The sequence below is a fragment of the Fundulus heteroclitus genome, chromosome 17, assembly GCF_011125445.2.
Source record: "Fundulus heteroclitus isolate FHET01 chromosome 17, MU-UCD_Fhet_4.1, whole genome shotgun sequence".
Taxonomy (NCBI): Eukaryota; Metazoa; Chordata; class Actinopteri; order Cyprinodontiformes; family Fundulidae; genus Fundulus; species Fundulus heteroclitus.
In genome coordinates, this window is record NC_046377.1 from 4,513,706 (window position 1) to 4,635,601 (window position 121,896).

The 121,896-nt window shown below is 44.1% G+C and overlaps 1 protein-coding gene across 8 annotated transcripts; it reads left to right on the forward strand.

Annotated features, from left to right (window-relative positions):
- The first annotated feature begins 20,784 nt into the window (after positions 1–20,784).
- Positions 20,785–121,366, forward strand: sox5 (SRY-box transcription factor 5). Of its 8 annotated transcripts, none has more exons than XM_012877103.3 (15): positions 20,785–21,046; positions 32,912–33,107; positions 44,322–44,544; positions 68,890–68,976; positions 75,729–75,901; positions 77,278–77,346; positions 87,373–87,499; positions 93,636–93,721; positions 102,568–102,732; positions 109,454–109,652; positions 113,756–113,931; positions 117,048–117,150; positions 117,967–118,140; positions 119,121–119,337; positions 120,976–121,366. In XM_012877103.3, exons 1-15 carry the CDS (start codon positions 20,970–20,972, stop codon positions 121,274–121,276), a joined length of 2,373 nt encoding a protein of 790 aa, XP_012732557.2. In that variant the 5' UTR covers positions 20,785–20,969; the 3' UTR covers positions 121,277–121,366. The 8 variants fall into 8 exon arrangements, with proteins under 8 accessions (XP_012732557.2, XP_012732559.2, XP_012732560.2 ...); XM_012877105.3 differs by having other exon boundaries at positions 113,759–113,931; XM_012877106.3 differs by having other exon boundaries at positions 113,786–113,931.
- Positions 121,367–121,896: the final 530 nt, after the last annotated feature.

A 121,896-nucleotide genomic window follows, 5' to 3' on the forward strand; every position in this document is an offset into this window, starting at 1 on the left:
GGGATACCAAACTTTTATTAACTGTCCGAACTCAGCAAAAAAGGACATGCATCAAAATATAGTAAGCCCAAACTAAAAATTATAACAGTAGTAAATTATTATCACAATATATAAAAAAGACAAAAAATAGAAAAACAATTTATGGAGTAAGCACACTTTCCTTTGAGGGAAAACCCAGAATAAAAAAAATCGAAGTATTTCGAGACGTGGATCTTTAAGCCACTCAGCTCTTGAGATATAGAAAACCAGAACATTTTTAATAAATTTATAACTACAACAGTTATGGTAAAAGGTGTCCATTTCGGGTTGACATTCTGCACATAGAGGTGAAACATGGGGAGCCATTTTAGAGGCTACACTATTTGACATTTTATTTATCTATGTCAGTAGCTCACTCTGGTTGCATACAATGTTTTATGAAAGATTATCACGTCCTGCTGGCTTATTAATTATTATTTTGGTATTTTATGCTTTATTTTTGCTCAATTTGTTAGTAAATAAAGCCTTTGGTGTTTATTTCTAATAATAACAGAAGTACAACACTGTGGCTATGCAGCAGGTGGCAAAACAAGGAAGTGGATAACGGCTATTAGCATCTCCCAGCGAAAAATGAAGAATGGTCCAAAAAAAAAAAAAAACCCACAAACAATATGATTCCAAGAGGGAAAAGACTGGCATGTACAGAATGGACGTTGGTGTTCACTGAAGCGGACGCTAAATTAAAAATTAAAAAATGATTGCTCAGATGTGACCGCAGAGTTGATCGACGTTATTAACAGGCTTGGTGTATATCACTTTATTTTATCATGATCAAACAGTTTTGGACTTTCTTTTATAAGAATATAATGTGGCTATATACTTTTAAGCAATATGTTTGGAGTCAAATATAAGCAGTGCTTAATTTTAAACTCAGTTGTGGCTTTTTCCAGTCATTATCAACATACAGATCGCTAAAATGCCCTTCCCATTTCTGTATTATCTTTTAGTACCGCTTATAGGTCTGTTGCATAGAAGGCAGAAACAAACGTATCTCCGCCTTCTTGGCCCAAAAGAAAACAAAAGAAAGGCGTTAAAATATTCAGTAGGAATACTGAAATGTGACTGTAGTAGGTGAAATGTCAGTAGTACATTATTGTTTTATATGTCATCAATAACGCAAAATGCCTTATCAGGCCTGCCGTCAGAAATACTAGGAGATAATCGATGTCCCATAAGGTTCAAAGGAAGATTGTGCCATGTGTCTTTCTTTCTTTGAGTTATAACCTCAGAAAAGTTACGTCCTCATATATCTTGGAAATTGTACGTAATTCTCAAATCAAGGTGATTAAAACACAAGGAACCCATTTTAGGGAACAAGTAATCATTGGTAGGACGGTAGGAAGTCTGTTAAGTGGCATGACATCTGACTCTCCCAGGTTAATATTATAGCCTGAAAATGAACTAAACTTATGGATAATAGCCATAATGGATGGTATGGATATTTCGAGTTTTGACATAAATAGCAAAATGCCGTTGGCATTAACATTACAAGATTTCATGAGTTGTTCCTCTAATTTGTACACCATGCACCACGTCATGCTGGTGAATGTTCTCAGCAAGAGGCTCAAATGCTAAAGCAAAGAGGTAAGGAGATGGGGGACAACCCTGCCTAGTACCTCTGCAGTAAGAAAGGTGATGAACATTTGTGAAAAAAGGGTTGTGGAGACCCATAGAGGGTTTTAACCCATCTCAGAAATTCCTCTCCCAACCCAAACTTTTCCAATACATTAAACATCTATGACCATTCTATCTTATCAAACACTTTTTCACCATCGAAAGATACAATAACTCCTTTGAGGTTTGTCTGGCTTAAAAACTGTATATTTACTGCCACATCTCAAAGAATTAAAGTATTGCATGACATTGCAATGCATTGTATAGATTCGTTACACAGAGTAAAATCTTTCAAGCTTTTATTTCTTGTACCGTTGATGATTATGGCTTGCAGGTAAAGAAAACCCCAAATTCAGTGTCAGAAACTTCAAGCATCACATTAGACCAATCAAAAAAGGATGTTTCAAGCTCAAATGTCAGACTTCTGAAGGGTGTGTCCATTCCTATGCTCTCAACACGTGCTTGGGCCTCCTCTTGCATGAATTACTGCATCAATGCATCGTGGCATAGAGGCGATCAGCCTCCTTTAGCACTGCATAGGTGTTATGGAAGCCCAGATTGCTTTGATAGCTGCCTTCATGTCATTTGCCTTGTTGGGTCTGGTGTCTCTCATCTTCCTCTTGACAACGGCCCAGAGGTTTTCTGTGGGGTTCATGTAAGGGGAGTTTAATGGCCAATCAAGCACAGTACCACCCTGGTCACTGAATCTGCTTATGGTACCTTTGGCGGTGTGAGGCAGGTACCAAGCTCTGCTGGAAAATAAAATCAGCATCTCCATATAGTTTGTCAGCAGATGGATGCATGAAGTGCTTTGGGATATCCAAACCATGATATCCAAATGAAATAAAGAATTTACTTTAATCTGAAACAGAACTTTGGACCACTCAGTAGCAGTCCAGTTCCTTTTCTCCCTAGCCCACCTTTGAGGGAAGCCATTGCTTGTCACCCTTCCTCCTCTGTCACAGGGGCATTTAGCACCTTATTCTTGTTTTCTGATAAAGATGCAATGGGCACCTTATCTGAACAAAATCTATATCAACGCAATCAGATTAATACAAATTCAGATAAAGTGCTTCAAAAATCTGATTGATGTCACACCTTGTGGAACGTTATTTGTCAAAAGAAATGGAAACCATTGATTCTTTTCCGGCCAGGAATGATCAAGTTTTTATGTGACAGGGAACTTTCCTTTATGTGTGTCAAACAAAGCTATTTACTTTACAAACACCAGTTCCTTTCTCCCTTTTTTAAAATGTCGGTGCATTGAAATGTTCGTTTCTCCCTCATTACAGCTCGAGATTGATGTTGGAATAACTTATGCATACAACGCAAACATTGCAACGAGAAATTAGGCTTCACCTTATTGCCTTAAAGAACAGAAAGACGTATTCTACGCCACGGAAAGCAGTTTTAATGATAGATTCAAATATTTTATGTAAATATTGTTCCATTTACATCACAAGTGAGGAGAGTCCGTCCCTTGGTAGACGGTTCCTAACGTAAGGTGAAGACAGATGAAATTCTGAACCTCTGGATGGGTTAAATGATTAGACTCCTGCTCAAAAACAATTGCGTGTGTGTGTGTGTGTGTGTGTGTGTGTCCGTGTCCGTGGTCTAATGACTGTGCTGTCTGCAGAGAGTGGAACACAGGAGGGAATTAGTCGTCATTGCATATCAAAGGCTCAGCCATTAGAGATACAGGGGAAGGGTATTTCTAATGAGAGGGGTACCGGTTGTGTGTCCTGATGCGTGCGCCGAATTTGCTTGGGTCTCACGCCATGTACGAGCGCACCTTAAAAGCAGCGTGCTATATTCCTACATTGTACTTGTAATGCACGTATAAGTAGAAGGTACCTGGCACCAATCAGCCGGTAAATGACACCGGCTAATTGGTGTTGGGACACGCTTTGCGAAAATTCATAGAAACACATTATTTTTGTGTATACCTCAAAGACATGTTCAGATGTAGATGAAGTCAAAGGCACACGGAGCCTTGCCAACCCCTCTGGCAGGCCTCGCTGTGCCTCTCAGTGTGGCACGGCGTGGGCAGAGGTGCCAGCGAGATGCCAAGGCTTTGTGTGCCACACGAGATCAACACCAGCCATCGCACATGCATAGCACGCATCGCGTCGGGGCACGCAGGACCCACACACCCACCTACACCTTCCTCTATCCTTATATATCCATATCCCACTAACCCTTTGTGTTTATCCTTTCCCCTTTATTCCTCCATGTAGATGTGCGCATGAGTGCATGTTGGCTTATTGGCGATGCCCTCTGTGCCATCTGCAGCAACCCCCCCCCCCCACCACCACCACACGCACCCTTCCCACTCATCACAAGGGTGGGCTTAACCATCTGTGTGCCAGTGTGTTCCCACAGTGACAAAAGGATCACTGTGGGGAGGTTGGGTGGGGGGGGGGTGATAGTGGTGAGGTTCCCTCAACAAAAGCAAGTGTAAAGATTTAAAAAACAGCACAGTGCCCTGTATGTTGAGATTAGATGAAGCACTGACATATGAGCTCACAGCAACACAAGTTGGTCATGTTGGTAATTTAGTCTGGGAGAAAAGCTGTTGTTGAAACTTTGCTGCAGACTTAGTAAGTGGGCCAAGACTGCCTGACTGCAACAGTCTGCTTCCAAGCAGGATTTTGGGTCTGGGTTTTTTTATGGTAAAACAAAACCAAGCAATCAGACTGTATTTTACAGACACGTATGAGCATTTAGCAGCACAAGTTAAAAAAAAATGAATATTTTTGATGAACCTTCTCACTGTGGAGCCTTTTAAAGGAGGTGTCACACTGTGGTACAACCTGTTGTGGTTTTGCTGGATAAACCTCTCAGACAGATATGTGCAAAAGAAAGATCTGTTAAAATTTTGTAAATTCTCTTTTTTTTTTTTTTTTACATTGCATTGATCCTGGTTAGCATCTCTAATCAATCTAATTGCACTCTGGAGCATGCCATTAACGTCTTCTTCGATTTAAGCCCTGTGTCTGAGATAATCAAACACTCCTAATATCAAAGTTAACCGAGGGAACACAGAATTAAGTCTTCAAATGACAATTTAATTTAATTTACTGAAGAGAAAAAAAAGCTATGCATCACAACCTGTGCTTATGTAAAAAATGAATTGCCCCCTAAAAGCTAATGACTTAGCAGAAAAAAAAACGGCCATTATGTATCGGTGAAAACTGGCAACAAGTTATTCTCATCACTGTGGAGGAATTTTGCCCCACTCTGCTTCGCAGGTTTGTTTTAAATCAGAGACATTGGAGGGTGCTCAAGGTTTAAAAAAATAAAAAATAAGCCCAGACTTTGAAGGTGGAGGTTTAGCCAATCAGAGAGGCACTTAATTAAGTGCTTTGGCCTGCTGCTACCAAAGGGCTCAGCCACCATGTTTTACCACCAATTTAACCCTTTTCTGAAATGCTGTATAGCTGTACACCTGAAGCACACCTTCCAAAAACTTTCACTCTTGTCTCCTCGATATACAGAATATGTTCGCAAAATCTGAAGGATCATCTAAATGTTTTTTTTTTTTTTTTGGCAAAGGTGAAATTTACCTTTTGGTTCATTTTAGTCAGCAGTTGTTCTTGCCTCTAAACTTCCAGATGGATGCCATTTTTTCCACATCGTGTTTGTATAGTAGAATCATGAGTTCTGGTCTTAACTGTGGCAATTGGGCCCTGCTGAGCTGCAGCTGTTGTTCTGGGTGACCCCCTGGATGTGTAGTGCGTACATGGGCTAATTTTGGATTAATTACTTTTTATGTTTTCACACAGTGTTTTGCAGCAGTGTCCAAGCTTTGGAAATGGCTTTGTAACCCATTCTCTGATGATGAGATATCAATAACGGGTTTTTCATGTCTTGAATTAGTTTAGATCATGGCGTGAGTGTTGGGTTTTGAGATCTTTTAGCCAATTTCATGTTTTCAGACAGGTTTTTAACTCTATGGGCCTGAGAGTTAAAAGGCCTGGATCTAGCTGACATTAAACTGCTTTCCAAAAACCATTGTTCCACATAGGGGAAGTTGTTTTGAATAGCATTTTCTCTTAATAAAATAAATAATTTAAAACCTGCCTATTGTTCACTCGGGTCATCTTTGTCTAAAATTAAAATCTGCTCTGTGATCTGAAACGTGACGATTTGTAAATTTCTAAAAATTAAGTCATGTGACCTTTTGTCGCTGTCCTGTTGCTGTTTCATTGTGTTTTTGCTTGTAACATCCATCCATCCATCCATCCATCCATCCATCCATCCATCCATCCATCCATCCATCCATCCATCCATTTTCTGACCCGCTTAATCCCTCATGAGGTCGCGGGGGTTGCTGGTGCCTATCTACAGCGTTCACCGGGCGAGCATTAGGGTGTGTAATGCTCTTTTAAAGTGCTATAAAAATAAATAAATGTGAAGGCATTGTAAGTCATTTATGTACACAGTGTACATAGAAAAATTGGTCAGAAGTGAGAAAATGTACATGTGTAAAATGTCACTCGTTTATAAAAAGAAGACCTTATGACAACAAGGCATTCTTCAGTATGTTTTACACATGCCAGTGAAACCCATGAGCTGTAGGAAGTGATTCTAAAAAAAGCATTTATATTTTGAGTTGGTCTGTCACACGTGTCTTCAGTCTCCTGTCCAGAGAGCTCTGCTCCTCCAATTCTTACATGGCAGGCTACAATACCCCCTCAGCAAGTCAAATGGTTCTGCAAAGGCCTGGTAATGAGCTAAAGGTGTGTTGGAACAGGGAAGTTGCAGGACAGTAGCTCTCTGGGACCATAGTCAGAGACCCTTGGTCTGTCTTGTAAAATCAAGTATGTCCTGGTTTGTGGTTGGAACATTACAAAATTTGGAAAGGTTCCTGAATATTTTTTTACAAGCCACTGGGGACAGGCACTAGCCTCCCACGACACTGCACGGAAAAGCAGGTATAGACAATGAATGGACTGATGGACTATGAAAAACATATAGCTCCAGTTCAGGTAATGTACATTTCTGATGACATGCTATCTAGCCATGTGCTTACCCTTGTCTGGCACACCCCACAGCTGTTAAGCTTCTGTACCTGTAGTTACGCTGCCTTTGCTCTAGCTCCTAATACACCCAACACTGATGGGGGGGGGGTAAATATCGTGAAATCTTATCCAAGACTATAAAAGGATGATGAGATGTGGGTTGGTGATGACAGTTTGTGGACGTGTGGATGCTAGTGTAAGAGGAGACTCACAACTGCAGCGTTCATGGGCCAGCTGGCTTACAGTATAGCTGTTTTTGCTTTGTTTTCTCAATTTTTTCATCTAGTTTTCTTCATTTTCTACTTTCTTTTTTTTTTTTTTTTTTACTTAGTTTGACGTCTTTGTGTAGCTTGTGTGTCTTATCTAAATCCACTCTACTCCCACCTTCAGATAGACACTCCTATCAAGGCACCCATGGTCACACATTCAACAGCAATAGCACAAAAAAAAAAACACAAAAACAGCCATGCTGTGAAAGCAGCATATTTTCCCCTTCCCCTAACTCCCCTTATGTACACTGTGCACAAAATGTTTGTCTGCTTTTTTTGTATTGTTTTTCTTTGCATATTGCCTTACTGCTGCAAAAAAAAAAAAAGAGAAACTTATAGAAAGCGTCAGGGCTCACGCCCAGTCTGCTATGTGATAAGATTAGATTTAGTCCTTCAGATGTGACATATAAATGAAAGTGGATTATTTAGTAAGAAAATGACAGAATTAAGTTAAAACTTGTAGGCGTTATTGTTGAGGAAAGAACATTGCCGGGCTTAAATATATAGGCTCAGCATCACCCTTAGGCAGTGAATACCACAATATCCTCTTCTTTTGTCCTCGCCAATGGACTCAGAAAACACACTCACACATACATAGAAAGAGCCTTCCAGGACCACAAAGCCTGTGTAGAAAATCAGAAAATCATCTCCTCTCCACTTTAGATTTCTCTCTGCTCTCTCTCCCAGTTCCTCTGTTTTCTCCATCGTCCCCCCCCCCCCTTCTTCCTTTAAGCAAGTACACAACGGGCTGCCAGGCCGCATCAATCCAGGGTTGAGCTTGTGCCTTGACGTGGAGAAATACAAAGTGCACAGATTTAGTGCATAAACATGTGCTTAAGTAAAAAAATAAAAATAAAAAATGGCTGAAGCAAGTAAGGGGAACAGTGCCAAATCCCCTCATTCAGCCTCAGACCCAAGGAGGCAACATCCTGACAGCTTTGAGGTGGGGGGGGAGAAAATAGAGACGGGGGCTGGAGGGTGGTAGATGGGAGATGAAGAGGTAGGGAGTGAACAGCGGCTTCTGGGGATAAAAGCGTTGCTCGGGGAGTTTAAAAAGTGATAATCTTCCGTATTTTAATATTTAAAAATGTGTTGCCTTTCCACATCCCCGTGACATAATGAGACCAGGTTTAATCTCTTAGTTTGACCAGTTACATCTTGACTAAATTGTTATGAACATCTGTCGTCCCCTTGGGCAGAAAAGATCAAAAGCCTTGTGTTTTTTTTTCAAACATCACATTCTACTCTATTCCATACTATGAATACCTAATACAATAGTTCAGCTGAAGGTTTTCTGAAATGAGTTGCCGCATAGATGACCTTCATCAGCAGATGAAGTTGGAATAAAGCGGCGCTGCGGCAGATTTTAATTTTGGTTGAGCACTCAAAGCTTGTTTCATAAAAGATTTGAGGATCAAAGTTCATTATTGAGCTCCGAAAACAGACTACAGTCCATGCAGCTCATACATTTGACTTGTTTCAAAGTAATTCAAGTGTAGTTATACAACGGGATCTTCATTTTTTATTCTCATTTCTTCCAGTGAGGGGAGAGAGTGATGGGAATCATACAGTAGATCCACTGTTTTGGATGTGAAATGAAAACAAATGCCGGTGCCTTGCCAAAGTACAGTATTTATATGCACAGTTGTGCACAATTGATTAAGTGGAAGGTAAATAACACTTCACATCAACCTGAACGGTGAAACATGGTAGTGGCAGCATGATGGTCAGAATTCATGGTAAATGGTAAATGGCTTGTACTTGTACAGCGCTTTAACTAGTCTTGACGACCTCCAAAGCTCTTCACACTACAGTTTAGTCATTCACACATTCACACCCTGACGGTGGTGAGCTATGTTAGTAGCTACAGCTGACCTGGGGCAGACTGACAGAGGCAAGGCTGCCATGCACCGGTGCCACCAGGCCCTCTGACCACCGCCAGCAGGCAATGCGGGTGAAGTGTCTTTTGATGGGAGGATAAGTGTGTAGCTAAATACTGGACAATCCTGGGGCAAAAAGAGGCAGGGGAAGATTTTCACCTTCTATCAGGGGAGCAGCCATAAACCTACAATCTCAGCTAAAATGTGTGGTAGAATGGTCCATACCTCTAAATCCAAATGAAAATTGTTGGCAAGACAAGAACATTGCTGTTCAAATGTGCTTTTGCATTTAATCTGACTTTGCTAAAGCTCTATTGCAAAGAACAATGGGCAAACGTGGAAAATTGGACCTTTTGCAAAGACTTGCAGCTTAGGTGGTTCCAGAAAGTGGAGACTTACCAACAATGTTTTCTATAACATTTTGAAAACCGTTCTTTTCCTACTACCTCACAATTATGCACTATGTTGCGTTGCATGTTACATAAAAATCCCTATAAACTGCTTGTATGCTTTTGTGACGCCACAAAATGTGAAAACCTTCAATTGGTATGAATGAAATAAGTTGGTATTTATCCGGTCACAGAGACACCAAGAGTGATTATTGTTTACTGCTGATGTATATAATGATGAATAGTACCTTACTACCGCCCTTCCTCCACCTGTTGCTGTTCACTGTCAGTCATCTACATGAATAAAGGGAATTTTGGATGCAATGATCTCATACTGCTCCATGGCAATTTTTGTTTCTAACACTGTTTTAACAAGTTTGGTAACATCTAGCCAACCCCCCACCCGTTTAAGATCATGTAGTTTCAGTAAAAAGTCTGGGCTGTCCAATTTGCTGTCAGGCGACAGGACGACTTAGGTGTAAAGTCTACAAGTCTATCCAACCATGTTTTTACTCTTTTTGTGTTCTTGTCCACCTTCTTTGTGTGTGCATACCTTCTGTGTGTGTGTGTGTGTGTGTGTGTGTGTGTGTTACCAGTGTGTCCGGTGTTTTTCTCTCTTTTTTTTTTTTGTAAATCATTCACTTTTTATTTACCTTCCCAGGTTAGTTTTTCATTAACCCTGATGTGACACGGACTCCCTTTCATTCACCGCACGCATTGTCTGCTCCAGCCCTTCGCTCTCACACAGCACCGAGGATTACTAATAAATAAGTGACACCAGAAGCAGCCTGTTTCCCTCACTCATAATTAACCGTCTTGATGTTTTCAAGGAGAGGAGCTAATTAGGAATGAGTTAAGATTCGCACAAAGAGTACAGATGATTAATTAATTTTCCACACAGACATTGTTGGTGAGAAAAACAGCTTGTTTACAATACAGCTCTTGCTGTAGTGGTTACAGCTCACTTATGGGGCATGGCAGGGAAAGGTCTGTCAATATTCCGTGTGCATTCCACGGCCATGTCAGAAAAGGTGTAAAAGGGAGAAAAAAAAACTGCAATGAAGACTATTGGAGTCGCACAAAAGACTGAACCATGCTTCCATTTATTTTTGTGCCCCTTTGTCTTGTTTGGAGTCGTATGAATGGAAGATATCCTCTAGGTCGTTGCGGTTACTGGTCCATCGCAGGATCAATACAGATGCACGGAAAAACACATTCATGAATATACATTTTACTCTTAACATCAATTTCAAATCACCAACTAACCAAAAACACATGTTTTGCCAAGGCAAGCCAAGAAATCAATTTCAAACTAAACTACTACAAAAATAAACTCAGTGTGATGCCACTAAAACCAAGTATAAGCATTATTATTAATCAAATTTATCGCTTATTACTAGGTTTTTGTTGCCTTCATTTACAGCAGATGAAGACATACAGGATCTTCACCCCACCCCCCCACCCCCTTTCATTCAGCAGTATATAAAGTCCCTGGCTTTCAATGGTGCAATGAATGGGCTAGCTGCAGGTGGTGGATGTTTGACTAATCATTGGATCGCCTGTTCTTGCTCTTTGCAATACCTCCTCGGTTCTAACAACATAGTTACCAGGAAATCCAGTTCCACCAGAAATGCACTAATCTAACAACACCAAATAAACATCTAAAGGTGCTTAATTAAACACCACCTAGGAGTGTCCAGCCAAGTGTTTTTATTATTTTGTGAAGACATCGGGGATGTTCTACTTGTACTCAGATTTGGAAATTTGAAGGGAAATGCTCCCTAGATTTGGAATTACAGCTTGGAAAGTAGAAAGTAAACTCCAAGTTCTTATTCAGCATGGCTGCTTCGCATAATAACAATAATAATAACAATGTTTCAGACGTATAACTGCTTATTTGGCATGGTCTTTTGTTGCTCTATTCATAGAATAGAGCACAGTTCTTTATGAGCCTACATTGCTAACAGTAACCAGCCTGGTAAATCACCAAATCCTACAAGTTTTATGGCTTTCAATGACGGCACACTCAGTTCAAGTCTTTTCTGCTACAACAGGCTTGCCTTGGCTATGAATAACGATTATTGAGTGTCAAGGGCAGTTATCAATAAAGTAGTTTATTTTGATCATAATGACCAAGTCAAGGCACCGGTACCGATACCAAAATGTTGGTATCGTAGCAACACTATTGGGGACTGTTCAAAGTCTCTTCTTGAGGAATGTTTGTCTATCAGATTAATTTCGGCAGAATCTCGGGACAACCTTTTTCAGGCAGCTAGTCTTATATTTATCCTGGCACAGTTGCTGGAGACATGCACAGTAGAACCGTATTTTCCTTTGGATCCAAGGTTTCTTTGAAGGTGCAGTCTTTTACCTGGCCAGCAAGATTTAAACGTTCATGCACATGTCCTCCCCAATGCAACCTGTAGAGAGCTGCGGGCAAAGAGGAAGAGAGGTAAGAGTTTTATAGCACTATGGCGTCATGGGGACGTCTGCGCGTTCTGATACATGGGTTTTACCAGTCTCTTTTCTTCTCTGGTGCATATCAGTCCCTGTTACTCCTCTCAGGGCTGAGGCCAACCTATCTTTTGTGGTCCTTACGTCCCAGCTCCTCTTCAGACACGTAACACAGAACCTCTGGCCAAGTTATCACGCATTTCTAGCCTCACTATACCTTGCTAAAAGCGGCGTAGAGCAATTTATTCGTCACTCTTTTCGCGTCCACCTGTTCTACCTGCTCAGTTTTCCAGCCAATGCAGAGATTGATGGGTTAAGGTGGGATTGCAAAATAGGCAGAGATAAAGAGACAGACTTGGTTGTAAGTGTAAATGAACACACACATGTCCACATTCATGTCACTTCATGTCACTTGAAGCACCAAAGAAGAGAAGGTGTGTGTCTATGTGTGTGTGTGTGTGTGTGTGTGTGTGTGTGGATGGCATTGGCCTGAGCCCCTGCTTGTATTAAGAGGGCCCTGGCAGCAAGAGATAGCGCCTCTATCTTAATGGTTTCCACCGCCTGCCACTCAGCCTTCAGACGGACTTCTCTGCCTGCACACTTCTTCCCACGATAAAACCACTTCACAGGGGCTTGTGCCTCTCCACGCTGGCCTCTCCTCTCTCCTCTTCTCCTTGGAGAGACGAGAGAGAGAAAAAGAGAGAAGAAAAGCTTTCCGAGGTATTGATACGTGTCCGCAGTCTTGTGGACTGAAGCGGGCCGCGACAGAGACACAAGGTAGAGAGGGACAATTCGCACTCACCATGTTATGGAAAACTGTTCTGTGATGTTGCCTAAAGTATAAAACGAGATGGAGCAATGCAATAGTGAAAATCTGTGGAGGAGAAGCCGGTTCATGCTTTTCTTGATCCAAATTTAGTCTCCTGTCCATGACTTTGTCCGCATGTACTGGAAGGCGGGACGAAAATAACATAGCGCCTTACAAAAGTATTCATCCTTGTTGAACCTATTCCCTTTTTGTCTCATTTCAAACACAAACTTTGATGGATTTTATGTTAAAGAGTGGCACAAAGTTTTCAAGTGCAGTGGAACTTCTTTGTGGTTTCCACTTAAGTCAACTCATTATTAAACAGAGTCCATCTGTATGCAATATAATCACAGTATGAATCTTGGTGTTGTGAAGATCTCAAAAGTTTGTCAGACAACGTCCGGAAAACCAGCAGAGAGGTCAGGGAGAAAGTTGTGGAGTGGTTCCATGCAGGTTGTCACAATGTGCAAGAGAATATGCCGACAGGACAACTATTATGCTTCCCCTTGAGCTCATCATCCCCGCGGTGAAACACGGTGGTGGCAGCTTTATGCTGTGGGAGTGATTCTCTTTGAAAGAGCATGGAAGCTGGTTAAAGTTGAGTTTATGGCATAATGGATGGAGCTAGATTTAAGACAGGAGAAAAATCTGTTACTCTGGAAGAATTGACACCAGGGCAACAAATCAGAACAGATTATATTCATGTATTGTATTCTAACTATGTTGCATGGTGTATTGTAGCCTACAGAACATTTAATCAGAGCCTCTAAGAGGTAGGTGTTGGCAACGATTTGTTTCAGTGTCTTGACTGAATTATCTCTTTTTAAAGTCTCTTTGTGTCCACTTTAATAACATAGGAGCTGTAGTTTATTGAAGTTATGAAGATAATGAAAATGCATCCAGCATATGCATCAGCCTTGATATATTAGGGATACTGTATATTAAAGACACCTCTTGCACAGTGTTGCAGAGACGTGTTATTGGACAGAAACCTTTGGACAGACAGAATGATGCAATGACCAGTGTTTTAGAACAATGATCTGTACAAATCAATTATTCAACAGTAAAATGTGAAACTCCTCTGTTTTGAAATCAATTGCTATAATTGAAAGCGAAAAATCTGGATTTTGAGCTGCTCTGTTCTGGTGCTTTGGTTCTCAGCCTGCCAGGAAAGCAATATTCGACAAATGGTAGCATGCTCATTCCTCGCCTATTTAAATGCAAACTATGCTATTTTTTGCAAAGTGATCTCGGGCTCGCACAGAAAACTGTCATCGTCTCTAAATACTGATTTGCCACATTGTGTCCAACGTCTTTATCTCTGAATTTGCATGATATGGAACGTGAATGTAGGTGAAAATGCCAAGGAGATGCGTGTTGTTAAATGTTTGTGTATTTTCCAGCTTTGGGACTGTTTACTGCTGTTCTGTGTTTGCCTTTGCTCATGGTCAACTCCTAATGCAATACAGCTGTGAGGGTCCTGACATGGGATCAATAGTGCTTTTGTTCAAGAATTTTTATCTGAACATGCTGTTCTTTCTGTGTCTATCTGTTTTTTTTTTGTTTGTTTTTGTTTTTTTACATTTTACCAATTCTTTAGTTAGTCATTTTCTGTGACTGTCAACACCTTATACAAGCAACCTTTGTGAAACCTTATATATTTAGTTAAATAACTTTTGTTGATGCTTATTCTTTATATTTTCTTCATCATGTTTCCACAGTTTAAAAAAAAAATAGCATTTTTGCACCCTGACCTGTGGTCATTTATTTTTTTATTTTTTTTTAGAATAAAAACAACAGACAAACCTTTTGTATGCAGCACGCCGAGCTACATTGATTTTTTTTTTGTGTGCATTTGCATTATAGTCTGCATTGTCTTTTGTCTGCCATAGCATCCATTATCAAGTCAAAATTAATCTTCGCCAACTTCGTGGCAAGTAAAATCTTTGAGACGCTATTAGCCTCTTCCATTGTGTGAATGGTAATTTCATAAAGAGCTATTCAAAATATGAACACGAGCCTCATGCCCATTCTTCCAGCTGTCTTTAGACGAGAGGGGGGGGGAGCGGGCGAGGGGTGTGCCCAGGTCAGCCCTGCTCCGTTTTGTTGACCGATCGCGGCCGTCTCAGCCGCATAATGGAGAAATTAAGTTTCTGTAATGCACAAATGAGGTTATCATTGGTTTTGCAGCTGTTTACAGGGTCAAGGAGAGATGCTGTGTTCAATCGGGGCTCAATTTAGTCGGGAATGCGATTAGATTTAGCCCTTCCAGTGTATTCTCTCCATTTGGCCATGAATTAGATTAGGTAAATAGAAAACTAATGCCACTGATTGTGGTTGACGCTGTAACGTTCATATTACAGAAAGCAGCAGCGTGGAGTTGGCATGGACTTGTGCCTTTCCCATGGGTATGTAAAAATGATATGGAATCGGCTCTTGACTGCAGTATAACTTCTACCTTTTACTCTGGTAGTGTGACAATAGAGTGGATACAGACCCAGACAGGTTTTTCAGCCATTGCCGTTATGCTTGGGGTCACATCATTGCCAGTTGTCCTGCCGTGCAACTTGGAACCAGAATTTCTTCACATTTTTCCAGCAACCAAGACACATGTGTACAGTACCATTGTTTGTTCAACAGGTCATCTGAGGTGTTATTGATCAAATGTGCTGTAAGTTCATTAAATTGTCATAAAGTATTTTAATACAGGAAGAACCGGCACTGGAAGCAGCTGGAATAGGCATTTCCGTTTTCATTTTGCTTTTTTTTTTTTTGCTCTCCGGCTGTTCCAGCCTTGTAAACAAAGAATGGCTTGATTGGATTTCATTAAATCTGGCATAAACATTGACTTGGACTCATGTTTGACATGATTAGATTTTCATGATAAGATGTTATTGTGCCAATACATTTTTGACCACAACTCAAGAACTTGGGCATTAATTGGAAAACGCTGATTGAGAAATTGTAAAAATGAAGAAATTGTAAAATTTTTTTATGGGTCCTGTCTACTAATGTTTAGCATTAAGTATCCAAACTTGATGCATCTCTACTTCCAGAACGAAAACTATGTTTTATGAGCTGCAGTCACAAAGTTAAGCTGCCTTTTGTGTCAGTAGTATGTTTTTTATACAGTTTAGTTGTTAAATATTATATAGAGGTCCCATAAACTACTCTGAGCACCAAGACTATCACCACAATGTTTGACTTTTAGAATGAGTATTTTCTTTCTGAAATACTTTATCAGTTTCACTCCTGATATAAAATAACACACATCCTTTTTAAAGTTTTGTCTCACCAGGGGATTTTTTTATTTTTTTTTTTCAAAAAGCCTTGTGAATCATCCAGACATTTTAGGTAAATGTGTGCTCCCTGGTGCTTCTTTTTTTGCCTTGGAATTCTCCCATAAATGGCGTTTTAGTCCTTTTTGTTTTTCTATCGTGAAATGATAAACGCTAACATTTTAGGTTCTATCATGCTTTTTTAAGCCTTCCAAAGTTGACTAAAGGCATGCATATTCTGAAATATTGCCTTTGGCACTACGGAGTATTAATTTCTTCTGAAATATTGGTTGTTTTCTGGTGCTATTTTTCCAACCTGGAAAAAAAGTCACTTGCCTTCACTGCGACAGTTTTTCCCCATGTGGGCTCACCCCAGAGCTGCTGCAGCATGGTATCAAAACAGAGCTGTTGCTGTCGCTGTGCAGATTAGGTGCTAAAAGAGCCACTTTGTCTCACTTTTAAGCAGAAATGATTGTGCTCACCACTCGCTAGGCGTGTTGTTTACTGGGCTGTGCGGTCAAGTTAGGTACTTCCTGGATGGGGCGGGTAATGACCGCTCGCGTAGACCTGTAATGAATCACTCGTTTTCCAGGAGAGGAAGAGGGCTGCTACTCAGAGAGCAGAATTCACCAGGATTACTCAGACATGCATGAGTCAAACAAAACTATGTCTTTGGACATGATTTCGATAAAGGAATAGCATCATAGCATAGTTGACAGCTCAAAAAGGTTGATTTTGCGTGATATATGGCCTTTAAGATAAGAAAAAGACACAGGTGTTTTAGATGTTCTGAGTATTTATTAAATCTCCTTTATTAATCATTGTTGCATTCTTGGAGTAATTTTGCCACCCCTCTGAAGGTTTCTCCAGCTGTGGATCGTGGCTCTCACTGAGGGTCGCTGGACTCCCAATGCCATAAAGCGTTTGTAATCTTTTTGAGATCTTTCAGTCTACTTCATGTTGTCAGACGAGCACCCCCCACCTCCACATACACACATACAAACATACAGAGAAAAAATGTGCTGAAATAAAGGGTTTGATAATTCTGAATTCTTCCTCTCTATTTTATTTTATTCTACACTACTTTACCAGGGGTGCAGACAAATGTGCTGGTAAAAAATGGGTTTGAGGTATCACCTGCATATTTGAAACGCACTCGGTCTCTATCTTAAGATCTTAAGACAGACCTTCTATGCTTCATTTGTGTGTCTGGCACTGTGTGTGTGTGTGTGTGTGTTAAAGTACGACAGTAGTGGCAGCCCGTCAGCTCTGCTTTTCTCTGAGCTCCCCAGAACAATGGCTGGATTGGCCGTATGTGTGACACCGGGACCACACACCCTTAATAGTGACTGACAGCACTAAGGGCTGAAAGCAGCATGCACCGCGAACGCAGACGTGTGCACGTACCACACACACCTGGGGACATGAGGGGTGTGGCGGATTGGTCAGGGTTTCAGTCGGGTTGCATATGCGTGCTGTCTGAGTGTGTTTGTATTTTACCTTCAGCTTGAGCCCTGCTGGGAGAGTTCAGCTGGGTTCTTGTAGGATCAAGTCTGCATGTCACCGCCTCAAATTCAAAGGGCAAACGATAAAGAAATGATGCTCCGCGGATGGTTTCGGTGGAATTCTGTTTGCGCTAACGCTAACAAACGGTACGGCCATGTTTAAACAGAGCAGAGAAAGAGTGACTGTATAAATTGATGGAGATGAATTACTCAAATATGTTGACATTAATGCTCGCGCAGTAATAAAATGACATTTATCTGAAGACTGCCTCAAGAGAACATGAATTCAGGTTCATTACATTTGGTATTTGGCAAGTGGCCACGGTGTAAGAGGGGTTCCCCCCCCCTTCCCGTTCACATCACTGTTAAATCGCAATGACAGGAATGTAATAACATGCAGAGGTCCATTATTAATTCTGTTAAATGCATTAGAAATGCCATTTAGGAGGTTTTAAAGCATCAAAGCATGCGCAGAACCAAACAGCTAAAACGTATATGGTTGGAGGCAGAGATGTAAGGAACTAACCCCCCCGCCCCCCACACACACACACACACACACACACACACACACATTTTGTTTTACACCTATCATGTCCCCTTTCACCAACAAACATTCAAAGCCTGAATAAAAAAAATAAAAAAAATGAACTAAGAAATAATTTCAAACGCGACGTGGCTGACCTTTTTAGACGGCATTGTTAGGAAATTCAGCAGCCATTGAAGGTATTCAGATGCTTCAACCTCAGGATACCTTGTATTAATCTTGTTTCAAGGTTTGTTTCACGTCCACTGTTCTGCTGCTTTATTCTGTTAGCATAGCCAAACATGTAAAATGCATGATGTGTATCAAAGTTGAGCACAAAACAGCTTTGCTTCGCTAACACGCCGGAACCAAAGGGGCAGTGAAAGAGGAAGGAACAACACAAGACAACCAATTAAGCACGGGTTAGTCCGAGGCATTACTAGAGATAACATAAACCTTTGAAATTATCCATCCTGTGAATTTATGTGTTCATAATGAGATTGCTCGCATAACTTTTCAATAACATTTATTTAGTATAAGCATCAAAATTAATATCAACCTAAAGCCAGCTGAATAGACAGTGGTAGACGGCCAAATAAAAGGGAAATAAAAAGTGATTAAGGCTATTTAAACAGCTCCCTACATTTGTCTGAAAAGTTCAGCCTCATTTGTTATGCTCACTTGATCAACCGGTCCGATCTCTGACGAATCCCCCAAATGTGACACATGCTGTTGCTCTTTCATCTCTGTTATGGCTGTGTCTGATTTAAGGCACGAGGAACCAAAATGTAAAGGAGCTCACTGTCTGACACAGAATGCTGTCAGTTTACTAGATTGATCAGGCCGGATAAAAAAGGTTTCAGAGAAAAGCCACTAGTTGACACCGGCTGTGTAAGTTACGGGTTCGCAAACTTAAGCGGCATTCTGCCATAGCATCCGATTTTCATAAAATAACGATAATAAATATGGAATCTCTTTGAAATTACTGATTTTCTTTTTGTCGTTTCCTCTTTTTTGTGCTTTTTGACAACTTTATAGGCTGCATAAAATCCGTGCTAACTATATATTTAAAAAGAAAATTGTTCCCTGCAAATACAAGTTCAGTGCAGTTAATTCCTTGGCAAGAATATCTAGGCTCTGCATTAATAGTGCTGAAAAGTTACACAATTATTCCTGGTTCAGAACATACCTTGATCTTAAAGTCATAGTAAGTTACAATTGTAAAATCAGTACGCTGTGAGAATAAAAAAACTATTTTACTCAGTAATACGAATGAATATGAGTTTATTATGTTTCCGAATTTGGAATTTGGTTAGATTTTTTTACGATTAATAAAAGGATAATCCAATATAGCCGTGGCCTGGATAAATTATGCAACAATGAAACCACCTGAAAACGGTCAAGGTCGTTATTTAGGAATGTTTGAAAACAGCCGCTCTGATATTTGAGAGTAAAAAAAAAAAAAAGTTTCCAGTACTTTGGAGCTGTCACGAGTTGTCCCTGAATGCACCTTAAAAGTTCAGCTGTTGGGATCTCGCCTCCGCTCCGAGGGAATCCTGCCAACGTGCCAGCTGCTGTGCAGCAGTTCAGCCTGGAGAAATGCTACCACAGGCAGCAGGATTTGGACCTTAGCTGATGTTTCGCCACTGCCATTGGTGTTTGCATTGAGCTGAAAGTTGTTTCAGGTGATTAAGCGTTGAATAAGGGAGACAAACTTAAGTTTTGATTCTTCTTTCTCCATCGTCACTCTGGCTCAATAAGAACCTTTAACGTTCCGTAAATAGCAGAAGTTAGTGATAGCTGGGCGTTCACACTGCTTTGTTTTAATGGACAGTAGCGCCGTGCACTTAATTCTGCACATAAACACGCTGCGTGTGTTAGACTTTAAAACCACGCTGTATTCGTCAGGTGCGTGTGGATGTTGAACCGTAAAGCCAGCACAGAACATTCCCAGTACTAATTCTGCTACTATTCATTAGAGGCCCGCTGATATCCCTTTATAAATGTCCGATCGTTCAATGCATTACAAAGCCATTCTTTTAGGTTTTTTATTTTTATTTTGCTGGGATCATTAGCTTTTCTTAATAAATAAGGATCTCTTTACATCAGGTGTCATATTTCAATGTTAACATTTGTTATTGTTTATTTGCTCAGCTCTCATCTCACAATTGGAGCTCCTGGTTCAGTTTTGAGGAATTCCCCACAGTAAAGATGTCCACTCTCTTTGTAATTGTTGACTTCTGACCGCTGCGCTAACACGTCTCACAAGTGATGTCCTTCCTGGCTCACGGGTCATCACAGTCGGGTTGTGGCCCCAAACAAACCAGAGCCAAAGGCTTGCAGCGGGACCGTATCCCCCGCCAGTGATGCATCTCCTCAGAATCCACGTTAGAATCCGTTTAACGTTTCCTAAAGCCAACAAATCACCCTGAAACTGGAGTCTTTGCGTCAGCGTCCCTTTTTTAACAATCACTCTTACCCATTAGCCGTCTAGCCTTATGACCCTCCATGGCATTGGGTGAAGGTTGCTTGGCAGAAACACTATTATTGTTTTGTTTTTGATTTTTTTTTTTAGCCAACTTCATATTTTGGCAAAACCCTGCATAGTACATTCATCATTTTTGCATCCTAGTGTTTTCATAAAAAAACGTAGAGTAGTAAAAAAAAAAAAAAAAAAAGCAAACACACCTCAGGCCATCTACTTTGAAGCGTGTGAAAACCACGTTGGGGATGAAAGGAGGATGGAGGATGGACCTGAGGAAGGGGGCACTGCTGTGCATTTAACACTGATGGACTCCACTGACGGGCCCTCTGGTCAAGTAGACCCTCCCTTCGGCTCACACACACACACACACACACACACACACACACACACACACACTCTCTCTCTCTCTCTCTCTCTCGTTGGAGCGAGGGAGACTCTGCTGCTGTCCCTTTAAGAGCTGAGCCCAGATCTCACAGCTTACAGCAAGGGAGGGAGAAGAGGAGGGACAGAGGCTGAGAGAAAGACCGAGAGGGAGGGTGCAAGGCTGGAAGTGTGTGAGCAGAGAGAGAGAGAGAGAGAGAGTGAAAGAGAGAGAGAGAGAGAGAAACAGCAGTGTGTGTGAGAGGTTGAAGGATCACTTCAATCCCGTCTTGTTTGGGGGAGACTAACCTTGTTCATCTGAAGCATTGTCGGACTGTTTTATGTTGTTGTTGTCGAGAGAGACGGACCCTTACTCCAGCATGCTCACTGAGCCTGAGCTACCTCAGGAGTGTAACAGGTACGTGACGCGTCCTGCCGCTCACACACACACACACACTCACACACACACACTCACTAACTCACACACACACGCGTTCACATGTAGATGACAGAGAAGCAAGAGTGGACACGGGTCCAGAGAGGAAGGATTCAGAGATGGATTCGGAGAAAACGCGCAAAGTGCGTGAAAAGCCAGACTTAGTCAGCGCGCGTGTGTGCGTGTGTGTGTGTGTGTGTGTGTGTGTGTGTGTTTGGGCGTCAAGTAAGTGTCTGAGCAGAGTTTTGACTCTGAGCGTGACTGAGATGAGATGTTAGGAGAGAGTTGATGATTCACTCCGATCCTTTTTAGTTCAGATAACATATGCAAAGCTGGAGCAAACAGCAATTTATGTCCGAGGATGTGTTTGTTTAAGCTCCAGTGACAGCGATCATTCATCCCCCCTCCACCTCCGCCGTCCCCCCCTCACTCTTTTCTATCTGTCCTGACTAAAACTTATGCTCATTCAGATCAATTCGTCCACAAACTGTAAAAACAAACAAACAAACAAACAAACAGCGCAGGACGCGCGAGTCTGCAAGGAGAGGCGAAGTGCGTTGGTCAGAACTTGCGATCATCTCCTCTGCGCGCTTCTCACCGCAACTTTTTATTTACTTCTGCTTCCCTGTCAGCGCTCAGACGTCTCCTTCTGTACGTATAGGCGCAACCAGACGCTCCCATGTGCATGCAAATGCTCCGCTCAACCCCCCCAAAAAAAAAAAAAAAAAAAAAAAAATCCTTCCCTTTTTCTTAATCGGGACGCGCAATGCCTCCGCTCATAATTTTATTTAGCTTGGTTTTGTTTTAATCCAAATTCAACGCATGAAAAGGAAAACAACCCACCCTGTTAATCCTGTTCTCAATCTGTTCGCTCTTCTTGTTGTTATGCCTTATGCTAATATTAATCTCACTGTGCTCCTCTTGTTGTTTGTGCAGGCCTGCCTTCATTTAGAGGTGCGAACCCTCTAAACCCTGCACTGTCAACACGAGTGGCTTTCGCCCCCTGCAATAATGCCCGTTTGATCCTAATGCCACAAGAGGCAGATTATGTCCTAACGCTCCACGTTTTAATTCTAACTCACACATATCATGACCTGCTCTCTCTCGCTTGACTGTTATTGCATTAAAGTCTCTGTTTTTTTTTTGTTTTATTTATTTTGCACCCATGAAACTAATCTTTTGTTCTGAGATAAACTAGAGTCTGCGGGGTGGATTTTTAGGGGGGTGCTTGAATTTAAAGCACATTTAGAAGTGTCAAAAATGTGTTTTTAATAAACCGCTCAATCCCTCCAAAGTGGTCGAGGAGAGAGACTGAGAGAGAGAGAGAGGGAGAGAGGGAGATAACAACAGCTAGAAGGAATTAAACATTTAAAGGATTACACAAAAAAAAGCAGAATGTATGGAGATAAATGCAGGGATTACAATGACTTAGGAGGAGAGCGCTTAAAACTCTTGCTTTCCAGTAATGCACTCCATCACCGCGGCTCCGGCCGTGTTTCAGAGTGTCTGCATGTTCATATTTGGATGTGTGCACGCAAGACAGAGAGACACAGAGAGAGAGAGAGAGAGTGGGGGGTATCTTCCACTGTACTTGTGTGTGTATGTGTGTGTGTGTGTGTGTGTGTGTGTGTGTGTGTTCCAGCCCCAAAGGTTTGCATTGATGCTCTCAGTTCATGTGCCACATCAAGTGTCCGCTTGCCTCCTGCACCCGCGCTGCTTCTTCATCACACTTCCTCCTCAGACTTTTCTTCCTCTTATTCTATTTTCCTGTAAAATTCACTCATTTGTATGTCATTAAGAAAACGTGTTAAAGTACAGTTTGAGTACAGCGTCTAGGAGATGTGTCCTTTATGCCTAAGAGGCCGTTTGTTGGCTCGAGGGGCGAAAAAAAATGAACATTTCTATCACTCGCGTGAATTGTATTTAACTTTAAGTGCTAAAAATAATAAAAAAAAAACGTGATGTATCGTTTTATCATTTAAAAAGAAAATTGATTTTATAGTTTTCCTGAAGGTTCTGCTTTGTTGCAGAACTTTAACGCACGGTTGAAACGAGTCAGATCTGCAAGTGCGGGCCTCGTGTCTTTGCACCAGCGCACGCTAACAGGAAGAAAAGGGGAACGCCAAAGCGACCTAAACAGAGATGGGAGAGAAGACCTGCTTTTTTTTTTTTTTTTCTTTTTTTTTTTTCTTTCTTTATAAAACAAGTGAGATTTGAAACTGTAGCCGTAGGTGGATGAGCGAGATGAAGGGGAAGGGATGATGTGGTCAAACTGACACATTCCTCACCAGCAGACAGAAGAAGCAGGTTTTTGCAGAAAAGTGAGAGTGCCAGAGATGAAGTGAAAAGAGGGGTGGGTGGGTGGGGGTTTATAAGGAGAGGAAGAGGTCTCTGTCAGGGTGGTGTTAAGGCGGTGGTGGATTTTCACACCCCTCCATTTGTCCCCTCGGTTTATAGGTGCGTGTGTGTGTGTGTGTCAGCAGTGGACATGTCAACACTTTGAACAGTTTAGGCAGGACACACTCGGATGCAATCTGACATCCGAGCGGCGTCAAGAGCCCGGGAGGAATTGTCTGCGTTTTCAGCGACACAAAAAGTCTCATTATTAGTAATTAAAACGTAGCCTCGGAGATGGGAGTTCATTTCGTCGCCTTCCGTAAAGTGCTGTTGCAGCTGCAGCACTCGGATCCTCACGCAAACGGACAATTAGCATTTCATCAGCCGGTGTATACACGTGATTAAACGGCGTCGGTACGACTTGATAAAATGAAACGCTGTAAAAAAGAAAATAAGGTGAAATTCTGTCAGTCGTCGCGTCGACATTGTTCCTTGTCCGAATGGATCTGTGCAAAACTTCTCTAGTTGGTGTCCGTCGACCGTTCGGATGAAATTTTTTTGGAAGTTATGAAAAACATCTGTTTTTAGGCGTTTTTTGCAGCTGTTGTTAGAAACTTGTTTCTAATTTGAGTGAGCGGTTCTGCTTCCGGCTTAAGTGTCGCTGTACTTCATGTAAAAGTGTGCGGGGTTTTGGGGGGGGGGGGTGAGATTAAAGCGGTTTGTGGGGGAGACGGAGAATTTGTGAGAGTGGAGTAATTGAGCAGAATGTCCGTGCCCTGCAAGCTAATGCGCCGTTCTCCTCTTCTCTTCCCCTGTGGCCCTGTCTCGGCCTCCCTCGCCTTCTCCTTCTCCCCCCCCCCATCCACCCACCACCGCCACCTCGGATTGGAGTCCATTGTCTGGGCCATATTGTCTGTCCCCAGAGAGCCTTGATAACCGTGTCTCCATCCGCGGAGCAATTGGGGAAGGGGGGGGCGTCAGAGAGAAAGGGGAAAAAAAGAACGACAGACAGAAAAGTACCAAAGGAGAATGCTAAAGTGGCCCAGCCCGGTTTGATCAGCTGACCCTCTGGGGGGGGGGGGGTTTCTGCACAGGCTGCATTTGTTCTTCCCGTTGTGGTTAGTTCTGGATGAGAGACGACGGGATGAGAGAAAGCGAGAGTGATGAGAAGAGCTTCAGAGTGTCAGAAGTGACCGGCTAGGAGAAGGAAAGTGTGTGTGTGTGCGCAGACAAAGCTGCCCCCCCCACCCCCTGCCCCCCCCCAAGCTAACTAGAGTCAGGTCATATGACACAGGGTCACTGGGTGGAGGTCAAAATGTCAGCCGGGTGCATTCCACTGTCAGCCGAGCAGGAAAACACCAACAGTGCCCGCTTGGTATGGACCGGATTTACCGAGGCCTTGACAACTTTCAAAGGCACCTAAACTATTTATCACACCGCCGCATCTTTTAAAGTCCTGCCCGGCAGATGCCAGGGAAAGTAACCGCAGCATCTCTGGCTGTGCTCTCCCCTCCTGCACCTGTTGCTGACCCCGACTGAGAGAATCCTACACTGTTTCGCTCGCCTGAAGCAAAGACACATTTTTTTTCTCTTTGGAAGCGCTTCAGGTCACCAAATAAATAAATAAATAAATAAATAAAAAAAACACTCGTGGTGCGTGAACTGACGAAGCGCCGAGCATCGCTTAAATCACAGTAACGCTGCTCTGGTTGGAAAGCTAAAGGGAGCACGTCTGAAAAGCAGCAGCAGGCTTTTTGTTGCGGTTCTGCTGAAAAACTATCAGAATCAAATCGGCAAGCAAACATTAAGGATAACATTATTTTAACAGATCTATTATTTAGAAGTAGGGATAACTGTTAGTTTCCTGCTTTAATAAAAGAAGTAAAATCGTGCTTACATGATGCTTCTAACGTTTAGTGTAAATACCATCAAACAAGGTTATTACACAGTGACTACCCATCCTGGCCCATTCCAGATGTGCACGCAGGGATGTGCAGGTTACGTATATTCCTCGCACTTTCAATTCCAGGCTCTCATCCCCTCCTCCTCCTTCCATTTCGCCGTCCGCCGCGCTTGCGGTACACTGGTCCCCCCCCCCCCAATCCCCAGTCGGAGACGGTGCCAGGATCTCGGAGCGCTGCTACGAAACCTCTCGCCTCCCCAGGTGGCGATGGAGGAAAAACGCTAGGGCGGTTTGGGTCGAGGTGGGAGACTTTGAACGGGCGGGACAATAGAAAGAAGCCAGCTGGGACTCTGGGGAAGGTGTGCGAGAGGAACGGTGTGTGTGTGTGTGTGTGTGTGTGTGTGTGTGTGATGGCGTTTTGTGTGTCTGCTTTGCGAGGGCAGGCCAAGTCGCTGACAGTGAGACAAACGCTGCGACTCCTTTATGGATTGCTTAACAAATGCGGCACAAACAGAAGGCCGGCTCGACAATGGTGAAACCGCCGTCCCCTCGCTCAATAAACATTATCCCTCCCGCAAAAACACCAGAGGGATCCGGGTCACCATCCGCCGGATGCACTTCTCCTCCTCTCTCCCCCTTTCCTCCCCCGCCGTTGTCTTTCTGCCCCTCACTCCTCTTTATTCTTCTTTTTTTTTTCGAAAGCAACACTCAAGTTTTTTTCCCACGCGCTGTTTAGGCTTGGAGAGCCAGACAGAGTGCAGCAGACCTTCTTCTCTTTCCCCCCCTCCATCCTTCCCACTGCCAGGATCCCGGCGACAGTCGTGATGTCCGCTGACTCAGTGCTAAAGCATAAATATAACGTCGAAAGTACGAGGGAAAGTATGAGGAGCGATGACTAAAAGCTTTGGGTGGCTGTGCAGAGCGGAGAAGGAGAGGATGGTTCTGCCGGAGGCCGCGTGAGTTAGCCTCCGTCGTCTTCTGCACAACGCATGCCCTTTTTTTTTTTTTTTTCTCCCCCCGCACGCATCCATGTGTGTGCGAGATCAACGGCGGCGACATTGGGGTTGTGTGTTATTGCCTTTTGTGGCTAGGCTGGACAGGAAACGCGGTTTGGGCTGCCGGCCGGCGATTTAGGGCACCACACAGAGGCCGCTTTGTGTTTGCGAGGCTGACTGTGTGTCTGCGCCTCTGTGGGTGTGTCTGTGTGCGACCAGGAGCGTTTGGCAGGCGCTCTGCGGCTTATACTCCATATCGCCGATCGGCAGAGGACGTACGCTCGGTGACGTCGCGCAGTTTTCTTAGCCTGGGCCTGAAACTTTTTGCGCTTGGCAGCGAATTCCTTCCCTGAAAAGTTTCGAAGTCGCAGACGGAAACGAATCCGTGTCTGAGCTTTTTTTCCTTTCCGCCACTCTTCCCACTGTTCAAAAGGACACTCTATAAATAGATATTAGGCAATATCCTTAAGAGTCTGCCTTGTTGGGGGGGGGGAGAAAGCATGGATGAAGAGACGTTCTTCCAGCTGATTGTGTGACGGGAGGCCAGTGTGTACGACGGAGATGAGAGGAAAAGAAACGTTAGAATAAGTTCAACAGTGTGTATCAGAGAAGCAGGATAGAAAGAGATAAGAGATTTTTTTTTTTCGTTTTAAAGCTAAAAGAGAAAAAGAGAAGCGGATGGGGAGGGGGGGGGGGATGATATGTCGGTAAAGCCAGTGGGGGGAAACATTTGTTTAAATTCCTGCCCGAGGTGTCATATGGATGTAAATGCTGCGGTTGGCTCCTCGAAGGCAAAAAGGGCCCTGGACGCCTTATCTAAAAAGGCACATTCCGCTCAACTATTTCTGATATCCCTTTCCAATTTCCCTCAGAGAGCAATTTCAAAAGATAGCTCACATTTCCACGCAGATAGACCCACACCTGAGTGACAGTTTTAAATACACAATAGTTTTTTCCCTCTCTCTTTAAAGCATCCCAGCCTTTTTTTTTTTGAAGCACAGACCATAGATGGGACTGTCTTTTTCGCTGTCTAAAACAATGGATGTTAATTTAAAAAGAGGCTGCGCACACACACACACACACACACACACACACACACACACACACACACACACACACACTCCTCACTGTGGAATTCTCCAGAGGAGGCTCCCACGCTCCCTGAAAGCTTGTTCTGAGTAGAGGAGTTAACAAGAGCAGTTAGCACTATGATTATGTTAGCAGCCAGACACACTGAGCAAAAGACAACATGTGTGTGTGTGTGTGTGTGTGTGTGAGAGAGAGAGAGAGAGAGACGTTTCTACATTGATCGTGCTGTCTTCTTCTTCCCCCTCGGTGACGCTTAAACAAATCTTTGTCCCCGTTCTGCCTAACTCTTTTGAAAAGTGTGTTTTCCTTGACATCTTTTTGTGCCGCTGCTCTCGTTTGCGTGTGTGTGTGTGTTTGTGTGTGTGTGTGTTGCCAAGCTGAAGTGCCTGCGTTGATTACAGCGAGCAGCGGCCAGGAAACGGTTAACCACCACTGGTGGCGATTACTCGGGCCGTTAATGGCCGTCCGTCGCTGTCCGATTAGTGACTTAGCGGCGGGCGACATATGTGATATGAGAGGGACTTAGTTGAGGAGCCACTAATCATCAAAAAGCCAAGGGGAAGTGGCGCTCTAATCTCAGCTTAGCGCTCTTCGCTGTGTGCACCGTTTCGTGCGTCCGTGTGTGTACAGAATAAGCATTTTTTTTTTTTTTTTGGGGGGGGTTGTAGAAAAAGCACAAACTATGCAAATATTCGGCAATTACAACCCGAACCACTACGCTGCTTTATCGGCTTAATAAAGCAGCATCTTTTATATCTTAGTAAATCCTCGCATCGCGCTCTCTCTCTACAGGCCTCCCATCAGCGTGACAGGCCTGCCAAACTTTTAAATGAAGTGGCCGGCGTAACCTGCATACCCGCTGTGCCCAATTGTGTAGCACTTCCACTTCAAAGGCAAATAAGGAAGGGGGTGGGGGGGGTTACAGCCAGAGAGGAGCTGTGAAAGGCCTCTGCAGCTTCTAGTCATCCACCTCTGAAGAAGTTGTGGGAGTGCTGAGGTGGGGGGGGGGGGGGCAAATGGGATGAGAATGAGGAGGAAGAGGAGGGGAAAGAAAATCTGATGGCGTGAAATGTTTTCCCTCTGTCCCACTGAGTCTGTGGTGCTGATGCTGTTCTCCAACGTGCTTCTGTTTGGAAAAGAGGAGCAATAACCATTCCTTCTCCTGCTGAAATATCCTGACATATAGGTTTGTAGTTGTGCAGTCATCTAATGTTTGATTTTGATACATGGACTAAACAAATGAATGGAAAACACTCAGTAAAAGGAGAGAGGGGAGAGGTCCGAGTCTCCTTTCATCCCATCCGGCTCGCTAGCAACGTGCAGCAACCGAGCCGTTTTTTTCACCTTTCTGCTCTTTACGCGGGGCACCTTAGAGCCTCAAGTTGGCTGCCTAACACGCGGCGGCTTTCCAGCACTATGTGAACTGGAGCTTTAGTTTCCACACAAGACCAGAAGCATCCGCACAAAGCCAAGTTTAAGCTTGTGAGATGTGTAGTAGCCTTTCTTTCAGCCCACTAACCAGTGGTGCACAGCAGCATATAGGGGAGGGGACGGCTCGGGGTTGAAGCCCGATCACTCTTTTCTCTCTCAGCGGTTTTCGAACCGTAACCTTTCAAACCTTATCATACCGATAATGACCAAAACTCCCTGTTTCCACATCTGTTTTTGTTTAAATAATGAAATATTTTTTAAACGGCTGATGTCATCTTTCTTGTAAGCAAAGTGTTTTAGCCTTTCTTCAGGATGCTAACCAGCTGTGTACAGCAACAGGTGCTGGAGGGGCCGTACTGCTTTACTCCTGTCTTTTAAAACGCCGGGGATGAATCTAGTCACTTATGTGCTCCCCATGAAAAGGACTTTCAACCCCAGGAACAATACGACGGCACATTTTTTGCAATTTTAAAGCCCATATCGTCCTTAAACCTCGCTGCCGGTAGCCGATTGTTGCCTAGTCTGTATATGCTCGCGTTTCTTTGCGTTAATGTTTAACTCCGGATTTCCCGGTCCACTCGGACCGGCCGGGGGGAGCTACTGTGGTTAAATGATGGATTGTAAAATTATAAAATTCAAATTAAAAGCCTCCCACGTCCGCAGAGAAGTCTTTGCGGCAAAGGCCGTTAACTGCGGGGAAGGCTGGGAGGACTCGGAGCTGACCTCAGGTCTGCGTGTCAGCTCGCGGCCAGACAGAGGTGCGTTCAAGGGGGTACAAGGGGCCGTGTGTTTGTGTCCCGCACAAAAGGCCTTAGTGTGAGAGAGTGAAAGGAGGTAAAGTAAACAGGTAGCGACGAAGACAGACCGGCAGTGTTCGGGCCCTCTGTTCTGTGTGAGCTCACGTATATGTGTGTGTCTCTCTCAGTGTGCGCTGGTGCCGCGTGGCTCAAAAGGCAGTTTGTACAGCTGGGCCTGCCGCTTGCATTGGACGCCGTGTGAAACGCCACATCGCCCCGGCGCCAGCTCCGGGCGCCCTTTTACAACCCGAGTATCATAACTGTTTTTTTTTTTGCAAGTCAGTTTCGGTTTTCGTGTCAATCTGATTTTAGAGATAGCTCTTTGATTGTTATGAAGACAAAAAAAAAAAAAATCTCCAGCGGCCATTTATGGCTGCGTTTTTTTTTTTTTGCTGAGCTAGGTGGAGCGTCCAGCAGAGATAAAGAAATCAGCTGTTCCCGTTGATGCCTTTTCTTGCTGTTCTTGTGCTTTTTTTTCTGGACATGCCGTCCTTTTTATGAGCACAATCGCTTGGAGTTCAGCGTTTATTTCTTTTGGAAGAATGCGCAGTCCAGTGAATCATATGGCTTGAGCAAATAATAATAAAAAAAAAGGGTTTAATGAAAGAAGCGTTCGGATTTAAGGGTAAGAAGGTTGTCTTGTTTCAACAGTTCTTTGCTTAAAGCTGCTATCCAGACTCTCTCACTAAAAAATCAATTAAGTCACCTCTAATATGGTCACCTATATGACTATAGTCTGTTTTGTTTGTGTTTTATTAATTTGTTGTAAGTTGATTTATGATCAAGAGAAAAAAAACCTACTCACCCGGAACCAAGCCTCCACACATGCACGCAACAGGTGACATCACAAAAGCCATAAAGTAGTTTATCAGTGTTATTCTGGATATGCCCGTTTGTGGTCATCTTGTGTTCGTTTCACCTTTGTCAAATGTTTTTTTTTTTTTTTTTTTTTTTTTTGGATTCCTCTTTCGAAAGAGTTTATTAAAGCAAGTTGGTAAAATTGATTCCTGTGATTCTTGTCATCAACAGAAATACGCACAGCGCAAAATTAGCATTCGTTTTTTTTTTTTTCAGAATATACCGTTCAAAAACGTCTGTGAACTTGTGCAGTGGAAATCCAGATTTTATTGCTATAAGAATTCACGTGCATTCGGCCACAACGCATGTAGGCAGCAAACGTGGACAGCGGTCAGATGGAATAAGATTATATTAAATAAGGCATTTGTAGCTGAAAACCATCACTGGACATCATCCTGGACAAACCATGGCCACTGTGACACTGCATAACACTTAAGACTGGTGTGTGTATGTGTGTTGGGGTGGGGGGGGGGGGGGGGGGGGGCTTACCTTCCAGCAGGACAATGACCCTCAACATGCAGGCAGTGCTAGAGTGGAAGGGTTTAGATCGCAGCACTTTCATGTGTTGGAACGGCTTTGGCAAAGTCCACAAGTCACACAATTTTAAGTTGCGCACTACTCACGTAAAATACACATACAATACATTCATATTTGTAATGTGGCTGAAATTTGAAAAAGTTTAAGTGATGGCATGACCCTGTACCTTTTTGTTCCAAAACTTGACCGTTTGGATATAAGATTTCTTGCAATATCCAAATCAAAGTATTGCTAAGTCGTCATTAATTATTAGATTTTCTTGTCCAATATGAATATTGCTGTAAAAAAAACCTCCCATAATTCAATTGCAAGTCATTAAATTACAGCCTTTTTTTTTTGTTTTTGTTTTGCGGCAGTGGATTTTATCTGATTTTTTTTAACTCTAACCTTCCTGAGATGTGATAAAGCTCTGCTTTACGCCGCCTCCAGTGAGCGGCACTCAATATTGTTTGGGTTTCCTCCGTCATAAGGTAAATAAGCAATGAATTAGGGGCAGGGCTGCGGCAGGAAGAATGCCAGATGTACAGTCCAGAGGAAATCCAATAGAGTCAAGAGTGTAATCAGTTTAGAGGAGACAAGCGGGGAGCACGGGGAAGAATTTGAGAGAGAAAGTCCAAGGAGGATGACAGAGCCAATTAGAGAGGCGGCGCAGCATGAATGCAGGATAGAGATGTGTTCAGATGAGTACTGTAAATGCTAAATGGACCGGATTTATATAGCGCTTTTTCTGGTCGTACAGACCGCTCAAAGCGCTTTACATTAGAGCCACCGATATCCAGAGCGCTAGGCAACTTGGAGTCAAGTGTTTTCCAGATGCCCATCCACATGTGACAGGGGGAAGCTGGAATCAAACCAAAAACCTTCGTGTCGCAGGGCAGCTACCCTTTCCAAAAGAGCCGCAGTCGGCGCTTGTTATTTCAAAGGGAAATAAAGAATTAGAGGAGTCTGAGGGGTAACCGCCTGTTGCTTATTACTTGTTTTTTTACCGCTTCCCAACACAATCAGTTTCCCAGAGTCCCTCCATCCCCTGTCATGTGTTGGCTCTGCACGGCTGAGCGTTAGCAGCCTATTACCCAGGGTCATAGTCGCAGTGGCTTCAAGGCTGACAAGTGCATCTGAAAGCACTCAGGCGACGCTGAGAACCACATTAAATTCTATTATTGCTGCATAGTCACTTCATCCCTATTCAGCTGAAGTACGGGGAGGCAAATTTACCTTGTGAGAGACAGAGTTCATCTAATAGATGTGGCTTTATATCCTTTCCCTCTTTTCAGGGGAACAAAGCCACGGTAACAAATGCAAACAGCAGGGCTGTCATGTTGCCAGCTATTTTTCCTCCAGTTCCTCTATTGTCCGCAGGTTTTCATAAATACATATTATTGTCACTGTACATTCTGCCCTCGCTCCGGTTTCTCTCCCTCTCTTCCACAACCTGCGTTCTCTCTGTGAAAAGACCTATTGTCAAGACGTGGTCATTTCCTGCACAATGCCGGTGCAACATGGCTCCATTTTGCAGTAATGGCCCTGTCCTTTTGGAGGAGTGAACGTTGAACGGCCCCCGTTGGTAAACATACTGTAAGACCTGAGTGCAGGTTTGAAGGTCTGCCAGGCGCCGGGGCGATCACAGGCTGACTGGAGGGGATGTGTCGAAGAGGTGCAGAAAGGGAAGCGCTGAGCAGAAGAACTTGGTGCTGGTTCAGAATGCTGTTGGAGCTAGAAAAACGGAGAAGACGGTCTTTTGCGACCCCGTTTTGGGAGTCGAGGGAATACTAGCTTTATCTTCAGGAACTTCCTCCGTCTCACAGTTGTCTGTCTCTCGTATCCTCTTTTTGAATGTCGCTCACTCCTCTTCCTGTTTTTCCTCCTCTCCCTTGTCTTTCCATCTCCTACTCTTTTCCAGGATGTCTTCCAAGCGACCAGCCTCTCCATATGGGGGGACAGATGGAGAGGTAACCATGGCGACGAGCAGACAGCGAGTGGAGGACGAGGAGAGCGAGGGACTGGGCGGTGTCATCCACCTCCCCCTGGCCTCCTACTGCGGAAAGGTGTCCCCTCGCTCGCCCCCCAGCCGCCACTTGGACAGCCCCCCCAGCACGGTAAGGACACCAAGGGGGGTTTTAGGTCCAGTCTCGCTTGCCGTCTCGTGGGAACTTAGGCGCGCCACCATGAGAGATGCTGGCATCTAAAGGTGACTCAGGTGATGCCATTTTCCCTAGACTGTAGTCATTCTGATTGGCCCATCTCCATTGGTGTTTCAGAGACTTTGGGTGGAACCTAAACCCGGGGGGACACACCTGAGATCATACCATGTACATGCGGGGTCGGAGGAAAATGTAGCCTTCTGTATTCAATAAGCGCTTCCACAGTGAACTGGATAGAGGAAAACATAAATAACGGCAAATTAACTTTGCTGGGAAAAATGTTTTCCTTTGTGGATCTATCCATCTAGAAATTAATTTCTCCGACCTTGCATGCGTGCCGTTTAGAACCGCTCTTTATTAAAAAGGGGTTCGTTTTTGGGTAATTTCCCATTTGTCTATTTGCATATAATGGGCAGACGTTTGTGGATTTCCAAAAACCAGTTTGAATTTTGGGATGTTGTTTGCGTGGCCCTACACATATTTACTGCTCAAACACCAGCATGAGAGAAACAAAAACAACCCATGCCTCTTTGATGATTCACATAGGGATCTGAACAGGAAGAAAATGACTTTCTGTTGGGAAACAGCAATTTATAGCTGTAAGCTGATTACAGTCAGACTATAGTTTTAGTTTGCTGGGATGCACTTATTTCCTTTGTTCACCTCTTCTATAAGGCCATTTAACGTACAGTTGGGTGACTGCAAAGCGTAAAAGTAGGCATTGGCTGGTATCAGGGCATGCCAAGGTTTTAAACAAGCTTGTAACAGCAATACAGATGTCCAACCAGCTGTTGCTATAGGTCAAAGTCTTTTTTTATAGGGTGCCAAAGAAGGGTTAACTGTACAGCAATGCCCCTCCCCCATCGGTTACTGCACACTGCTGGTCAGCTGTCTGAAAGAAGACCACTACACTTCCTGCCACTACTCAGCTGTTTAGAAATACGTTTAGAAAAACATGGAGAGTTACACTGTGGGATCTATAGGATCACCATCCAGGACCCTTATTAAGGTACCGGTGTTTTAAAAGTAGCTTTGTCAAGTTATGAATGAAGAGTAGCAGCCAGGCTACTGTAGCACATAGCCCAACTTATTAACCAACTTAAATGGGCCAAAGCGAATAGACTAGTCTATATTTTCCTTGAGTCAATGTCTCAAAATAAAATTAACTAATTAAGAATTATCTACAAAAAGTTTGTAGATAATATAACTGTTATATTGTTAGCAGCATGAATCTTTTAATTATGTAATAGGGTCATATTAAACATTTGCTTTAACAGTTTTTTTATGTGGTCATCCCATAACACAGTAATAACTCAAGCTTATCATATGCCCATGCCTAAGCACAAGTGAATCATATTGATATTAGCAGGTTAATTAGTCAGGCTATCTGCTGGCAGAAGCTAGCCTGCAGTCCACTGCTTTACACATTTTGCTGCTAACGGTTGTTTTATAACTAAATGACCTTAATAAGAGTGATGGCCTGTGCTTCTTTAGACTGCTCGACTGCCCATGTTCGTCACGTGCAAATATTCCCAGAGAGCTTTGTCTCTCTTAAAAGTGGCGGGGAGAAAAAGAAAATCAGCCAGCTGTCCGGCAGTGCGCAGCAACCAGTGGGAGAAGGACAGTCAAGGACTATTCTATGCTCTTTACTAGGGTTGTCAGAAGTATCGATACTCTGTATCCAGATACAATACTAATGTGGTATGGTATCGATGCTAAATATTTTGCAAACAAAGAAGGGAAACCCAAAGATCTTGACAAGCAAACAGTGCCTTAAAGTGGTGGCAACAAAGTCAAGCAGCACAACAAACTCAGCCAAACATCTCAATTTATTATTTATTTGGGTTATTCATCTAGCATTTATCGCTCACTTATTTAACTAGCATTTGGGATTGTGATGAGAAAGCATGTTCCGTGTTGAGATTGAAAAAGGTGAGTTTTTCATGTTATAATACTTTTTTGTGCCTTTTATTATTTCATTTTTTAATACCCATGGTATCGAAAATGCTATCCAGTATCGAATATTCTCCAGGGTATCGATATCGAGTTTAAAATTGTAGTATGACAACCCTAATCCATTCAGGGGGAGAGAGGATGCTTTCACTCCTGCACTTCCTCTATTTTACCATTGAAATGGGTTCAAACCACAGCACCAGCCTCGTGGAAAACGTTGGTAGTTTTTACGCAGCAACTTTTTAAAAACTTGGTATACCTTGATTAGGGCTGGACGATATAGAAAAAAAGCATATCGATAAAATAGAAACCAAATATTTTAAGTGCCGCCCTGGCCCTTTTATGCTGTTGCCTAGCAACCTATTTTTAGATGTAGAACACACAAAAACTGAATTCAAACTCAACCCTTTATTCAACTAACTTTTTACCAAAACTGCAAGTATTTAAAAAATGTAAAAGAACGTTTGCTCTCTGAACTCTTTGAAGGGGCGGAGCTTGTGGAGCGTTCCTGGGTCTGCGTTATTGATTGGTTGGGAGGATGCAAGGAGTGTAATATTAACTTACATGATAGGCTAAAATGCAAAAGGAAGGAAAACTGTTGTATTGAACTTTTTATTTACCCTTGTTTTTCTATCATCGATATACGTCTATCAATCGATATATATTGTTATTGAATTATTGCCCACCCCTGGAAACCAGCCCATTCTTTATATGTGAAGGCAAGACATGAACCCTGGCAGCGAGTCATTTTCTTCAGAGGAAGTGTCCAATTGAATGGTGTATATATGTATTCTTATATCCTTTCTCTCTTGTGACTCATGTTAGGTTTTGGTATAAAAGTACAAGACATTTTACTTGACGTATATGTGACTAAGCAGCCCCACTGTACGTGTGCGTTCATATGATTCAGTTGTTTTTCATGATGTCACTTATTTTTGGTCATTTTGGTTATTTAAAGTTACCTGTACGTTAAAGGGAGACAAGACCTTTAAGTATATATATATATATATATATATATATATATATATATATATATATATATATAATCTATACGTGAGATTTATCATGCACTTCCTTTTACTTCCCTTTGCCAAATGCACTCCTTGTCACACACACACACACTCAGATAGCGACCATCAACCTTTCCCCCCAATCCGGACCATAAACACTTGCATGCTGTAAAACAATAAACAGGGTTTAGGAGTTGTAATGGAAAGCTAATTCTGTAATTAGCACTCCGATTAGGCTCCCAGGCCCCTCCCAGGCTCCACGGACTCTGCATGTGTGGCAGATGCTGACTGTAAACCAAAGTCCTGGCCCGGGGAGGAACACGGCACACATTGGGTTATCTGTCGCCGTTGAGGACAGCGATTAGATTAATCCAGGTTCATTTAGCTTGAGTGTATTCGCAATTGGTCTTGGATTGAAAAGATGAGCGATCCTGAATACGTAGAGGGACACACAATCGCTTCAGCACTGGATAGCAGAGGAGAGGCAGTTGACATGGGGGGGGAGGGGGAGGAGGGTCTGACTGCCTGCTTATGTTGTTAAATGTCTGTTAGTAATTTCAGAAGAGAGGAAAGGAGGTTAAATTTGCCAATCCCTTCTCCGCTGTCAGTGGATAGGAGAGAGGAGGAATTGAGATTTACAAACGGGGTGTGTGCTGGGGGGGGGTGATGGGACCCTAAGGGATCGGGATGGGGGTCTCTTGCTCTCTAAAGCAGTCGTTGTAAGTGATAGGGGTAGGGCGGGGGGGAGTAAGCGGCTCATCCGCCGCTGGTTGACTTGGAGGTGAGGCAGCAGTGGGACAGCAAGAGAGGAGCGAGGAGGGGTGGGGGGGTGAGATTACAGCTTTATCTTGTCATAGTGAATTAGCACGGTGGTGGCCATGCGCTCAGCTACACACTGACCTCTTCATTCCGCCTGCCTGTTCGCCTTTGGCTCCGCTGCTTTACCTGCCCACTGCTCACGCTGATAAACGCACGCACCCATTCAGACACTGAGGCATGTTTTAATAGACGTTTTCTACGCACGCCCTGGACTTCAGGAGAAAACTGTGCTGCCCAGTGTGGTTTGCTAGTGATTATAGGAGGGAAGAGTGGGTTTCCAGTAAAAAGCTACACCAAAGTTATAAAACCCTTAAAATGTGACTTCAAACCTTTTTATATGGTTTAGATTAATTTAATGAGATGCCAGAGAAAGTGACTGATTATCTCTGGTTTGAAGTAATGCATAGCGCAGGGCGGCCCCCTCCCCCACTTGTTACTGAGTGCTGCCGGTCAGCTGGCTCAGAAAAAGCTACTACACTCCTCCCTCGCTTCCAGAAATGACAAAACAGGGCTTTGTAAACCTTTCTGGTTGCCTGAAAAGAAAACGGACTGATATGCCTGGAGTTTTCTCTGACACTGGAGGATAGAGTAGCATAAGGTCGCCCCTCTCCAGCATGTTGTTGTGCAATAATCGTATTTTCCCTCAACTACAAGAAAGACAGCTGGAAATTAAATTACAAATTCCACCGAGTTACTGCTGTTTAATAGCGTCCTGTACATTTGACTCTACTCATTATCTGCCTGCAGAAATATATAACTTAAATCCTTGCATACATCAGCTGGCTGAAAGACGGCCACACTTTTCTCTCGCTTAAGAGCAAGACAAATGTGGCTTTTTAAAAAAATATTTTCTCTCACTTTTTACAAAGAGTCATGATGTGGAGACAAAGCCATCAGGTATTAAATAAAAACATGTGCTATCTATGCACTTTTTTGTGTTAAATATTTGTGTAAATACCATAGAATCAGGCTATTTTTGCTGAAAGTTATCTTGCCTTCAAAATTTCTTAAAGACCTTTGCTTAGAATGTCGTTTTTGGTGCGAAAAAAAGGTGGACTTTGATGATTACTTTAGTAGCCTGGTAAGGTCACCCGATCAGCACTGTGCCCAGATATAATGCAACTGTACCGCTGAAGACAAAAGAGAGACCTTTTTAAAAGAAACCTGTTTAAAGCCAATAATTACAGTTCCACAATAGGTCCCGGGGGCAGCCACAGATATGAGGTTTTGACATCTTGTTCCTTTTGCTTTCTTCCTTTTTCATTTCATCGTGTTTATGTTTGCAAATCCTCACCAAAAAAAAAAAAAAAAAAAAAAAAATTGTTTTCACATCAGGCCGAGGCGAGCATCTTCTTTCATAAACGTGCTAATGGACGGACACAAATTATTTCATTAACAGCCGAGACACCCGCTTACACCACGGAGAACTATAACGATCTTTCATCGGGCATTATTTCTTATTCAAACGCTCCCTTTCCTCTTCCTCTCCCCCCCCCTTATCGTTTCAATGTGTGATTACATGTGTGTGTGTTCATGTGAGTATGACAGATTTTACACAGCCATTGAGCAGTCTTGAGACACAGTGGTCACACTTAATTTCTCATGCCAGTGATGCACTAATGAATCAACACACGCTTGCCTGTCAACAGCGAGGGGTCGTGGTAAAATATACTGGCGTAGATTTTAGCCAAACTGCTATTTAAAACGCAGGGAAAAAAAAAAGAAAAAACAGCTGCCCTGCGTCGGACGGAGACAATCGGCACAGGGGAGAATCTTTAAGTTCACAAGTGAAAGTAACCCGTTTTTCTCGGGATTTGATTCCTGTAAACGTAACTCGAGGTCGGTAGGATCGTTCTGCTCTAACGCTCTGACACGAGGAGCAAAGTGGTGCGTGTTTACTAGTTTGTCCCAGCCCGAGGGTCCCCAAAGTCAAAACTGACAGTGTCTGTGTTTAGCCATGGCATGTAAAGGGATTTGCTGCAGAGTGTGTGTGTGTGTGTGTGTGTGTGTGTGTGTGTGTGTGTGTGTGTGTGTGTGTGTGTGTGTGTGTGAGCAGCGTTTCGGAGGTTGGTTAAGTAGTCTATCGTGGAGATTGGCAGCCCTGGCGCAGACCTGAGTCTCACCCCCTGCAGGGAGCGATCAGTGACATCCTCGGCGTGTGTGTGTGTGTGTGTGTGTGTGTGTGTGTGTGTGTGTGTGTGTGTGTGTGTGTGTGTGTGTGTTTCAGACGAGCAGCTGTTTCCAGCTCTTCCTACTTGCCACATTGTCCATGCCTTGATCCGCAGCGACGCGCCAAGCATTAAACGTTTTTTCACGCGTACACCTTTCACAGCCCGAGACATGTCAGGCTGTGGTTCCAAAAGGAAAAACGCAAAAAAAAAAAAAGAAAAGGAGAGTCAGGCGACAGAAAAATAGGAAGGGTAGCAAACCGAGGGAGTTAAAAAAATAAATAACAGCAGCATATGTGCCGGCTGCTGGAAAAAAAATAGCATTTAGATTTATTTATTTATTTTTTTTTGGCAAGAGTAAAGTGTTTTTAAACCAACCTCCCCTCACAGATGAGCTTAAGAAGACAAAAGTTGTTTAATTCGGTTCCATTGCAGAGGCAGTAAAAGGATAAAGAGAGTGAGGCGCAATTTTTACTTTGTTCCAGTCATTTGGAAGAGAATTGACATCTGCAAACTAAAGGCAGAACCGCCCACACTGCCAGCCTGCCTCATCCAGTGCGTATAAATACATATATGCACACACACACACACACACACACAGACACACACACACACCTACAGGCTATGTGCGCTGCCAGTGTCACACATATAGCAAGAGAAATGGCAAAAAAAAAGGCTGCTCGCACACATGCACCGAGCAGAGGGCATGAACATTTACAGTGCTCCAAATTTCTGTTTGTGCTCATGAATAAATGCATGCTGATGAGAAAAGTTTTGCAACCTGCGTTACAACAGGAGGAGAGGAGCTCGCCCCGGCTGAGTGACACCCATTTACATCAGAAAATCTGTCGTCTCCTTTTTTTTTTTTTTCTCGCGAATGTTTTTAAATTTGATCCCTCTGTTTGGTCTTTTGCGAGGCGCGTGGATTATATGCTCGGAGGTTGATTGGATGGCATAAGCATGTTAAGATGCCTACAGGATCAGGCTGTCTGTCAGAGTTCGGGCCCTGACGTACCGGGTCTTTGAAGGAGCCACGGCTCCCCCCCCCCCCCCGCTAATTCCCTTTGATTGGGAAATGACCTTTATTGTTGGACGGTGCCAGATGACATCGCCCTGGCAGCAGCTTTTTCGGCGGAGCAAAGCGATCCGACAACCCTTCAACCCCCCCAGCTCCCTTCCTTCCCATCTTCCCCATCCGTATTCTTGTTCTGTTTGTTTTGTTTGCGCAACATCTTTCTCGAAAGAAGGAGTGCGGCTCTTTTAAGTAGGCACTGGATTAGATAAATGGGATGTGACAGGTGTGACCGTTGCCTTCAAGACGCCTGCTCTCCGTCTCCCTGTATCTCTCCGTCTCTCTCTCTCTCTCTCTCTCTCTCTCTTTCAACTTGCACCTCTCTCATTTCCTCTAATAACGCCGCCTCTCACTCTCTTTCTTTCTTGTTTTTAAGATTTTGCTCTTTCTCTGACTTTTACACGCTTCTCCCTTCCTTTTTTTTTTGACGTCTGGATGTCTTGCCGGTGCTGATGCAACTCGTAATCCCAAAGAAATCCGCATCTTAAAGTCTAATTTTTACGTTTTTTTTTTTTTTTTTTTCCTAATCTGGAGCATGTAGGAGAAACGGACGCGACAAAGATGGTCACGAGCAGCCACCAGATCAGGGGGTCGGAGGGGAAGAGTAAAATCTTTTAAGGCTTTAAGATCACGAGACTCTGCTGCAGTGGTGATGGCCTCTGCAGGAGACATTTAAGCCTCATCTTTTTGTCATATTTAGAAGCAGGCAAACTTGTTTAAACCTCCAGTAAAAAATGTGTTAAATGTTTCAGATCATTAAACAAAAGTGGTAAAATGATGGTTTCATCTATTAAGGGTTAAAAGCTGCTTTTCATGAAGGTAGTCTTTCATGAAACTGGACATTTATTGCCTAATTTGCTACTAAAACATTGGAGAAATCTATGCTTTCATTTTAGTAGTTGTCAAGTGAAGACGATAATTGCGTGTGCAGAAATAGTTGAGTGTTTTTGTGCAAATATTTTTACACTTCCTGTCAATGTCGTGTACAATCGGCTCCTCCTAATGGGACAACATTTAAACACTTCACACGGTTAGATCCAACAGAAAGAGGGATCTTTGACTGTTCCTCAAGAGCCTAGATCGCCACGGTCACGGAAAAAAGGCTCGATTTTTGTGTGTGGCGAGACCTTTCAGTGTTTTTTTTGGATCAAGAGTTCATAGTACTCTGCACTCTAACGCGATCTTCATGGCTGCTGGAAGAAAACAGGCCTCCAGCATCGCAGATCCTCCAACCTACACGACCAAGGGCACGAGATGCTCGTTCGCATATTCCTTTTGTTTTATGCTAAACCCACTCGCAGTGTTTTTTCCTCCGTCTCAAGCTCAATCTTAGCCTTATCTCGCAGTGGCACACAGTTCAAGTTATGAAGTATGAAGTTGGCCAGACTCTACATGCCTGTAATGGTAGGATGGATAGAGCGCTTTTCTGGCATCCTTTTCCAAACAACCAGATGGCATCTAATAGTTGTTGTGGTGACCCGGTGACCCTTAGATGCCCCTCTAGTCTGCAGTTCTGCAACAATAAATTTATATGTACATTTGAGGAAATCTTTTTTGACCAATCTGTATAATCTGACTTTGGAAAGTGCCTTGGGATGACATGTTTCATTGGCGCTATATAAATAAAATTGAATTGAATCAAATTAATAAAAATGCTTCAGTGACATTTATGTTAAAATAAATGTATTCAATGTATTACCCATTAGATGTGTAAAAAAAAAAAAAAAAAAAAGGGTGCAGCAATGCAAGCTTAATTTACATTCAGGCTTTTTTTTCACATTCTTAGCAGGGACGCCAGCAGGTTTTTGTGTAGATCGGATGCGACTCCCGCGTCCTTATAGTCGCAGTCACAATCTGTCCGTCTGTGCGAGAACGTCCAAGAGAATGGGCGAATTATTGAGTGCGCTGACTTATTCAGAGTGTGGAAACGCAACGAGCTGAAGTGAGAGAGTCAGCGAGGTGTGGAAAATGCCAAGTGATAATGCTCTTCTGGACCTCTCATATGGAGCCGGGCCACGGACAATGAAAGCATTGTCCATTATCGAAAGCAAATTAGAATTACTGTTTTTTTTTTAAATAGGATCACATATACATTATTTTCTTTCTTTAAGAAATAGAAGAGAATATAATCTGAGGTGTCCAGTCTGGATGACCTCATATTTGACCGCGGCCCACCTGCACTCTGTGTTAATGATTAGCCGTTACACCAAAAGATGTTTCATATCCCTGGAATGCCACAAACAAACAGAGGTCCTAAAACGGCGCATGTGTGCCGCTGTCTCAGGTGGCACGGCCTCTACTGTAGCAAGATTAGCCAAAGATTAACCCCGTGGACCATTGACCCTCGTGATCACAAAGAGCTGAGCTGACAGACTGGCTGGCTGATTGACTTACTGACTCATTTGTTGTTGGAGTTCCACAGCACACCTTCACGTGTCAGAGTTCAAGAGCGAGTGGGCGACGTGCGCGTGCGCGTCTGCCGCGTTCTGCCCCCTTTACGGACGCGGCGCTCCGAGAAAACGCCGTCGCTCTGCGGTTTGCGTGCGCTTGACGGCGTCCTCCCTCTCGGTGTCACCGCTAATTGGCCTGAGCCGGCCTTAAGTCCACAAAGCCGGCTGTAGAAACAAACACAGGTTTTATCGGGCCAAAGATTAACCTGCTAAAAGTTACTTACCGTAGCCGTCACCTGGCGCCGGTCGCCTTCGGGGTCGGCATCCACCGGGGCCTGGCAGAACTCTTCGTAGCTCCACACACCTCCATGCGATGTTTGCAAGAATCTAACATTAGAAAACAAAGTAGTGCCTTATTATGAAGTGCAGGGAAAATAATAGTTGGATGATAAAAAAGTAGGTTTAGGATCACGGTTCTACAAAAATATAAACCTCCACCCAGTTTTTTGCCACCTCTGACATGTTCGCTTCAAGTATTCTGCAAGCCCTGTATTTAGCATGATGGAGCGCACAACTCATTTCCCACCTGAGCTGTGGATCCCTGCAGCTCCTCCAGTTACCGTAAGCCTCTTGGCTTTGATGGTTGATGGATAGAATAGTGAACCATGAGATGTTCAGAGAGTTTGTTTTCTAATCTAACCTTGCTTTGAACCACTTTGCTCCTTGCTCTTCACGATGCTGTTTGTTCTCTAATGTTGTCCAACAAACCTCTCAGGCCTTTGCAGAACAGCTGCATTTATACATTACAATACACTCAGGCTGATTGTTTATTAGCTACTGAAGGCAGTGGGTTTATTGAAGTATTTATTTGTAGCAGAATTTTATCTATTTCCTCCCACTTCACAATTTAGCTCTATTGTGTCGTTCTCCTGTATAAAACTCCAATAAAATGCCCAGTGTTCGTCTAACTTTAAAAGTAAACAAAGTTATAGTTTTATGTAAAGGGAGTATATAATAAGATATATTTTGCTACTAACTGCACAGATGCTCATTCTAAAAAACCCTTTCAAGAGGTCATTGTACTTCAAATGTGAACGAAACAACGCCGAAGGATAATTAGTCCCGGGGAAAACTTGGGGAAAAAGGCACAGAGCTTTACTTTAGGCTTGCACTGTGTGCATAGAAGTTGTTTTTTTTTTCCTCCCATGGAAATGATTTGACACCTCTCCAGCGTTTTGTTCTTTCAAACGGAGCGCGTCGTTTTGACGCTTTCTCTGTTTGCACCCTCGCCGTTCGCTGTGATGAATCTTAGGGACAAAAAAAACTACAGCAGCTCTAAAAGTTGGGCCTGCGACGCGGAGCGGCGGCGCTGGACGCCCCTCAAACGGAAGCGACGGAGAGGCTTTGTGATTAAGACTTGCCACTCAGTGTCTCGCTGTCGTTTCATGTGCTCGCTCTGTCAACTACCTCCAAGTCAGTCAAATGCAGATTCCAGAGGATGCGAGAGAGACAGAAGACGTGTGCCCTAACTAGAGAGAACTGGCCGGGGATAAAAGTTGCACTGGGATATAAGAACAGGAGAGGGGGAGAATAAAGTGTTGGAAAGAGGGATGGGGATAATGAGTTAGACCGTGCCAGCGCCTCCCTAAATCTCATCCCTATTTTCTTCATAAGAGTTGCTTTACATGTTAGTTTGGGGGATTTTAAAACTGATAAAACACCTTCTTCTTTCCTGACCCCTCTCCTCCCCCCTGCAGGAGCACGATGGCATCAAGGGGAGCTCACTGAGTCCTTACCCCCAGCACAATGCTACCTCACCGGGCAAAGAGGAGGGCGGAGGCGGGGGGCGAGCCTGCGGCGACGGGGGCTCGGCCACCGGCACCCTCGGGACCCCCGAGAGACGCAAGGGCAGCCTGGCCGACGTCGTGGACACACTGAAGCAACGCAAGATGGAGGAACTGATCAAAAACGAGCCAGAAGGTGAGTGACGAAAAGCCCAGGTGTTTGCGTGTCTCTGACCGGGCGCCGGCGGTTTTTTGTTACGCTCTGCTGTCCGTTCCTCCTTCTCCCGTCTTCTCCTCTCTCTGTGCGTCTTCCTCTCCTGCTCCGCACTGAACCCACTCATGTTCAGACAAGAGGAGAGCCTTTGTTTACCCAGAATGCGAACTGACAGCTTCAGCTGCTCGGGTCTATTGTCCGCTGTGCTTTGCATATTTATCACAACCTGACGAGTAAGATGTGCACTCGCGTACATGTGTCCATGTGTGAATGCTGGATGTGTTAACAACTCTCCAAATGTTTCCTGCTTTAATATCAAGAGACATTCACGGTTGCGTTTCCCGACCTGACTCATCTCAGGGGAATAAAAGTACCCCCCCCCCACCCCCACCCGTTTCCCAACCTTTGTGATGATTCATTTAAATCTCTCTGATAACGATTTCTTACACTGTTAAGAAAGCGGAACCAGAGTTCTGGCAGGGGCCTACGGAGCTTTGCTCCACTAGCCTCCGCAATTTATTCTCAAGCAGAGCCTCAGGCTACTAGTTGGAGTCATGCAAAGAGATAAATTTAGCCCGTGGCTAACACTCATTTATATTGAGTGGATAAATGCTGTTAAATTCCCTGGAATGCATGTTACAATCGTAATGTGATAGAAATCTCAGCAATGGGAGTCTGTCTGTTTTTAGGAAGACCGTTTTAATACCGTGCCACATCGTTAAAAGGGCCATATTCTCAGTCCGCATCAGTTTTTAACCAATCCTCTTAACAGTGGTTTTTATCCACTTTGTTCCTTCAGGTTGCTTTAAGAAAGCAGAGCAACACCCATAGTGGTCCTAACCCCTGGATGTCCATAGACATTGTTTTTATGGCTTTTAACGCCTTTGCCCAGGAATAAAATGGGCAAAATTGTGTCAAAAAGTAGCCTAAACATAGACCTAGACAGTCAGGCTTAGTCAGCAAAACCTCTTTGACTAATATTAACTGGTCATTCCCATTTAGACAGCAATACGCGTCTTGGTTTTGACATTCGCACGTTGCAAAGATCCAGCCCGTCTTTTGCTCAGGAATGGAACCTGCTGGGCCATGTAGAAAAAAAAACACCATTATCCACTCCTCTTAAAAATTGTCAGATTTTTTTCACAACCATATACTTCAACATAGTAGTGCATAACTGTAATGTAGAATGATGGAAAATGATAAAGGGGTTTTCAAGTTCAATGTGCTGGCCCTCGACCCGTTAACCCTCTGCTCGTTTTTTTTTTCTTATCCGATTGGCTCCGCCTGAGGTCATTCATATAAATCATGTTTTTTCCCCATTAAATTTAAGTCTTCAGTAAACTCCAAATCACATTTGGGTTTGTAAATAAGTCAAATAATCCTTCTTACAAACTTAATTTTAGAGATTTTCATGGCTTGAAGCAGATACCATCACGATCGTGTGCTTGACCCCTTCCAGTGCTTTGCAGAGTATTCTTACTCCTTGAAGTTTCCCATTTTTATCAAATTAAAGCTACATACTTCAGCATTGTGTGTTGTCGTCTTAAGTGACAGACCCGGACAAAAACCAAAACTGCACATAACCCTGAACACTGTGAATCATGGTTGTGGCAACATCGTGATTTCAGTACAGGTGGACAATCCCCAAAAAGACATGATGAGACCACGATAGTTTTTATATAAGCACAATAAGCTGAAAAGCAAAGCTAGAAAAACATTGATACGGTTTACATGGAAGCATTTTAATGAATGACCCAGTCAAAGTCCAGGGCTAAATCCACTTAATAATAATAATTAGCAAGACTGGTGTGCAATGTTTCCCGAAGCTCTACATCCAGGTTGAATAACTATTTTAAGAAGATAAGAGCAAATATTTCAGTGTCAGACTTGCAGAATGAGTTGAGACATGCATACGCTATAAGACTTGCCGCTGTAACAGAAATCAGAATTATGAGCCACTTTGTGTTGGTCTATCGTCAAACATTCAAAGAAAATGTAGTGTCGTTTTTAAATGCAAAGTGACAAACTGCAAAAAAGTTCAAGTGAAATTAAATCCTACCAAAACCTGACAATTAGATCCTCCCTAAAGAACTTTGGAGTCTGAGGCGGCCTAACAATAAACTAAGAAGCTTTTGCGACAGCAAAGTTAAAGCACCAGTAGTTCTGCTAACGCTGGTCCAGCTTGGTCTAAGATTCTAGTTTTCTAAAAAGGCGCTAGACTTGTAAAGACCTAATGAAATGCACGCTGTAACTATTGATTATCCTTCTTATACACGTTAAGAGTTTTCCTCCAGTTTCCTGCAGCCACTGCTGCGCTGCACTCAAGCATCCCGAAGCACGCAGCTTCCAGCTCAGATGACATAAAGCCCGAAAGGTGAAAAAAAACAGCACCGCAGTGCAACACACACACACACACACACACACACACACACGCACACATCAACAGGCTTTCATTTCAAGCTGTGATGTCGTAACATTGTTTTGCGGGGTTTTTGTAAGTCTATGAAAAGCGGCAGCGACGGCCGGTGAGCTCTCGCCGTCTGGTTGTTTTTATTCCTGCCGATAAAGAAGCCCGTTGTGGAACATTTTACCCCCCCCCCCCCCCAAAAAAAAAAAAAGAAAGAAAGAAAAAGAAGTAAAAAAAAAAAAAACTGAAGTGTTTGTTGAGCTGAACTGTAATTGAGGTGTGTTTTGGGTTGTTCGCTGCTTCGCTGGACCTCATGAACCGGCTGCACAGGGAAAAAACAACAATAATGGATCTTTATGACTCAGCCAGGGCAGAGAGGGAGGAGGAAAAAAAAAAAAAGAGCGAGAAGGAGAGGAAAGCGATGGAGAGAAAGAGCAGTGTCTTCACAGAACCCCATTAGCACAGTGCCACAGCAGCGTGGCATCAAAACCAAGCCAGAGCATTATCTGCCCGTACAATTAAATGAAACGCACTAATAAAAGATCCTCCAGACCCAACACACACACGCAGAAAAATAAAACAACAACAACGCAAAAAAAAAAAAAAAAAAAGCACCAAACCCAGGCCAAGCATGAGAGAAAAGGAAAGCAGAGAAAAGAAAAAGAGAGGCAAAGGGGAAATGGACGGGTTGGAGGGGAGAGAAACGATGAGGGGGCCGGTATTGAACGCCTGATAGAAATCCCTTTTCTGTGCCCGGCTAGCTATTGTTTGGCTGTGTGGCTCACAAAGGCCATTAGCAGCAAACAGCAGGTTGGGATGAAAATTTAATGAAGGCTTTAATCATTATGAAAGGCCTGGAATATTACTGCACACACACACACACACACACACACATGCACTGCTTCCAGCTGGATCAATGGCACACACACACATTCATAGTGTCTGAACATTAACACCAGGAGGGATGTGAAAGAGGGGACAAAGACACAAAATGGGTCAGAAAACGATAAACATCTTGAAAAAGAAAGAGGGGCTCAGCCTATTGAAGGCAGGCCTAGAGCTAGACATCACACTCGTAGAGAAAGTCACCCGCACCAAGTTTGAAAGATTTAGTCTGTGGCTAGTGTTGCTCTACTTAGGCTAGATGAATGGCGAGTGGTTGATACTAGGTCAGTGTGTGTGTGTGTGTGTGTTTGTGCCGTTAAAGCCTTTGGGAGCACGAAAGCGTCCGCGTCCGTCCGTGTGTGTGTATTTGCATATATGTATTTGTGACAGAAAGTGTGCAGATGTGTGAGCTTGTTGGCGGGAAAAACTGCATTTGCTTGCATTTATGGAAGGTAAGGTGTGTGTTTGGCCTCTAATAAATGACTCGGCATCCTGTCCCCCATGGCCCGGCCCAACCAGGCTTCACTGCTCTTCTGCTCCCACCATTCGTCTTCTTGTCTCGCTCCACTGGCCACCTGCTACCCGAGAGATACGCGCGCACACACACCGCATTACTTACCGCCTTTAATAAATTCTTCAAGAGCAACAGGGAGATGATAAGGATGCCGTGACAGTGGCTGCCTCCCCTTTTTGGGGGGTGGAGGAGGTCGCTGGGTGGCTCATGTTGGAGTGTGCGTGCGATTACATGGCATAATGAGCAAGTACGGGGCATCGAATGAGGTGTGGGGGTCGAGAGCAGGGTTGGCGGTTAAACCCAAGGGACATAGCTGCAGACGAAACACCTGGTCAGTTTCCTCGGACGCGCCGTTTAGCCTCTCGTGGCCCCCGTGGCACAGAGCAAGTCCCTGTGATAATCTGTTAGCCCCAGCAGCACCCACAAAAAAAAAAAAAAAAAAAAGAGACCAGGATAGATGGATGGATGGATAGAACAAAGCAAGTAGAAAGGGGTATTAAAGGGATGAGAACCATCACTAAAATGCTAAATGGGGCACAGATGTTCCTCTCGGCCCCTGGAGTGGTGCCTCCACTGCCCTGGACTTTCACCAGACTCTCAGCCTCATTCCTCCTCTCCTCTCTCCTCCTCTCACTATATGGCGGCATCAACTGTAAGTGGCTCGCGTGCGCTAAGTGCCAGCTGAGCTCCATCTCTGGACCCGTCTGTTGACCCTCTGCTACCCAGCTACAGCTACCCGTCACTGGGGTTCCGTGGCCTCAGGGACACCACTCAGCTCTCCTGTTTTCACTGTAGCTTCAGCTGGACCGAGGGATGAACAAAGGTTCCCAATGTGAAATGGGGGTATTTTAGTCTAGCCTTTTTTATTATTATAAAGACCTTTTTTGTTCCATTACAACCAAAATACACACATCTTATGTTAGCTGATAGATCAAAACAAAGCAATGCATAATTTTGATGTTGAAGAAAAGTAATAGTCGCTTTTCAAATATTTTACAGACAAAAATCTGAAAAATGAGGCGAGCGTTTGTACTCCCACCCACTCCTCATCCGCGTAAGGCTTTGCAGAACTGCCTTTCAGTGCAATTAATGCTGCAAAGTCTTTTGGGGTTTGACCAGTGTCCCCGATGAAGAAAACCCTCCCCACAGTATGATGCTACCACCACCGTGTTGTCCTGCTGGTAGGAGAACATCCACGCCGTCTGCTGCAGCCAAAAGGCTTTATTTCAGGATTGCTCTGTGTTTGAGACATTTTCCCATCAATTCCAGCAAGCTTCCCGGCCCCTGCTGTTGAAAACAACGGCAACTCCATGATGCTGCCAGCGCCATGTTTTGTCATGGGCATAGTGGGATTATGGTGATTTACATCCAACGGGTGTAGACTTATTTTGGTCCTTCATCTTTGCTGTGTCAGCTTGTGCTTAACAGCGAGTGGTACCTCTTCTGGCGTTCTTTACGCAATGGCCTATTTTCTTAGGAGATCTCTAGCATGCAAAGCTAACGGTTCTCATGTCTCTTTGGGAGTTCGTCTTGCAATTGGAGGGTTGCCGGTTCGATCCCCCGCACTGACTGTCTCTGTCGTTGTGTCCTTGGGCAAGACACTTCACCCGCATTGCCTGGTGGCGGTGGTCAGAGGGCCCGGTGGCGCCGGTGCATGGCAGCCTCACCTCTGTCAGTCTGCCCCAGGGCAGCTGTAGCTACTAACATAGCTCACCACCGTCAGGGTGTGAATGTGTGTGCAAATGGGTGAATGACTGAACTGTAGTGTAAAGCGCTTTGGTGGTCGTCAAGACTAGTTAAAAGCGCTATACAAATACAAGCCATTTACCATTTACCATTCTCCAACCTGAGCTATGGATCTCTGCAGCACCTCCAGAGTTACCACTGGTCTCTTCCCTGCTCTATAATTAATGTCTCTGGTTTTTGTGAACCGCCATGTCTTGGTAGATTTGAAATTCCATCAAACACATTATGTGTTTTAACACCCCCCCCCCCCCCCCCACCCCCTTAAAAATGTTGGATAGCAAATGCTAGTACTATACATGTCATTAAAAGCTTTTTGGGCGTCCAGGACATCATGTGATCAGAGTCAGTAATCATATGTCCGAGAGTATCACGTTCTGACCCCAACAGCCTCTACTGTGGCCTCTGTTCAAACGCTGTTTCATAGCTTATGGCACCGGATGCATCCCAACCCCCGGAATCCACGCTGAACTTGCGAACGCAGTCACCGGTGTCACCCGGCCACACACTTTCGGACACGCGCTCGTACATGCACACCACGCCGCTCTGTCTATTCTTAAGGGAACGGAGGGAACCCTCGGCCGGCTTTTAGAGAGCACTGAGGCATTTTATAGGACAGCACTTAGGCGAGGCCATTGTTGTCGCGCAAGCACACAGTGGCTGGAGCTCCCTCACGCCTCCATACACTCCAATGGGCGACAATGGGAAGGGCGGACACGTACTGCCAAGAAGAAGAGGGAGAAAGAAAAGAGCCGGAGAAGTGAAGGGATCGGGGCAGTCTCTCGTTCATCCATCCATCAGTCCAAGCAACACCCAACCCCCTCCGCCTCCTCTTCACTTTGCTTAATCCTTCTCCTCTGCTATCTGGGGGGTTATGTCAAACACTCACAACATGCTCACACTCTATGAACATCCACAATGGCATATACAGTCCTTTTGGAGTGATCGCATAGTATTTTTATGCACATATCCCCAAGGGAAAACTTAGCAGTTACAGCAACACACGCATACACTCACACACGCAGCAGCAAGTTCACAGTCCTAGCGTGGGAGCAGGAGAATGTCTTTATGGGATTTTCACCCTTTGTTGGTAATTAGTTAGTTGTATAAATTAAAACGAAGTGCAGCCGGACTCTCAGTGCCATTATTTGCCGCGATTAGTCTACTGGCGCTGGGAAAAAAGGAGGTGAGGGAGATTATTCGCGAGGGATCTTAGAAAGAGAGTATTGTTGACCAAAGAATAGGCGAAAGAACAGAAAAGGAGGACTTTTGACTAAATAAAATGTTGCTTCTCAGTTAAAGAGCTTCTAAATTCACTGACATTCACTAAACAGATGTTTGACTTCATCGTGGTGAGCCTCAATTCTTCCTTGACCTCTTTTCTGAGAGAATCTGAACTCCGCGATTTGATTTGTCTGCCTCGCCACGTACCGTCTGACCCAGAGCTGAAACAAACAGCAGTTGCCTAAAAGATCCCTTTTTAAGAAGAAAAATAAAAAAAGTGGTATCCTCATGAAAAAGGAGAAGGCTTTGAAAGGCTTCGAGTTGCGTATTCACATAAAACAATTCCTTTTTTTTTATTTATCGCTCTTCCTCGTTATCCGGTTGTCATTGTGTCAGTTAACTTCACAGGATTCGCTGTAGACGGAGGGGGGGGATCATCATGGACATGGCTCACAATTCAATTCGAGTTAATTCGGGGCTTTTTTTTTTCTTTTTTTTTTCTCCCCTTCTTCTCTCCCCTTTGTGGCATGAGAAACAGGCAACGTCATGGGGCGAACCTGAGGCCTATTGTGGGGCTTGCCATTGTTGGGTCGATGAAAGGCGCATTCAAGTCACTTTTTTTCGTATTGAATTGTTTTGCGTCTGCTTTTCAACGTCCCATTCTCTCCCCAGTCTTGCAGGAGACAATCGGTGGGGATGAAACTCCTTTCTGCCATTCTTCCGAGTTCAGATGAGCGATATTAAGGAGATGAATGGTATGCATGTGTGTATCTGCATTCGTGTGTGTGTGTGTGTGTGTGTGTGTGTGTTTTTTCAGAGGGGAAAAACAGTGCCCGAGCTTTTGTCCCGATCCGTGCGCATAAAGGGGCTTAGACAGAGGAGAGAAGGTCCTGTGGTTTTCCTGAAGGTGTGCATGTGTGTGTTATTGGCCCCCCCGGCATGGTATTAAGTTAAGGACAAAAGCTTGAGTTCATGAATCACTCAGGGTTTCCATAGATTCGCCGCTGCAACCTTCTCCCAGTCCAACTTTCATACAGTGTTGTGTTTATTAATAGAGAATTTGTCGGGTTTTCTTAGAAATGTGTGTTTCTTTTAGTTTCCGGGGCGCCCAAATATTTGCCCGATCGCACCGTTTTCCACTCATTCCGCATCATCTTCCTCAACCAAATCTGTGGAATCCATAACCTATCTGTGTGACTTTCTCACAAACGCACTCGGCCGCCGCGTTTTCCTCCGTTTCTGCTATTTCCCTTTCTTGGTCTTTTCTTCCATTCCCATGGAGAGTCGGAGGAATGTTTTTATGCCGTAAAATGCCTGCAAGATTAATGAGTTTTGTGCAGAGTGCGCTGACTTTCATTTGTCCCTCAATTACTGTATCAAAAAGAAGGACATAAAATGCTTGGAAAGGGGAGGGGAAAAAAAAAAAAATCTCAAAACTTTTCAAACGAGGCACTTAAGCAACAAAAACACTCCAAGGAACATTGTGGAAAGCAATCGGCGTTTGAAGTTCGAGCCGTTTTTTTTTTTTTTTTTCAAAAGGCCAAATGACTGCAGCCGAAAACGCTTTTTATTCACCAGCGAAGAATGATCAAGTCAGCCAACAGCTATCTTCCATTAGGAACACTTACCAGCAGTTACTTTGCGGGTAGGTGGAAGTTTTGTTTTGAAATGAAAATGTTTGGCTTTTCAGTTTGACACTGTGCCATAACAAACTAATAAAAAGCATCGCTGCAAGGCCTCCGCGCATCTCCGTTACGTGCTTATTTCTTTCAGCGCGTGTGATCGGGAGCGGAGTTTTTAGGCTAACTTTAAATGATACGCGGATTAGGCCGATGTTGCAACATCGAGCGTCTTGTATGTAAACAGTGTCGGTTTGTGAAAGCTGTTTGATTTATTTCCAGCTGTTCCAGAAAAAAAAAAAAACACAAATACTACTCCTTATTGAAGGAAAGATTTTTTATTTTTTATTTATCCATTTCTGTGACTGGATTTGACTTCATTAAATTACTGATTAAATATCCCAATAGCCTCAAATGATAAGAAACGAGGGAAAATCCAGAGTTGACAAAATCTTACCTGTTTAAGTGTGCTTGCATCTTTGTTGGCATATTTCTACATTTGTGAATGAATGTTTATGTGACCTATATAGACGTGCCTGTGCTGCAGGTCTACTCCCACACTGCTGCACCTCTATGGAAACATTTAAGCCTACTGTAGGCTATAACATACTTTAAATGGGCCAGGTCGCTGCCAAAATACTAAATGTCACAGAGTGATGAAAGCACGGATGGGAGAGGAAAGACGAAAATAGGCAAATATTGCAACCGGTATCGTCATTGCAATACTTACCTATATCGCCATCATAAGATCTTTTTAAAAAATATATATATTAAATATTTCTCTTTTTCAGCTGCAACTAGAACATGTCAACCTATTTTCTTCTGTAGTTCTGCATAACTGAACTACTTTCTGTTGACTGAAGTAGGACTTTATAGTCATATATTTGTACTTGGCAATCGTTCCACTCATATCCTTAATTAAAACCCAGTGTAAGTCACCTAATTGGTAAACAGTATGTAATTTAATATCAGTTAAGACTACAGCAAAGACTCTTGCAAAGACTTCGGAGTTTATTTGGGAGAACATGCAACACGGTGCGCGTGAGAGCAGACTAACATTACACACCCTGAACACACCATCCATCATGACATAAGCTGGTGGTAGCATCATGCTAAGGGTATGCTTTTCTCCAACAGCGACTGGTACCATATAATCCATTTAGTCTTGTGTACCAGCGGTCAACTTGTTATCATGACTCTGTTTACTTTTTTTTTTACATAAACCAGTGGCACCAGCCTGTTTTTTAAAATGAAAAATAATAATGCACATTTTGCATATAGTGAAGTTAGAGCTCTCTCAGAGAGCAACAAGTCACTCAGTCTCCGTCATGAACCAGCAAGAAAGCCAGAGCACCACCCCACTGGTGAGATATCCTTTCAGCCAGCCAGCGAGCTGGTCACTCATCTGCTCCATCAGCCGGTCCAGCGTGTCAGTCTTTGAAGCCACACGGTCTTTATTAATTAACCCCTGGCTGGCTGGTCAGAGGGCGGGTGCGCTAGATGAAGTGGCGCTGTCTATGTTGTCAGCCTCAAGGGTCACCAACAGAGCCCACAGCGTGACCCCGGCTTATTTGAGCCAGATGTTGGGAGACAAGCATCTCAAGAGCTTCTCCCCACCTCCCCCCCTCCTCTCCCTTGGCTGCATTCTTTTCCTTCACCACTGCTTGGCCAGCAGTGCAGACATCCCCAGCTAATTATGTCCCATACTTCTTTACTCTTTTTTTTTTTTTTTACCTCTTCTTCCCTTTCCTCCTTCCTCATTTGGCCCACTGCCTCTTTCCGCTTCACCCCAGGGAAAAAGCAAAGATTGTGTGCCGCCTGGCAGCGTGCCCACTCTCATCCTTTTTTTTTTCCCAATCCCCTCTTTTTTTCCCCCCCTCATCCCTTTCTTCCCATCCTTGATCTGCATTTCCCTCTTTTACCTTCCCTTCATCTTTCCCGCTCTGCCTCCCTTTGTCTCCACCACTCTCTCCACCTGCTCCTAATCACTCCCCCTCCATCTCCTGCACTCATTCATACCCCCCCCCCTTCCCTCTCTCCCCCTCGCTCAGCTGGGCTCAGGAGCAGTGAACAGGTGTTGTCTCCTTTTGATTTGGGTGCGTCCGGATTAATGCTGTCAGCTCAGCTGTTAAAACAACTGCCACCGCCAGATGCCAGTCAGTTTGGGACTGGAGTTGTCACCTACACAGACACTCACAAACGCACACATGCTCGAGCATCCAAATAGACGCGGATCTAAGCGCGCACATGACCCGGGGGGTTCACGGAAATGCACCAGAAGCGAGTCAGCTGTTGTGTGTCAGGCTTGTCAATAATCAAGGCGTTTCTATAGGCTGTCTGCAGCATCCCGGTCAGTAGGTATTAAATCAGTGTTGGACTACAGACATCATTAAAACTTTGTCAGAGACCCTTTTTTTTTAATTCAGATTTTCCTCATACCTTTCATTCAAAGTTACGCTTTTTTTTTAAAGGATTTTTCTAAGAAACTGTTTTTCGTGCGTCTTTACAATCTTCATGTCCAATTTTCAACCTGAACCAGGTACGATCGGTCGACAAAGTCGAGAGGAATTTCTCATTTACCCATTTCTGTGGAGCAAATCCGCCACCGACACTGAAAGGCAATCAGACTCGCCGGGGTGTTCGGCTAAGCTGCCACGACAGGACACACACAAAAAAAAGCAAAAATAATAAATTTGATGTTGATTTTTTTTTTTTTTTTTGCAGGGTTTATGAACACCTACATTTGATAAGAGAAAGTCTGTGACATAAACTCAGAGCCAAAAGGTAGGCGTTTGGCCAAAAGCAAACTTGGTAGAAAAAAAAAAAGAAGTGTTGCTTAACTTTGTGAAATGTATTTACGCTCCGACTTGATTGCCAGAATTCTTTCTCGTTAATAACATTTGTAACACTCGAAGTGAAGAGACCCAAAGGCATTTATCCGCTTTTAATTGAACATGTCTTGTTAGAACAGGACAGATTAATTTGTTGCATACTTTTCCAAATTAGGTATTTGTTAAAAAGGTTTTGGAAACTTCAGAACTATAAACCAAAGCTCCAAATCGTGCGGATTTGCACCGCCACAAATTTCTACCAGTTTAGCTGTAGCGTGTGTGTACTCTGGTAATTATGTTTTTGAGTGAAAAAATCTTATTCGAGACGTTACAAGTCAGAAGAAAAGTTCAGGCTTCATTCCTCAAAGTTTCATCCGCCGAGCAATATCAAGGGCTTACACAAACAAAAACTTAGTGTTGCCATAAACTTGGCCCTGAACATCTAAGATCTCTGTGTTTTATGTCCGCCTGCGTCATTGTTTCTCTTGGCAGCTCCCCTTTCCCCCCCCTCCTACTCTCACATGCCTTTTCCGCCAGACAGAGGTTTAAATTTAGAGAGTGGATCTTTGGTGCTTAAATGTGATGCGAGTAAAATGATGATTAACTAGGAATATGAATGATCGGTGGTGTATAAGTGGTTTTCAGCAGTGCTATTTATGTCTCCTTCAGATGTGGGTAGAGTCTGCAGGCTCCCGTCTGTGTGTGTGTGTGTGTGTGTGTGTGTGTGTGTGTGTGTGTGTGTGTGTGTGTGTGTGTGTGTGTGTGTCAGATGGTAGGTAGTGGGCTACTGAGTGGTCATGCTGGCGGCTCAACCAAATTTATACTCACACATGACAGTCAACTGCAAAATATGAGAACGTCTACAAATTAGATCTCATCCAACTTTATCTCCCTCCGTTGTGATGGGAAGCAACTTATTCTAACTCAACTTATTCAATCATAGTTGTTCACAAGCTTTATGTTAAAGTCGGTATGACATTCTCACTATTTGAAAAACCTGAGTAAAATACCATCATTTCAAGGGTTAACACCAATATTTTATGATGTGAGCTAGTTCGTCAATTTCTAGTAGGAATTGTTTTTTTTTTTAATAAACAGAACATAGTTATGTTGCCTTGACTCCCGTTGTTATTTTCACTAGGATACATAGATTTAATCAACTTAATGGAACAAAGACCCACTCTGTTTGGTCATTTTCAAGTAGTAGCCTTTGTTTCATTCTACTATATGAGCTAAGAAATTAGTCAAGCTATCTACTGAAGTAGCTAGTATGCATTAGGTTGCATGCGGCCACTTGCATTTTCCAACGGCAGTTTTAAACCCGCACTGTCTTTAATATTCCAATAAAATTCCAATAAAAGGAACTGGTGGTGCTCCTTAACTAAAATATTTCCAAACAGTTTAATTTGTCTTTTTTTAATTGTTTTTAGAGGAAAAGTCTTTTCTTAACCAGCTAACCAGAAGTGTGCTTTATTTCGCTAGAGGAAACTCCAGTCACTAAATTCTCTGGCATCTTGTTAAAATTATTTAAACAGAATAGCTCTAACTGTAACTCTAACGTGTTAAAATCTTGGATTGAGTTGATACCAGCAATCTGCCCTTTCCCCCTAGATGTCTCACTTTAGTTTCAAATCATGATTGTCCATCTTTTTTACAACTGGGAATATTTATAATCAGCTGTAATGGGAGAAAAGTATAGTAGCATACGTTCACTCAGCTGCCCAGTAGTTCACCGCAAAAAGCAGGGACGGGACAGTGCTTCGTAATTCGCTTCAGAAAAATTCTGATTCCTACATTTTCTTTGGCACCTTATTAAAAGCACTTTCGCTGGTAGGAACAGGATGAGAAACTGTATTTGAAACATTGATACGGGTCACTGGCAGATATCTAAACCAAAGATTCTACAAACGGTAGATCAGGGGAGTCACTCACTCCCACATTGTGGACGCTTGTTTTCTGGGGCTGTGTTTGTCCTTTTGACACACGGCTAAGACTCAAAATACACCCAAACCAAAACGCTTTCTCACACTTAACTCGTTTGCAAACTGTACCCTGCATCATGTCAGTTCACTGTGTGAAAACAGGCAAAAGCGGGACTACTGGTCCTCCTGTATCCAATCTACTGAAACAGATTCTACCCCATTTTATTGCAAAAACCGCCCTCCTTGTCCAATCTGTTGGTTTGTTCAATTACACGAGGTTATTTCCGAGGTTATCATACTGCACGTCAGCCTTCACTCCCCAATGAGCTAAATGTTGTTAGACCATTAGGCCACTCAGAGTCATGGGTGTCTCGTCAGAGGAATGGTGTACAGAGGAAGAAGAAGTGTCCAATGTAGTCAGCAATGCCATAGGAAGAAGATAAGTAATCAAAACTTAGGACAGAGTCCATAAGCGTACTTATTTAATTGCAAATTTCAGCTTTACTACCATGTCGTTCATGCTGGACATTTAGAAAATTAGAATTTCTTAACTTCTAAACCTCAAGAGAACATACCAACAACGGCATTTCTGCTGTATTGTGAAGTGAAACCTGTTGAAAATCTGTCTGCCTTTCCGCTAAACTGCGACCGTAGATCCTGCTGGGTTTCTTGTTCAACTCTGGACCAGCTGAACCTCTACAGCAAAATCACTCGCATTCTGTTTTTCCTATTTGTCTTTCTCTCCTCTGTTCACTGTCAGATCAAGGCAAAGATGCCAAAAAGGAAAAAAAAGAAAAAACACCAAACAACTTCTTTCACCAAGTCTGATATTGTCATTTAATTTGTCTGAGCTCTCTTCCAATTTGCTAGCTACAGATGGCTAAGTGATCTGAATGTGACCTAACCAGCAGCATCACCCGATATTGAAGAGGCAGATCTCCTCAACCAATCAAACTTTTTTTTTTCTGTCTCTGTTCGCCTAAAAAGCGGCGAGATCTTTGCCAGGAAAACTTGGGAAGTAGGAAAAAAGATTTACGAGAGACATTGACGCGAGTGAATAATTGGAGCGCGGTGACTCCTGATGCTCCGGCCGTCCACAAACACACACGTTAGTCGGAGGAGCATTCCGGCGCTCTTTGGGCCGTCGCTGCCGTCGCTCTGATGGCTCTCACATGCCCCGTCCTCCCGTCTTTGAGGCAGCGCGCAGGACAATGTCGGCTGTGCCTACGACTCTATAACGATGGCGCAGATGGAACAAACATTACCGCGGAGAAGAAAAGACAAAAAAAAAAAAAAAGGAGACAGAGAGGGATATCAAGACAGATAAACAGAGAGAAGTGTGTGCATGTGCGTCTGGTTGCGCTTGTCAACAACGCTCGCGTTAACTGAAATAGGCGGGCCCCGCCTCCGCCGTCCAGCAAAAGCAAAGCCACTATAAAGCCAAGCCAACTGTCCATCAAACGGCAAAGACAGGGCCAAAAACTATGATAGCATCAGAAATAACAGTCTTCAGCTAACAGCCGTGCACACACACACACACACACACACATGCACGCACACACACAATGCACAGGGGAGGTTAAAGTCACAGCTCAGCAGTTTGAAAAGACTTCCAACATGCAAAGCAGCATTAGTGTGTCAGGAGTGCCTCGCTGTTCTGCCTGTCTCTCTGTCATTGCTTTGACAGGCAGACGGAAAATGTCATGTCTCGCGAGCGACAACACTGCCGTGTGTGCGCGCCCGTGCGTGTGTCTGCAGCGTGGTTAATGCGTGGGTCCATTCCCCCGTCTTTACACAGTAGGCCCAACACACAATGTGTTCTTTTGTTGTCACGTTAAAATGATGCAATAAAGCTGTGCAGTGACAAGGACGGCCCGAGGGCCGCCGCGGTGACAGAAGCATTCAGGGTGGGTGCACGTGCGCGTCTGTGCGTGCCGAGCGGAGACAAGAGCGCTGAAGAGGGGTTATTGCCACGAGACAGATTGCAAGTGTCATTTTCCATTACAGCAGCCCGAGCCCACTGTGGACGACACACACACACACACGCGCACACACTCACTTACACACCGCTATACACGCTTCGGCCGACTTTAACAGGATGCTTTTGACAGGGAGAGATGTGCGTGCATTAAAAAAGCGAGTCCTGGCCCTCGACTCGTTAACTCTCTCCTCGCCCCGACTCCAGCTTGACAAATTTCGCTTTTTATAGCGGCTTATCTGATCGGCTCCTCCACAGGTCGCTGATATGGATCAAGCTGTTTCTATTAAATGTAAATATTGAGTAAACTGCAAATCACATTTTGCTTTGCAAATAAGTAAATTGTCCTCCCCACCCCCACAAACTTGATTTTTTAGTGATTTACTTAGATTGGTTAAACGATACGACCATGATCTTGTGTTTGACTTCTCAGTGCGTTACAGAGTATTCTTACCTCGTGAACGATGTTACGCTTTGTCAGATGACAACAACTACCTTCAGAGTATTTATCTGCATTTTAAGTGACAGATTACCAAAAAGTAGTCCATAGCTGCTTTACTGGAAGGAAATCCTAGATGATTTTTAAATATTTTCAATCTGAAGAGCACACATATGGATTCACCCCCTATTTACTCAGATACCTCTAAATAAAATATATATAAATATGTATAACGCTAGCTCTTCTGTGAAGGATTTAGAGGCTAGTCAGAGAACCCTGGTGAACAAACTGCATCGTGAGGACCGAAGGAAAAAAAAAAAAAAAAAAAGCAGAGTTGTCAGGGAGAAAGATCCGGAGAAGTTTAAAGCAGAGATGTTTTATAAAACTGGATCCCAAGCTTTGAACATCTAACGGAGCACCTTTCAATCCATCATCTGAAAATGGAAGCAAAACAGCAGGACTGCAAACCTTTGAAGACATGGCCGTGCACCTAACTTAGTAGGCCAGGCAAGCAGAGCAGTATTAGGGCAGCGGCGCAGGGGAAGTCAGGCAGAGCTGCAGGGATCCACACCTCAGCTGAGTTTGCCAGCAGCACAATGATTAGCCATACAGCCCAAAAAATTTAGACTTTAGAAGATTTGCAATTTGCTGTTAGACTAGCCATGTAGAAAACAGAGCAAGAAAGTGGAAGACGGGGTTCTGGTCAGATGAGACCAACATTTCACTAAGAACACAAGCATCATGCTACAGGGAACTTTTTCTTCTGTGGGAAGAAGGGAGTTGATTGGAAGATGGACAGAGTTAAATATTCTTGAAAAACAAAACTGTCTGGACGAGGCGAAAGAATTGGGGGACAAATCAGACCTAAAAAGCACAAATCTCAAAGTTCCTATTAGGGGAAAAATAAAAAAAAAAAAAAACGCTCCATGTGCTTATTTGGAGCAGCACTTTAAATAACCCTCTATGACTGTATCCTGTTTTAAACACAGCATCACCCATTGTCGCTTGGTAGACTGTATTATCTATTCAAAAGTGCCTCATGAGGCGCTGTTTGTTAACCGGGCAATTAGCGGACCATATTCGGTGGTTATCGGTATCACAGCTGACACTTCAGCCTTTAAAGTATGAGGCAGTAAAATGAAAATGGCTTCTGCTTTTGCTCCCATAACTTGTCCCTAATAAGGTGCTGTGGCAGCGGCTATCAAGGCCCGAGCAGAATTAGTCCACAGCGGATTCAAATGTCTAGATGCTATCAAACACCATTTAATGATAATGGAGGTCATGGAGGCAATTGGGAAAATGGTGTGTGTGTGTGTGTGTGTGTGTGTGTGTGTGTGAAAGGAACATTTCTGTCTCCTGTTTAAAAAAAAAAAAAAAAAAAAAAAAAAAAGCATTAAGATAGCATCGCTAATTTCACCAGCCCGGCACACAAAAACGAAAGCATGCAAAAGGAGGGAGGGAGAGAGAGAGAGAGAGAAAACAAACAACCGGAGCGAAACAACGGCAAAAGTTTTTCCTGCGACTTTCTCAAATGTCGCTCCAGATTTTGCCCTTCATCGTTCTTTCACAATGTCGCGCCCTCTCCGCTGCTATTTCTGACTGCCAGTGCGTGGATCTGGCTCGCCGAGATTTCATGCCAGTGTAAAAATTGGCTGAGGGTTTGGTTCAAATCAAATTGGACATAAGCACCCACAACACCATCTGTTAGGGAAAAGGCAGCGGAGTGAAGGGCAGAACTCTGCATTCACATAAATGGATTTTCAATTTATTAAATTGTTGACTGACACCCTTGTAAATTTTCGCTTTATGTGTTGCGGCCTATTCTTAGAGCGTCGGGTTTCATGGAAGCGTGTTGCTATACATCCGTACAATCCCTAATATTAGGCTGGAAAAAAAATATCCTGCTGCATCTGTTGTTTGTGATAGCTGAATTTATTTTTTTTTTTTTTCATGTTTTTACACCACAGTCGCCTCGTATTAGCATGATTGGGACGCAAACGGAGGGTGGGGGTCGTTTTCGTTTTCATTTTTTTTTTCTTTTTTTTCAAATTAACCGAAATAAAACCTTCCCAGACACATTTCAGGTGTTTTTGGCAAGCGATTTTATGTGTGAACGCTTTGCAGTTTTCCGCTAACAGGTGTGCCGCCCCTAAATGTGTTTGGAGACGTACTTCCAGGGAGGACCATATGTCCCCTGTCGCTCCCCCCCCCCCAAAAAAAAAAAAGGTGAACAAATCTCAGAAGTTGCTGTCATGTCATGCCGTGTGAGCTTGAGCCAACTTCTTTCAGCCCGCGCGCGTGTGTGTCGTCTGCCCCAGCGGTCCGGCTGTTTTATTAATAACTGAAGCTGGAGCCGCTTCTGAATGAAGAATTCACAGCGGACGGCGAGACCGACCGGGGGACTGAGTCACACGCACACATGTTCCGCCTCTTTCTTGCTGCAATCCTCCGCTTCAAGGAGCACCAAGAAGAGGGGGTTAGAGAGTAAGGAGAGGGATTTTAATCTTTCCACCGAAGCAACTGTTGCCAAGCGCCGTTCTCCCCAACAACAAGGCAGTAATTGGTACTTTTAGCTGCTAACCTTGCGGAGGTGGTGGTGCAAGGGTGGGCTTGGACAAAAAAAGCTTTTTGATACATCTCTCTATCTAGTTCTCCTCAAACCACCGAAATGACTCTTATAATTTTTTATTTTCTCTTACCAAGCACTGCTCCTCATCTTGGCAGGGCCTGTGCCACCTTGGAACAATTGGACGGTCTTTAGAAGGAATCGATGGGAAACGTGTCCAGACACATGGACCCCGCGCTCAACCAGACATGAATTGATGATCAAAATATCAACATCATCTTTTCGTAATGGAGCGCGTTGGCGCCGCCGCCGCCGTGAGGGAGGAAGAGGCTGACCGAGCAGCACCAAGAGGCTGTAAATAAACGAGGAGCATCTGATGATCTGAAAGAAAATCTTTTATTATACATTTGGTCTTCTCAAAGCTGCATATTTTTTTATCTGTAAGTCTTAAGCGGCTTTTGTATTGTTCAAACAGCAGGAACACCGTTGTTCCCCCCCCCCCCCCCCTTTTTTTTTATTGAGGAAGCGAAGCAACTTTTTTCTACAGTGCGGGCAATCCGTCAGGAGAATTAATTTAGCTGCCTTGGCTGAAATTCTGAGACAGGGAATCTGTACAACGTAGCAAATATTAGTCCACATGCAGGTGCGTTTCCTGGCACAGCGCTTGTTGTCCTCAAAATTTCTTTTTTTTGAGTGTATAACCCAGATTATTAAAATAAAGTGGTGTCAAAACTTAAGATTTATTTTTTTAGGTGCATTTGTTTCAAAGACGATTTTAGATCTTGTGCTCTGAGTTTTGTTTGAATTATATAGATGTTTTTTTTTTTTCTTCTTTGATGTCTATAAGTGAGCGTGTGTTTTTTTTTTATCCCAGATTTGGCCACATATCTGCTGTAGCTCGCTCCTGGCTGCTGGGGGACTTTACTGTCAGGGGGGAGCGGCGTTGGACTAACTCCACCGCTGCTTGTATAGCTGCTCATTTAAGGCTGACCCGCTCTGTGTTTGTGGAGGAGGAGAATGATGAAGGAAGGTGGAGTAGCTGGAGCCTCCCTCCACCGCTGCCAAAGCCCAAGTCAATGTGGGGACTGTTTTCAGGGATCTCAAGCCGGGGCCCTTTTTCCTGTGGACCCTCCTCCTCCTCCCCGCTTCTTTCTCCTCCTTCACCCTCCACCCTCTCCTTGGCCTGGCGCTGGCACAGAGGTCCCTTTGTTGCGCACCCGAGCTCTCTGTCTGTCTTGCTTTCCCCCACTCCACCTCCTTTTCCTCCTCTGTTCCCTCCCTTTTTCCCTTCTAAAAGTCTCCAGTCTTCACAAATATGAGATAATAGGAAAAATAGAGCTGGCATCTTGTGGTGACTCAGGGCAAAACGTCTGGGGGGGAGGAGGAGGATAGAAATTGGGTGAAAGAAAGCAGAGGGACGATATTGTTTGTGAGATGGACAGAGGTTGCGTGGCCTCTCCTCTCCAGCAGCGTCCACACCAAAAGAACCACCACGGATCCGAAAGGCCGGATGGGGGAGCTCGCCGTCGCACACACATGTGCGCAGTTTCCCTCTCTCGGCAGGTGGACGGGGTTGTTTTGGCTCGGTCGCAGGGCAGCAGCTTGACTCCGTTTGAGCCAATGAGCCAAAATAATAGCCGACGACTCCAGAGTTATTGTCAGCGTTTTTTTTTTTGTTTTTTTTCCCCCCTCTGTGCTTTTCCCAGAATGCTCCTCAGCCGAGCGGGATCCCAATCAGGACGTCACCCGTCGCTGACTTTTTGTTGAAATGCAGAAAACAGCAGGAGGCTAAGTCAGATGTACTGCAGAGTCAAAGCAAGGAAAAAAAAGCTGTTTCAAAGTTGCCTAAGCTATGACGATTTGGAAAAGTGGCAAATAGGAATTTGTGGAAAATTCTGTGGAAGACATCTGGGCTTCTAATATTTTATTCAGGGTAAACAGCATAAAACTTTAATAAGCAGCTGGAAGAAGCTGACACAGAATATACAGAGGATCTTTTAGACATACTTGCAGCAACCTAGAGAAAATAAACAGCGAGGGTGTCTTTTTACATAAGTTTAATAAGTTAGCTTGAACATGGACATTAGTTTTGTAACGGATTGGGTATCTTACCCCCACCCTCGGCTTAAAACACCCCACCCTCTAAAATATGCAGCTCACGCCCCTGTGTGGGCACCAAAGTCTGCACACTTACCTCACCGCCAACATACACCCATCTCCCACACACACCGACAGGCGGCATGCCACGCGTCAGAGGATCAGGGAGTAGTTGGGGAGTTCCATGGAAAGAGTTGTGCCGTCCTTATTTCATATATATATATATATATATATATATATATATATATATATATATATATATATATATATATATATATATATGCACACGCAAAAACATGGACAAATTAGTCGATGTCCTTTACAAAGCTGTTTATTTCATTTCATTTCACGCATCTATTTAGCGCTGCAAAATAAACCCAGGTCAGTAACTGGCGTTTTATTTTTAATCATAAATCACCAGTGACAAGTTTCCAGGCATCTCTCACAGTTATTTACTAAAAGCAAAAGTTTTTTTTCTCTTACGGCGTAGCGATCCACGATTTCCTGTTTCCCCCCGTGGCATAAATATGACAATTTAGTCAAAATAGGAAAGATAGGAAAACATCCTATTCAAATGCAGACATTATTTTGTTGAATAGCTGATCAGATGACAAGAAAATAAGTGCTTGCACTGCAAAAAGGGAACTAAAAGTAAGTAAAATTTTCCTGAAATTAATGTATTTTCCTTGATTTGAGCAGGTAAATAAGACTATTTGCCAATGGAATAACATTTTTGCACTTAAAATAGGAACAATTGATCTCCATCATCTTATTTCAAGTGCCGGGTATCTAATTATCTTATTTTAGGCATCAAAATACTCATTCCATTGGCAAATAATCTTATTTACATGCCCAAATCAAGGAAAAATACACTAATTTCAAGAAAATTTTACTAACTTTTAGTTCCCTTTTTGCAGTGTGCCTAAACTTAGTCGTCACCTACAGAACAGGAAAAAAGTTGAAAACAAGAGGAACATGATCATGATCCCTGTTTTATGCTCGCACCGCTCACAGGGCGACTTTCCCCAACTCTAATGCAGGACAAAGTAAATGAGGTGGTTTTTTTTTTTCTTTTTTCTATCTGCTGAAATGGAAGATAAAGTGGCAAATCTTTAAATGTGGCAGAGGTGAGAAGGCGGCGTTCTGGAAGAGACGTGCGGCAGACATGATGTTATTGTGTCGAGTCGGGGGAGTCTGGAATCAGCTGTGAAAGTGCACCTGGAGGTTGAAAGCATTCTAATGCGCCAAAACGGCAGTGATGAGAAGCTAATAGACGGGAGTCAGAGTGACATTTTATAAGGTGACAGGTCCAATCTCGTTCAGAAGTTGGGATGTTTGTGTCTTTGGTGTAGCTTTTGGGCGACGGCGGAGGTTCGCCGCATCATTCAGCCTCTCGCTAAAAGATTCAGCACGCCGGCTCTTTCCCCCCTGGTCTCCCTCCCCGCTCCTCCTGCCCATTTCGTCCCCTTTTTTCGCCATCCGCCACACAATGAAAGAGCCTCTTGGCTTTTATTAATAGTTAAAGTGGCCCCAGCCTGTCACTGGGGACAATGGCTGCAGCCCTGTTAATAAATAAAAATAATAACTAGGAGATGGAGACGGAGAGCGAGCGAGACGGAGAGAGAACAGGCGACGCGGCCATTTGTTGTTCCCTCTCACTTGTCAAAGCTCTTTGGCTTAAAAGCCTCTGTCATTGTTGAGGGAAAGAGGGATGGTGGCGGGGACGGAGTCAGCGGCGGAGAGAAAGAAGGAGTGCAGGGGCTAATAGCACCTGTTGGGGTGATGCTAAGACAGCTGTCATGGGGAGAGCTGCAGGAGTTCGCTCCCTCTGCTCTTTCCACACGTATATTCTCTCACCGCTCCCTGTTTTAGCCGAGCGTTCTCCATCTATCCCCGTCGTTCTCCTCCTCCTCCTCCATACCTTCATCGCCCTGCCAGCCGAACCCCTGAGGGAGAACGGCGGCTTCAGACAAAAAGCGCAGGGGGGGGGGAGGCCGCGTCAGCGACCGAATCTCTGTCAGCGACGCAAACACGAGGACAGGACAGGTCAGGACAAGGACGAAGGCGAGACGAGCGGGAAAAGTCAGAGGGGGCTCGGTCTGAACTCCAGTATTGATCCTTGACCGTGTGTGTGAGTGTTTGGGGAAAAGTGCGGCCGCAGTAATCAGCAGGGCGTGAATGCACTTGTCTCGAAGCCAAAGGGAAAGGACCACACTGAAGCCTCTGGGGAAGCTGGAGGGCACACCACAGCGGAGGTACAGTGTGTGTGTGCGTGCGTGTGTGTGTGTGTGTGTTTCTTTGCCAAGTTTGTACATCTTCAGTCCCTCGCGCGTTCATTTGTGGGTGTGATCGAAGGAATTACTCAATCCTGAAAATCTCCCATTTTCTGCCATCCTGGTCTCTTGACACTACCTCCACTGCGCCCGGAGAAAAATAAAGAGCTTAAAAGAAGCGCCGATAGGACAACCGTTTTTGATTGGTAGTATTATGAACAGTCTTGTTTAGCATGGTGCGTGTGACGAAAAGCTATCCGTCAGATGATACACGGCTTTTTGTTTTTGTTTTCCTCAGAATGTGCTCATCTCACAGTGGTGGTTCTTGGTTAAATGGCATCCTGGGCCAGCCCCTCCGTCTGTGCCCCCTCTAACCCCCCACTGCAGTTTTGTGTATGTGTGTGTGTGTGTTCACAAATACAACAAAGACAAGCCTCATTTTCAGCAATCTCCTCCATAGTATAGTATTCAGTCTGTTCCATCAGTCGTATTGATATTAAACTAGGTTGATCCAACACAATTGTTTCCTTGAAAAAAAAAATTAGCCCCATTCATCAGTTGTGGTGTTTCACTTCTATTTGTGGCATCCTGAGACGGTGCTAACCTGGCAGTGAGCCATATTGGCCACGAGAAAAACTGCCACTGCATCATTATGTATCACACCAGTTATATTTTGACTTTTTTTTGCCATAAACGAACAAGTAAAGAATGAATCAATCCTTTTAGGAGGTTGGTGTACATGCAGTTTTGGTCAAAACTGTGTGCAGTGCATAACTCTGATGAGAGTTTGCTGCTGTTTGTAGGGTATAACATGTGCGGCTGAATCCATCACTGATTCACAAAAATAACAATGTGTTTACTGTGAATTTCAGATGTGTAAACAGTTGCAGCGACTGATAGCTTGAAGTACAACAAAGCTTTCAGGTTAAGGAACTCCAATTAGATGATGAATACATATGTGTCAGTGGGTAAATAGGGTGTTTCTGCTTAAGCTGCTGGAGGTGGAGCTTTAAAAGTAAAAAAACACGGATAATTTAAACACTTAAGATAACGTTACAGGGGTTTTTATGCGTGTGTCCAAATGTTTGTAATAGTTTATTTCTCTGTACATTGCTAAGCAGTAACATACGTTGCGCTAAAATGTGATCTCCACCAGGGTGTAACTTTTTGATTCGTGTGTGCGGGGCTGTGTGTCCACACATGCAGGACCCAGTCTCTCCACGCATATGCTCTCCTGTGTGACATTTCCACTCCTCCCGCTGTGTGCGAGTGTGTACATCTGTGCACAAATGTGACCACAGTTAGAATCATAATTAGGGATTCTGAAAGTGTGTGTGCTTGTGCAGTGTGTGTGTGTGAGTAAGAGACTGTGTGAAGTGTGTGTTGAAAACAAAGCGCTAGCTGATAATGTGTCCATTGTGGTGGGTGCATTAAGGCCCTCTTTGTCTCAGGGCCCACAGGGCTAATGATTCTCTAGCAGCAGGTGAGAGGGGAAAAGCGCCTCTCTCTGTCTCTCTCTCTGTCCTCCACTCGTCTCTCTCTTCCCCTTGCGTTGCCTCTCTCGCCCGTTCCCTTTTGCTTGCTTGTTTTTGTTTTTCAGATTTGCTCTCTTTTCGATTATCAGCTTCTCTCCTTCCGCCTCTCTCTCTCTCTCTCTCTCTCCTGCTGATGCGGCCATTAGGCTGAGCCGCCGCTGCCTTTATTACAGCAAATGGACTTTAAATGAGCTTTATTGTCATGTTGGCCAGCCAACTGAATCCCTCTCTCTCTCCCTCCCTCTCCTCTGCAAACCCCCCTCCAACCCCGATCCCCCCTCCTCCCCTAAACAGAGCCCCCCAGCATTGAGAGGCTGTTGTCAAAGGACTGGAAGGATAAACTTTTGGCCATGGGCTCAGGGCACATCGGAGAAATTAAAGGTACGGCAAAGGGAAATAGCCACAGCAGTACGGAAATCCTATATAACAGTAATGACCACTGAAAAGTAAACAAGTAATTGATTAAAAAGTCTAGTTTTGGACTTGCTTTATGTTGCATGATTGGGCAAATCATTTCTATTTTCAGGATGATCTCAGCTTTGTTTAACACAAATTAGGTCCAGTTAAAAAGTCAAAACACCTTTTTTTACATAGTTTCCAAAATTGCTCCTTTATAACATTAATATTAACATTAATATTAGTAGTTGTAGTAGCAGCAGTAGTAGTGTTTTTTTTATCATCTTAGTCACATATTGACTCACCTACACACAGACTGTCTTCTAAACTACTTTTTCTATCCTAAGAGTGAGATTCTGTGTCTGTGAAATTACATGTAGAAATGAAATAGATTTCATATTTATAAAAACAAACCTATAGAATAATGTAGTAACTTTAGTTGGTAACTCTAGGGAACTGAACCTAGGCCAACTACAAGAGAGATCTGTGCAAAAAAAAGATGTTTTCCCTTTGGCAACTGTTACAAAGTGTCAAAAGACTGCTGTACAATAAGTGACCAGTTACAGAACTATTAAGATTGTTTTTTAGTGTTTCACAAGCAGTGCTGAACAAATTTTAGAAGTGGCATTTATTTCATGAGCAGATATTCTGTAGCCTGAACACAATAAGCCCAACAGTAAGTCTAATCAGCTTCAAAATGTCATTTAAGATGTATACGCGCCAAGCTCTTCTTTTCAAGATTTGGAGGAAGATGCATCTCGATTCTTCTGCTGTGTTGACACGTTTGACTTCAGCTTAATCATCCTAATTTTAGACCTTAAAAGGTCTACAGCCAGACCTTGATGAGAGGTTCTTAAATTATAATTTGTGCATTTTTTAATTCACTGCTTCTATTGTTTTATTGATATTTTGAGTCATGTGCTGGAGGATCTGTTAGTTTGACAGTCTGTTGTTCTGGCTGAGAAATGGGGTATCGTTGTGTTGTGTCAAAACTACAAATCCCACCATGCATGCAGTAATAAGTCTTGTTGGAAGGACTTTATCCCCAAACGTAAAAAAAAAAGATGTGCTGCTAAAATGGCCTTCTCGTAGGGTAAGAGATTTAAAACGAAATTCACCACCAGCTCTGACGTTCTGACACAGTGTATATGTAATGAGGCTTTGCTTGAAAAGACCGGTTACAGCAGTCATCTGAAGTCTGCCGCCTATACCTGATTTGAAGCCGGCGTGTAGATGTCAAAGTTGGAAAGCCCTGGATGTAAAAGCATCAATTTGAGTTGAGAAAGTTCCATTTCAAGTACTTTAAAAGGCACGTCAAGTAAATACTCGTACTTTTTATCTTAGATTTAAATAATCAGGTTTTTGGGAAATGCTTAAAAAAAAATCTCTGATTCAATTCACTGAAACTTGCAGAAAGCAAGTGGAGGCAAAACCTCGGATACGATGTCGATAGGCCAATAAACCCGACAAGCTGCTTATAGGATAAACAAACTGACCAGACTGCTCTAAAGGCGTCAAACATCCGTCTAAAGGGAAACTTACTTTGTGCTTAGCGGGTTGGACGCTTGAGGCGTTTCCTTCTGAAAGCAGTGACGGCAGAAATCTTGAGAAAGCCTTCATTGTAAAGTTAGGAATAATAGGCCTGGGAGATATGTTGTTTATTATATTTATTTACCATGGTGACCATTAAACTAGTGACTTTTACTTCCCTACCATCTTGTGGGTCCCTTGTTGAATTGATTACACCAGACCTGCAGTTGAGTTTTTAGAAGGAATTAACTTTCACTTATGGTTCCTTGGCTCATCAATCAAGTATCTATATACATTGCTTTGTTTGGTGTGTTAATAAAAGAGAAACAGCCTCCTGAATGTCGCCCATTCAGAGGAAAGGAGCCCTCCAGGTTAAAGTTTCAAAAATGATTAAATATAAAGAAGCCAGGCTGTCTGCTCTCTCAGCTGCACGTCATAAAGTTACCTACATCCCTGCTTCTCCATCTTTTTTGTAAATTTCACCTCTACTTAACATCCAAGACCGATGCAGGGCGGGCCTGGTATGCATGCGGCTTTGACTGTGAAAGCAGAAATTCAGAGCGAGAAAAGGAGAAAAGGCTAGAGAGAGGAGAGCAGCTCCGATTTCCCTGTAACTCGGGGGCAAAGCTGTCGCTCTCCTTCAGTAATTGAGCTTCATTAGGAAGCAAAGCAGTACGTAATCAAAGAGCCTCGCCGAGCGGCGCGGCCATCGAGAGGGGAGCTCCATTGATCAAAAACCCCTTTTCCAGCTCCCTGTCGCGCTGACATTTCTGTGCAGGGGCATCCCGCTTGGCGCGCTGCACCCCAGCAGCCGGGGAGCCATATATGCATGCCTCTGTTTAAGTTCATATCTTGTTGAGGCCATGAGTGCATCTTTGTGCTTACATAACAATGTGTGCGCGGACAAATGAAAATGTTGGTACTGTGTCCCCCCCCCGCCCCCCCTTCCCCATCAAATTCCATTGAAGAGCTTTTCGCGGGGAACAAAGTGCTTGTGAGCCGCCCGCCTCCTGCTCCTGAGGCGATGGTAAAAGGCCCCATGCCGTTCACACAGCGCAGCATATACACTCGCTGTTATGGAAGTCTAGAGATTGAATAAATGTTTTCATAGCGGGGTCTCATTAACATCAAATGCGTCTCAGTAGATGGCGAAGGGTGGAAAAAGACGTCTGCCTCGGCTTTGATTTACCTAACCGTCCCACTATTAAGACGTCTGCCGGTGCATTGGGAATATCAGCTCCACGGCTAGAAACCGAATGTGTGCTGGCGTTTAGGCTGGCCAGGTTAAAAACTCACACAGCAGAGCGGCCGCCTCATCCACAACATGTCCAGGGTTAAAGGTGGGGCTGATACCTGTGAGTAAACGCAGCACATCACTCTTATAATCAGACGATCATTTTTACTGAGCTGATTCTTTGGTTTCTGTACAGATTAAGTGAAATTCTTCCTGATATTCAACATTTTAAAAACAAAAAGCTTATGTCCTACAAAGTGAAAGGAGTAAAGCTACATTAATGTAAAATATAATAACATGTAGATCACATGACCACCGTTCTCCTTGTTATGCTATGAAATGCCCTTTACTGTAAACCATTAAATCATTCGTCCATACATGATATTATATATCTGCGTATCTTAGCTAATAAACCATAAAGATTTCATACAACTAATAATCGTTACGCTGGGTCTTGGAGAGGGAGCACCGTGCAATATGAATCCTTAAATAAATGCATAATACGGTGATGATGCCATCCATTATTTCCATCTTTAATCAGCAAATGGCACAAAAGCTGCTAAAGTATCTTGAATCACAGTCATATGCTAAACCTATACCATAACCAGCAAGCAGCGCAGTTTTATTATACCACGGGCAAAATGCAATGATGGTATTGGCTCAAAATTGTCATTACACTTTTGGCAGGCATTAAGTTATTGGTTGCAACATAAATAAAATTTTGTTAAATTAGCAACGAGCTGAACAGTATACGTAACTAGTTACAATATTGGGCATGAAGAACAGTGTTCTTCAGGTCAAACGCCTTTTCCATTCATTAAAAGCATCAAAACTAAAAAATCCCTCCAGTTTCAGTGGATGAACACGTGAGTGAAGACCAAGTATGTTGATGCACTTTTTTTGAGTTGAATAAAGCTAGGAAAAGGTTAAAAACATTAGCTTTGTTGTATGACAAGGGATAATCTTGTCATTCTGTCTTTTCCCGTTGGATTTAACACCACTACTTCTATAAAAAAAAAAAAAACGTATCCTGTCCTTAGAATAAAAACTGGAATCGGTCAAAATCCGACTCGCGAGGTCAGACGTCGAAGAATATCGGAAAGCGGCACTTTCCAGGAAAGGCCTGACCTCTACTTCTTCGTTCCATCCTGTCCTCCGTGTCTTTGCTCCCGTTTTTCCCTCCCTCCTGTCTTCTCCACGCACCGCCTGCTCCTCTTCCTTCTCGCTCCCTCCCGTCTCGCCCGCGAGGAGTTACCAACGCAGCCGGGGTCATTAATTAGCGGCAGGAGCGCGGTGACAAGTACTACATTGTTAGGAATTGGTTAATTACGCCGTACGTGAGCCAGGCTGTGAGGCCGGGCGCGTGAGTGCGAGGAAGGAGAACGGGAGAAAGTTCGCCCCCGGGTTCCGATCATGGCGGGCTGGAGCGATCTGCCTATAGGGAAGAATGCATGTTAACCCGTGGAGGAAAGCAGTTATCGATCCCGCCTGCCTGCCTGCCCTGGGAGCAGCGCAGGAAACGAGGCGATGCAGGCTGATTTACAGGGTGACCAAAGTCAGAGGACGAGGGAACGAGAAGCAAGAGATGCGGCTCCTCAAATCTGGTCTCATACCTTTCAAACAGTCGTGTTTACTGACAGATGATGCCCAGGAGTGCGAAGAACTGCGAGGTTTTCATTTCTTCTGCCAGAACAACACCAAAGCCTTCGCTTTTACTACTTTATAGAATGTGTGTGTGTGTTTCGTGTCTGTGTTAGAAGGGTGGTTAACCCCTACAAAAAAGCCTCCTTTGATCCATCGTTTCACCTTTGCGACCCCCCCCCCCCCACCACTCCCCACACCTCCCCCACCTCAGCCTTCTTTCTGCCCTTTTCCTCCGCGTCCCTTCACCCCACGTTTGAACAGCCTAACGTTTTTAACACAAGGCTCTTTCTTGTCTCGGTCAGCTTTGGCTCCACACACACACACACACACACACACACACACACACACACACACACACACACACACACACACACACACACACACACACAGAAGAAAGCGCACCCCCACACTCTCCTGAACACACACTCCTGCTCTGGCTCTACAAAGGTGGGTCTGTGAGTTAGGACAGCGGCGTGTTTATTTTTCCAGCGGCCAGTGCTCCCGACAGTTGCCTTTATTGTTCATTGTTGGCGGATGGATGGAGTGCGGTGGGTGGGTGGGGGAGTCGGGGAGGAGGAGGAGGAGGCGGCAAAGGGTTTGCCGGTGGGCAGCGGAGGTGGAGGCGGCAGCGTCGGCTACCAGCAGAGTGGACAAATGGACGACTCCCACCTTCCCGAGCCGGGGCAAAGGGCGGGCCGGCCGCCGCTGCTCCGTCCCTCGCTCCCCTCTACGTCTCCTATTTTTAATCCCCCGCTCGTATTTTTTTTTTTTTCTCTTTCTTCCACCATCTTTCTTCTCCCTCTTCTCTTCCTCATCTGGTTTGACTGGCACAGGAATGCGGCACTGTTAAAGGTAGCAGCTGGGGAACAATGAGGGATTGTGCAGCTCCGCACGTGCACACGCATAAACACAGACTGGACAAAAGGCGTGTAGGCAAACACGGGGGGACATATGACCAGACAAGAACTCACACACTCGTGCTGATTGGGCCTCAGCGTGCCTCCCTATAACTACATCCTGTTGAATGATTTAGGCCTTGTGCGGAGGCCTCTGTGTGTGTGTGTGTGTGTGTGTGTGTTTGTGTGTAATGGAGCTGGTATGTCAGGATCTAAGGGGTCAGAGGTCAGGCCATGCTAAATGTGAGAAGGAGGTTGGCTGACTGCAGAGTAAACACAGACCAGACATGCTCTCTTTTCGCTCGTTTCTTCCTTCTCTCCCTCTGAAAGCTTAATTACACAGAAATACGGCTCCATCGCTGCAGATCAGTCTCCAAATGTCCCCGTAATTCGGTGGAAAACCAAATACGTTTTCGTTTGGCTTCCAGTTTTTTTATTTTTTTTTTTTGTGTGAGAAATGTAAATTCCCAAACCTGGCCGCGGATTGGTTTTTGTTTGTGAAACGTATGAGGCTGGCTCCGATTTTACATTTGCTTTTTTTTCTCTCCTGCTCCCCACCACATTTTGCCTGTTTACAAATATTTCCTCAGCCAGATTTATTTTTCCTTCTTTCAATAAGGCGGTAAAGCTGGATGATGATGATTGTGATGATGATGATGATGGATGGGACTTGATTAATTGATGCCGGCCTTCGCCTCCCAGGAAAACCAGTTAACATCTGGTCGTGCAACAAATGCTCGTTATCAAAGCACGTCTACTGCCCCCCACTGTTAAAAACCCCCCAAACCAGTCGTAGATTAAACTCACCAACAAGCTGTGGATGTCTTTACTGGCTTTGCTGTTTGTTTTTTAAAGCTATAAACTACCGTGTTGATGATGTATCCGTACTTCGTGAACATATTTCACAAACCAGTATATTGTATTGGGCTAAACCAACACAAAGTAGTGTATAATTGACAATGGGGAGGAAAGAGATCATCTGGGTTTCAATATTCTTTGAGGCCCAATATTGATTTGTGATCAGCCGGTGGCAGCATCATGCTGGGGGGAGGGGCCTCTGGTCAGAGATGTTTGTTTGTGAACAATTTAGATCATTTTTGGTCCACTTTTTAACTTTGTGTCGGTCTATCATATCAGTCCCCCCAAAAAACACATAGATGTTTAACTTGCAATGTGTCAAGATGTAAAAAAATATATATGTTACGAGGTATTAATACATTCTAAAGGCATTATACTCTGTAGTCCATGCATTAGTCGTATGAATGACTTTCTAACTACACAAAGGCAACTCATTGGTTTAATTTATATTCTCCATTTGAGCAGGGAAAAGGTTTCATAGAGTAACCTTAGCTGGCTCTTGTACTCCTCTTCAAAGTGCTAACATTTCACCTTTGACCTGTCCCCCCCCCTCCCCCCCTTCCTTTGCCCTTTAGGTACACCAGACAGCCTGGCGGAGAAAGAGCGCCAGCTCATGGGCATGATTGGCCAGTTGAGCAGCCTGAGGGAGCAGCTTCTGGCGGCGCACGAGGAGCAGAAGAAGCTGGCCGCCTCACAAATGGAGAAGCAGAGGCAGCAGATGGAGCTGGCCAAGCAGCAGCAGGACCAGGTAGAGGAGCCCACTGCATGTGAAGGGCCTCATTTGGAAAGATCTGTGTGTAATGCTCCAAAGCAGCTAAAAACTCCATCACCAAACCAGTCGTTCCGTCCAATTGTGCGCGAACCAAAGTCACGGAGGCTTGGTATTTACCTTTAAAGGGTAAACGCGCTCCAAAATCTATCTTCTAATCCGTTTTGAATTTGTTGAAGTAAAACAATAAAAGTGAGCAAACCCACAAGATTGTTCAGCCATTTGCATTAATTTGGTTCTGCAGACACACACATAATTGGACCCTAGAAATCCTTGGTATGGGAAAGAAGAGTCCAGCAGGAAAAGCACACGTGTGCGCACCATGGTTAGAATAAAGTGTAGAAAGTCTTTTTTTTTTATTTCACAAGTCAGAATGAGAATAAAAAATTAAATTCAGAGCGAAAAATTTTGTAGGAACCATGCAACAGATTTTATGCAGCACCTGGATGTGTAAACAATAGGTTCTTCATTAGCAATTCTTCCACTAATTTATGAGTTAATGAAAAAAAAAATCTGACTTCCAATGCAAGATTTCTTCTTGCACACCGAATTTCACGTCGTATGGAGGACTCGTGCAAGCGGAGAAACACAGGAATCAGCTGAGGGCATGTACTATTGGAGCGGATGTAGCAGAGACACACACACTTACACAGTCCAGGCTCCTGGGCAAGAGTTGCCAGGTATTTGCATAGTGAAGGGTTTCCCTTTTTTGTTGTGCTTTTTTTTTTTTTTTTGCTTCTGGAGAGCTTTGGTTTACAAAGACCCGCACAGAGAAACACAGCTGTAAGGACAAATCACCTGTGACAAACACAAAGCATTACAGAGCCCTGGGCTGCGGCTCACAGCAGCACACAGAATGACTGTGACAGGACAGGAATGTATGCTGGAAGCTGCACTCTTTAGCACGTCCTTGTTACCGCATGTCCCACTGGGAGTTTTTTTTTCCCCAGACATTGAGCTTCTAACGTCTTGCCAGAGCTGTTTCATGCACCATTTGTAATAAGGGTTGAACAATTTTGCATAAATTAAAAAAGACAGGGGGGTGGGGGTGTGAAGCATTTGTTTACAAATTCAAATGTTCTTTATACATGCAGTAAAGCCAGCGTTGCTTTTGTACCTGTCCATAAATGTTTGTGTGCTGCTGAGTCCAGATGAGACGAGCTTTAATATTTCATGAAAGGGCATCGACCCTCTGTCGTGCGACGGGGGCCTGTGAGACCCGCAGATGTGCCGCGTCTCCCACAAGCCCCGCACGCACCACCAGCCGCACACACACACACACACACACACACACACATACACAAGCGAGGCATGTACAGTCTTTAAAAAAACAGCCTTGTGTGCTCCGTTCCCAGATTGCCCGGCAACAGCAGCAGCTCCTGCAGCAGCAACACAAAATCAACCTCCTGCAGCAGCAAATCCAGGTGAGGCCCGGCGGCGCCCGTGCGTCCGAGGCGAGCGCGTGTTTATGTGAATGTGTCCCTCGGCCGTGTGGCAGACTAGCCCACAAAGGCAGTTTTGTGATTGTAATTGTTGCAGCTTTGCTCCATCATCAGCACCGGGGGCGGGAATCAACATTAACTTTTTTATAGCAGCTCCTCGACACGCTCGCAGATGTACACAACTTGTGCAATCACCTAAAACCGGGCCTGTGCACTGCAATGGTGTACAGCGAATGTCTTAGCGAGCGTATAGCTGTGCATTTTTAAGTGTGTGCAACAGAAATCTAAACCAGTCCATCACAGCAAGCCCGGTGCATACATCACCACCGTGCACGAAGTGGTCTCAGTGAGCAGAGTGAGGGTTCTACGACCGGGTACCTTTTACGGATAGCCACTTGTCCTTTTAATTTCTGTGTAGGAATAACCTAATCGTGTCTAAGAATAATTTGGGCCGTGTATGCAAAAAATGACTGGGAAAGCAAGTTCCCGCTGTGCAGCTGCTCTGCGGAGGTGAGGGAAGCAAGGCGAGTGTCGGTGCTGTCCTGCCCACACCTTTAAGAGGAAAGCTTGGGTGGACTGGCCCACTTATCTCTCGATCTAACAATTAACTGAAAAGTTAAGTTGACAACAGAAATAAATAATGAGCAACCCAGCATCCTTGTTTCTGGTAAATAACAGGGGAAGCGTGTCAATCAGTACTAAATAGAGCTTTGAATATATTAAAGTGCCTCACAGGACACTTTAAACCCCTTTTACTTTTTCATATTTTGCAACCTCAAACTTCCATGTATGTCATTGAGATTTTATGAGGTAGATCAACACAAAGTAATGCATAATTGTGCAATACAAGGAAAAAGTATGAAGTTTTCAGTATTTGTGGCAAAAAAACATTGAAATTGTATATTTCTTTTTACCACACCTTATTCTGATAGCCCTAAATAAAGTTCAGTGTGACCAGTTGTCTTTGCTACATTTTTATCACACCATCCACACACTGGTGTACGTTGTGGGCAGATATCCACAAACATGGTGGTGGCAGAATCATGCTGTGGGGGGTCCTTTTCTTCAACAGGTACAGGCAAGCTAGTCATGGTCAAACTTGGTTCTACCCAATGTTGTCTCAGGGTGGCCAAATATAAATGCACACAATGCTTTTTCAGATTTTAAAAGAATTTTGAAAGTCTTGTGTCGTTTTCTTTACATTTCACAATGATTTGCTTGTTTGTGTTGGTCTATTGCGTAAAATCCCAATAAAAGACAGTTTAGTTGGTGGTCGTGATGTAAATGCTTTAGCTGGGCGTGAATTGTTTTCCAAAACATCCAGTAAATTAGTATTTTTGTTTAGTGGTGAAACATTTTCCAGGTAGCGTGAGAAACTGTCTCCAGCAGAGGACACACCTTTTTCATTATCATAGGAACACATCCAGGTGGGACTCCTTTAATCGCAAGCTCTGAATGCAAATTCAATTTCCACATTTTTCGCCGCATATTTGTATTGTCCAAATCTAATCATGACGAGTTTAAGGACGCACTCTAAATAGACTTGCTAAGTTATTGAATTTAGGACGCATTTTTCAATGGGGATCTTTGTGCCCAGCTTGAGAAAGGGGCGGGTATGCATCTAACACTTAAAAATAGAAGTATTGTACTTTGGGGCGCTACACTGGAGCCTCTATTTTGGTCCAGGTGGCTTGGAACGAAGAGCGCGGGCCTTTGTAAAGGCAGATGACACTGAATTTTAAGCTGAGAAAGCGGGGCTTTGTACCATAAAGAGACACTCTGTCCAAGAAGGAGTGCACACACACACACACACCCATTCTCCTTCCCCCAAGAGTTTAGCCCTACACAGTTAGTGTGATAAGAGACCTTGTGATTGCATGTGCGTTGGACGTTCGTCTGTCCGTCCGTGATTCAGTTTATTCGCTTTGTGCGGCTTAAAGTCAGCATTGTTCACGTTTTGTCTCCTTTTGACAAAAAAACAAGAAAGAAGAGAGAGCACATGTTTGTTTCTTAGGGTTCCTCTGTGCCTTCTCGATGCTTTCGTTTCTTCACGTGTGTGTGCGTTTGCTGCAGCTGTGCGCGCGCGCGCGCGCGCGTGTGTGTGTGTGTTAAGCTATAAACACGTCCGCTCATGATTCACTCCCTCACGACCCCGCCGAGACAAAGCTCTCTTTTCCCATGACTTTGCAACCTTTTCCCAAACAAGCGTCTCTCCATTGAACGCGCCCAACAATAGTTTCTCACAAGCAGGGGCAGCTGTAGGCAGCCTCGTTAAGGGAGGGACACAATCAACCGGGGCTCATCACAGGAGCTCCAAAAGCTCACATTTTTCACATGGATATCGCGCGCACACACACACAACACAACACACACACAGAAAAAAAAAAAACGGGGCAAAAACGCAAAATACTCGCCATCGCTCGCTGGCGCACACGTAGTCAGAGAGAGCTGATCAAACGCACATTCATCAAAGACTTGGTCGAGAAACGCGCTGCTTAATCATTCATGAAGAGATTGTCCGCACAATCCCACAATACAATGGCCTGCCAGAGCGAGAGCGCACGGTTCAGTGTGTCGGGGGCCGTGCGTGTGAGTTTCGTGCCAGTGCGATAAGCCCCTTGTGATTGCGTTTTCCCCCTAACGAGGCTGAGTTCAGCTGTCCCTCCGTTTGCGCGCCTTGGTCCGTGTGCATCTTGTCCTTGGCTTTGTCAGGCTCGACGCCCCCAAAGGGCCGCGAAAGAATGCTTTCAACCGTCCACTTGGAAGAGGTGATGAAACGAAATGAATTATAAAGCTCATGAAGAGAAGAAGAGAGTGACACACATCGTTCGCGCAAAGAGCAGAAATTGTTATTTGTCGTCCTCGTGCCGGGTTTCCTGTATTTTTCTCACCCTGAAACCCCAAATCATGCTCACGGTTCTGACCCGAAGGCTACAGTTCGAACACAAAGAACCAGAATCAGGTTGAGTCACCAAGTTTGTGCACACAAACTAGAAGTTTGACTTCGGTTCCGCTTTGATCTCAGTGAAGACGGGCAGTGAAAACGGCAGCACAAGCTAATGACGCACAGTTTAACCAGCTTATCCCCCCCTCTCTGTAGTGTTCAGAAAAGTCATCCTTCTGATGGTGCCATGCCTTTCAGATCAAAAGGCAATAACTACAAACTTTCTGGTATTTTATAAGGATTTTGGTGATGGCAGCATGATGCTGTGTTGACTTTTATTTAGCATGACGCCAGCGAGAAAAGCTGGTCAAAGTTGATGAGGATGAAGGGAGTCAACATCAAAACAATTGTTGGAGAAAAGATAGATAGATAGATAGATAGATAGATAGATAGATAGATAGATAGATAGATAGATAGATAGATAGATAGATAGATAGATAGATAGATAGATAGATAGATAGATAGATAGATAGATAGATAGATAGATAGATAGATAGATAGATGCTGCAAAAGTTTTGAGACTGGAGTTTGACTGGACCCCCTCCAGCAGGACAACAGCCATACACATACAGCCAAGAGCTATGGTGGACAAGTTTCCATCAATGCATATTTGTGGGTTAGAACAAATACTTTAAACCTGATTAGACTTCTTAAACTTACCTCAAACCTAGATTCTAGTATAAAAAACATGTACCCAAAAATCTTAGCCCTACCAGAAAGACTTCGGTCAGTTGTTAGAACACAGAGAACAAGTTAGTGTAGTTTATCCTTTTGCAAGGTACACAAAACTGACCTTTAAGTTTTCTTTTTTTTTTCTTCTTTTTTTCTTTTTTTTTGAAAGTAGGAGAGTATAGGAAGAACAAGAAGAGATAAAAGGCAAAGAATGATAAAACTTCTTCCGTCTGCTTCATCACCTGGAAAGAGAGATGCAAAAAGAACAGCACAACCAACAGGCATAGTGTAACAGATACAATAGAGTAACACCTTGATACCATTGCTAAATCATATGTATTATTATTTAAGCTGACATGAGTAAAGTGATACCAGAGAAAAGAAAGTGAAAAATAAATAAATAAATAAGTAAATCAATTACGGGCTTTCTGTATATAAGTGAACACTTAGAACCTGGAACCCAGCACCTGTGGGTGTTTGTGAGAGTGCACTTGATGATGTGAAATTTATCCAAAAGGAAATTGCTCAACAGTGGTTGCGAAGAACCAAAGATGGGAATGTAAAGTTTTCAAACTTAGAGTACAGTGTCGCCGTTCGGCTGCAAGAATTCCTGAACACAAAACGCGTGAAAACATGCGGAAACACAAAAGCACACACGTTTTCCCTCACACATTACCCCCTGCTGGGGGCCGTCTTGTTAAGCTAGAAGAGGTGAGCACATTTTCTTCAAGCTCCCTCTCCTTTCCGTCTCATTCTAATTAAACGACTTGTCCGCGAGGCGCCCCCCCCCTCCCCCCCAGAGCCGCCGGGGACAACTGCTGCGGCCGCGCAGGGAAGCGCGACGGGGATGAAAGGAGCTCACCTGCCGAGCGGCTCGGGGCTTACCTTGAGAGCAGGCGCACACGTTCAGAGAACGCCGGCGCGTGGAGACAATGTATTTTTAAAACGGAGGGAAACGATGTCGGGCCTAATGAATCAAAAGCTAGTCAACCAAAACACACTCGCGCCGTGGAGCACCCTCCGTGCGCCATCTTTCATCTCATCAAGACTCGCCGTCTCTATAGCTTCCGAATCAAAGAACGAGAGGAAAGTCAGAACAGAGTGAAACCGCTTGATGCTTTAAAAGGAGGGCCCGTACCGCAGAGTTAGCGACTCTCTAACAAGCTTGTTACCGACCGTCGTGGCGACTCTTCAGATCGTGATGTCAGGTGGCGAAAAACAACAGAAAACTCTTGGAAACGCCTCCCGTCGCCCACAGAAACGCAGCATTACCTCCGTATCCTTTGCATAGCTGCACCTAGCCCAATTGCCTGTGTAATTGTTTAATCACCACTATTACACAGCAGCCTGAGTAATTTGGGCTTTCTGTACCCGCTGTACGTCTCGGGCACACACACAGACCTGTCCCACTGAGACTAACCCACCCTATCAGAGCCTTTAACACACACAAACGCACTCTGGTCAGTGCATGCAAGCCATCAGAGCACCCCCCCCCCACCAACCGTAGCCCAGCATTCACAGGAGACTGGCCTAATAGCACCGTCCATAGAAAGTTAATGGACTAATATTAAAGAGCAGCCCTATCGCTGCTTCCCTTTCTCTCCCTGCCCAAATTAATTATTGGTTCTATTGCTCGTACGTCACCTCTTCTGCAATAGGTCACCCAGGTCCTGCATTAATTGCCACAGCATATGGTCGCCAACAGATTTTAGCTGTGGGACTCGCACTTTAGCGGGGGCTATTTTTTTCGCGCGCTCAGATGCGAGCCATATTGCGCGGCGCTGGCAGCCATTGTTCGGCGCATTAACTTCATAGAGCTAATTACTCCCCAATAATAACTTTACCTTGGAGTTTTTTTTTTTAGCGCGCCGCGTGCCAACCAACCTGTTTCGCACCCCATATGTTAATTAGCGGCCACATCTTCATTACGCCGCAGCGGCGCTTTAAGTTCAAGCTGTGCCGCCTGGCGCGTGGCGAACGCAGCCTCAACTCGCTGCCAATTATCCAACTCCTGCTCCCCTCGCCGAGTCTTCCTCGCGCTCCTTCTGCCTATCTTGTTCATTCTGTTGTTTCTGTCTGCTGCTTTTTTTTTTTTTTTTTTTTTTTTTTTTCCTCCCTGAGAATTTGTCTTGCCAGAGTGAATTCTCTCTTTCCGTCCTCTTTGCCCCTGTGAAAGTTCTCAAGATAAAGTCTCTCACTTGCTTGTCATACTCAAGAGCGTCTTTCTTTGTTTTCTTTTTGGGTTATCGGTGATTAGAGGAATTTTGCAGATGAGTCGCAGTCCCGCTTTGCTTCAGGTTTCTCTTTCAGACGCGAAGGAGGGTGCGGAGTCCACGTCAGCAGACTGCAGAGGCAGCGGCGGGACCTTTTGTCAGCGCGTGCTGTGGGTTTTCATGTTCGCTTTGGGCCCGATGAGAAGGAAAAGCTGAGGAGTGCATTATTCCCCAACGTGCCCGCTGTTTCAGATCTCCCCGTTTCTTTGTGTGAAATCTGGAGATTGTCTCATAGATCTGGCCTGCCTCTCTCTTTGTTCTCCTCAACATTATTTTTCCTCTTCTTTCCGTCAATTTATCTCCGTCTCTGATTCCCGTTCTCTCTCCTCTGGTTCAGAGGACTCTTTATTTCTCACTTTTGAAAGTTAGACTGATGATTGCAAAGCTTACACACAAAACTTTCAGCTCATTTTAAGATGTTGCATAATTTACTGATTATGAGGAGGAAAGTTTAACTTAGTAATTTTTCTGTTTGGCTATATGAAAATGAAAATAAAAAGACGTTCACTCAGCAGGGCAAATGCAATCATTTTATAAACACAGGTTCCAATGCATTTGAATTATAATTTTATATGATATACCATACCACATAGCATAAATGTAAAGTGACATTGCAAGCAGTTAACTTCAGAATCCACCTACATAGTAAGCATAGCTCACCAAGGTATTATAAATGCTGTTGTTTTATGAAGGTCCCGGTTTGTTAGAGAACAGCCGGCATCATGAGGACAGAGGAACGCGGCAGACAGGTCAGGGAGAAGGTTGTGGAGAGGTTTGAAGTAGGGTTAGGTTATGATCCAGTATGTCAGGCTTAGGAAATCTCACACAGCTCTTTCCAATCCATGTAAAAGAAAACAAAAAACAAAACATGTTTTGCAAACCTATCCAAAACGGCGTTGTCCTCCTTAATTGACAGGCTGCCAAAGGAGAGCGTTAATCAGGGAAGCAGCAGAAATTCTTGTGGTGCCTTTGGAGGAGCAGCAGAGATCCACAGTGAGAGAGAATCTGGTAACAGGAGATCTATTAGCTGTGCACTCCATAAATCTGATCTTTGTGGAATAGCAGTAAGGAGAAAAAAAGCCACGTAGGGTCACTGAACATATGTGGGAGTTGGCGTTTCGATCAGACAAGGCCAAATTTAATGAACAACACTATAAGTCTAAAACCTGTTAGAAAACTCAGTCTACACTTGATGGAGTGGCAGCGTCATGCTGTGAACAACACAGAGGCTGTTTAGAGTTGAAGGGGAAACCTTGCATCCTCTTTTCTTCCACTTTACAGTTATCTACTACTTTATGTTGGTGCATCACATTATAAATTAACAAAATATACAGATGTGGTTGTATTAGAGGTATGAAAAGTTATATAGAATATACATGTAAACCATTAAATGTTGAATGTTTTATGGGCATATACTGCGCTTTATGGTCTGTCTGTAGGCCCATTCATGGTCGACATGCATTTGTTCTGGTGAGCATCCAAGGAATATCTATAACAGTAACATTTGGAACAGAGTGTTTAACTAGAAACCTTTCCTGGTGATGATCTGTATCAGCTTTGCTGCTTTTGCATCTTTTTCTTGTCCTTTTGTTGCTTTTCTTCCCCCCTTGCAGCCTTGTTATGTTTTTATATTGAGCAGACTTGAATGTGTTATGCAACAGTTCTGTAGGCTGATTAATGTCTGTCCATTGTGTGCAGGCTTTTTGTTATGAGATCAAAAGAGAAGAAAAGATAAGAGGAGAGAAGCCTTGGATGCTTTGAAGGGGTTTCTATGATAATTTCAATTGCAGAAAGAAAGGAAGAAAGAGGCAAAGCCTTGTGCACGCGCTGACGTCACCCGGCGCCTCTATGCTCCGCGTTTTGGCCGCCTCAAACTTATCGTCCTTCTCTTCTCTCCTCCCTTTGGTACGTTACAGTGTTGCTAGCCAGCTCCGCTCCAGCATATGTCCAATTAGGCCTGAAAGGCAAAGCAGAACAGTTCTGTCTGTGATTCGTCCCTGCGGGGCTCCCGTCCGCTGCCTGATCGCGCAAAGGCAGCGCCGCGGTTTCTGGTTAACCAAAAAAAAAAAAAAAAAAAAAAACGGTGGCGTAATTATTGTTTTTGGTGTGGGAGAAAAAAAAAAAAAAAGGCGGGGAAGGGAAGTTGCTTGAAGAGAGCGCTATTCCCCCTGCGCTGTGATAGTTTGATTACAGTGCTGCTGGCGGTCGCGTGCCAACACGTAGGAGCAGCAGGAGAGGATGGGGGGGGGGTACTTACAGCGCACTGTAAAAGCGCCGTTAGCACTGAGCGACACCATCTCAAACACTAACCACTTCAAGTGCTGAGATATTACCTGATTGTGCCGTGGCACCACCGGCACCGCCTTCCTTACGGTTCCAATCATTCCCAGATCAATTTCCCACATCAGACAGCTTTTACCCGCCCATTATCCTTTTTTAGCCATTACCTCTCTGGTCTCCTGGCGAAATAAAAGCGACAGAATACGGGAGGGGAGGGAGATGAGCTGCGAAGAGGGTAGAGTGCTTTGCAGCCAGCGAACACACAGGTCAAAGGCCTCAGGACCCTAAAGGATTGACTTTAACGAGGCTCTACTTTACCAGTGCGTCACGTTAATCCCGGCGAACCTGCCTGGTTTCATCCCAGGTGCTGTTAGAAGTTTGAATAACGGGAAAGTACAGACGTAACGTGCCGGATGAGTGGTCGTGCTGGAGGACCTGCTCCTTCTACTTCTCATTTATTTCAGTACAGTGTAGGCGCGCATTGTAATGTTGCCATCCCAAAAGATTCAAAAGCAAAACCGCCGGCCAATGCAAGCCCTGCACGATGATGTTCCACGAAGGAGGATTTATTATATAGCACGGATGCACTCGGCTGTGGAGGAAGTTATTCTAACTTCACCAGGGCTGCAGCTTCTCTGTCTGCATCATAGCAGCTCTCGTGTAGATAAGATCCATTTCATTGCACCTTTTTCCCCACTTTTCTCCTCATCCTAGCTGTCACTCAGTCCATCACATGCAAGTCTTTGTGTGTTGTTTTTGGCAGAACGCTGTTTAGCGCAACCATCTGTCTCCTCCTCCTCTCTCTCTCTCTCTCTCTCTCTCTCTCTCTCTTGTCGTCTCTGCCAAAGTCACCCAACGGAGGAGACTTTTTTTCTTTCTCTCTCTCTCTCTCTCTTCCTGCATCTCCTTTTGAAATCCTGGAAACCTTATGAAGTCGTATGGCTCTCTGCCGACAGGCGAGCGGAGAGGGTTGCGTCTGTGAGTTTGCGAGCTTTTAGGTTGGGTGCGGAGAAAAGAGAGATAACATTATCTTCCGAATAAAAGTAAAGAGCCCAGCTGTTGTTACAGTTTAGTGAACTGTCCTTGTGGCCTGAAATGGCTGGGTGGCAAGTTTTTTTTTTTTTTTTTTTTTTTCTGCAGGTGCTGGTGAGGTAAAACATAAGAAATCTGCTATCCTTACTACATCCAGAAGCTAAAACCAAAATACCTTTGTTTTTTTATCTATAAAAACTAAAATTATATAGCCAAAGGATTTTGTCTAAAATTTGTCTATTTTATTATGAAAGTATTTAAATATAAAAAGCAATTATAATATCTAAAAACTAGTTATTTTTTTATTTTTTTTCCCACTTTTTCTGTCCTGACAGCCTTGAAGAAATGCATTATGGCAGGTCTGATTGCCTCACTGTGTCAGGGGAGATTTGCTCGACAACTTCCATATTTTTTTATAACCCAGCACAAGGACAATAAATAATTTCTCCTCTTTGCATGAAGGATGTGTGTGTGTGTGTGTGTCGCTCTCTTCTTTTCACGAGCTTTATAATTTATTTCATATTTGAATTTGTTCAATTAAAACGATAACCCAGGCACTTTTTAAGGCAGCAAAGTAGAAAGAGCTGCAACAGTTTTAAAGGGACAAAAATACAAGAGTCAAGACCCAGTTTGCAATTTTGTTTTTTAACTTAGGTCATGTTCTACTTGACTTTACACATGCACACTAATGTTTCTGTTTTTCTTTCCATCTGTACACCCTTTCTTCTTCTTCTTCTCTCTCCCATCTTCCTTTGCCAATGTTACCCCCCCCCAACCAACCCACTGGTCTTCTCCCTCCTTCACCAGCAGGTCCAGGGCCAACTCCCTCCGCTGATGATCCCCGTGTTTCCTCCTGACCAGCGGACCCTGGCGGCCGCCGCAGCCCAGCAGGGCTTTCTAATGCCCCCTGGCTTCAACTACAAGCCTGGCTGCAGTGAGTGCCATACACACTCACGCACGAGAAGTTGCCCCACACTCATACACGCGAATGGGACGGCACGATCAGGGGCTTTAAAATTCAAGAAAGTGTCATCCGCACAGGGTAAAAGTTACACGCATAGTCCCAGGTGTGCAACGCATCCACATTCATTTGTGCACTGGTTCAAGAGACATCACATGGTCTCGTATCCATCAAAATGGCGATGGGATGTTTCTTATCAGAACAAGTAGAGCTCATTTAATTATGTTGTTTTCCTTACATTAATCTGGCTTTTTAGTATAGTCCCTGAACTTTGAATTGGATTGACATCCAGGCTATTCAGGAATATGAAGCACAGGGGAACAAGCCTATCCTATCATGAGTCCAATCACTTGGACTAAGAGGATGCTGACCAAGAAAGAAGACCTTCAGGTTCCACTGAACATTGAAACTTCCCACATGGACAAGAAAATGGCTTCTCTAGAAACGTTTAACTGTCAGGAGACCAAATGCTGTTTGGTCAAAATGACAAAAGTGTCATTTTGGTTTTAAACCAATGAACATTGTTCTAGTAGTCAAGCAGGGTGATGGCAACCTCATGTTGTGGGTCCGTTTCACTGTCTAAAGGGAATAGAATAACGAAGTAGGAATACCTCGAAATCGTTCCCTTTCACCTCCAATCAACTAACCTGACAACAACCAGATCCATGTCTCGCTTCGCCTAGCTCCACTCACATACATCTGGGACACCGCCATAGGAATTGCCTTTATTGAAGGCTGGGGCTTATCAAAAATTCTTGCATATGATTGGATAAGCCACTTGTCTGTCATCTTTATCGACGTGCTATTTCAACCACTCACACCGAAGCTAACCTGTGACGCTGATGAGAGCGACGCAGGGGGAAAAAAAACTTTTTTTTTATGTGTTTGCGGCTCTAGTGGCACGCGTTTTATTGACAGTGAGCTGACAGGAAGAGGGGGGAGACAGGCGGCAAAGCGCCGCCGGTCGGAGTCGATCCCGGGCCGACCGCGTTGAGGACTAAAGGACTCCTAATATAGTTTGCGCTAACGGTTAGCGGCTAACCGCTCGTTAGCGGCTAACCGCTTGCCAAATCCGGTCGGGAGAAGGGCCAAAACATCGTTTCCACCAACAAAAGCCTTCAGAGCCGTTCTCTGATGTTCTTTTAATGAAACAATATCAGATAGACTGGACAACACAGAAGAAATAGCAGCATCAATGCTAACGCTTGCTTCCTCGATGCGAGCCGCCATTGTTGTTGGAATCTCACGGTCGCTTCTCCGCTACGTCACATCCAGGAAACACCCGCCCTGCGTCCTCATTGGCCAGACCATAACTTTGGTTGGGAAAATCACTTTCAATGAGCGATGTCCAAGATGTATGTGAGTGGAGCTAGGCGGAGCGAGACATGCATCTGGCTGTTGTCAGGTTACCAATCAACAACGAGGAGGTTAAAACTTGGACCATACTGGGAGAATTAACAAGATTAATCACAGACATACATCAAAACTCTCTTGGAAATCTTATGCGTAAAGCCTGGTGTCAGGGAACCAACCAATTTAAACAAACCCTATCATATCTGATGATGATAAGAAGAAGTTTTGCTGAAATAGTTTGTTGTATAGTCATGGTAACCTGGGAGAAGAAGGCCTTCAATTAATATGATATCCAGGCCAGTGATGAGTGCATGCAAGCTCTGACGGTGTAATGCAGTCAGGGGGAGAGGCCCAGCTCAGAGGACATAACTTTCATGTGCAACGTTTCACATGTGATCCACGGAGAAAGGTAGAGGCTGAGCGTTCTCCCACATGACGAGTCTGGTTGCTTTCCCAAAAGGCGAGCTCGCCCTTACAACAACATCCAGCTCTTAATAGAAAAACCAGTCCAAATACAGGCTTCCTGTTTACACTCTCAGTATCTCTCCCGCTTTCACTCAGTCCTTTTGGCTCCTTCCTTTTGTCTTGTCTATTTTTTGACGTATAAAAGCAACAAAATGAAGGCGTTCTGCAGGACTTTTTTTTTTTTCTTGGCCATTACGCTCCGGCTGTGTGGCAATGTGTTGTTTACCATGATAGCAAGAGAGAGAGAGGGAGAAAGAGACTGTCGCTTGCCAGAGGATGCTGGGAATAAATGCACAGTGGGGGGGGGTTAGCAGAAGGGGGGTAGGGGGGTGGTAATGTGACCTGCCCCAGGTTCTCCTCACATTAACACGGGACGCAGCCAAAACACGTTTCCAGCACAGCCCGCATGCACAAATGCACACATACACACACTCACACGTAATAAAAAAAAAAAAAAGAATCAAACGTTCCAAATGAAAAAAAAAAATAAAAAAAAAATTCAACAATAACGCACGAGAACAGACTCGTGCACACCGCGTCCCCACCCCAAAACCCCACCCCACTTAGAGTTTCACAGCTTCCCAAACAAGTCCACTCCATTTTAATTAGTGCCATCCTCACCCACACCCACGGCCCACGTAAATACCCTAACAAGTAGCGGGCCTGTCTTTTCGCTGCCTCGGCCAACTCCAACCGGACTGGCACACTGTTGCAGGCCAAGCCGCCCCTGAGAAAACTCTCTGGCAACTTTCGGAGTTGTTGTGAGGCGTTGCGGTTTGGTGCCGCAGCTCTAAATAGGACATGTGTAGCATTGTGCTCTGACATATTCTCATGGCACTTTGTTGAAGATAGGAATAGATTTTGTGCTGCGCAGTATGGATTTCTGAGCTTTTATTTTTGTACAGCACCAAAAAACGGACTTTCTCTGATATAAACCTAAAGGTTGAAACTGAAGACTGAACAACCGGAAATCATAATCACAACTAAAAATGGATTTCCTGAACGGATTTCATTCATTAGATTCATTCATTTCATTAGATTTTCTTGAGACCAACACCTTAGAAGTTTGCTGACAGTCGGGTGCATCGATGTTGACACCGTGTGTGCGTACCCGTATCCATAAATGTGCTCCGATACCAGTTTATTAGATTCATTTTCCCTCTAACAGCCGGTAATCATTTGCGCACAAATACCCCAGCCCACCAAGCAACGGTAAAACACCATAAATGAAGGCAAGCCACAAAAAAAGAAGTACTGTAGCTAGACAAAGCACTTAACTGCAGAGTTACCTTAAGCAGGTGGGTAACATAGGGTGGCCATGTCAGCGGTGTGGAGGTATATCCAAGTGAACAAAGCTGACAAAACTAAGGCCGACTGCAAATTATGTGCGGCAACGTTGTCTAAAAGGAGGACCAATATCTAGCATTTTCAACCCAAGCAATTTAATAAAACAAACAAGCAGTTCAAGCAGTTTTCTGATGGCAGTAAGAAACGGCAACAACCAACTTTGTAGCAAACTCTGACGGAGCGGGAAAAGGTGTCCAGAGATGAGCTGCGTGCAATAAAAATGACAGAAGCTCTTACCCGGTACGTTGCTCTCTAGACCAGCCGTTATCCGTTGTTGATAATAATTCAATTCAATTCAGTTTTATTTATATAGCGCCAAATCATGAAACATGTCATCTCAAGGCACTTTACAAAGTCAAGTTCAATCATATTATACAGATTGGGTCAGATTATACAGATATGTATAATATGGGATTCCAGCGCCGTACCCGGTGTCCCGGATCCGAGGTATGAGATTCCTAGCCCCCACATCACTGGCACAACGTTGCCTAAACCGCACCACTTTGTGAAGAGGCACGTTCGCCGCGTTCTGTCAGACGTTTCTGCTCTCAGCCTGACAATAATATGTGGACGAGCGGTGTTAGCCTGGTTTCCCTGTTTGCCTTAACCGCACAATGAATTTACTTAGATCTTACTCTGCAGAGGGTTTGCAGAGTGTCACTCTAACCACGATAAGAAAAACTTGCTGCTCACTTTTTTTTTTTTTATCAAATAGGTTTAGACTTCACTAGAAAAAAAAAGTTTATATTTTCGCAGCAGTTTTCTTTGCACACTCGCAGTATTTCATTAATTTACATTTACTTGAAAGATGTGGCAAGGCAGCTTGTTAAAAAAATGTATGTATGTATGGATGTTAAAATATAAATAATGTTACACCAGGAGTTTGGCTCTATGTCAGTAAATTACAATAAAATGGGAGTTTTATACATGTAAAAAAGCATTTTGAAAATATTAGCAATGGCATTTTTTAGTACTTGTGTCAGTACTGTGTATTGGCAAGGATTCAGATTCGTACGTGGTTTAAAAGACTTTTATGTTGGTGCATCCCTAAATAATTGGTCTGGGGGAAAGCATCTTAGGCCCACCAGTGGGTACGGTGGGGGATGTGTGATACTGTGGGCCTTTTTTTCTTTAGTGTCCGTCTTCCTGTTTCCCCAGGATAAAGACTTACCATTTATTTTAATCTTTGGCCACCGTGCTGGATGAGGACCCCTATTAGTTTTTAAGCATCTAACTTCAAAAGCTTCTCCTTAATGTCTGGTGCGAAATTTGGAAACCACTTTTACAGCTTTCCTAGATCATCTCCTGACAATCAAGCAGGGGTTGGCCACATGTGCCTTAAAGAATTTTCTAAATCTTAAACCGTGCGAAACATGACACCAGGTTGACGCCGATCATCTTCGGTTTATTTCTCTCCCCTTTCTCCTCCATTCATCTTCGTCTTTTGTCTGTTTGTCGGTGAGAAATCTCCGCCTGGTTCGCCTCGGTCCCCGAAGCCAAGAGCAACATGTTTGCTTTTCCCCTGTCCCTCTCCCTTTTGTTACAGTGACCCCCAGGAGGAGCATAAATATCCTCTGGACTCATGTTTGGTTAGGAAGCAAGTAGAAAAAAGACCAATCTTCTAGAATACACAGTCCTGAAATAATTCGTTAATCCCTCCTGCCCTCTCCCCGCTGAAAACAAGAATGTCTCGGCTTCGCTTTGTGTTGTTGTTTTTTTCTTTCTCTGAAGAGCCAAGTTAGATGGGAAAATATGTTGCAAGGAAAGTCTGGCTTATGCCAAGCTAGGGTGCACACACACATACACACACACACACACACACACACACACGCAATATGAGCTTTTAAAAGAGCCGAGAGGCTGACCTCTGCACCGAGGGTTCAGGTCAAAGATGCAAGTTCAAGCCCAGAGAACATTCTCCAGTTTTCTCCATAAAGACTGAAGTTTCCTGGATGAAACACCACCTGACCTCCTCCATGTAGCACCGGGGTTGGTGGGTATGTTCAAATGCAAATCAGGCCTGTCAGACAATATGCTTGTACAATATGGCCATAATTAAACATAATATCCTCTGTGTCTCTCCCCGTCTTCCGTATCCTCTCCCCTCTCATCTCTGACCTCTTTGTTCCCCTGCCTCTCCCTCTCCTGGTAATTACAGCCCAGCCAACCCCGCACCTACTAACTAATAACCCAAACTCAATCCATTTTCCTCAACGCTTCCCCCAGTTCACTCTTCCTGAACCTCTATCGTGTCCTTCCCCCCTGTGTCATCCTCATCCGTCCATTTCTTTATGTGTTATTCCCGGCACAAGAGGAAATACTAAGATGTAGACAACAAGGCAAAGGAGGAGGCCAACTTAAGAAAAATGAAGGATGATATAACAAAGGAAGCAAAGACGAAACAAGAAGATGAACACCTCAAGCAGCAACTGGAGAACAAACAGCCGAGGGTGGAACACGGGGAAGGGTGGGGTGAGGAGAGCGAGGGAGCAGCCATCGGTTTTCGCAGCTCTTAATTACGGCGCTGGGGCCGGCTTTATCAGAATCCCCTCACCTCGCCGTTCTTTGTCAGGGGGTATTAAGGAGGAGGACACACAATCGGGCTTTTCATTAGGGCCCCACCGGCAGGGCACACAAAGGAGGGCTTTAACAGCTGCAGAAAGGAACTCAGGTGGTTTTGTGGGGGGGGGGGGGGGGGGGGGGGGCAAGAGAAGGGAGGGATGAAGGTGGGTTGAGTTCAATAAAAAAAGATGCACAAAAAAGGTAGGGGGGGGGGGGCATTAAGACAGTAAAATGATTTGGAAGAGAAAGGGGCACAGACAAGGATTCAAGTTGAGACTAATGAGCAACCGGTGTGTAAAATGCACCTGAAGGACTGTTATGAACAATGTTTTAATGCAAGAAGGCAAAAATGTTGGAAATGAATGTTTTCTGCTTTCCTCAGGTGATCCCTACCCTCTCCAGCTCATCCCCACAACAATGGCTGCCGCCGCCGCCGCCACGCCCGGCCTGGGACCCCTGCAGCTACAAGTAAGTCTGCCTCACCTGTTAGGCGCGCTAAACGACCAGAACGACTTCTGCGTGCTCAAGAAAACACTTTTCCGTTCGGCTCTTCCTTCGCGAATCCCGTCATTCTGAACAACCCCCCCCCCCCCCCCAACGCCCGGCAGCATTCACAATACACACGGATGGGGACGCACAGCTGTCACTTTCAGCCAACGTGTGGACATCAGAGAGCAACAGCCAGAACGGGATCTCCATGATCAGAGCTCAAAAATTACGTGGAATCTGACAAATGCAACCTTAGCCTTTGGCTTTTCCTGACATAAAGAGAGAAAAAGAGATTGATGTTATCCTGTGGAGTGGCTGACAGGGGGTGTCAGCGCACGTGGGGCAGCGTTATTCAGATAAACCGGAACGATTAATCTAGACTTTTCAATCTCTGTTCACAGCAAAAAGGGCCCCGTGATGATTTCACTTCTACTTGTCTTTAAATGAGCTTCCAGTAGAACAAGACGGGAAATTGCATAACAAAGAAAAAGAGCTGTATTTAAGTTGATTAGTAAAAATAAAATTTATGCAATAGGGCTATTATATTATAATGTGCTGTATGGCATCTTTAAACCCGTAAGAAAGCACTTCCTAGCTGTTTTCTAACTCACACCAACATTGTTGTGTATATGCAAGACTCGCCAATGTAAAACCGGTCAAAGAGCATAAAAGGAGTTGGCACCATTATTCACACTAGAGCTATATGGTATTAGAGGAAGTGTACACCTATAGTTTACCAGTGAGGTGGAAGGTCAGCACTAATATGTTAAAATAAAAGAAGCTCAGTCAGAGAGTCCCTCAAGTTTCTGTCTTCGGTCCTAAAATATTTATATTGGACATTGATAAAACCTGCAAAGTTTAATTTTGTTTTGTTATCATTGGATGACCCTTTGAATACAGTGAGGTAGAAAAGAAACATAAAGGAACATCTTAAATAAATACACAGGGTTCCATAGAGTGTCCTGATACTTTCACAACTACTGGCCATTAAGGCCAGAACGGGGAGACTCATCTGCTATCCCACTTAGAAGGAGGACGACTGTGTCAGGTCCATTTTCAGGCAGAACCTCAAACATTTCCGCTAAAATTCACATGGGCTTCGTGGCCCCCCTCTCTCAGAGGTTAAGAGCCTGTACGGGTGTCCCATCAGCTGCCTTTCTAAAACGCATTAATCTCCGGTATTGGACTCGTCACCTCTGCCTCCTCGACGTGAATAATTATTACGTGTAACACACATACACACAGATGTCTGGGTGGAGCAGCTGCTTAGAAAACGCGCAGCTTGTCACGTACATTAACACGTCTTATTTGCTGACCGCTAACACACGCGACGGGAGTGACGGGGAAAACACGGGTTAAGGGGTTTGACACGGCGCGCGCGTAATACATTTGCACCTGTCAGCCAAACGTGCCGCCCCATATGCTAGACACTACGGGGGGAATGCAATAGCTGTGTAACTCTATCGTGGAGAACGGGCCCCGCTGTCGACGCTGATTTCATTATTACTCGTCTGTGTGTGTGTGTGTGTTTAGGTGGAGAATAATGTTCGGTGTCAGAGATCGCCGCCTCAATCTAGCTGTCCAACTGTTTGCTTGCGTTCACTTAAAATCTCCAGCTGAACCGCTTTGTCCACCTTAGATTTTCCCTTTTTTTCGCTTTACCAGCGCTGAGGGGTTAAGAAACTAAAACAAATCATCTCAGTAACAGATTTTGTCCTCGCACTGACAGAGTTGCCTGATGAGATTAAGGCTTTGTCAGAGGAACAGATTTGCTCAGGCGAACCCGGGTGCAGATGTCTCGGCGCGGACGGATTTCCTGTGGGGCAGTCGCGCCGCCCTCATTTGATAGGGAGGTGTTTGTCTCTTATCGAGACGAGATGCTCGGCAGAAGCATGCCTCTGCAGAAACGGGACGAGTGGATGCAACCCGAGTCAGAAAGTGATCCACGATTCCAGTGATTCCAGTGCTTTCACCGCGCTCTCCGTACCAATGCGAAGGGAACATGAAGCCGGTGTAGTCGCGCTATTGAAGGGCATCCTAGACCCCTACTGACACAATATAAGATCTGAAGCTGATGGAAGCACCCTGCTGTCCACAACAAAGGGCTGCCAACTGTTTAAATTTTGACTAATTCTTAATTAACCTTTACGTAAGGAAGGGAAAACAGATAAAAAGCAAATAAGTGCCGCTGAGCGAGCAGCGTTAACCTTTTAACACAGAGATGTTTTAAATTTCGTTAAGATCCTAATTCCATCAGGCCAGACTTGGCAACCTTAGACTTTTCCCTCTCAACCTTTTAGATATCCTTTCAAAACAAAGATGTAAATGATCTTTATTAAAATATGCTGGTATGGCAGAACCTAAAGATCAGTTGGTGCTTGTAATTCACTACAGCAACATTAAAAGTCCACGTCTCTAACTAAGACATACATGCAGGTGTTATCAGACCCCGACTTAGGTGAAGCCTATGAATAATCACTGAAATGTGCATCTTAAAGATATTCTACAGAGGGGTATTTAGTTTTTCTCCTCCAAATGAAAATAAATAACCCAGCTTGGTAATGAAGTATGGGACTCCTCTGCAGGATTAAATAAAATACAAAGTTGTTAAAACCAACGTAAACAAAACAGCCATCATCTCTTACTTCACAAGAGGCGAATAAATCAAGCAGATGAACTTAGAGCATACAAAAAAAGCAAAAAGCAGGAAGATACCAATGTACAGGCTGAATAAAACGTTTTCTATTCCTCTTGTTGCAAGTAGCTTTGATCACCTCAGGTAGACTTTATGGAAACGCTTAAATTGACTAATTCACTGTCTTCCAGTGTTTTGTTTTTTTAAGTAATCCACATTTTTGACCCAGGAATGTTCAATAAAAACAAATTTTTTATGTGCCCAGTTGCATTTATTATGAAACCAATGATGCCAAAATGATAGTATGATCTTATTAAACATGAAACAAAACTTTTTACCTCTTTTTGCCGTCCAATTGTAAGCAATAACTTTGGATTTGGAAGCCTGTCAAAGACGTTCTTTCCACTTCAAATCTTTTTTATTCGAGCAGGAAACATTAGCAAATGAATAACGGAGTTATTCCTAACGCCTGAGTTGGAACGCAGTGATCACATTCTGTGGCATTTTATTAACTGCCAGGTGTGCATAGTTGTGTTAAGGCGCAACACAGAAACGCTGCCTTCAAGGTCCTTACAGAACAATTTGTTTTTTGATCATAAGTCAATTATGACTCTTTTAAAGGTACCCTGATGGGATCACATGCTGCACTTTACCATAGTGTTGCTCTCTGCTGCAGACATTTTGAAAATATCCCCCTCCTCAACTGATGCGTGCTGTAGATAAGAGGCAAGAAATCATGCTTAGAAACTACGGCTTTTTGACCCGCTGACACGCCATAACAAGTGAATTCACGGGATAAAAGAAGACTAAGAGGAGATCTCTCAAAAGCTCCGTGATAAGTGCATTTCTTAGAAAAATGTTTTAATCTCAACGATTTAAAGCTCTTTCTGTCATCTTCTTTTCTAACGTCCTCCATAGAAATGTGCAGAGTAGCTCTTCCAGTCAATAGTGGCTTAACGCAGAATCCTCTACAGAAGGTTTTTAAGGCAATGGAGGCTTTGGAGTGTGCAAGGTTGGCATTTAGCATCTTAATCTGAGGGATGAGTGGGACATTGTGCATTAGAGCATATTAATCTGACTCCCTATTGACCCTTCATACCATTGATACGGTATTATTCACATCAAACAAATGGGGAAAAAAAGAAAGACCGGGGAAATGTTGATAATGCTGGAAAGGATGGAGAACCAGAGGAGCTGATAGAAAAGTGGGCTGGGTGGAGAAGGTGGTAGGTGGATGTGTGAGAGGAAGAGAATGCGCGCTCGTGTGTGTTAAAAAGAGGGTCAGCAGCGTGGGTCAGGCATCATATGGAGAGGCAGATGTTGGAACATATTGTCCTGGATTATCGCACTGTACTCCGGAGACATGGATGGACAAACGACGGGCAGGCAGATAGAGGGAGGAGGGGGGGAGAGAGAAAAGAGGAAGGAACAGATGAGAGGAGGTACAAGAGAAATCAATGGAGTGGCTCGTCTCTGCACGAAAACCTTATCTGGGAAGGAGAGGACTAACAGCGAAGCAGTTTTCCAGGACATGGGAATTCGCTCTGTGTCAGTATCGCCCCTACCGGAGGTGCTAATTGATTCCTAGAAAATTTGGTGATAAGCAGGAACAAATGGGAAATCAATGACGGCTGTAGAGATAGCTGGGGATGTTATAGGGCAATTCTGTCGCCAGGATTTTCTTTGTTGCCAGGTTTTAGTGTTCCCTATTAAAACTTTGATAACAAATCCAACTCAAACACAAAGAAAAATGTGATATAAGTAATACTTCAGCGTTATTGGAAAGAAAAGCCCTAGAATCATTTTATGCAAACAGAACTGCATCTCTCTCTCTCCCTACGTTGCTGAATAAAGCGCCTTGTAAAAATGTTAAACTTTTTTTTCTACAGACATTACAGTCAGCATTTTATGTGACATACTGGCAGAAGTAGCAGAACATTAGTGAACAAATAGAATCCTGAAGACCCAGGAAAACCGCAGACGGGTCAAGGAGAAGTCAAAACGATCAAGAAGCCCACGGTAACTCTGGGGGAGCTGCAGAAATCCACAGCTCAGGTGTGGATGCAAATAAACATAGGGTAGGTCTGAAAGAAACAACAGCTGCAGGCTGAACAAGACTTGAGATTGTGGCAGAGGCTCACCTTCCAGGAGGACATTGACCCAAAACATACAGACAGAGCTCCGTCAAGTCACAGTCACGAGTTAGAAGGGATCAATCAAAGTCAGGACCAAAATTCAGTTGAGAATCTATTGCAAGACTTAAAAATAGCTTCTTACCGATGACCTTAGTTATTTTGCAGAGAAAAATAGTCAATAATCTGGCTGGTAAAGCTGGTAGATAGCTCCTGTTCTGCAGAACTGTGTCTACAAAGTACTGACTTGAGTTCTGAAGACGGCGCTGCCAAGACGAAATGTGAAAAGGTTCTGCATCCTTATGAAAGACACTATGTACTAGCTTTGAAAGTTTAGAAATCAGAAGATAATGATTAAGAAGATGCAAATCTGTTTGTGTTGTTTTTTTGTTTTTGTTTTTTCACGTGACTGCGTTCGTGTAAAACCGCTCGTTTTCTTGTTTCCCAACGTGCCAGAACGCCAAAAACAGGGCGATGGAGGACAATCCATTCAGATCCATACAATTCTGCTCGTGTCCATGTAAACAATAGCACTCACACTGCTCTGAACCACTAAACGTGGACGGCAAAGGATCAAGTGAGTTTTTAATCTGTCTGAAGCTGCAGATTATTGACAACGACTCCAAACCACAGAACCGGAGCCCCTAGACTGCAGCAGAGTACACCCGGCTTATTGTTTTCAGCACTATGTCGATAGCGCTAATGCCAAACAATCACCCTGTGTCTTGGGCCTGGGATCTCCAATAGTCTCACGTCGTCCATCAATAGAGCTCCTGCAGCACATGCTCTCACACACACGGCTGGGTGTCAGCGAGGGCAAGAAGCACTCACTGACGACTGAACACATTAACACGAGCTTACACAAACATATGCAGATGTTGCTGGTCTCACATTAGGAGATTTAGGACAGAACCAGGGAGAAGCAGGTCTTAACGGATGCCCAAACTCGCACACGCAGACACACACACACACACACACACACACACACACACACACACACAGAAAGCGCAGCGGTATGCCTCGCCAGAGAGTGACATTTTAAATTCCTTGGTCTCATCCAGCAACCTCAATTGAATTTTCTCCCCCTCACTCATTGTTTGTGTGTGTGTGTGTGTGTGTGTGTGTGTGTGTGTGTGTGTGTGTGTGCATGCCAATGTGTGTTCGCTCCTCCAGCCACCCCAGGGGGCTTTGCGCTGTCACTTCCTGTTTGTTGACATGCATGTCGTTGTGGCGACGCTCTGGGCACGCTCCGCAGTGCCGCTGCCCTCTGCACCGTGTGTATGCGCGTGCGCACATGGGCGCGCGAGAGCGGGTGCGTGCGTGTCATTTCTCGCCGGCCCATTGAGCAGCCTTTGAGTGACGCGGGCTGGCCTTGTAATGGAACTCAATTCAGTCCGCAAATAAAGAGGCCTTTGAACCACTGGTCCGAATATGGCAGCACACACACACACACACACACACAGATCCAAGGATGCACAAGTGCATACACACCGCCTGTGGTGCACAGGCTAGAGGAGTTTGGCTAGTGGTGAGGGGAGATCACGCTTGGTTGCGCCCCACCCCCCCCCCCCCACCCCCCACCTCTTTTCCAGGAGCTACAGTGCAGCTAATTGAAGAGAAATGAGCAAGAAGTAGCTGATCTGAGCGGAGCGAGCTGGTCGCCACGTTCTGTGACTCATGACTGTTCTCCTGTTAGCTTACAGAAATGGCCGCTGCAGCGCCACACCCTGTCCACATAATGGACAACGTGCACCCTGGTAAAGATGTGTGCACGCATTGAAATAAAGTCATCTTTTATTTCCATCTTTGAATAAATTGAGAGAATTCAAACTATAATTGATTTTTTTTTTGTTGCACTAAATTAAACCCACAATAAGAAATAATTACATTTATTTCGATTACCGTCTGGCGAATCATTTCTGCGTTCATTTGGTCTACTGTGTTTTAGTAATAATTTCACTCCAAGATCCATCAGATCAGATCAAATCTCCAAAGAGTTCATGAAGCCACAGCCCACAGCATCACAGATCCTCCACCATACACAGCACCGGGCATTAGGGGCTTTCATTTATCTTCATCCTTTGTTTGCCAAACTTTAAATTGTAAGCATATAAGAACAAAGCACAGTTCTAGTTAAAGTCCCAGTAGAGTTTCACTGACTCCACATGGTTCGGTTTGATGCGGTAGGACAGAAAAGGCTTTTTTTGGGCACCACTCCCAAGAAGCCAGTTGGCATGTAGAGACTTTATTGTCTTTACCACGCTGCTTACTGTATAGCTTGATCCGACCTAGTGACTGGTGGCTAGGAAACAAAGTCATGGGTTTCTAATTAAAAGTTCCTCAAAGTACTGATCAATTATATTTATTATATAGAAATTGTAAGGTTTGGCAATCCCCCCCCCTCGAATAAATGTACTTAAAGATGTGTTTTTTCTAAACAAAGAGAAAAATTAAGTAATATTAAGCTCCTGTAATAAAAGACGTGTTACACATCTTTATCCAGGGGTGCAGACAGTCGTGTTGGATATGAAGATAAATCTGTTGCAAATCTTTTAGGTGATGCTTTCCTTCGTGGAGAAAAAAAAAGAAGAAAAAAATGAGAAAAAACTTTTCTGCTGTATAAACTTAGTTACACATTTCAGTATCTTTCAAGTGAAAAGTCTCAAGGTGTTAGACATAACCAGAGTTTGCCACTTAATTTGTTTCTTCCTTGAGAAAATAATTCATTTCCTTGGAATGACTAGTATTTTTTTTTTACAGTAAAGTAGGAATTCAACAAAAGCCATAGAAAAGATGGAGAATTATAAGAAAACGTGTATTACTGTTGTTGCCTCTCATGATTGACAGCCAGGCGCAGATTCCTCTCCAAAAGTATGTCTTTGTGCTTCTTTCTACAGATTAATCTCTCTATTTAAGATAGCAGGGGAGAGCAGGAGGCAACATGGCTGTCAGGAGAGATAGAAAGAGGTAGAAGCAGACAGAGCGCAGGATGCGGAGAAGAAATAGCGGTGACAGCATCTCTTCCTTGTCCATTTGCATAAACCAGCATTTGTTTGACGCCGGTGGCCGGCAGCCAAGCGCCAACAGAAGGACGGAAGTTAAACTCAAAAAGAAAAAAAAAAAAAGATGATCTTCATCCAGAAAATTATTCCACAAGAAATAAATAACAATTATAACTATTCAAAAAAAAAGAAACAACACATCAGTGACTTCTCTCTAAACTGAGCATTCTGTTGCTCCTCAGAGGGAGGAATAACAATTCAGAGGAACGCAGGAAGACACGGCGTCTGGGAGATTTGTATTGGACCACATGAAAGCAGCTGAGCTTTGCAGGATGGGTTTGATGGAGGCAGAGAAAGGACGGTCGTGGGGGAAGACTGAAGCTTTTTCCAACTTGTGATAACTCTAGTGTGTCTGTTGCCTTGAAAAAAAAAAAAAGAAAAAAAAAAAAGAATTTACCAACACAGCATCCAGCAGCATAATGCCGTAAATTAATTAGAAACTAATTAAATACAAAAATAAGACTAAGAAAGCTGGGGTTTGTTGCCCGTAACTGTTTATTGAATTAATTCGTCTTTATTGGACGGCTCTTATTGTAGCTACTCTAACGGAGCCAGAGATGTCTCCCTTTTCCCCGTGTCATCACTTTTGTTTCCCCACCTTTATGCCGGAGCCGAGCTCTCCGGCGTGACCTCGATAGCCAGAATGTTTGCCTTTCTCCCACGATGCACCTGGAGGGGACATGCCCATCCCTGGGCCTGAGAGGCTGTTAGCGCTTCTCCCAGGGGGTGAGGGGGCTTGAGGGGGGGGGGGGGGGGGGGGTGACAGTAGAAATGTCCCTCTCTATCTCCCTCTGTCACACAAACAGAGCCCGGGCCACTAATGGCCTCTTCTTCTAGAGCTTTTTAGTTGCCTTCTCCTTTTTTTTTGTGTGTGTGTGTGTGTGCGCTCTTAAGTATTCATTTATTCATGTCATCCTTTTCTTTCCTCCCCCTTTTAACCTCGCTCTCTTTCCCTCTCCCCCCCCCCTCCCCCCTCCCACGTCTCTGACCTCGCAGCAGTTGTACGCAGCTCAGCTGGCGGCCATGCAGGTTTCCCCAGGGGCGAAGCAGCACGGCGGCAGCCTCGCGTCCCAAGCCAACCTGGGCGCGCACTCCCCGCCCACCAACTCGCACCCACAGGGCGACAAGAACCGCAGTTCCCCGTCCTCAAACAAGAACAAGGTAAGGGAAGGGCGAGGCCAGACGTTGAGAGCCTGCTCGTGCCTGTGGATGTGCATGTCTCTGTGCTCGGCACTCACGCAAGAATCCATCTCTAAGAAACGCCCTGTTGGATATTTCTATACGTCGTCTGTGATAGCACGACGCTGAGTGGTACTTCTGCGCGTCGTCTCCACTGTAAAGCACAGTGGTGGCGGCATCATGCTGCGGGGATGCATTTCTCCAGTTGTCAGGAAGATGGATGAAGCTCAATATTTGCTGGACAACACTGCAAAAACAGAACTAGAAATCAGTAAAATGTTCTTAAAATGAGTGTATTTGTCCTTGATTTGAGCAGGTAAATAAGATAATTTGCCAATGGAATAAGATTTTTTGCACTGAAAATAAGAACAATCAATCTCAATCATCTTATTTCAAGTGCAGGATGTCTAATTATCTTATTTTAGGGGTCAAAATACTCATTCCATTGGCAGATAATCTTATTTACCTGCTCAAATCAAGGACAGATACACTCATTTTAAGAACATTTGACTTATTTTTAGATCCGTTTTTGCAGTGAATGATGATTGAATAGTCGGTCGGGGTTAGTACCTCAACGCAATTTAGCTCAAGCTAAACTGTACAAAAGAACAACTTAACGCATATCTTAATATTTTTATGTTAAACGTGGAGTTTCAAGTATAGTTTAGTAACATACTGCCTGCGCGCTAATTTTCATACGTCACCAGTATGATGAGAAAAGTATTTTTGGTGCCGTCAATACATTCAAAATAATTGAAACGAGGGTCCTTTGCTATAATAATTATTTGGATAAAAATTTGTTTTGCCAAAAGTTATCTCCCAAATGTGTTTGTTCATGTTTCAAAAGCATTTGAGCTTAGCAACCTACTTCATCTCTGCAGCCCAATTACCTTCCCGGTGAACAATTAGACCAGCCTTATATACGACGGTCTTAATGAGCGTTTCATCACTATGCATGAGCAGTGGAGGCTCTTGTCCCCCCCCACACACACACTTTTTCTTCCCCTCCCCAAATCAAAAGAGCTCAGTTCTCACTAAACATCCGCCTCAGGTAGACCCGCTTTCTGACAATTCTCAGTCACTCCATGTCTGCAAATCAAATAGAGTGACTTTATCACCGAAGCCCAGCTGCTGTCTCGCCGCGGTCCATTCGGGGGATCCGTTGGACTTTGTGTCGTTTTCTTGGCTGGCCGCCTGATGGGCGTGATGAGAGCCAAGCCTCGTGTCCATCCAGGTGGAATTCTATGAATATCTGCTCGGCCTCCTGCGCGACCACACAAACACGCTCCCCGCTGTTCGCGCGACCTCCGGTCAACCGAGCAGACGCAAAACATCGGTATGAGAAACAAAACCGTCAAGCTTCTGCTTCACGTTTTACCTTCCAATCTCCGTTCCTTCTGGCTTACAGATTCCTGATCACTTTTTTGCCGCTGGGTTGTTTCTGACCGTCGCCACCTAAAAGCTCATCGCTGATCACTGATTTCGTTTCCCCCGCAGACTCCTCCCTACGTCTCCATCACACACACAGCGCCGCCATACCCTGCTGTCACACACACTTATTACCATATATATAGAGTCAGGCTGACAGCTAGAGTCCCGGCCCGTGGCGGAGGAAGACAGGGGAGTCGTAATGGTCTCCCCTGTCCGGCAGGAGTGGCTGACTGGTGAGTTGACCAGCGTGGACCCTGACAGTGTCTGCAGAGCCAGAACGGCAAACCTCACCACAGAGCCTGCTTACAAACATTTTAGACAGGTTTTTACAGACATTAGCATTTTTATTTCTCCCCCACTTGGACAGACCCCCACGATGTCGCCTCAAAAAAGTTTCTCTCTTCGTCACACGCTCTTTAGTCCGGCGACATGTATATTTCATCGGTGCCCTCCCCATGTGGGCTCCATGTCGGGTCTCCAGTCATTTAGAAAGCCCGTGCCTGGCTATGCTCACAGCTGTTTGGACTCAGGCACACACCGCTTAAGTGCTTTACCCTCGGGTGAGACACAGACACACATCCCGCGCGCGTGCACACCTACACGACACACAGGTGTGGGCCACGTCACCGGCACGTATGCACCCTCGCTGCTTAAATCACTGCAGTCTGCATAAAGCTTCCTTATACGCAAGAGTGGATCCGGAGCTGCAGGCGTGCACGCATACGCACTCACGATGGAGTTGAAAATGATGCACCATATGTAGCCCTTTAGCCGACATGCAACACACACGCAGTGGCCCAAAGTGCATGGAGTCAAGCGCAGTAGTTGATCACTATTTACTCTTTGAATAGCATGCTGCTGGATTTCTGGGGGTTGTGCTGTTTTTTTATTGCTGACTTTATTTATGCTAACTTACAGTGTTACCATATTATTTAAGAACATTTAAAATGTTAAAGTGGATCAGAGTGCTGTATCCCCCCCCCCATTCTGAACTACTTATATTGAGCTTTATGAATATTATCTTTACTAGTAAATTAAGAAGGAATGATGAGAAAATCACTAACAGAGGCTGTACACTACATAGAAACACAACAAGCTGGAGTCAGCACTTCTGCAGATACTCCAGCGCCGCAGGTTTGTGCCGACATGTTCTCCCGTGCAGACGTTTGTTAAATAATGACTGTATGCAGTGCCTTGCAAACGTATTTTTAGGGGATTCTTGGTGATTTCCTTCGCAAATTAAAATCTGAAAAGTGCGGCGTGCATTTGTATTGCATCCCTTTCAGTCAATACTTTTCAGAACCGGCTTTTGCTGCAGTTGCAGCTGCCCATCGTTTGAGGCACGCCTCTCCCAGCTTTCCACATCTAGAAAGAGACATTTATTCTCATTCGTAATTACTAATTAGCTCAAACTCAGCTAGATTGAACGGAGTGCGTTTGTGAATATCAGTTTTCAGGATTTGCCGCAGATTCTTTATTGACTTTAAGTCGGGACTTGATCTGGGCCTTTTTAACACATGAATTTGCTTGGATATAAAACCATCACATTGGTCTGGCTGGATGTTTAGAGTTGTCGTCCTAGTTGAACCTCAGCCCAAGTCTCCAGTCTTTCACAGACTTTAGCAAGTTTTCTTCCAGGTCAGCCGAGCATTTAGCTTTATCTATCTCCTCTCAAATCCCTGCTAAAGAAAAGCATCACATTGTTTCACTGCATTTTGGAGTGCAAATTCTCTGCTACACCTTAAAGATTTTTTTATTTGTAAAACTCATTGAAAGTCATGCATCATTTGCTGTTGTGGCTGTATCATGACAAATGTGCTAAAGTTCCTATTGTAGAACCTTTGCAAGACACTGCAGACGGTGGAGGCTTGCCATCTCCACACTCTGCACCCTTTGTTTCAAAGGCCAAGACTGTTGCTTCCCATCCACAGTACAATATTAGTTTAAGCTTGGCACGCTGCTGTCCTAATAGAGGAGAAACTAAACTAGAAAAAAAAAAAGATCAGTTCCTCTATGCTAATACAAATGAACTGAGCATTTGCTGCCTAATAAAGTTTGATGTGACAGTAAAATTAATATGAGTAGACACTTATAGCTGCAGGGAAGGGAAAAGCAGAGGAGAGAAGCAGATGAAGAAGTCACATTTAAGGGTCTCGACATGGCCAATGCAGCACACCTCTACACAAACACAGTGGTGTAGACCTGACAGGGATAAACGGTGGCGGCACAGCACATGGCGTTTTAATTGAACCGTCAGCTCCCGCAATAAGATGCAGAACACTGATGTCACTTGCACATGTCGGCATCCGCAGAAGCAGCCCACACACACACACGCACACACACACACACACACGCACAGACACACATTATCTCTCCCCTTCTGCTTCCTCTCCATCTCTGTGTCCCTCTGGCTCTCGCTGTCACTCTGCATGTTTTCTGTCTCAAAGCTGGAGAGTGTTTCATCAGCCAAGAGAGACACAAAAGCAATTGTATTAATTCAAGATTCCAAGCCTTTAGAGTCTCCACATACACACACATACTTTCATGAGATTTAGAGCTTGTCGAACAATGTCTAACACACAGACACACACACACACACACACACACACACACACACACACAGACAAGTCTGTCCAAGCGTCTCAGCTCCACTCTCTAAACTAATTCCTCCACACTGGCATAATGCAGGTTGGCCACCTTCCCACCACAGGATTTGGCTTGGCGCAAAGAGGAAACTCCCCCATCCACTGTACAAGAGGCAGAGGCATTATCTATTTGTAATAAATATTCAAACGCATCCGCAGCCAAAGCCCGCCATAATATGGGTCAGGATTGAGAAGATCCCGCTCGGTTTTCTCCTTTCTCTCCTCTTCTTCTCCGGCCCATTGTCTCGCTGAAGGCATCTTTGGGGGTCCTCCGTCTATTTAGAAAGACCTCCCTAATGAAGGACAATCCGGTTAGGACTCGTTGCGCGCGCATGCACGCACACACTAAGCGAGGACGGCTCACACGCACAGGCGTACACGTGCACATACACATTGGAGGGGCTTAATTGGAGGGGCTTAATTGAGTTGTGAGGGGCTCATAAGGCTTAGTGTGACTCAAGGAGAGGGAATCAGGGAAAGTCGGCCTTAATGAGTGAATATACAACACACACACACACACGATACTTTCTCTTTTTTTGAATCCCACTATATTCTGATTTCTATACTGCTTAAGCTGCAATTAGACTAATGACCAGAAAATACAAATAATGTCTCCATTCTACCATATCGGGTTTAAATCCCACATCAAAACCACACCTGCACTACTGAAAGTTCTCCCTAATTATTTCAAACACCAAACATCCTTTCGACAATCCAAACTGTATGTCTTGGCCGGGATTTTTACGCTACGGTCCTTAACTGCCTTCATCATTGTCCCATTTTGCGTCAGGCTTTTAATTGTGGACGTTTAATCACACAGAGCGGTTTGCGTGCATCTGCTCCGTCTGATCTAATTCCTCTCTTCCCGTCACGTGACACTCCCAGGATGCCCCTGATTGGATTAGGTCGTCGGCGGGGGGTCATGTTGCCATGACAGTTTACCAGACACCGACTGGTGGTCGGTTCACCTGAAGGCTGCTGCGGTTGTCGCGCTGGCATGAATGCAGGTGTTCGCGTCCTTTGGGTTTTTCCCCACACATTGTTGGGTTATAAAAGCTTTCATGGATTTTATTTGGATTTTAAGAGACTGTGCGTAGCTGTGAAGTGGAAGGGAAAATAGTGCAAGTCTTTTGCTTTTGCATTTTGCTGTAATTGCAGCTGCAAATAATCCGGGGGCGTTTCTCTACTGGCTTTGCACATCATTTAACAACATTCAGTCCATTCTTCACAAAATAGTTCCAAGTCCAGTCAGATTTGATGGAAAGTCTCTGTGAGCTGCAATTTTAAGTTATACCAGATACTTCAGGATTTAGGCCCACAGCTTCCCTGTGCCTGCTGAGGATGAAGCGACTCCTCAGCATGATGCTGCCATCCCCACGTTTTGCTTTAATGATGGTGTGTTTGCAGGCCAAACTAGGAAAATCTGCTTGGTCTTACCCAGCCAGAGTTCCTTCTTCCACATGTTTAACTTTTTATGGATTCATTTCAACAGTCTTTCTTCTTTATTCCCACACATTTAGCCCATATATGGAAAGCTCAACCAATAGTTAACAGATTCTTCCACCTGAGCTGTGGCTCCTTGCAGCTCCTGCAGTGCTGGATGGATTGAACAGAGTTCTATCAGATGTTTAGGATATAGTTTTAAACATAACTGCTTTAAACAACAAGTTCTTGTTCAATAATGTTCTGTCCCTCACAGATACATTTACACTAAGACTAAATTGCACACATATTGACTCCATTTATTAATAAGATGACTTCACAATGGGAATTGGGTGCTTAGTGCATGCCGCACTTTTCAGATATTTGAGGGAAAACTGCGTTTCTTAACGGTTACACGTTGTGGTGGTATTGTAACAAAATGTGGAAAAGTTCAACAGGTGTGAAAACCTCTGGAAGGAATCTGAGCTGATGGTTTAATAGATGGCAGCGCTTACGTGTGTCTGTGTATTTGTGTTTGAGGCATAAACTGCTGCCTCACTATTTTCTCCCCGCACTCTCGGGCGTTCTCGAAGGTTTGCGCTTTCTAATAGACCAAGAGCAATTTGAAGTGCCAGACTGTCCTCTAACCGCTGTTTGATGCATCGAGACGTTGCTGTATCTCTGCACTCTCACACCTTTTAAAGGATGCGTTGTTCTGTGTGAAAGACAGGAGGCGGCCGCTATATTTATACATGGCACGGAGGTGTTCCTGCCCATTGTGTCTTTGTTGCTGCTTGCCATATGATTTCTGCAAGGAGCAGCATTGTGATGCATGTTTCTGCAGCCTGCATGTGGCGTGTGCACCTGCATGTACTGTGTTCTCTTGATTGTTTTTTTGAAGAGTGGCTTTGCTGTCACAGGTGGTCGGTTGTGTTGCATGTACGTGTCAGTGGTTTGCACCCAAAGGTTTCTGTATGTGCTGTTACTCTTTGCTTATCACGAGTTGTTTTGAAGACAGGCAGTGGCATGCACCCTGTCCCCTTCCCCATCCCGCCGGCCTTCCCTTCAGATCGCCGTGCATGGGCTTCCGTTCAATCAGCACGTGGTCTCGGTCGGGGAGACGCGAGGGCGTCCCCCTCGCCTCCCGCTTCCAAATTGCTACGGTGGTCACAGCGGGCGAAACTGTGCTGTTTTGGTTTTTGCAGGACAGTGAGGGTGCACAGCCACTGAACCTGTCGGCCAAGCCTAAGGCATCCGAGAGCAAGTCACCCAACTCCCCCCCAACTTCCCCACAGGTTCCCGCTGCTGCTGCCGCCACCACCAAGCTGGGCGCCGCCGGCTCCATGAAGCACAGCGCAGTGCCCTCCAGCATCGGAGCGCCGCCGACCAGAGTCAGCTCAATAGGTAAGTAGATGTAGTTTGTTTTTACCGTAGCAGACGGCGGGAAGACTGGGGAATTCTCCAAAGCCGCCAGAGAAAATAAATCTGTTTATTGTTGAGTGCGAATCCATGTAGTACGAACACCATCTCCAAGCAATTCCCTCTTATAACAAGTTTTTGATTTGGATAGGACTTTAACTGAATCCGATAATAGTCAAAAGTGATTGGTCCAACTTGTGCTTTTCACAAAAGATTTCATATGTCAAACACTGATTGTAGCAGATTACATTGTTTAAACAGCTAATAAATAAGAAGATATCAGAACAGACGTTAACATTTTTTTTTCCCAGCCTTCCTGCTACAACCAGGCAATAATAATTTATTCTAGGATCAGGAAGGCTGTCACGTTATTTGTGAGAGAGCGATCCCTGTGAAAAACCATTGACTAAATTATTACAACATTGACTTTTCACTGCCTATTTCAGCAGTTAGCACATTTAGCGCAGGTAGCACGGCTTGCATGATGTAAGGAGCAGCCCGGAGAATGGAGATCCTTACTGGTCGAGACCACAGATGGATAAACAGGGGCAACTTTTCTGTGCCTGATTCAGCCTTTCTGTTGGCTGAAAAGGTCATAGAAAATACTGCTACACTTTAAATAGCCTTTCACATCTTCTGACTTCATTTTTTTTAACAGCTCTCAGACTTGGAGTATATCTAGCTGTTAGTCTTTTTCCATCAGTAACTGCTTCTACACTGAAGAGTTACGCCTTGGTGTTTTTTATGAGGGGTTTACAGATTGGGGGAAAAAAAAAAAAAATATTTTTGGGGTTTCGAGCAATCGGTCACCAGGCTGGCCTGGTTAAGCTGGAAATAGGCCAATTCCCATCACTAGTCCGTTTTTCAGGACAAAAAACAGAAACTGTGGATGTATGAAACAGCTCAGTTCCTTAAGCTGCAAACATTTTTACATCAGATACATACATATAAAAAACTGTTAAAGTCTCAGAGATCTTAAACTCTGAGTGTCCGCATAGTGTTTCTGTCATGGCGACCATCTTTAAGCAGAATCTAGTTCTGCAAGAACCGGGTGTTTCTCACAGCACTATGATGGCGGCGCCATAATCCTCCTCAGCCTTATGCACGCATAAAGAAAATATGACATAAATGAATCACTATTTTCTACTCTTAATCCATTTTTCACGCAAACACCGATAGTTCAAATATCACACATATGTAACAGGCTATAATTAGTGTTTGTGTTTTTCCTCCATGCCGCTATTTGCCTGCAGGCGGCTTCATTGTTATGTGTTTATTAGTGACTAAAAGAGACAGAGCGACATAGGAGCTGTTCCTGTGAGGAACAGGGGAGAGAGAGAGAGAGAGAGAGATGAGGATTAGTGTTCCTTTTTTTTTTTCCAGAGCAATGAAGTGGGGGAATAATAAAGAGAGGAGTGCATGACAGACAGAAGGTATCACCAATGAGATTAGACAAGCCTCTTACATGAGCCAGGACATCGCAAACACCCAGCATTAACCATACAATACCGGCACACACACTCCATGCTTACTCAAACTCACACAAAGGCTCTCTCCAACACACACACACACACCAACCTCCTCCTCATATGCAATAGGCAGGCAGTCAAACCCCCCCCCACCCCCCGACTTTCTGGCTAATCTCACTGTTTTTCAACAAATCGGCGGATTTAATATCAGATTAGTGGATTTTCAGTCCCAGATGTTTTTTGTTCGGAAAAATGGATTACTGTGTTTTAAGTTTGTGTGCGATCCCGGCTGAATTATTCGCGCTGCGAGAGGCTAGATCCCTGATATGCCGGAGCTCATTGTTCCATCTGTTGCCACCGAGTTTTTAGCCGATCACTCTGCATTACAGCTGCCCCCGTCGTATTAGGATTCCTGTTACAAGTTCACGGCGGACGGCAGGGGCAGACGCGCTGGACGAGGGTCCAGAGGTGGTCGTTTTGATTTGCAATCTGTTTGTGGTAGAAGAGGGGGGGGGTCGCAGATTATGAGGGCCTTTTGGGGTTATTTATATTCAAACTGGAATCAGAACAACATTAGGCGAATAAAACAGATTAAACCCTTCTGAGTGCAGAACACAGATTTTATTCGTTTTTCATCAAGTTTTATTTCAGACTGCATATGTCTCAAAATGAGATTAAATCTTTTTCCCCTGATTTAAATAGACGTCTCCTCTCGGCGTGCGCTGTGACAAAATATGAACTTTATAAGTATGAAAGATCCACACTTTAACATTATTAACATCAATTTGAAATAAAATGTAGAACATGATGAATAAATAAAAAAAGAACAGCTACTAAAATACCACAAGATATTGATTATTACAGCTAAAATAGTGCCTGTACCATATCTTCTTTATTTTCATGCAAACTTTTGAAACTCATTTCTAAAAAAAACTTGCTAAACTTAGAAATATTTTCAAAGCAAACTTTCTTATTGCACAGAATATCATCCCTTAGTCGTTCTGGTCTTTATAGAGCAACACAAACTCTAAACACACCTATCCAGCACAGGCCTAGTGTTTTCATGCTCTTGTTATTGAAAAATACAGTTTTTTTTTTACATTTTTATTTATTTAAAATAGTATATATTTTTAATAATTATGCAATGAAAGTCTGAGGGACTATTTTGTTTTAGTCAGCTAAATATTAAGGTAAACATTCGCTGACATCTATTAGACGTGCTGCTTTTGCTTCAGTGTTGTCATAAAAACACTGTGGATACATTTGCTTTGTCGCCACAAGCTTTAAATCTAGATGTGAGCCCAGATGTAAGTATTTGGGTGTCGTTATTGTACACCTTTCAACCTGGAGGCATGCGTCTCTCTCTCTCTCTCTCTCCCTCCCCATCTATCCGTCCATCCATCCGTCTCAAACCACAGTGAAGGGCTGTCAGCGCCTGTAACTTCCACCACCATCACACATTTGTCTTTGTCCGTGCCGCCGAGTGCTGCAGTCCCCAAACTCCAACCTCGGTGTTTCACAGTAAATGTGTTGCATCTGTCCGCAGTGAGAGAGAGAGAGAGAGAGAAAAAAAAAAGACTTGTTTTCCTACTGCGCGAGGGAGCAAAAGGCATCCCCTCCAACCTTTCCCTCCTTGTATCTGGGCCACATTCACTTGTCTGGATGGTTGTCGTTTCTGTCAGTTTAAGCAATCACACAATCGCGCACGCTGGAATTTCTATCAGTTCCCCAACTCCGCCTCATCCTCCTCTCCTTTGACTGCAGATTAAAATTGACTGCCACCCAATTCTGTCACCCCTCCTCCTCCTCCTCCTCTTCCTCCTCCTCCTCTCGGTTCTTGCTCCTCCGCCCTGCCTCTCACCCAGCGTCTTTTCTTTGTGGGGCGGAGGGGGGGGGGGGGGTCTCCACTCACGTCCAGATTTACCGGTTATGACTTCTGAAAGAGTTCACGGCTCTGTCGTTACCAATCTGAAGCTGATAATCTGCTCGGAGATGGCATTAGCGCTGCGGATTATGGCAGATAAAGGCCTCATAAAGCAGCAGTGGCTCTTTGTTGGGAACTAACCCGACCGATGGGGAGCGCAGATAGCGGCGCCCGCACCCTCACACAGGCAGATGCCTTCACACCGACTGAGCCGAGGAGAATAATTCAAAAAATAACAGCAATATAGTTGGCTTTGCCCCCGTTTATTGTGATGCTGCTTGCAGCTTTATGTTTGAGGGGCAGCAGGTACAGGGGTCAGTGGATGAGCTTGCTTGGAGCGAGCTCTGACTCACATGCCCCACTCCACACACACACACACACACACACACACACACCCACACACACACACACACACACACACATGCCCTGGCAACTTCACCTCATCAAATGTATGTTAATGCCTTTACCTTATGGTTCAGAAGAAGATTTGTTCCAGATGAAAAGCTCTGAAGTAAACACTTTGACGTTTTCATCCAATAATAAAAAGGCTTCTTGATTTATTTTTCCCCCCTTAATATTATCCTGGATCATTTTTGCGTCTGTTCTAGTGAAAAATAAAAACAAGATAAAAACAGACAAAGAGCCTGTGACGGGGATGCTAACAGATTGTCCGCTCTCCCACGTCTGCGTCTCAGCAGACTTGTTGTCTTCGCTGTCTTCAACAGCCTACCTGAACGACCACGAGGCGGTGAGCAAGGCCTTCGCCGAGGCCCGGCAGATGAAGGAGCAGCTGAAGGGGGAGCAGCAGGCCCTCGACGCCAAGCTGGCTTCCGTCAGCAGCCTCAGCCTCAACAACGGCCGCTCGGACAAGGTGAGGCCCGTTTTTGCTTCTGGCTCCTTTTAACCTTAGAGGGTAGCACTAAAAACGTTTTCTCCACATTAAAATCTCACTGTGTCATCTTTGCAACTACAGGATCGTGTTTTCCCATGTCACAGCATGTATTGCGACCGTTTTAAACCTTGAATAAAACACATTTTTGGTAAAATAAGGATATATTAAACTCTCGTCAATTTATGTATTTATATAGTCAAATATTCAAATATAAATAATTCTGTGTGCATTTTCTCAGTGTGAATTAGTGTGCGTTTCCTAGAGATGAAGCAGCTTACTGAAATACATGCACGCTGTATTCAGAAACACATCAGAATGATCTTTTTACATCCAGCCTCAGGTAAAACGCCGACCGTGTTGGGATTTTTTTTTTTTGCGACAAACGATTTGCACGAAAAAAAACCCAAAAAAAAACTCGAACACGAATTGCCGCCTTTTTATCTCAGCCTCGAAATTCTGTGAACTAAACACACAAACCCACCCGAGTCCTCTGAAGTCATCGCAGGCTGCACCGTCTCGTTGTCAGCGTGCGATAATTTGTCTTGCCATATGCCATCCACCGCCGCACCACGTAGGAGGCAAATCGCCGCACAATGGCCTCTCTGAAACGTGTGGAAGCTAAAGAGGGCCAGATAAGGTAAAAAAAACCAGAGGCATGGCGGAGGTAATGAGTGCGTCTGTGAGGCTCACTGCAGGGCTGTGTGTGTGTGTGTGTGTGTGTGTGTGTGTGTGTGCGTGTGTGTGTGCGTGGCACAGCAGAGTGTCAGGGAGACGGTAATGTGAAATGACGGCGTCGGCTCCTCAGCAGCGCAGCTAAACTGTGTTTATTTGTGAAACATATTTGGAATCAGCTGGTATATCAAAGCCACAATTATTTCTCCTGCTGCCTTACATGTAATCTATATATAGGTGTAGATTTCTAATTAATTTATATGTATTCATGCTCATACATTGTAGATTTTGTCATTTTAATTTAGATGCAGAAACGCAAATATATAAAACCCTAACCGCTCTTTGTAGAGTAACCCAGGTCTAACGAGCTGATAAGCTAGTTAATTAGACAGACTACCAGCCGGCCTCCAGCCGACCGGATAACTGGGTTTACCCTGATTTTATTCTCCGTACAAACAGAGGAGGGATACATGGAAAGGACGCCTGAGGCCGGGGACTGCTTTCTCTTTGAAACTTTTTGATATTACTAAATCTGAAAAGATGAGGTTTACCGTCCACATGGAGATATAACGCTTTATAGAAGTCATGCATCTAATAAATAATCACATTCAAAACAGATTATGAGTGTGAACTGAGAAGAAATGTGGAGCATGTTTGTTCAGTTTTGATATTTACTCTGCCTTAAACAGAAGTACAGAAATACTACAGGATGCGGCTGTTAAATTATTCAGCTTTGAGTTAAATTAATGTTTAATAAAAAAATCAGTTTTTAAGCCAGTAAAGATCTTTTTTTTTCAACATTATAAATATATATTTTTTTAAATTGGATAACAGATTTTTCCAAGATATCATATGATTTCGTAGATTAGCCAAATCTGTAATGTATGAGACGCCGGTGATTCTCTCTGATGTTCTGCAGCCGCACGCTTACCGCGGCTCCGGCTTGCTCTGCCCCGCTCGGCTTTGTGTGCGTTCAGATGCAGCGGTGTCATCTGTGACACACTCGCGGGATTAGTTTTGTCACTACTTTGTGTCTCCGCTCCCGTGTCAGCCATTCAATCCACTTTTCCCATGTACTGTACCGGGGCTTAATGTCAGACTAGGCTGTCATCCACTCTGTCTCCCTGTTCATCGCTCCTCACACAGCAACACACACACACACACACACACACACACACACACACGCACACCCCGGCTCCATAAAGCCATCTGAGAGCGCATATTTAATCTTAAAATCTGAAAGTGTGAGGGACACTTTGTGCTCTTTTTCTGGAACGAGGACTGAACGAGGCATTCATTAGTGCAAAATGAGGGAAAACTCCTGAAATATTTCTGATTTACATACAAAATGACTAAGTAACTCCAAAACCATTGAAGGTTATTATGCATCTATAAAAGCAGGAGGAATTAAAAATAAAATACTTTTTGAAATGGTTTGCAAAGGAAACATTTAGAGCGGCGCGCTGCCAGCTTTTATTCTTTCTCTCCCCTCGCTCTCTATTTATTCCAATCTGGAGGGGAAATTATCTCTAACAATTAAACTGTATTGGACTAAAAACAGACAAAATGCATTTCATTACCATCCTGCCCTCCCCTCCATGCAGCCACCCGGCTCGCCGGGGTCACATGCAAATGGAGGAGGACACTTTCCGGGACGTCGTTTTAGAAGACGGCCGTGTTTTGGGTAGAGCTCCTAATCGTGTAATTAAACCGTAAAACGTTGGCGCTGCTACCGCGGTGTGTGTGTGTGTGTGTGTGTGTGTGTGTGTGTGCTTGCGTGCGCATCAGCCGAGCTCCAGCGCAGTGTGTGCCGGCTGCTTGCATTAGGCATGTAAATGCTCAGTAAATCAGCCTTTTATTGGTTGTAATAAATACCCAGGGGGCCGTGCGGCGTGGCCCCGCTCTCGTCCGCGCCGCGCTCTCTCCTGCTCTCTCTCCCTCTAATGCGTCGACCCTCGGGGGCCTCTGCAAGAGAGGCAAGCCGCCGCACTCCACTCTCGCAGGTGGCTGCCAGGAGCAGCTAAAGACACACACACACACACACACACACACACACACACACACACACACACACACACGTCTAATCAGCGGCACACTGGCATAACGGTAAACATCTAAATCGGAGTAAAATCAACATTTTCTCACATGGAAACACTGAAACACAAATGTGCGTTCGAGCTTTCAACACTTCCACATATCAGGCAGCCTGTTTGTTAAAAAAAAAAAAAAAAAAAACAGGACTTATTGACTGAATTTTCTTACATACGTTTCCGACCTGACATTTCTAAATGGCAGATTTAAGTGAATGTATAAAATAATAGTGGAAACCACTGGTTTCATTCATTCATTCATTCATTCATGGATTCCCGGCGCGTGACTCAGCCGCTGACCGACTGCAACTGTGAACTGTGTGTGCCATTTAGGACAAAGCTGCCTTGGAGAGTTTGAGTCAGCAGCTGAAGCAGCAGGCCGACGATAAGTTCAGCCACGCCATGCTGGACTTCACCATGAGCGGAGACTCTGACGGTACGCTCTCACACACACGCTCACCAAATACCAAAGGATGGGTGCTCTCATTCAGAATATCAGTGAGCAATGAAGGGAAAATAGTTGGCACACGTGATAAGGATATGCTGAACTAAACTAAATTTACCTTTTATTGCTGAAGCATAAAATCGCTCTGATTTTTTTTAAATGCCTTTAATTAGAACAACTTTATTAAACTATCATTTGAAAAAAAAAATCCCACATTTGAAAATCATAAATAAATGTGATATTTTTTATACTTATGATTCATTAGATTTTCTATAAATAGTCCCTTAAGTAGTTGCCATTGCCTTTCTTTTGCCCTGAGGTATAAATATGACGTGTACAGACCCCTTTCCTGTTGCCAACCTTTAGATTAGGAAAGACAAGAGAACATACCATTTAAGTAAGGTACAGCTGTGTTGATATGTTTAGACAGTAAATGACTGAGGAAATAGGTACCAACTTAAATCTGACCAGTCAGAAGAATAATTCCAGTTTAAAGCTACAACTTTGACAACCAAGGCCTGACCAAGAACCAAGTTTCTCTCTCCACATCACACAGTGAGGATGACAGAAAAATCAGCAACATCTTCAAAGCTTGGCATACAAATAATGGCATCTAAGGCTCACCAAGCAATCCGCAACTTTTACCTGCTATCTATTTGCTATTTTATATATATATATATATATATATATATATATATATATATATATATATATATATATATATATATATATATATATATATATATATATATATATATATGACTTTATTGACTGTTCTTGATGTGTTTCCTTTCTAATCCTCTTTAGGCTCCCCTAGTGTGTCAGACTCCAGAATATTTCGGGAAACCCGTGGCAGGAACAACAACGAGCCGCACATCAAACGGCCGATGAACGCCTTTATGGTTTGGGCCAAGGACGAGAGGCGGAAGATCCTCCAGGCCTTCCCAGACATGCACAACTCCAACATCAGCAAGATCCTGGGTAAACCCACCGCGCCCGCAGCAACTCCAGGCACTCACCATGCCCTCATCATCTAAGCCATCTCCCCCCCCCCGTCTCTCAAACGCGCGTTACGAACTTATGCTGATTTCTTACCGCGGCGGTGTTGTGTAAGCGGGCGTTAATGAAAGGCTGGGGGGCGGGGGGGGGAGCACAACCACGACAAATGATGATATAATTCATTATGCATTAAACAAGCAGCGCGAGGCCGCCTGACATTTCCCCCAGACCGCCGGGATCGGCCCTGACATTTTAAAGAGCTCCTAAGCGTTTTATAACACAGGGAAATCTGGTTTTAATAAGCCTCCGCGCTCTCGATTGCTAACAGATCGCAGAACACAGAGAGAGGGAGAGAGAGAGAGAGAGAGGGGGAGAGAGAGAACAGCCGAGCGCCGACAGCTTTTACCCATTAAACATACAGTAGTCAAGTGCAAATTCAGACCAGATATGAAGCACACACACACAGCGGAAGACATGCACAAGATTTTCCACCCACACACACACACACACACACACTAGCAGGGGACTGATGGTACAGATCTGTGAGCAGAAACCGAGCTGAGAGATGACAGCAGGTTAAGTGAAGTCCTCATTAGTTGAGATGAGTACCTGTCGTCCCAGCGGTGCTCCTCATTAACCCTCTTTTGCTCTCTGTTGCGTTCTCGTTTCGGGTGCCACTTCCAGCGTCACACTCTGTGTGTGTGTGTGTGTGTGTGTGTTACTGAAGCGCAGCCTCACATGTATCGGTTTAAACTGTTTGCCGAAGCGTCTTGCGCCGCACATCAGTCAGCGTAGCTCATCGGCGCACAGACGGACGTGTTGTTTTCAAAAGAAAAGTGTCGAAACTAGTAATCAGTGATTGCACGTAGAGCTACTCTGAAAGAAAAAGCCCCTTTTGTGGGGATTTTTTTTTTTTTTTTCAAAGACAAGCGAGCTAATGATTGGTGTCCGTGCGTGTCCAGGCTCGAGGTGGAAAGCCATGACCAACCTGGAGAAGCAGCCTTACTACGAGGAGCAGGCGCGCCTCAGCAAGCAGCACCTGGAGAAATACCCGGACTACAAGTACAAGCCGCGGCCCAAACGCACCTGCCTGGTGGACGGCAAGAAGCTGCGCATCGGCGAGTACAAGGCCATCATGAGGTCCCGCAGGCAGGAGATGAGACAATACTTCAGCGTAGGGTGAGGGACTGGGTAGTTTTAGGTTGAGGAGGATTTTGTTTGTTTTGCAAATCAAGAAAAAAAAAAAATAAAAAGCAAAATAAAAATGTAAATGAGCTTTTTTCACTTCTTTTAGCCCGTATGCAAATATCATACAGTGACTATTTAGCATTTTTTTTAACCAGTTTGATGCACTAATAAATTGGCTGGTGACTAATCAGACGTGTTTCAGCTTTACCCGCCTGTGGGACCTTTTTTCAGATCAGTGAACGTAACAATGCCCGAGCGTTACCAGGTCACGACAGCAACACTCTTCAGTGCAGAAGTTGATGCTGAGGGAAGATGCTCAGTTAGCCATTTTCACCATCAACGAGGAGTTAAAAAATTAAGTCAGGTGTCTCATTGCACAACGTGAGAGAGGATATTTTGAAGATAGTTGATTTGATTTTCGGAAAGGAAATTTTCATTAACCGAAGTTGATTTCAGCAGATCAAAGATTGATAAAACCCTGAGATCAGAAATTGGCTAATAAACTTATTTTGGTGCATCTCTACTTCTAATTTATGCGCATTCTTCTTCAGACAAACCAACTTGGAAGTTGTTCTCAAGTCTCTAGACCTGGATCTCCAAATAGGGCAGAAGTTCAAATATTGTGGATTATGGCATTATTCAAATGTTATAAAGCATTGGTAGCATTTGTTAAATTTTTTATCATGGATCCAGCTCTCAAAGAAAGATGATACATATTCGGTTGATGCTGATGAGATTTTACAAAGAACACAAAGGTTTTATAAATCTCAAACTGTATTTTAAATACTATATTCCAATCCAATTTAGTTGTGCATGTATTGCAGTTTTTATGGTTCTCTAATTTTAAGACTGCCATAAAACATTTTATTTTATTTTATTTAATAGAAAGAACTTCTATCAAGTGAAGCGTTATTAAGTTTAGGTTAAATGAAGTAATTCAGAAGAACCAGAGATGAACAAAGTTTAGTAAAGACTGATTTAAGAAACAGTGATATAGCCCTTGGTTGTTGCTTGATAAAGAGCTCTCTGACGCATTTCTACATTTAGCATCATTAGCGGCTACCAGCTCGTTAGGGCTTTCTGACATTATTTAAAAATTAATCATCTTTTGCCAACATGTAAATTTGAACCAGGTAACTAAATTTAGGCTTGGGCCGGTACCATTTACCCACTGGTATGATAGCATTTTCAAACCATGAACGTGTTGAAAAGTAGAGAACGTTTCTCTTTTATGAGTAATAGAAAAGTGGAATAGCCTTCTTTTGGCTCGCCGCTCCACAGTGAAGAGCAAGAGGCAGCGCAGGGCTACGCCGCTGGCGGCGCTAACTGGCCGAAGCTTAGCAGGGGCTCCAGTGCTTTTCTAACCGAGTGTGTGGACAACTATTCACCCTTTTACTCACAGTAAGAGTCTGGGGCTGATAATGATTGCTTACTTTTACTTCCCCGTGTCAAAGTCACATGCAGCCATCAACTAGACAGCGCTTAGTAGGACAGCTTTTACTTGTACTAGTCGAACCTCTAACACCTGAACACCTCCGTTGTTGAACAGCATTACCAACGATTACTTCAGTGTACTTCAAGACACTTCCGCCTATTTGCCTCCTAACTCGCCTCTCTTTGTGCATACAGGCAGCAAGGCCAGCTGCCCTTATCCTCAGCAGGCATGGTCTACCCAGGTGCCCTATCCATGGCAGGGATGCCCTCCCCCCAGATGCCCTCAGAGCACTCGAGCATGTCCAGCAGCCCCGAGCCCAACGCCAACCACCACCAGATCCCCCACGTGCCCGAAGGACTGAAGGGGGACGAGCCGCGGATCAAGGAGGAGGAGCTGCGGCTGGACGACAGCAACGGCGACGTGTACGACGATTTCGACTACGAGGACGAAGAGGCCGACTACGCCAGCGACAACGAGAACCATATCGCCCATTAATGCGGCACCAGTCCCCGCTGGTAAATCTCTAAAGATTCTAAACCAGTCGGTCAGGAAGAGGGGTTTGTATTTCGCCAATCACCTCAAGTTTAAAAATAAATAAAATAAAACCCACCTCCCACCGCCCTCTTCTCCTGACTGACCAAGACTCTTTTAGCAGAGCCAGACCCCCCCCCCCCCCCCTCCTGACACCAGCATCTGATCAATCAATGGAAGCACAGGACCTGTCACTCACACTGACTGTTACACATGCTGGAGTCCGGGAGGAAAGCTAGTTGGAAGCTCACTGAGGAATATTCAAGTACTACTGCAAGAGTGTAATGCCACAAGTGAGGAGACATTTCTAAAAAAATCAACCTTTTCCGTCCTGTTTGGACAAAAAGGAGACGTTTTAAACACTAAACAGTGGACCTGTCAAAAAAAAGGCGAACAGATGACACTTTAGGACGGCGGACCTGTTTATTATCAAGAGACACTTTTAAGAAACAGCTTTTTTTTTTTTGTTCTTTGGTTCTATGATATTCTCACTCAGGTACACGGTGCCAATAAGTGGCTTGTGAATGTGATTTGTTGTTTTTTTGTGCTACAAGTTTGGATAATAGAAAAAAGAGACTTCTTTT

Coding starts and splice junctions, on each gene's coding strand:
- sox5 (XM_012877103.3), top strand. CDS start 20,970: ATGTTGTTGTTGTCGAGAGAGACGGACCCTTACTCCAGCATGCTCACT. Junction 93,722..102,567: donor TGGGACCCCTGCAGCTACAA/GTAAGTCTGCCT, acceptor CTGACCTCGCAG/CAGTTGTACGCAGCTCAGCT. Junction 117,151..117,966: donor CATGAGCGGAGACTCTGACG/GTACGCTCTCAC, acceptor AATCCTCTTTAG/GCTCCCCTAGTGTGTCAGAC.